Source organism: Thamnophis sirtalis, unplaced genomic scaffold (genome assembly GCF_051295495.1).
Source record: "Thamnophis sirtalis isolate CommonGarterSnake01/CBP01778 unplaced genomic scaffold, rThaSir2_p1.2 scaffold_1, whole genome shotgun sequence".
Classification (NCBI taxonomy): Eukaryota; Metazoa; Chordata; class Lepidosauria; order Squamata; family Natricidae; genus Thamnophis; species Thamnophis sirtalis.
The window spans coordinates 91,059,260-91,185,076 of record NW_028261381.1 but is presented as its reverse complement, the minus strand read 5'-3'; the positions used below and the strand labels follow the sequence as shown (position 1 = coordinate 91,185,076).

General features: G+C 35.9%; 3 protein-coding genes and 1 pseudogene across 7 annotated transcripts; all 4 read right to left on the bottom strand.

Moving 5' to 3' along the window:
* Positions 1-4,123: 4,123 nt before the first annotated feature.
* On the bottom strand, positions 4,124-19,331 carry CCDC34 (coiled-coil domain containing 34). 4 transcript variants are annotated; one of them, XM_087718891.1, is made up of 8 exons: positions 19,195-19,331; positions 18,744-18,976; positions 15,882-16,005; positions 13,070-13,186; positions 9,269-9,427; positions 7,635-7,776; positions 6,741-6,831; positions 4,124-4,267 (listed from the first exon to the last, which is right to left on the bottom strand). In XM_087718891.1, the coding sequence occupies exons 2-8, from the start codon at positions 18,959-18,961 to the stop codon at positions 4,189-4,191; spliced, it is 930 nt and encodes a 309-aa protein (XP_087575017.1). In that variant the 5' UTR covers positions 18,962-18,976; positions 19,195-19,331; the 3' UTR covers positions 4,124-4,188. The 4 variants fall into 4 exon arrangements, with proteins under 4 accessions (XP_087575017.1, XP_087574988.1, XP_013916613.1 ...); XM_087718862.1 differs by lacking the exon at positions 4,124-4,267 and having other exon boundaries at positions 5,901-6,831; XM_014061138.2 differs by lacking the exon at positions 4,124-4,267 and having other exon boundaries at positions 5,901-6,831; positions 13,079-13,186.
* A 1,709-nt stretch (positions 19,332-21,040) lies between these two features.
* On the bottom strand, positions 21,041-89,124 carry LGR4 (leucine rich repeat containing G protein-coupled receptor 4). Of its 2 annotated transcripts, XM_087718841.1 has the most exons (18): positions 88,320-89,123; positions 56,094-56,165; positions 50,571-50,642; positions 49,463-49,534; positions 44,360-44,575; positions 43,789-43,860; positions 42,943-43,011; positions 42,088-42,159; positions 41,932-42,003; positions 40,245-40,313; positions 39,028-39,099; positions 38,175-38,240; positions 35,237-35,308; positions 33,774-33,845; positions 31,987-32,112; positions 27,566-27,687; positions 26,895-26,975; positions 21,041-24,363 (listed from the first exon to the last, which is right to left on the bottom strand). In XM_087718841.1, the coding sequence occupies exons 1-18, from the start codon at positions 88,502-88,504 to the stop codon at positions 23,087-23,089; spliced, it is 2,859 nt and encodes a 952-aa protein (XP_087574967.1). In that variant the 5' UTR covers positions 88,505-89,123; the 3' UTR covers positions 21,041-23,086. The 2 variants fall into 2 exon arrangements, with proteins under 2 accessions (XP_087574967.1, XP_087574976.1); XM_087718850.1 differs by lacking the exon at positions 33,774-33,845 and having other exon boundaries at positions 88,320-89,124.
* LOC148049616 (U2 spliceosomal RNA) lies at positions 26,056-26,183 on the bottom strand (annotated as a pseudogene).
* An 11,736-nt stretch (positions 89,125-100,860) lies between the features above and the next one.
* LIN7C (lin-7 cell polarity scaffold C) lies at positions 100,861-117,197 on the bottom strand. Its single transcript, XM_014061137.2, has 5 exons — positions 117,121-117,197; positions 110,393-110,511; positions 108,862-108,933; positions 106,972-107,181; positions 100,861-104,358 (listed from the first exon to the last, which is right to left on the bottom strand). Exons 1-5 carry the CDS (start codon positions 117,155-117,157, stop codon positions 104,203-104,205), a joined length of 594 nt encoding a protein of 197 aa, XP_013916612.1. The 5' UTR covers positions 117,158-117,197; the 3' UTR covers positions 100,861-104,202.
* Between the last annotated feature and the right edge of the window lie 8,620 nt (positions 117,198-125,817).

Here is a 125,817-nt window from a genome sequence, read left to right as displayed (position 1 = left end):
GTTGTGACTTTGAACTCTGGACTTTGACTGTGAAATCTAACCAAAGGGAGGCAGCAACCAAAAATACATCAACTGACATTTAATTATATGTAGAAGAGGGACTTTCATAAAGAAACTGTTTTATCAAAATATGAAATTAGATGAAGCAAAAGTTCTGCTTTTTCATAATTGTGTCACAAAGTGACACACAAATAAATAATGTGACCCGACAAAAGGGCAAACGACAAAACCGCGCCCGACTAAACCGCATCGCTGACATCATCAACACGGCGACAACAGCCAGTGCGGAGAAAGAAGGGCGCTTTAAATAGCGTGTTGAAAGAAAGCTGATTTCTGATTTCTGGATCTTGGTTGTTTGCTTGCTGATGTTTCATTACTCAACTACATAACAACATCAGTGTGAGTGTAGGGTTTGCTCCTTGTTAATATAGTTTGCCTTGCAAATATTGGTGGAGGTGTGCTTTTCTTTTTGGGATTTCCTTGGTTAGCATATTGTTTTCTGCTTGCTTGTTTGTCTGGTTTTAATTCCTGCTTATCTTGGTTTGGGCTGTTGGACAAGATGTTTTCAGGTCTGTTTCTTTCATATTTTTTTCTCTCTCTTAAATGTAAGAAATGTAAGTAAATATGATTTATTTCTATGTGTGTTATTGATGCTGACTTGTCTGAATGCCAAACATCCAAGAATTCTCTAGCATTTTTGGATTTGCTTGATCCAGAATACTCAGTTTCCTAGTTGGAACAGTGGTTGATTTTTATTGTATCTTCTGACTGCTCATTGGTGTTCATGAATGCACTCTACTGGTCTTCTGCCTGCCTGTCATACATAGTGGCAGGTTACAGCCTTGCACAATATGTTGCAATTCTTCCACAATACCCTAATCAAGGAATTGCAAGGAGAAAATCACACCCTGCCATTAGCTGTAGGGCAATCTGATGTATATAAACAGGGAGCAAACCTCACACTCAAGAAGTATTGATGATGTTAACCTACACCATTATTAAACTGTCTCTTTTATTTGGGACTTTGAATTGTTAAGATACCTCATGGACCTGGCTTATAGCTGAGTCTTTCTTGTCTTTTCCTCCCTCTTTAGAGGCCACACTGAGAGCAAAAATAAAACCAGGAGAAAAAGCTCACTTAAAAATCTGGGAGATATTGCCACTCGCATATGACAATTAATAATTACATTTCTTTTCACCAGTCTTTAAAATGCGTTTTAAGACTGAAGATGTTGAGCAAACAGTAAGACTTTCAACACCTCTTAGGATAGCAATACATCAATATCGCACTTCCAGAAGTTTTGCCTACTTAGAATTAATTGGATTGCTTTATTTTAAACCAACCACACTTTTTTCAATATCCCATCTTAAAATAAAGTTTCAGATGTACGCTTTGTATCATTTTGGAAACCAACCAAATAATGCTTTTCTTCTTCCCTATTCACCAGTACATTATATTGACTGAACTGAATCTAACATGTACACTCATGACCAATCTTGCCTAAAACCTTATTCAGGCAGATAGAAAATCATATTTGTAATGCCATAGATAAGATTGTTCAAGAGCTTTCATTCTGAAGTTACTATTTTTAGAATTTTTTTAGATGCAACACATTCTACAAGCAAAGCAGAATAATACTTCTCCCAAGGAGACATGAAGGCAAAGATAAAATTAAATATGTAGAAAAAGGTCAATTTTTAACTAGCCCTCCTCTCCTCAGTATAGAATTGTTGGAGCATCTCTGATGGTGTGGTATCTTAGTACTGTCTTCTCTAATTTTAAAGTGTGTTTGCATCAACTCAGGGTTGTTTGTTTGTTTAAGAAAGCTATTATGTTTTGGATAATACAAATTAAACTCTAAAGGCAAAATGTAAATAAGTATTTTTTAAAGAATAGCATGAAGAGGTATTTCAAACCTTTTTGGGGTAGATTTTATTAAGATCACACCTTTGCTATGTTCAGTAATTTCTAAATAAATTACTGTAAGTTTAATTGTAAGAGGCCAATTCATGAGTTCCTTATATTTAAAAATATAGGAGTTTTGATTAATATGCGAAATATATTTAAGATGGGTCATAATTAAATCTATTTACTATTAAAGATTGTGTATAAACAAGTCTAGGGACTTTATAGTCATTTCTAGACAAGACTTGATTGAAATTAAAGCAATCAAAGTTTTTTTCCTATGCTATCCCAGATACTTGGCAAAATAATAACGACTACATTCAGAGCAGAGGACTGTTTTTTACTAATGACTTATAGCATCTCCATGACATCACCCAGGCATCATTGAAGTGATACAAAGTCTGTCTTTCATTAGTTATTTTACTACAGTGATAGTTGTGTGAGTGTAGAAGTCTCCGTTGTTTGTGGGCCAATGACATTAACCTGTGTCCTGTCTTAATCATATTTTTTGGGTTCTTGGGAATCTAGACTTATTAGGTTGCCACAAGATCGCTTGAGGAATATGGTGTAAAATGTTTGATGATTTCTAATTTATTTCTTGTTAGATATTTCGGAATTTGAAATAATGCATTTTTTATTTTAAATAAAATAAAATGCTATAAAATTGCTATAAAATGTATAGCAATTTTATAAAATTTTGTACTTTATTTTGCAATCTCTGAATAGGTGATATGGAGGAGTATCCTGAAAAAGCAAAGTGTAACTTTTTCTGTCTAAAATTCCTTTCCTAAATAATTCATTTTACCAAAATTCCCTGTACCATATCAAAATACCTTATTTTCTTCTACATTTCTTCTACAAGGTATTTTTGTTTTTCACTGTGCAGTTAAATGTATTGGAATAAATCTGGGGAGATGTGTCTTATACTATGCAGACAATGTGACTTTGGGCAATTCACTGTTCTTAACCCAACCTAGTCCAGTTTGTGCCAAATAAAATAAAGCAGCTATAGCCATAAAAATACTATAAATCTGGTTTTACCTCCACCCAGAAATTACCTGATGTTATAAGCCCAGTTTGAATATTCATGAATATTCAGTGTATAATAACCCCGCTGCCAAAAGCATTTTAAAACCACCAGCTGCTGCAGGCACCCACGTGTTGAATGTAAATATTTGTAGCAAAGAAACTTATTCACTATTAATTTTCATTTGAACAACAATCCTGCATTATATAGGGATTTTTAAACTTGCATGCAAGCCAACTTAATTTGGCTTTTGCATCTGCAGCATCTGATTTAATTTGAGTGACATTCATGGGGAATTATTGAGACTATTCCCTGATTCAGTATTTTCCATATTGAAAATGCAACAGCCCTACAGTGGAAGGATTACATGCATTTATATGCTCAAGAGAAACAGTATAGAAAAGTATAGGAAATTTCTTCGGGCTCTCAGAAATACTTCATTTGCGACATTCATTCTTCATGACATTATCTAATCAAATTCCATTGGTTTTTAGAAGCCAAATATATTTTTCTTTAGCTCTTAATAATGTTTAATATAATTGACTGACTCAGCTGCTGCTTTAATACTGATCTCTTATCTAAGATTGTTTTTCTAATACCTCTTGTTTTAAGTATGTTTTAGTCTAAAATAAATTATCAATAAAAGTGTGAAAAGACGCTAATAGAATTAAATTTAGGCTACAATTTTATGATGCATTTTCTTAACTAAAGCCTCTGGCAACAGAATTAAAAATCTTTAATTACAAAAAATCAATAACAAACTAACAGAACTAATCCTATACATAGGGTTTTTAAAAACAGTTTCATTCTTATTAACTATGGCATTTCGCAACATTCTCCTAAGCCTTTCAGTGATTTCAATGGAAGCTTTAGAGAAAATTGTTAACCATGTTATGCAAACAGAAAAATGCATCTCTTTGGCCACAATTAGCACCCAATGCAGATATATATGCATATTTCGCACATATACTGATCAGTTAAATCAGAGTTCATTGTTATTTTGTTTCCACTTAAGAATAATATTAAACAAAGGCGAGACTGTTTCATAGCTTCAGACATGGGGAAGAAATAACTTGGATGAACAAAGCATTTCTTTCTGAAATTGTATCCCTTTGAAAACATTTAAACAATATTGTCTCTAACTCTGCACCCTCCATCTACTTTTCCATCAATACTACCTCTCACAGTAATGCTGTACTATGCCTTCTGTTTATTTCACGCATTTCATGCATGCTGGGAAAGGAAAGCAGAGGAATTAATGACTAACAGCCTTAGGTTCATGGTTCTTGTCTTCATCATTCCCAAACAGACGGGCTTGGGTTGAGATTACAATTCTGCAATTACAAAGACCAGATTCAGTGAGTAAGATAAGAGAAGTAGTATAGCAATCTGCACTTAATGTATATAAAAGTATTACTTAACATTATTTTAAAGTAATCACTAATAACCCCTATCTACGCAAGTCTCGTATCATACATTGGGTTGGCCCTTAATGTTTTGCTCGAAGTGCTTATATTTCTGCCCAGTGTTTGAAGTCTGATGTACAAGCTCTTTATGCCCACTTCCCCCCCCCATAGCATCATGTTTCCATAGTAGAATTTCAGAGCACAATTGAGCTGAGAATGGTATGCTATATTGTCAGCATAATCATTCTCAGACTTCATGAGATTTAAGACGAAGAATGAGCTACAGCATTCCAATGTGAAGAATCTAATAATTAGAGGACAAAAGTATACATGACAACTTCAGCTTAGTTTTTTTCTAAGCCAGGCCCTGAAAATAGGTATTATATGTACAGCTATTTTTTTTAAGTTTATAAATTCTGACATGTTTGAAATTATCCAGTAAACATCAAGGAAAAGTAATAAAAATGTAGAGGTAACGCATATATTTAGGGCTGCTGCCAATATGAGGTACTCTTGAACAATTGCTTAAGGGATATTTCCCTTTCCCTATATTGAGTCCTGTGGGACTGAGAGCAGCATCTGATAGCTGAGCAATCTCCACAATAGCCTGAAGTTCTTTGATATTAGAGGCATTGTGGGAAACCAAGTTTGACCAACTACCCAATGTCACTGGAATTATTGCTATCAGCTCTATTTACAAAAGGCCAATTTGTAGACAGCTCTGCACCATGTTCTGCAAGGCAGTTTAAAATTACCCATAGCATTTGAAACTAAAGAGCACCATCTTTTGTGAATAGATTAAATCCTGTCAATAGCATTGATGTCTCATGATATTTAAAAAAAACTGGATATGCTAATGAGATTCAAACTGAATTCATCTATGATTCATTTTATATGAGCCTTTTTTAAGTGACTGATGTAAATCTCTTCTATAAGGACAGAAAATGTATAGAAAAAGGATTACAGTCTAGTAATTTCAAAAATTAAGCCTCTTTGCTTGGTTGCTCAAAATATTAAAAAATAAAACTCTTTTAGTTCATTAAGAAAAAAAAGATTGCTAAAATTATTCTTCAAACATTATGAAATTGGCCTGGTTCTACAAGGTTTTTTGAACATAATATAATATTCAGAATGTCCAAAACAGGATTTCCAGCTAATGGCAAATGGATTTCATTCTAATCAGTTTTCTAATAATGTCACCATCACTAAATTGTATTTCTTGATGCTTAATGTTTGTATATATTCCCATGTTTATGGTTTTTAAAAATGTTTTAAAATGTTCTATCAAACAGTTTTCATTTTATTTTTCAGACAATGTTGCAGTGACTTCTTTTCTATAGAAAGGTTGTAAAGCCTATCTGGATAAACAGCCCTTGTTTTTAAATTATGGCCAAACATAGTTTGTCTGCTTTAGTACTGATAAGTGTATTGTAACAGAATACACTTTAGTTGTGCATTATTTTGTTAAACCTATATGAAGATGGGTATTGCTTATGTATAATCAACAACTTTATGTTTTAATGTGTATTATATTTTATAAACCATTAATGAATATCATTAGTCTTGTAACAATTTGTTTTATTCCTTAAACAATTGCTTTTAAAACATAAAATGCAATAATTTCTTTAGAAATTACAAATTGTATTTACTGGCTGGTGCACTATATATTGTATAAAAATCCTATTTCTTCTGCTAGCTTAAGATTTAAAATAAATATTATTTATACATTAAGCTACCACAAACGAATAGCATTATCAGAAAAACTAAGATGAAGAGAAAATATACTACAAATATAGCACATATCGATTGCTTCATATGAAAGGGATGCATTTCACAAATCAATAAATAGGATATTAAAAATGTTCAACTTCACACTCTGCAAGTTAGTTTAACAAGCATAGTTAGATAAAACATAATAGTTAATTGACTCTATAGGCCCAAATGGACTAAAATCTTAGTTTCAGCTTGCAGCCACAACTTTGATTTATTTTTCCACTATGTTGTGGTGATCTCGTAACATTAGCTAGCTCAAAAAAAGCACAAACGCAATATAAGCTGCATATGTAAATATAATAGTTTTAAGTATTTAACACAAAGATATGGCTCACAAGAGATCCTATACAAAATGAAAATATTATCATTTATTTTTCTACTAGGTGCTTTATTTTAACAATAAAAAATGAAAAAGTATCAAAAGCCAAGAAATCATAGATGTTTACATGTCACACCTAATATAACACTTTAAACTTCACTAATATTATGTACAAAATGCCTATGCTATTTATGAAGTCTATATAATGATCCAAGATAAATATTACTCCTGGATTTTTGAAAAAGCACTGATGAAGATCTATGGGTGTGACTGGATAGAGGCCTCTTATTTTTCTTCACTGAAACATACTTCTCTTCCTTAGGAGGAGGCACAGGGATTGGTTTCCAAGGTATGGGGTTGCAAAAGGCTGGAGCTGGATAGGCATTTCCATCTGGGTATGCTGAAAAGTTCAGAAAGCAATAGTTAAGAACTAGTATGCAGGCTAAACTTTACCTTCAAACTGAAGAAAGCAGTGGATTAATTATAAAGTATTTGATAACCTGATTTAGTCATGATAACATGAAGATTTAAAGAGCTTTTCTTGACTGATTTATCTGGCATAAAGTTGCACTTTTTATCTACCTAAAACCATTGATACTCTTTTCAGCTCTGGTCTACAATTTACATAGGTTCTTTCAAATATTAATCAGAATTTGCTTACATGACAGCAGCACTTATGGTATTTTTACATTGTGTAGCCAACAAAAAACCATCATACCCCTAATTATATCTTCTTCAGCTGCATCTGCCCCTTCTCTGGAATTCTGTAGTGTACCTCCACCCCTAGCCTGGGTTGGTTCCAGACAATCCAGTAATCATTTAATTGTTAGGTTGTGTGATACTATCTTGTGTTTACTATCTTCTTCACTGGAAAGAAAAAGAAACCTCTATGTCTTTCTCTTTCTTCTTAGGCCAGGAGGATTAAAAAAAAAGTCTGTTGTCAGTGGTAACAGCAATACAATGTGACACATTTTAACCTATTTTCTAGATATAATGAAGTTGGTTATATTTGTAGGCATATGCAGAATTTCTAGGCTATTAAGTGTGCTCTGAAGGCCTGCCTTGGCTCTTAATGCCCCTTCACATCCAAAATATTTACCACCCGGCTCATTAATATTTTAAAGAAAACTTCTGAAAATCAACATTTCTATACAAGTTGAGGAGATATTGTATTACAGTAGTTGTCTGACTACTGATACAAACTTGCAAGTTTCCCATTGACATAGGCATAGCCAGCAGAAGCTGGGCGGGGCTTGTTTTTAGAATTCTGCAGCCATTCTTTGAACATCCTCTCTGATTTTTCTTTTTTCTCCTGTAATTCAGCTTCCCGTAGCTTTTCCTTTTCCTGAAAAAGTAACAGGCATGTAACAATATCTAAATACAAAGTGCCTTGCAACCTGTAAAAATATATTTCATCAAGATAATTGGCTGCTCTAGAAACAATCGAGTTATAGTTTACACATTAATAATTCTGAATTGGATTATTTAAGCCCATGATTAATTCTCACACTGAAAGAAATAGTTTTAAAGGTGCTTGTAACCAATACTTTCAATTTTCCGAACCAGATTTAAAACCAGAAAAATATTTACAACTTAATCATTATTCTGAGCAGATACAATATACAGCATCTACCTTCTTTCAGTGGGACTAGGGTAGCAGTACACTGACTTGTAAAGTAATCTTTAGATTAGAGATGCTGGCTTGCATATAATGACAGCAACCTTAGAATAAAATTGGGTCTAATTGGCCTATAACATGCTAGCCAAATCTGCCAAAGCCTACTAATATTTTGACCTCACTATAGAAGCAGGGAATGCAGTGTGTGTGCCATGGGAGAAACCTGACCTAAAAACACAGTCTATTTTTTTTTTCCTTATTAAAAATGAATTGACGCTTGTTTTTATCTTGGATTGTTTTCTATTATAAGCTAACAGATCTGCACTGTTCAAGTCAGATAACCATATATATTTTATAAACAATTTAACAGTTTTGTGAAAACCTCAGTAGACAATGTTCATGGCTGCATGTATTTATGATTATGCCACATGAAATACTGCAATTTTGAATATAAGAAGAATGGAACATTAAAAAGCATAATTAATGAATGGAAGTTTTAGAAATATGATACTTTATTTGCAAAAATAACAGAATAGGGAAAGATACGCTAGATCTAAAAGGTAGTCTGATCTTCTGGAATAGAATTGATGAGTGCATAAAACTTTGCAATCCATCCTTGTTTCTTCCATGATCATATATTGCCTTATTATATTCTTTAAACCACTTGTCTCTTTCTGAAAAATTCACCAATTCCACCAAACTATAAACTTTTTGGTCTTCCTTTTCACCTATTTCTCTAAGGGAAGAGCATAATGAATGTGTGTACATATATGTAAAATTATTTCAGCTACTCTTTTATTTAACTGGTTAATCATTTTGTTCACAGTAGTTACTGTATTAACCACATTATAACAGATATTTCAGGACAATATATACAATAATTTAAAATTCAACAATGAATACAGCACCAAAATATATAGATGTCTCAAAGAGAAAGCAGATTAGAAAACTAGATTAACATGTGTATAAAAAGAAACCCCTATGCTGAAAGAAACGGTCAAATATGCAAAATGAGTTATTGTGGAAAAATATTCTACAAGTGTTACTTCATCACTAAAAATATCTTTCCCCATACCCCGCAACTATGGATTTTTTGTGCTTCAGTCTTAAACCTAACAAACAAGATCCAATTGTCTTTAACCAGAAAAAAACAGGAAGAAACTCATTCTTTTTAAAATATTACTAATTTTCTCTAAATAAAAAGCTAAGTTAAACTTACTTTCTCGTCTTTCTTTTTTTGAAGATCTTCAGTATTCTTTTTCTTCAGCCATTCCTTATACATTTCTTTTGCTTTTTCCTTTGACTGCATTTCCTCAAACTCTTTTATTTCCTTTTCTCTCATTTCTTTTTTGAGCTTACGCTGTCTTTCTTTCCTTTCCTGCAGACAGTATTATTTTAGAAAATATAGAAATATTACTCCTCAGAAAATCTAAGTTATTGATATTCTGGTTACTTAATAATATCTGCACCTGAAGATATGAGTCCCTATGCAGATTTATTACCTGGCTTGTATACCATGGCTATTTATAAGGATACTATTCTTTTGTAAATTGAATCTGTAAAAGCCAATCTTGGACATGATCCAATGAAAGAAGGAGTGTTTCATTTCCACTTTCTTCTGGAAGAATATGGCTCTTAATATAGCACTTTTTGATTTTGCTACTTACCAGGGTGGGATTTGATTTAAATCAAGTCAAATTAAATCATGCTTTAAATCACTAGTAAAAAGGCTTGATGACTTAAATCAACTTGATTTAAATCATAATTTTGAAAGAGTAACTTTCATCTCTGTCCCGCAGCAGCTCCTCTGACCCGCTGTTGATTCATCGACTGTCCCATTCACTTTAATGGGATGACTGGTGATGCGGCAATGACACAACAAGATGAGGGACATGACAGGCAGCAGGTGAGCGGATGCCCGCTAATAGGTGCTGCCATGATGGATCTGAAATGACAGGTGCTCTTTAATATTTATTAAATTTATTAAATAATATTAAATTAAATTATTAATATTTATAAGCTGCTTAGAAGGCTTCACTTTAATTTTTACTGCTTGTCCTTCCTGCTCACACTTAGAGCCTGGTAGTACAGACACATTTCTCTTCAAACAATCATACAGTTTACAGTGTACATAGATTTGCAAAACAATAGGATAAGGCAAATGCAAAGAATGGAAGACAAGTTTTCTTTAAAGTTGGAATTAAGTAGTTCACTTGGATAGCCAGAATATTTTAAATTGTATTAATTTTGAAAATTGAAAATGCCTCAAGTGTTACAATGGAAGCAAGCACTGAAGCCATTTTAATGACTCTACCATAACAAATAACAGCAAACTCAAAATAAGTCCTGTGACTTTTTTACCAAACTGCAGCATAATTGCCCTAACTGATGACTCTTTTTTAAAAAGGAAAGCATAAATTTCTACCTGAAATAATTAAGATATGGTATTATGCTAAGCAATGCAACTGCTGTTGGATTGATACCAATAGAGGCCAGAAGATAATAATAATAGTATCAGCCATAGGCTGCTGCAAGACTTGTTCCTTATTAAAATGTATATATACTATACTTTTTAGATTATGAACCTGGTCTTCTGGCATCAGCCGAAAACAACCTAGATACCACTGAAGGTTAACTATCTCTATAGCAAAACACCAAGCAGCAGCAGCAGCGCATATCAAAACATCAACTTTGAACATCTGAACATGCCAAAACTAGTATAGTTTGTGCTTTGTATTTAGTAAAAGCAGCCTGACACTTTAGTCAACAAAACTAGAGTTTTCGATTTGTCTACAGTGCCTCCACAGGAAGAAAATATAGCAAGACATGAATGGCAAACAAAAATTACAACATAACAGTGTTTTTTAGGGAAATTCTATTAATTTCCCTAAAATAAAGAATTTAAAACACTGTGTACTTATCTTACAAAACCATTTTACTAGTTATATAACATTTTTTTTTGTTTTTGTTAAATTTGCAGTTAGAATTTTAACCTAGCTGCTAAATCTCCTTTGGACCTTGTCATTCTTGGATGATTTGGCAGCTTCTGGAAAATAATCCTGTGAGCCAGAAATGAATGGAGATGCCCCAAGACTGACTGAGTCCTGAAACAGGTCTCCTTTGCCTGGAAAGTCATGTCTGAAGCACTTCAAACTGCATCAGCTTTGGACAATAAACTGCTAAGCTGCCCCAGGGATAGCATGACCTGGAAACGGCTGGCATTTTACATATCTGATAATTGATAGTTTTGGAATCTTTCTGGGTATAATACACTATATTGCCAAAAGTATTCGCTGACAAATGCTTCTGATTATGTGGATGGGTGAGCAAATACTTTTGGCAATATAGTGTATTTCATACATTAATTTTATTCTACAAGGCTTACTAATTTTTAGATATAATATTCTTTTTGTATAAACATGGTTTATAAACTGATAAGGAGGGCTATTGCAATTAATATAACATTTGTATCATATTAAAGTAACTGATACTGCAAGGCTGAATGAAAGATATTCATTCTCTATCAATTATGTAATATTCTAAAGAACTCATCTTTCTAAATCTGAGCAAGAATGCTGCTTTGAATTCCACTTAGATTTTTTATACATTTTAAAAGTTTATATCCTTAATATTTTACTATAAGACAACAGACTTAAAATTTAATGATAAAATATGAAATGTGGGGAAAAAATCAGTGCAATATTTTTTTCTGAAAAATCCAAAACATTTTGAATGATTAATGTTATTCTTTAGGATGCACAAAATGTTAAGGATATGTTTATCCCTCAATGCTTTCTAATACACATTAAATAGGAATAAGTGTGATAGATCATTTATTTTTGTTTTTGTACATTGAACACAACTTAATGCCAAAGATGCACTTGTGATCTAAAAGAATTTTTGTTTTTTCTGTTTCATATTTTTTTAATTCTTAATCTTCTTGTTGAAAGGTTTTAGCAAACATTATAAAAATAAGTTTCAAATATTCTGAATCTGCATTTTTACATTTAAAGCAAAATCTGTTAATTTGATTAGCAAAGTATACTATGTGTAATAGAATTTATGCTTCTAAATCAACAAAATTGATTTTAAATATTAAAATTGGCATTTAAACACTAAAATAGGCATCACAAATAATAAAAACTTGTCACTCCTATTTTCTAAATGTTGTTAATTTCACATCATGGGTTACCAAAATAGATTAATTCTATTATATAGTTTGAATAAAAGTATGTTCCAGACAACTAGAGGAAAGTTGGGCTGTTTTTAATTCTGATATCCAATATCTAGTGCATATTTCCCAAATTTGCAACTTCTACATATCCCCAAATTCTTAGCAATAGCCAAGTTGGCTGGGAAATTCTATAATCTGCAGTTCCACTTGTCTGACAGTTGGCAAGAATGAGGAAACACTGCTTGCTATACAACAGAGTATTCTGAACTACTTGCAAAGTATATAAAAATTATCATAAATAATGTAAGCATAAGCTAAATTATTATTTGGTTATGAATTATATAATTTGTGTTTAAATCTCATCTATTTTCTTGCCTGAAGCTCAAATCAATAGAAAACAGAATTTAAACAATCTTTAATATTAAATCAGCAGAAAGCAGATATTATTACAAGAAGAATTTACAAAAAACCCACAGGAATTTCTCTTTAACTGTGATGAATTTATACTTCATTAGTGGCACTGAAACTGAGCAAACTACTTACCCAGAAAAAAAGTCCTCAGAATACCACATGGAACCTAATTCCAAGATAAACCTATGTTTATCTGCTATTAATTTATCAATCTTACTCACTGTTATTAACAGAATAAGAAAGGTCATGTTTTCATCCTATGGGGAAGGAAGTACATTAATTCCTGCTGAATCACCAAAATAAAATCTAACTAAAAATCTACAGTGGATTTTAAAGCTTAGGAACTAAAATATTATTTTGGTTCATATTAAAACAGATACTAAATGCCATGTCACAAGTATAATATATAGCTGAAAGAGAAAAGCAGTTCTTCACCCTTTTCACCTCTTCATTTTTCTTCTGGACCCACTCTTTGTGTTTCTCTTCAGCAATTAATTTTTTTCTTTCTCGTTCTTGTTTTACCTTTGTTTCCTCCATTTGCTGATTCATTTCCTATTGAAACAGATGGAAATTACTCTTTGCTTCTTGATTACTTTGCATAAACCACAGCAATTTTGAATCCAAATACAGTTCTCACTGCAAAGTACATGTCAAACTTGTTTTATTTTAAGGTAATGAAAGTAATAACTTCCAGAAATCTTTTTGCTACCAGATGTTTCATCATGATGTGTGTTTAACTTATCATGAAGTTTTCTCTAATGAATAAGTATGCAGTTGTATAAGGGCCGACATGAGTTAATGAATATCTTGGATGTCTTGTCCTTCCAAAACTTGTAATTTAAGCTTGTTTGATGAAAACAATAAACATGGAAGCAAGTCATTTCTAGATAAGATCCACAGGCTGAAATTCACGTTTTGAGGTCTATGTCCAAATGCTTTTACTCTTCAGAACATTAACTGTAAGGTGACATTCTCCAAGTCACCCCAAAATGTATTAAGCAGAAAAGGATTAACCTATTTTCTTGTCAGAGGTAGGGCATGACTTTGGAAAACTGCGGAATTGCCCTGACTTTCCTTCTCAGCTATCCCACTGACTTAAACTGTAAAATACAATGTGCTCGGGCATTTATTGAACGTGCCAAACATACTAATTTTATTTCTGACTGATTGGGGGCAATGATTCATACTGGCATCAATGTCCCTTGTTGAGAAAGATGAATTTTCCTCTGAGAATTAGAAACCCCAGTTTGTGCAGGCAATGAAATCAAACTCCAGATTGCTTCTTCACTCAAAAAAAGTTAATGAACAATTTATCATGGTAAACATAGGTAAGGATCCCACAAGGGACTCAAATGTCTTACCATTATTATCATTACATTTCTGAACACTGTGGATATTGTACTGATGTTTGATCAAATGTAAGGGCCTTGAATTCTCTCGCTCAAGTTCCCTGTGTGGAGGAAAGCAAGACTATGCAGGTCTGTTCTACTAACCTCATCTTCCTGCTTTTCTCATGTTTCTGCTCAGAATACATGAATGTGGCATCAATGCATAATATACAACATATGAAACATAATAATCTATTTAGTGATATCAACATCTCTGTATAATTATTGGCTACAATCAAACATTCTGATCTAATGAAGCTCTAACTGATACTGATAGGGCTACATAATGTTCTAAGCCATAATGTAAATTGGTTTTTTCTTTAGCATATTGTGTAAACCCAGCTCTTAAGATTTGTAAAAATGATTTATGTAATGTAGATGTTTATTGTTGTAACCATAGTTCACAACATATGAAGATGCCATAACATACAATAAACTAACCATACTGAAATTATACAAGAGAGTAACAGAAGTATTAGAAGTAAAAAGGTTACAATAAAGCTACAACTAAGATCTTAAATATTTATAAGTGTAAATGACAACAACTTGTTTGCTGACTGTTGGAAACAGTTTAATTTTGCAAGGCTGGAGGCCTTGAGTTCATCTGTCATTAATAATTTGGGCCTGATCCCATTGTAAACAGAGCAGTGAAGGATATAATGGATAACAGCTTCCACTTGATCAGCACCACCACCACCACCACCACGACAGAGGCATTGTTCAATAGGGAACTTACAAACCCCTCTTTGTGATATGCAGAGGGCATGGCTTGCAGACAAGGGATGCTAAAGTCATTTCTCAATGAAGAAACCAGTTATTTTAAACAGGTGCTGGGAGAGGTTTCTATATTTTTATAATAATGATACCAACATGAAAACATGAAAACATTGCTTATTGCAATGTTTCATCCCAGCAACCGTTGTTTAATTAATATAGCATGTTTAACAAAATTGAAGAACACACAACAACCACTTGGTACCCTCATTTCTTTACTTAACAATAGAGAAAATTATTTCTTGAATCTAGGCCAAATTGACTTCCTAAAGATTGCTCAGAATGTTTTATAATAAATTGAGAATTTAAAGCAACAAGTTTTCTTCTTTGCCAAAAGTCCCATTTGTTTCTTCAGTTACTAGAATTCATACCTCGAAAGCTGCAGGAAGGTTTGCATTAGGTAGATAAAATAATAGTTATGACAATAAACTCTTTCACCAGTCATTCAAAAATAGCTATTGAATTATAGTCAAAAATGTGCATCAGTATAGATGGCATTGGAATGACAGAATTTTTCATAAAATACAGGTAATGCAAACAATATTAAGACTGCATCATTTCAAAAAAATGAAATGAGAATATCATTAGAAAAAGAGTACTAAGTTTTTAGAAATAAATTTAATTTTGAAAGGCACAAAAGCTCAAGATATATCTCTAACCGTCATGTAACATACTACAGTTTATCACAACTTATGTCAACCAAAATATACTTTTACAGCCAACCATCTCTTATCCTGGATCATATAACTTCACTTACCTGTGAACAGCACACATTTTAATGTGTTAAAGCTTCAATACATATGTAGATTTTTGTTTTTTTTAAAAAGCATTACATTTTAAATTTAAATGTTTAGGAGGGAGTTGATTAATTAAAATGCAAGTAATAGGTTCTATCAAGCATAACATAAATACAACAGAGTAAAATATGTACAACTAGTAATGAATCAGGACATAAGCAGCAAATAAAAAGCATGGCAAATATGATCAAAATATAAAAACAATCTGTATTTAAAAAATAATTGGGAAAGTATGCATTTTGATGTCTCATAGTCGTTAACTATAAAGATAATAAGCTATGTATTCACCTCAAAAGCTTTTGCTTGTAAACGAGCACGTAGTTCTCTCTCTTTGGAAAGGAACCATTCTTCCCATGGTGAAAGATTATTGTAAGCAAGTGAATGTTTATTTGTATCCTTAATTTGTTCCAGACTGTGAATTGACAAGTAAGAAATCAGATGCAATAGTGTTTAATGAATACCATTTTAAAACAAATCTTTGGTTTTTTTAAAAAAAACAAGAAACAAGTAATATTATGAACTGTTCTTTAGAATATTACTATAATTAAGGGGCCTTTACCCAAAATTACTGTTTGCTACTGTATAGGCTTCTCTCCCTTTAACACTCTCCATGCAATTCTACAAATCTGCTTCTATAGGAAAATAGAACGAGGTCACAGGAGAGAGAGAGAAATAGTATTATAATGAAAGTCAGTATAACCTTAGTACAGTGGTTCCCGAACTTGGCAACTTTACGACTTGTGGACTTCAACTCCCAGAATTCTCCAGGCAGCTCCAGAGCTGCCTGGAGAATTCTGGGAGTTGAAGTCCACAAGTCGTAAAGTTGCCAAGTCTGGGAACCACTGCCTTAGTAGATTTCATCCAATGTTACACAGTTCTACTTATATAGCACAATGTCTCTCTCCTCCTGTACACAGAAATATGTAGCAATAGTTAATAAATTCAATTACAATGAAAGTGTTTTTCTCCAATAAACTTTTTTTCAGTGTATACTTGTCACAGAAGTTATGGCTTTTCTGTATAATATGTATGTATATGTGTGTGTATATACATACATACATACATACATACATACATACATATACATATATATACACATATACATATACACACACACAATGTATAGTATAATGTAAATATTCGTTCAGAGTGTGATCAACACATACATAGAATATTGTAGTCATATATGCTAAAGAATATCAAAAGCCCAAACTCATGTGTTTCAGAATTGCAGATTTTTCATAATGACATTAGGTAGAGGAAAAAAGTGATATGATTAAATTCATGATTTGATCCAAATATATATTTTCAATATATGTGAAAATGATTATATCTAAATTTAATTTTAGTTAAAAATGTATATTATCATAAAAATGATAATCAGGATATTTCATCTATGACTCAATAAGGTCTTTATGATACAGTAGAATATAGTCCTATCATATCATTGTTTGCTAGCATATCAGTATGCAATTGTTACCATAGTACCCTGGATTTTTTGAAACAACCACAGTATTCAGATGCATGTTTTTGATTTTTAGAGTTGCAATGAAATTAATTATACTATGGCTTTTGGAATTAATTTAAATAATGAGGCCTTGTGATAGAATACCAATATTTGTTTCCCTATCATATTACAATAATGTATAATAATGGTTATCAATTTAAAGATGCAGAGGGAAGGTAGTGAAGTTTCTGTCCAGATTTTTTTGGTTGGGAAATGATCTTAGATGTACGTAATGAATAACTTTAATTCTTCAAATACATTAAACATAAATACAAAACAAAACATACTTAAAATATATTGTGATCCAATAATATTCCTTTTTCTATTACTTTTTAATAAACATACACTTGCTACAGGAACTGTAGGAATATGTATCAAGTTCCTTCTTGTCATAGTAAAGATAAGTCTTGCCAAATACTAATATTTGTAGGCATCCTTTCTTCAGCCTTCCAAACCTGGTGTCTTTCAGAGACACATTGGTCCAACTATGCAGAAATTCTTTGAGGTGAAGTCTCAACACAATTGTTGAGTTTAGGGAAAGTGATCAGGATTATCATTTTTGATAATCAGGATTATCATTTTTGCAGTTTACCTCTGATTACTTTAACAGTTTTGTTTTCCTTGCCTTAAACACTGCATGTTTAATCAAGGCAATGTTTTTATAATAGTGCTTATTTGATCCAGGGTCATTTGATTTACTAAAAGCCCCAAATATGGATATTTGAAAAGTAACTAAAATTGTTTTTTAAAGTTAATTTTGCCTATTTTCAATGTTATATAAGCCATTCATGCAATGTTCTCTGATTTTGTTCAATCCCAATTTATGTCTTCATCTAATTTGGAGGATATTCAATTCTCCAGACCAATTTATAAAAAATTGATGTTTGTACCTCTTCTTGGATGTAAAGTACTTGAATATTCAGCTTATTTCTTAAAATATTTAGTAATCACTAAGCTTGTTTTCAGTTATTTATTGATATTATCATTTTAACTTTCTAACACCTTCCTTTATGGGAGAGGAATATCCAATAAATCTCTGATAAGATAGAAATAAATTTCTAGGGAAGAAATTGGATTTCTAAGTTTTATATACCTGCAAGATGTATAAACTGCTTCAGTCTAATATGGTTCTATGCAGTACATAGAGCAGAAGCCATTTTCTCTTATCAGTTTAGAAACTGTAAAATAGTGAAGATTAGCTTTTGTGGTAAATATGCCGTTAACCAAGCTAAGGTATTTAAAAATACCACGATGCACTTTCATGTATAGATGCGTGCCACTTCCAGTGCTTTGGGGTAACTTTATTGGGGCACTAACAAGCAGCAACACTGTACAATAGAACAAAGGGGGAATTTTTGCCATTTTGCAGATTATCTAGGCTCTGTCCAGTAGTGATATAATTCCTTGTTTCAGTTTGTGGCACCTCAGGGCAGAGGCCTTCGGATAAACAAAATGCTTTCCACCAATATTAAATATAGCTTTCCAATGCGCCTTCCTAACTACCTGGGAGCCCCGTTAGCGATATATCTATATCTAGCCCATATATATATATATATACACATATACATATATATAAATACATATACATATATATATATAATGTCTAATAAAAGTAGAAACTTGCAATGCGAGTGACACATTACCTATGGTGGTGTTTCATCTTCTCAGGGATGCTCGATCCCCTGCTAGTGATTGTTGTTGTTTCTCCCTCTCCCCCATGGTGGAAATCTGATAACTCTGGATGGAAACTGTCAGAGATCAGGGAGAAAGTGGAAGACTTGCCGGCCCCCTCATCGTCAGAACTAGCAGGGGAGGAATAGACTGCCTCCCGCCTGCTTTTGGGGGGCTCGGAGGTAGGCATGATGGTGACTAGTACCTGCGAAGAAAGGAGCGAATGGAGCGCTAGGTCTTCCCGGGCCCCACTTTTCCCCGCCTCGAATAACGCTCGACTCTCCCCACCCCGCTACTCGAGGCTACGGCCTCAGCCCCTCTCGCCTCCATCTCTGGGGTTCTCCTTTCGCCCATCAACACCCCCAGCCCTCGCGCCTCCCCCTTCCCTTTCAACGGTCGAAGGACGGAACGCCGCCACGCTACCTGAGGCCGCCGCTTCTAAACCCGCAGCGCCTACTCGGCTCCCACTCGTCCCTGCGGCACAGCCGACTCCACCAATCATTATGCGCTATGGGTGCCATGGCAACAGAGACGCCTCCCTGCGTCTCTCTCAGAAAGCCCGCCTTAGAGCGTCTCGGTGCCCGCTCCGCTTTGGCGGTGCGTGGCATTAGGCTCCTCCTACCTATCTACTTCTCCCGAGAGCTAGTTTTCATTTTAACCTTTTCCTTCCCTGGGTGACTTACAGCGATTTAATAAATGCTCAGAGCCCACAACTGCATGTGTGGGTCTGTTATAATCCTCCCGGCTTTTTCTCTCGCTGTCCAGTTATCTCTGGCTGAGTTACTTCAACAATGCATCGCCTCCGTCACTATTGCAGGCGAATCTTCATTTCACTACTGGGCATCAAGCTGGCGCGAGTGTTTTTGCGCAACATGTCAAAGCTTAGCCCAAGGGCTTAAGTTCCCCGTGAGGCTGAGGCTTGGAATGAGGGAACAATGGAGTTCGAGCGCTGCTTGCATGTTTCTTTTTTTCTCCCCTCCTCCCCAACCTCTGCTGGAATCTGAATTAGGAAGCTTTTCAGACAAACAAATCCGTTCCCGAACCCCTTCAGGTTCTGAATTATGATATTTTTAGGCTGCTTTTCCTGCTAACATGGGGCAAGCTACCCCCCCCCCCCAAAGACGTTGAGACTTTGGGGGGAAAGTGCAAAGAAGAGCACTTTTAAAGCCTGGAGACTAAAACATATGAAGCACGGTTGCAGGGTTTGGATTTGGCTAGAGTAGACTAGAGAAAAGAAGGACTAGGGGGTTTATGATAGTAGTGTTCCAGTATTTGAGAAGCTGCCACAAAAAAGGGGGTCAATTTATTTTCCAAAGCATCAGAGGGCAGGACAAGAAACAATGGATGGAAATTAATCAAGGACAGAAGCAACCTAGAAGAGTAACCTATCTATGAGGACAATTAACTAGTGGAGCAGCTTGCCTTCAGAAGTTGTGGGCGTTTCATCACTGGAGATTTTTAAGAGGAGGTCACTTGTCTGAAATGGTATAGGGTCTCCTGCTTGAGCAGGAGACTAGAAGACTAGAAGACCTCCAAGGTCCCTTCCAGCTCTATTCTAAGTGGCAGCCACTATTGTACCTTCAACCATCACTCTTCCCTGCAACCTTAGAAAATTAAAAGCTCTCAGACAGGTTTCAAAAATTCAGATGATCAGTGGATGGTATTCTTTGCTCCCTTCTAGTGATTGTTTGAATCTTTTTGCAATACATATATGATAGCCCGTCTCCATCATTATGGATGCAGTTTTTGAATGTTCCTTAAATACGTCCAGAACAGCTCCCTTTTTAGAGAAATCTTTCAAGCAGATGTTATCCCTGCTTATGCAACAATCTGTTTGAAGTCACTTTGGAACTTATTCTATAGGTTCTTCACTATCAAGACAGCCAAGTTCTCAATTCCTGCCCTGGATGAACCACCCTTTGATTCATGGCTTACTGGATGCCTCCTCTGACCTTAGAGTACAGAGTGCTGCTGTTTATACTGTTGTAGACTTTCTTGTCAACTGCTGCATTGGTTGGGAAGGCAAAAAGATAGCAATACCAACTGACAGTGTTGACATATCATGCCCCAGATGTGGACACACCCAATTAGGTGGATCTGGTAGTTCATGAACCTCAGGGCACAACCCAAATACCAAAATTGCCACATTATGATTAGGAACTTCTTCTCAACTGGTTTCATTATATCAGTTATATATCATTCATATATAATGTAATGTAGCATTAGGTTATATATTTATACTCTAAGAAATATAAGCATGACAACAGAACATATTAGAATTCTTTCTTGTTTTCATTTTTATATAATTTTACTAAGAACAATTTAGGCTTACAAAATTATAGTATACAAGAATGATAATAGCTCATATTTTGTACAAGTTAAGTAATTTTGGTACACAAAGCTTCTGGCTTTTATTACAGTAACAATATACAACTGAAGTTTATTTACAATGGAAAAAAATATAAACCACAATTTAAACATTCTGCTACTGGCAGCTTCTATACTTGAGGAGGTAGCTTTAATTAACAAAAGGTACTGAAGCCACATTTCCCATCAAGTGTTCTATCAAATAATTTACAAACCAAGAAAAATTCTTTTTATGCACACTATGTACAGTTTAAATTTCCTAACTGCAATTCTAATGTTATTTAATAAGAATATGTGCCAGAATTTCTGGTTTGGCAGTAGAATTGCTCTCATTTAACATTTTTGTTCGAAAAGATGTAGCTTATATGCATTGATAACTAGAGAAAAAGGTTAATTCTAAAATGCAATGATCTATGTATCTCCTTGCTTGCCCTTTTAAGGAAAGTCAGCCTGGTTTCACATTACTGTAACATAACAATGAAATAAAAAATCCCAAGTATAGGTACTTTGCGTTGTTCTGTCTCTATATTAGGAACATCTCAGCCTCCTTTAGCAATAGCACTATAACATTTAGTCTTATATACTACTTCACAGTGCTTTACAACCCTTTCCAAACGGTTTTACAGAGTCAGCATATTGCCCCCAACATTCTGGGTCCTCATTTTACCCACCTTGGAAGGATGGAAGGCGGAGTCAATCTTGACCCTGGTGAGATTCAAACTGCAAATTGCAGGCAGTCAGCAGAAACAGCCTGCAATAGTACATTCTAACCACTGTGCCACCAGTTTTTACTCGTATAAAACCTATTCTGTTAATATATTCTACCCCAGATTTTGCTGTGTACCTTTCAGATGTATAGGATCGCCTATTAATTAATTGGCAATTGGAGAGCACCAATTTGGGAAAGATCGTAGTATTTGCTGCAACTTCACTGAAAATGATACTTTAAAATGATTTTCATGTACACAAAGTAGTTTTTGTTTTTGTTTTGCTGTCAAAACAACATATAACCCAACATGCACATTTAAGATTATAGGATGATTGAGAATTCTGTTGCCTTTGTGAAAATTGCTTAGGGAGGTATTAGAAAACCCACAAAATGCCTGCAGCCCATTTTCCAATATACATATGTAGATAAGAACATCCCCATTTTAGAGGCGAGAAACAACTATTATGGCAGAACTCCAAAGTGAATCTCAAGACTGTAGGAATGTTCTAATAGTATATATTTTCATCAGAAGTTAAATATTAGTGCAGCAAACCTGAGTTTGATGTCCATTTAAGTATGCAAAAGATCAGTTTCAAATTGTTTTCAAGCAGTACTCTCAAAATAAAAATTACTATGCCAAACTACTCAGAATATATTATAGGGGTGATATGTATTTGGCTGAAATAAATAATTTTAATTATAGACAAATTAATCCATAATTTGACCTAAGAAAATGTTTTTTTGCCTGTATTTATCTCACAGTTGCATATGGGAAAAATATTCCCATCTTTTGGCCCTGCAGTAAATTGTCCTGAGATTCAGTCAAAAATGCTATACAAAAGTTAGCAACAGCTCCCCTGCCCAGTTTCCTCCCCCTAAAATCTATAATATTCTGCTGTTTTGTGCTTATTTATAAAAGTTATCAGGTTCAATATCACAACAAAAAATGAAATTAAAATTGCGTAACATGGAAATAAGCTTCAAATATGTAGTTGCTTGGAAAAAAGGTTTTTAAAAATGGATTACAAATTTTGGTTTTCTAATTATTTACAGAAGGAGCAACAGCTCTTATTTAAAATGTATAGCTCATGGTATTTAGGCATACATCCCTTATTTATAATTAATATCATACAATGATTAATAAAAGTGCTTTCAGATGAAAGAATGAAACAGGCATGGTCTATATGAAGCATCATGCTTCCTCCTTTTTAGCATATGGATTGCTTGCAGTAAAGCCTTTCAGTCTTTAATCCTCGGGGTGTTGTAGGCATAACGAACTAAGGGAAAGCCTCTGCTCTGATAAAAGCAAGCACGTCCACAGGCCTGCACCTGATCTGAACTATCCGATACAAATGAGTCCTCTTCGTCAGCGTAATCAGAATGGGCAGACTGCGTACCACAATCTGACCAACAGCCATCAGGCCTTTGGCAAGGCACTACAGTCAGAGCAGGACAACTGTGAGATTTTACTAAATGTTTACATGGTGCAGGCTTGGATATAAGAAGTGACTCACAACATTCGCACATGGTTAAGCTACCCTGCAGATGGGTGTACATGCTGCAGTCGTAGTAGAAATCCTGAGTCCTACAGCCAGTTTGTGTATTGACAGCAACTGTTCCAGTCCCATTCCTCTTGGTGATGTGCCATCTCAGTAACTTCCAATCTTCCTTGAATTTGGGGTTGAAGAACACATATAAAACTGGGTTCAAACAAGCGGGCAGTGGAAAAAATATCAGAGTGACAGACTTCATAATTTCAGGGCTGATGGCGATTGCAGTGATGAGTGGAGCAAAAGAGAAAAATGCAACAGGGCAAAAAAAGATGCAGTTGGTGAAGATGAGCCAAGCAACATGTTTAATCATGCTAGCTTGATTGTTCTTGGAGAGATCTTCCTTTTCTAGCTTGCAGTAAAGTTTTGTATAAATAACAGCCATTAGCAAAAAGGCTAATGAGTTAAGGAGCACGAGAGTAACCGTGAAGCCCAAAGAAGGGGCTTCTCCAGTAGGAAAGGGTAAGCAAAGGGGTGACCCAGAATATTCTCCTTTATGGAAGACTGGCAAGCATGCTGCTATCAATGTACACAAGAATGCAAATACGGCTGCAATTCGAAATTGTTTTCGATGGCTGCTTTTACCCTTTTTAATGATTTCTTTGGCAGACAAGCTCCGTTCAATAGTAGCCAACAAAAGGAAAAAAATTGCCCCTTCTGAAGAGAAGATAGCCAGAAACCGAGCCACTTTACAACCATTGCCAGTCTCCCACCAAATACCAAATTCAGCAAACCGTCCCCAGGAAACTGCATCCAGGAAAGTTAATATACCGGTGTAGATCCCCATCAGTAAATTAGAGATAGAGATCAAGCCAATGAACAATTTGATCGAAGGAAGTGAAGTAGAAGAAACAAATATACTTAAGATGACAAGCACATTGAAGAGTAAGGCCACCAAAAAAATAAACCAGACTGTAAGACGAATCATCCAGCTTCCCAGTAAATATTCACATGGCTTGAAAGCACCTAAAAAAGAGGAGGGGAAATATGCTAAGAGAAAAAGATTGCTAGTTGCAGCATATTATATAACAGACAAGTATTTTTTTTTCTTGAAAACAACAAAAACATTTACAATCAAGGTTAGATTAATGGAAAAGATAGATAGTGGAGCAATTAGGTAAGAAAATACTCTTGAAATAACAATCAAATGAAGACACACTTGAGAAGCAGTTTTATAACCTAGGTGAAATAGATCAAAATTCAATTAAGCTTCACATAATCAACTGACTTGCACTTATATATAAATAAGTGCTTGATTGGATCCAATTGCCAGATGGCACTTGGGGAATTTCCCAATGATCTGGAGCACAGTTGAATCCTTTGTTGGCTTATCTGAAGATATAAATAAGAAGAATGCTAGACAGGACATCTCCCAAGTATCTCTAGGCCCGCTGATGCCAGGAAGCTCCTTGGTATACTGAAGAATTTCGGGAAATTCATGTTGCAGAGCTTCTGCTACTGGTATATATTTTTTACCAGTTATACTTAAGTATTTCTGATATTGTGCAATATAACTGCATTGACTGAAGCTGCTGTTTTTGTGCCCTGTTTAAAGAAGCCTTGACTGAAGCGTTTATACATTCATAAATGAATATGTGTAAAATAGAAGTACTGATGCAATTAGTATTTTCAGAAAAGAAAAAGGAGAATGATTTTTTTTTGAAAATCAGAAAACAAGCTACTTGCCAACTGTTCATAACTTTTTAGCTCTGCTCTTCCACTTAGTAAAACTGAGAAGAAAGTGGAACACTACTTCACTTATTCATACTTCTACTACAAAATCTATTTTGCATCTGCTTCCAAACCTCCTAAGCAGTAGCATATCTAAACATGGTAAGGATGTAAAGCATTAAGCAGAAACCACAGGGCAGGAAGCACAGTTGAACAGGATGACATTACTCCCTGGGAACAACTGGATAATGCAGAACTTGCAATAAGTGCCTGGACTACTGCCTCATTAGAAAATAAGACCCTTTTTACATTGATAATGTCCTATTTATCATGGATCAAAATTAATGTCCTTTCTCATACTAGAAGAAGAATAGGAAAATATCAGTGTAAAGAGGGTCTTATGGCGTACAGTACAGTACATGAGTACCATCTCTGGAAACAGTGCCATATTTCTAAGAATGCTGAAGAAGCTTGCATTTTTTATTTCAAAGCCTTGGTCTGCAATTTTTGAGAATTCAGTTTGTCTGTCAGTCTGAATTCTGAGAGAATGCTAGCACACAGACATGTTATCTTTGACAAAATTAAACAACTGCATATTAATAAGGGCAAAGCAGTCTATTAAAGATCAGTTAGAGAAAAATATATGCTTTTTATTAAGAGCCAACATATTTATCAATAATTAGTCAACCCAATGAAAAATCCTTATTTTTTTTTCAAAATAGCATGATAAATGAAGGAAAACCAAAAATGTAAGTACACTTTGATTTCGGCATAATATGCACGAAGCTCCTCATTTCGTTGTTAAAAGAAATAAAATGTAGGCTGCATAATATTCCTCTATTTATTTAGAATTATTTGGCCACCCAACTTTCTATAGCAACTCTGGACAGCTAATAGATAAAAACACAAACAAGAAACAAAACAACAAATATATAAAACTTATAAGTCTTTGCATATATAGGAAACAAAGCAATATATATAGAAGAGAAATAGTCCAAAGATGTAAAAAGGACCGAGTTATTTTAGCTCATCAAAAGCTATATGTGATGCAGCTACTTACAAAATCAATTTTATACTGCACACACTTGATCTTAGCCAAAAGGCCGAGAAGCGATAATTTTATACTGCATAAACTTATCATGTCTGCATCAGTGGACGTAATTACTCTATGCTATTATATTCTTGATCATTAAGGTCATGTCTACGTGCTATATTTTAATAAGGTCATTAATAAATCAGAGTCAGAAAATTAAATTCTATCATTGAATACATTGAATAAGCTTAGGTTGCAAAACAGAAAATTAAAACTAGTCACAAAACACTATCTGCAAACTTATCATGATGTCATGCAGAAGGCATGAGAAGTAGCCACAGATGCAAACGGGAAAGGAAGCAGACTTTGCAAAAACATTAGTTATTAACAGTGTCAGGCAGTGGAACAGATTGCTTTAAGAAGTAAAAGGTCTCTGAAAGAATGCTTAAGCAGATGCTGTATGCTGTAGATCAGGGGTGTCAAACTCACATCATCACGGCAGGATCATGTGACGTATCGGTACTTTCCTCCCTTCACTAAACCAGGCATGGGCATGGCCAGCGCATGACACATCCGGCCTGTAGGCCAGAAGTTTGACAGCCCTGCTGTAGATGCCTCCTCTACTGCACATCCTTTAATATTTTGAAGAGCAGGCAAAATGTCATCTGACAAAAGGCAGACAGCCAAGAAAACTACCTGTATCCTTTATCACACAATTAATTATATACTTGAAGAAAGCAAACATCTATAACTTTATCTGAAATAGAAAGGGAGGTGGACACAGAATATGTACCTGTGGTGGGAGTACAGTGGATTACTGTTTGACCTGGTTCTTTCACTTCAGCACTGCTTAAGTCATCTACATCTGGGGTACCTAGATTAAAAGAACCAAAAATCAGATATACAGAAATATTAAATTCTGCTTCATATATTTTATTTTTAAAAATTACAACTCAAGAAACTAACTTTTTTTTTCTCATCAAGTCAATCTTGACTCTGAGTGATTGCCCAGACAAAGAGAAGTTTTAGAAATTCTTTTAGATAGGACAGCTTTTCAGGGGAATAGCATTTTTACATGGAAATAGAGTCAAGGATAAGCATATTGTTATGCAATTATCCTTCTTCAGATATAATTCAATTATTTCATGTAATAAAAATTATTTGGATCAGGCTCTGATATGCCATTACTTTGGAATTTCTTGACCAGAAATATTATACATGTCTATACTCAAATCATGGCAAGCAAACATATGGATCAGCCACAACTGATCTTAATCATGAAATGATATAGTGTAGAAACAAAATATTCTGCATGACTGTTTAAATAGGTTTAAATAGGATACTATGTTCAAAGTATAAACATAGTTAACATCTGAATACAATAGCACATACTCTATTAACATCATTGAATCCTTTCAAATTGTAAATAACCTGTATATATTATTATTGTATCAGAGCACTCACCTTGATCATTTAGGATTTCTCGACTCTGATTTTGGAGGCTGGGGTCTTCAGGATTAGAATTCAAATAAGAGTCACAACCCCAGAAAGGACAACATTGGTAGGCATAAGGAACAGAGAGAGATCTGAAAGTTTGAAGAGAATAATAGGGGAGGGAGGAGAGAGAATATTTATTTTACTTAACACATTTGTATTTTGCTATAATTTGATTGTGGAACAAAGCAATAAAGTTACAACAATAATGTATTAATAAATAAAATAGAATAGTAAGGAAGAGATCATAATTATGGGCCCACAAAAAAAAACATAACTTTCTATATAATATCTGACCAGGACTTAGCTCCCTCATTCTAAACCTGCTGCATTTCTTGAGGTTGCTTTGAGGACATCCCCATTTACAGTACATTTTAGTAACTTCTCAGGAAAGTCATTGATGGTAATACTGGCTGGGCCAGAAATGTAATTGGTAAATCCATCACTGATAAAAATAGGGGCTATTCACAATCACGCTAGCGCACCCAGAGACAATCCTGACCTTGTGCCTCCATTAGTCATATTGCCAAACTGCTGGCATATCTGAATAACTTTCTCAGAGAAAACAAAAACACAAGGCATTCACAATTTGCTATCACAGACTCTAACAGACCTTCCCAGAACTTTCTGAAGTTACATCAGCAACCATACTAGCAGAACAGCTTCCTTGGGTGATTTTCCACAATTCAGTGGTAGCAAAGGGAAATATTTTCTCCCTGGTGTAGCCTTCTAAAACATGATATGGTCACATTTGCTTTTAGATTTCTGCCACTGACAGTCTAGCGATCAGTATGACTGCTTCATCACTCAATTTTTCACTAAACTAAGGAGATCAACTGTTTTGATCAAGAGTCAAAACATGTTTAGGAGTCAATTAATCAATGGCTTTAGTTGGTCATTCCAGTCCGCCATACCAAAGGCCTCAACTGAAAGATGGAATAACAAGCAAATTCTGGAAGTCACAGGATCCAAAAGCTGATGGGCCGTTATTAACTGATTCATCCATGATAAAAGGTTTCATGACAAGGGAGTAGCTACAGGTTCTTCCACTCATGGAATACTTTCCTCAGTACAGAACATCTAGTCCAAAGTGTTTCCTGATCGAGAAGTGGAGGTAGAGATTACCTGAGATAAACTAAAGAAAGTCACAATGACCATGAATTAGAGCTTGAAAATCTCAAGCAGTAACATAAGACTCAAGCACTAATATAAGACTCAACTCTCTAAGACTAGTACTATTAGTTCAATTAGGAAAGTTCCTGAGCAGCAGGGTATCTAGGGTGCCTTAATTTTCTCACTCTGCACTAGAACCCTTAGCCTGTATCATTTTAGGCTTTGTCATGAGAATGGAATGGAAATCCTTTACAATGATGGGATCTTTTCCCTCCCTGAGGTCCACTTAATAGCTCTACTTCAGATCACAGAAACCATCTGAAATTAGATGATACCATCCAGCTCACCCAACCAGGTGTCTGTCACACATACCATCTTTTCATTCCAGATCAGATCATTTATGAAGTGGATCTCATTCATGTCCCATTTGGTATTCAACAGGAGAATTCACAAGCTTTTGTTCCCTCCCCTCTTTAAGCAGCAGCATTTTTTTTTTGAAACAGATAATCTTTTTTTTTTCAAAAATATGTTCTGAGAAAACAGGTTAAAATCAACGTTGAGATTTTCTAAAGCTTGACTTTATTCAGAGAAAAAGGATATAGACTAGACTGATACAAACTGAAAATTAAGAAAAACACATCTGAATGTAATCCAACATTATGTTAAAGTGTTGTTATCTTTAGGGAAGCAAGATGTTTTGTGAAATCATGTTGTTACCTGTGCATACTGAAACGAACATTCATCAAGTTGGCTGGAGAGCAACACCCTTGCGTAAGTGAATTCCCAGGAAAGCACAGCACTAAGCCCACACCTGTCATTCTTATTGTTCTCTCAGGTTACATGAAATTCTAATGCTGTAAGTCTGGGTTTCCTGCACTGTGTCTCTCTCTTAACTCAATTCAAGGAATGCCAGAACTATTTATGCACTCAGAATGGGTCAGATTCATAGTTTATATTATTTTTAATTATATTTGGTCACGTTGCTTTTGGTTATTAAAAAACTAGTAACTCCAATTAACCTTAAACATATAACAAATGAAAAATACCACCATTAGAATAGTAAAATGTTATCACTGCTAACAGAAATAGGATACTAGCTCAGCCTCTCTCTCTCTCTCTCTCCCTCTCCCTCCATCCCCCCTCCCTCTCCCCCCATCAACCAATTTCCAAGTAGCAGGAATACATCTGCCCTGTTAGGCATATTCAAAATGACGTTTCCATAGGAGATGTGTAAGGAATAAGAAGAAAAGCCACAACTAAGACATCAGTCAGATAAAAGAAATCTGGGGCAGGAATGTAATTTGAGAAAGTGTTTCAGACATGACCTTCCCTAGATCTCCTGAAGATATAAAAAGAGGAAAAGGGGAAGTACATTCAGACTTGCAAGATTCTGTTACTATAACCTTATAATAAAAGTATTAAGTTGTGTGTTTCTGGGTTTTGTGTACTTTGGAGGACTGTCAAAAGTTATTAACAAGCAACAGAGCCTTGCCCTTTATTTCTTCTGAACTAGCCTTTAACAAGGAAATAACTCAATTAAAGTTGACTTCTGCAAATGTTTGTGTATTTGGTATACTATACTTGTGTATACTTGTCATACTATTTTCTTGCCATTGTAGACTGAGCAGAAATAATGGATGTCGTTGCTCTTTTAAAAGTATAATACTTTGGGAAAACACATTCCATCCAGTAATTATGCTGACAATGTCAGTGTTAAAAGATTTACAATGATCCACTACTCTTTTTTACCCGGGTAAGAAATGAGAGGGAAAAAGATAAGGAAAAGATTAATTAAAGTATGATTAAAATACATTACTTGCTGCTCTAAAATAATGAACATCTGCTCAAAAGCTGAAGAATCCTAACAGTTGGGATTTCTTACACCCAGACACTGTACTGTATTAACATTCCTATTCTACATATCAAATGGGAAATGTACTTTTCCCTCCATTTTCCTTATGATGAACACACAGAACAAAAGCTTAACTCTATCAAAGTCAATATGCACGTCTACTCACTACAGTATACTGATGCCAATACTTTATGGTGTCAGGTCCTACTATCTATTTATCAGCCAGAACCCAGTTTAGAGTATTACTTGTTCTATGAATACAGATTACAAACTTCCCTAAAAGTATGCTGGGAATTTTTCTTTTACAGATTCTTGCTTACTCCCTTTATATTTAGAGGTTAAAACTGATAAATATTATCTCAATATTTCCAATATGAAAGCCAATTATAACAATAGCAATAGCAGTAGACTTATATACCGCTTCATAGGGCTTTCAGCCCTCTCTAAGCGGTTTACAGAGAGTCAGCATATTGCTCCCAACAATCTGGGTCCTCATTTTACCCACCTCGGAAGGATGGAAGGCTGAGTCAACCCTGAGCCGGTGAGATTTGAACCGCTGAACTGCTGATCTAGCAGTAGCCTGCAGTGCTGCATTTAACCACTGCGCCACCTTGGCTCATAACCCATTTCTGACTACCCAGCATTTATTGCCAACCTGACAAAGTACAACTGTCCCATGCAGCCAGTCAGCTAAATATAGCAGTAATTAAATGGGGATGGAAGGAGTATGAAAGACTGCAAGAGGACACAACCCATACAATTTAGAGAAATCGGGAAATTAGAGCATTATATCAGCTAGATGGCTTGCATTTCTACCATAATCTTATTTTTTCATTTTTTTTTAGCCCAAACCTATCCAAATTTGCCCATTTGGTGGCGCAGTGGTTAAATGCAGCACTGCAGGCTACTTCAGCTGACTGCAGTTCTGCAGTTCGGCTGTTCAAATCTCACCGGCTCAGGGTTGACTCAGCCTTCCATCCTTCCGAGGTGGGTAAAATGAGGACCCGGATTGTTGGGGGCAATATGCTGATTCTGTAAACCGCTTAGAGAGGGCTGAAAGCCCTATGAAGCGGTATATAAGTCTAACTGCATTGCTATTGCTATTTCTTACTTCCAAATTTCAACAGCATGATTTTAGGATGCTATAGGAGCCCTAGCAAGATGTGGGGGAGCATAAGTGGCCCCCGTGTTGTTAGAGTCACAGTTTCCAGGGTGGCAGCTTATGTTAAGTCACAGTTTCCAGGGTGTCAGTTCAATTAATTTGCTTGTACAACTTTCTTCTCCACATTAAAAATGTAGGAAGATTGCTTTCTAAGATACAAGGCTGTCTTAACTGAACTGTCACACTTTGGAGAAATCAACTGTAATCTGAACAGAACAACTATATAGTTAAAATATGAGGGTACTAACTTAATTATTGACTTACCTGAGTTTAGTGAAGTCCTTTGGTGATAATGTTTCTTTCAGTTCAGTATTGCCTATCAGCTTAAATTGCTTTAATCTACTCAGACCTCCAGTTGGAAATGAAGTCAGCATATTGAAGCTTAAGTCACTAAAGGGATGGCAAGAAAAAAAGCATGAGGGAAAACAAAAATACTAAATACTTGAATTTACAAAACAAAAACAGAAGAAATAGCAAGTAATTATACAATAAGAAGATTCTACTAAAAAGCTGCAATCTATTTTTTTGTTTACACTGTTTGTAGCCCTCCAGAAACAAAGGCATATGCTTAACAAAAGCAAAAAAAAAAAAAAAAACCTTAGCTGAGACATGAAGGCTAGCACAAGATTATCTAGTGAGTTTCACGGTTAAGAATGAATGGGGACCCGATCTCTTTTACTGCATTTCACTGACTTTAGATTTCCTATTGCCATTAAAATGAATACATTTATTTTGTCTGACAAGCATCTTATCCAACAGGCAAAGCCAGATGATATTTACCAGTCTCTTTTGCTTTCCCACGCTTACAAGGGTTGTCATTTCTGACAACACATCAGCTTTTCCCACCTTGACAAAGTATAACTGTCCTATGCAGCCAGACAGCTAATTACTGGGCAGTAGTCGTTAAGTGGGGATGGAAGGAGTATGAAAAACTGTAAGAGCATATGATATAATTTAGAGAAATTGGAAAAATGTATTGTGTATGAGCTGATTAAAATTCTCTATTAGAAAACTTGTAACTTGTTGTCCCATTTCCAGATCCATCCATATGCTGGATAGCTCTGAAAATTCTCTGGAGGAACCTATTGAAAAAGCACACTTCCTAGGCCCCAGGAGATGCCAACATTTAAGAGGAGGAACCTGAAACATGCACAATGTATCTGGAATAGGCAAATAACTTCAAGGAAAGATGGTTCCGTAATAACCTAGTCTGTGTCATGTACAGCTGTAAAGGTGATAACCAGCACCTGGGAAGAAATGGGAGCCAATGCAGCGTGAACAGCAATGGTGTAACATGGCAAACTAAGAGGTGGCCAATTCTGCATAAGCTGCTGCATTTTGGCGGCCTTGTTGTAACACGAAGCCCTACGTAAAGATTGCTGCAATAGTCCAACTGGGAAGTGCCAGGGCATGAGTCACTGTGAGCAAGATCTTCTGGTTCAGGAATTAGTTCAATTGGTACTTAACATGTTCCTTACCACCCAGACCATCACAGAATCCAGCATTGGGGAACTTCTAAAAGGCTTCTCGTTCCTGGCCAGGGATGGAGATGTACAAATAGTATATTGATGATATCACACCTTTTGCCATCAGATAATCTCACCCAACAAGGAGTGTTGAGAGATCTGCACTCTGAGGTATCCCACATGGTAAATGCCATGGGTTGGACCTCTCTTTCCACCTCCAACACAAAGTGCTACTAGTTGTGGAGAAAGGAGAAAAAACAGTGGAAAAGAGTGCCTTTCTCTAACATTCCCCACATCCTGTTCAGATATCATGGTCGATGGTACTGAAAGGCCCCAAGAGATCCAGATTCCCTTTGCATGAGATCAGGAAATAGCGATTTGAAAGAAAATCAATATCAATCTAGTTTCCACAGACTTTTTCATTGATGTGCAATAAAGTATGTGATGAGGTACTCGTTCATATTATTTTTGATTCTTTTTAAATACAGGATGAATGGTTTTAACACACTGTGTAAAAGAGAATTTTCTGAGAAGTTATAATATTTTAAGATTGGAAATGCGCACTATGCTAAATGGCCTACTTACAGGTTGGTAATAGCACCAAGTGTAGTAAATGCTTCCTTGTTAACCCGGTGGATCACGTTTCTGCTGAGATCACTGCAATTTTAAAAAGAACTATTGTGTTAGTGATTTACACTGACACTTTCAAATGGTCATTGCTTGCAGTTCAGTGATTACATTATGTTTTAGGTCACACTAAGTTTCTAACAGATAAATAATTTGAGTTTATCTGTATTTTACAATGTCATCTTGACAATTTTCTTTATCCAATTCTTTTAAAAACACTTAATTCAATGGAAAGCTTTACAGTTTGGGGATGATAAAGGTCTAAGTTCCACACAGTATGAAATTGTAATATTCTGTTTGTTTTCTGTTCTCTAAGGCACCAGCTTACCTAAATCAGAATGCAATTACATCTTGAAACCTGGGACCTGAACACCTGCTTTGTTGCTAGAAAAGGTCACAAGACTCTACTCCATATATGAAAATGCCTTTACGGACACCAGAGTGGAAACTAATATAAAAATGGTTTATCTTTGCATTTAAATTCTATTTTGCATGACAAGTTAATTTAACCAGTTGCTTCCCATCATAAGATTTATCCATATGCTATCAGTTTAATGGAACACTTTCCCTATAATATCTGCATGCTATCTCAGCCTACACTACTTTATGGAAATTGATATTGAAGAGCTGATTACCAAGTGTGTGTGTGTATATGTGTGTACTATTTATTTCTTAAAGCCTATCACTGTCAACTCTTCTGCTATAAACCTGCACTAAAAGCTGCGACTCTCTATAGCCACTCAATGAAGGAATCTGTAATTCAAATGCATTAAGAATCATTTTCATTTAAATATTTGTCAAGAACAAATGATTATTTACTAATCCCATCAGAAGTCAAATAGGTTTATGTATATTTGATTTACTTTGCAGAAAACCATATCATGGAACATCAGGACTCGTATGCTACACAAGATATATCTTTAGGATTCGACTTGTCCAAGAAAACATTTTACAATATCATATTTGTTTACTTACTATCAATTTGGTAAAACTTTTAAATGAGCAAAATGTGTAAGGAGGAGGTTGTATTTAGACAGATTAAATACATAGTCAGGAGAAGTGGACTGATTCTGAATGATGATTTATTACTGTTGTTTCTTATTTACAAAATTTGGTAGATCCAGGTGACAGTATCTAATCTGATTTTTTTCTTTTACTCCCTTCATCTTTTTTTCTTCATTCAAATTCACATATACACTTACATATTTAAAATATTAAAAAGGAAAAGGGGGAGGATTTATGTAATAAATTTTGATTGGCATCACTGAAACTACCCCAAGTCTGAGATAGGAAGCCAATAAACATTTTACTGATTTTTGTGTTGCTTTGGATAACCAGCTTGTCTTTCAAAACTGAATGCAACAATTCACTTTCAAACTTCTCTGAACTTAAAGACATTTGTAAAGAGAAAGTATACTTACAGAGTATGCAAAGATGTTAGTCCCTGGAAGGTATCTTCTTCGATTTCCTCAATTTGATTATGCTGCAAATATCTGAAATGCAGTAATTAGTTATGTAGGAATATTTTCATCAAGAAAAGCTATACATCTGATGCTTCATTATATTCTGATGAAATAGAGTCCCATTTAACATGTGACTTAACACTAATTATTGCTTATAAAATAGTGTGAAAAACCAAAAGAATATCTTTGAGAGAGGAAGAAGAAATAAAATCCTTTTATCTGATGGTTTTGTAACATAACTGAAAATGAATGGAAATGATTCTGAGTCATGACCTGCAGTGCTTTTGGCAAATTTCTGTTCCTGTCTGAAAACAACTTGGCATACATTTGCATCCAGTATACGCTTGTAGCAGTGTCTAAAAACAAAGACTGGAGCACTAAGAGGTTAATACTTCACCTCCTAAGAGAATATGAACAATCATTAGATCACAGAAAGAATGTGCTATATCAGGAACTGACAGAGGAAGTAACTCTCCAAAGAGAAGAGGGTCAAACAAAGCAAAACATGAAGCGAATAATGACAACCAGAAGTAAGACATATATAAAATATCCTGTATTTCTACAACTCAGGAACATCTTTGAGACCTTGCTGAAGCTAAAGAAAGAGGCTAAAAATGACAGAATTAAATTTAACAGAGACAGGAAGGAAACAGAAATTAATTTCGCAGTACTGTAAATGCTTCTAACACTAATTACAACAGATTGTCTTCCACAAGAATACAGATTTAAGCACAACCACTTGCTGTGAATTATAAATTAATTAAACTTTTTTATTTGTTTACTTTATTTTAAAAGCTCTGGGCAGCAAACAATCAGAAATATCAAAAAGTCTCCCTCCACCCTAATAATAAAGATAAACACTTCAAAAATAAACTATCCACAAAATAAATCAAATATACAATCAAAATTACACAAAAGCAAACAAAGAAAACAATTTGATTGAATAACGTGGCCATGTTTGTGTTGATAAATCTTCTCCCAGAATACATAAATGCTCAAGATTCAAATTAACAGTCATAGTGCAACTTTTCCCCTCACTTGTTACAATAACCAGGTCTTAACTGCTCTCCTGAATCCCAGAGGGAAGGAACAAACTACATCTCTGTGGGGAAGCAATACCATAGTTTGGGAGCATTTATTCAAAAATGCCACTTCAAATGGACTGTCATCTAGAAATAACTTGGACAGTGTTGATACTATTCAACCTGACTGGACACGCAGATACAGTAAAAGACTGGTCCTGAGAACTACAGGCCCTGAATCATAAATCAGAAGCCAACGAAGAATCAGTGCAACACCTAAAGCAGAATGTTCTTCTCAGTATGGAGCAGTGGTAATCAACCTGGTCCCTAATGCCCACTAGTGGGTGTTCCGGCTTCCATGGTGGGCGGTAGAGGTTTTGTCCGATACTGAAGCACTTTCCTTTTTTAAAATTTAATTGACTTTTTTAAAAAAAAATTCATAGCATTATTTAAAAACATTTTCATTATGTTTTCATAAAATCACCATTACTGTGGAACCGGTGGGCGGTTAGAAAATTTTACTACTAACAGAGATACAAAAGTGGGCGGTAGGTATAAAAGATTGACTACCCCTGGTATAGAGATATAATACCTTATAATATCTTTATATACTACATAAATGCGTGGGCCACACTTTGTAATAGCTGAACCCTCTGAATGCTTTCCAAGGGCAGCCTCAGGTTGTAGTCCAAATGGGAGATGCCTCTGAGCAGGGTTATCTGGCCCAGAATTATTCAAAATGATCAGGTCAAAAAAAGATTTCTTGAGCAGGGTGTATACATCAGGTTATTCCAGAGCTAATGGAAATATCCCCTCACTGAAAGAAGTATAGATTGCTGCTTGAATCCATTCTCCTGCCATTTCACAGGAAGCCTTAATCAACCTTGAGAGATGTTAGAACTGCATTGGATTTCCTTATGACTCAGACCGATTTCAGATCCCCATTGGTACTGTCCAGTTAGAAGTCTGATGCTCTTTGACTCTGAAAAGTTCTATTGATCAAATGCTATGACAATCCTTCATCATTGTTCTTCAGATCTTCTTGGCAATCATCTTTCCTTAAAAGGGAACAAGTTGACTTAGAAAGAGTCAGAATTCAGCAGACACAATGAGAATGGCTACCTTTTTGCGATTCAAATTCCCACTTACAGGCTCAAATATGTGCTGTTACCATTGTCAAACTTGGTAGTTACTCTTCCTGACATCCTCTGTAATGTCTATGGAGATTCTCGGTCATCCAGGTCAAAGAGGCTTTTTCAAGAGGCAACTGGACTTCCTTCTTTTCCTGTTTGTTTGTTTTTGGAGACATTTCACTTCTCATCCAAGCAGTTTTTTCAGCTCTGACTGGATGGTGGGGAATGGAAGGATTTATATTCCTTGCAAACACTTGGTCATTTGCATTCTTTTAGAGAGTCATTGAGGCCATAATAGAGGGGGTGGGATATGACATCATCTATCTCCAGTTTACAACATAGTCCTTCCAGCTGTTCCAAGAAGGCTCCACATCCATTTGCATTCTTCAGGTGACCCTGAGGACACAGATAAACTTCCAAATCCCCTCTAATGCTTCTTTCCAAACTTCTCAGTGTACTGCAGAGCTGGACTGGATCTGTGGGGGAGCAACTGCATTGGTGCAGTCTGGTCGAAACTATAGTTGCTATTTTATTCTAATGGATAACCAGAGTCTCATCCAAACAAATATTAAGACACTGAGAGTCTCTTGTCTGAAATGGTATAGGTTCTCCTGCTTGAGTATGGGGTTTGACTAGAAAGCCCCCAAGGTCTCTTCCAGCTCTATTCTGATTGTTTGAAATATGGAAACCAAACAAAACAGAAATCACCAACAAATTAGATCCAGTGTGTTCTTTACTTACATTTCTTCTAGGGAACTGCAACCTTTAAAATGTGGAAGTTCTTTTATATTGTTGTAAGACAAATCCCTTAAAAGATAGGAAAAGGAAAAGAAAGAAAAAAGGATTTTCTTAATTTATACAAAATTGTTTGGTTTTTACTTGAGCTTTGTCAGCAAATCATCTTCTTATAATATTGCTGTAACAATTTTTCCTAGTTTTTTTTCTTAAGAAACTGACATTATTTCCATTTAACTTAATTCAGAAGGACAGAACAGAAATAGAGTACTTAAATTCAGCAGTAGTTCATAAAATTAGTGCAGTAAAGAAGTATTCATAACAGTGTATTTCTCTGTGGGAATAAAATAAATAATAAATTGATATACTACATTAAAGATTGCAGGATTAGCTATTTTCTTAAAAGCTCTCTTTATTCAGAAATTGCAAGCCTCATAATTTTAATCAAATTTGGAAATAAACTACAATAATTTATTAGTAGTTACCATCTATTCATTAACTAGATATTTGCTGTTTCCTAACATACTTAATGTCATTTGGACAGAACTTGCTATAAACTACAATTTATAAGCTAATACTATAATATTAAACTGAATAAAAATGTGTAACACACCTGGCTTTTAATTAAGGTTTGCTTGTTTTTTAAATAGTCAACTAACTTGTAAGATGCCTAGAATTGACTTTGGCAAGATGGGTTGCATAATTTAAATAAATAAATAAATTGTACACAAATTTGTTTTGATATGTTTTTATACCCCCAAAAATAAACTATTACCAAACTTACAAACATCAGATTGATTTTCTGACACTATGACCCCTAGTTATAAAAATAGACTAGAATTAGAAGTTATGTACTTACAAAGTCCGAAGTATCTTTTGCTCTTGGCATAGACCAGTGGGGATATTACTTATTTTGGCTCCTGTAAAAGTTCTGTTGAATAAAATACCAATATCTGTAAGTACACTGGAAAAAAGAATTTTTAAAAGTAGCAGCTTTTCTAGAATACTATAAATCATGTGAACCTAGTTTAACCAGGTACCGTTGAAGTACTGATGTATCCACTTAAGCAACTTCATAATAATGCATACCTATTTAGAACAATAGGTTCAAAAATGGTCCCGTTAACACAAACAGTAAGCTAACATTTCTGGCTCAATGATAGCAAAGAACAGGACACATAGTCCTTCATGGATTTTCCAATTACTTTTGCTTGGAGGTATTAATTGTATGCATCTCATCATTATGTTAAAGATAGACAACAACCCCTCTTTAAAATATCCTGAGTCAATGATTTGGATATAATGCTAAGCCACCCATGACTATTAAGTTCCTGCTGTTGTTATTTACTTTTCCTTTCATGACAAACAACTGGGAAGCATACACTAGCAAGTCTGTTAGCATACTTAAAAATTCTAGACTCCCATTTTTGTGCCAATACAATCAAGCACAAAAATTACTTTACAATAAATCTCCAATATTAAGAGATATAATAAACTTGCTTTTCTTTGTTTTATCTCTATTCACTGAATACAAATACAGTGTGCGTTTTAAAAATACTTTGTGTATGCAAAGACAGGCACAATAAATATATCTTTGCCTTCCACTTTTTTTGTCTCTGATTTTAATAAATCAAATATATATAGCTGTCCAGATCCACATTGAAGATGTGTCTGGACAGTGCATAACATAGGTCAAATCACATATAAAAGTTGCATATGAATAAAAATTACAAAAATCACAGTGACCATAAACATTATAAAAAACAAACAAATTCTAGGTAAAGAGGGAATAAAATTAGCCAGCTCATCAATGGAGCTCATCAAATGGGTGGAGCCATCTAAGTATGTCTCCAATTCCCTGGAAGCTCCATGTCTGATAATATAATCAAGTCTTGAGGGTCTTCTGGGATATCAAAAGGGATGGAGCTAAACTAATTTTGAGGGGCAGAATGTTCTATAAAGAGGCACAGTGGCAGAAAGGGCACATCTCATAAGGCCCATAAAATGTAGGTCCATAGCGGGGGGATTACTTTTACTAGTTATTTCATTTTTGAAGTCTGACAGTAAAATACTTACAGACTCTCCAGATTGATTGTCCCTGTTAAATTAGGAAACCATTGCACCATGTTGGCTCCACGAATGACTCTAAAAAAAAAAAAAAACCAGAAATGTAATACATCACAGTTACACTGTTCAACAGAAAAATCAACCCTATGGGAACAGAGGTTTTGTTAACATTTTTTGCTAGTGTTTTGTACCAAGGTGGCTTTCTCTTTCTCACTAACATTTACTAATGTCAAATTTAAGCCATAGAGGGAGGTTATATGTGTATGTATCCATATGGGAAAAAAACTTTGTTTGTACTGAACTATAATGAACTATGGTGAAAATATGAAATATTTATGTTTGCCAGAATTTGGATTTCTGAGAATGCACTAATATCCTGCAGATGATACTGTAGTCAGTTTTGTAACCAGCTCTATTGCAAAACTGAATGTATGATGTAATTGCTAAACCATTCATTTTATTGCTAAGTACATCTTAGTAAGTTTTATGAGACTATCACTAAAATTAAAAATACACATTTATCTGCTATTCATATATTTATGGGATGGAGAACAACTTATAAAAGAAACATTGTGATTCTTAAAATGATCACATTGTCAACTCATAAACCTTTTATTTTAGAAGTTCAAGTAACAGATTGAAAAAGTTCTGGAACTAAATGAAGATGCATTGAACTTGAGCAGTAATATAAAACAGACACTCAAAATTAAACAAATTTCAATATAAGTAAGAATTACAAGCATTTGCTTGTATTAAACCTCGCAATTTTCTATTTCTGTACAGTGTAACCACTAAGACGAGCTTTAGCAAACATACCAAAATATAATGCATCAGCTTCTGTGCAATTTTGCCAGATTAAACACCTCCACTCAGCAAGAATAGAACAGAAAAAACAGTGAAAAATATTTCACCCTACTTTTGTAAAAATTAACAATGGTCAGTAACACCACCATTGAAAAATTAAAACATAATTACAAGGGTTACAAAGGGTGGGGCAGCGAACATGCGTGGGGAGCACATGCATGCCCATAAGGGCGGGGCTCATGCATGGTGGCCGCACATGCATTGCATTTTGGGGCTTTGGGTGCATTTGTGTGCATGCCCACACACTTTGGGCACTCACTCTGGATAAGGTTAGCTATCACTGACTTAGATCTTCATAAAACTGGCAAGAAAACTTATCATCAGCCATTATTTCTTAAGTATAGAAATACTGTTGTGGATCTTCTGCATTAATGTTTATTTTTCATTGGTCATTTTATTGCTGGACAGGACTACTCTTCACCATTTCTTTCCTGCAAGACTTAACAACTGAAACTCTATTGTCAATAAACTATCCATTATCAGCTTGTATAATAGATTTTATTGATCTGCTTTTATCACAATTATGAAGTTGAATGTTTTCATTTCTTTGCAATATTGCAACATTAACCAAAGGCTTTAAAAGGTTTCTTTCTTCTTTTAAAATATTTTTCTTTGTTTACTAAACAAGCTAATACAACTGGACACTGTAACAATCTGTAATACACTTATTGTTCCAGATTCACTTATTTCAAAAAGTAAATACCTATATTTATGCAAACAAAATCTAAATCAAAGATTCCAAGAAGTAATTCCACTGAATACAGTACATGTATTTAGGATTAGAAGATTAATTAGCACAAGTACATTTTAAACTAACTGGAAGAGTACTTACAAAGAATGCAAATCTGATAAATTTTGAAAGGCTGAGTTCCCAACAAAGGATAAAGGGTTATCATACAGATGTCTGAAGGAGAAAAAAAAGGCAAGCTTTATCATTCATGCATCTATTTTTGACCCCACAATTTATTTTTTTAGATTAAAAACTTACATTGTTCTTAAAAGCGGATTTCCTATAAATGCATTATCAGGGATCATGGAAATATAATTGCTGTGAAATCCCCTAAAAACAAATTGAAATTGTTGGATTAATAGTTTAGTATTTGGGAATCATATATAAAATCTTAGTAATTTTTAAAAAAGGAAAAGGAAACAAAGTAAAAACAAATTTTCTGTAAGAAGGAATAGCTTCTTCTCTACAATTTCAAAAGTTGTTTATATGCAAGTTCTGTGTACTGAAATATATTTTTTCTATAAGTTATTTCAATAATTACACTAGGAATGCAAGTGTATCTTCCAAGCAAAAATGGACAACAGATATTATAGTCTGGCAACTCAAGCTGAACTTATCCAGAATTATCTTTAACCAAACCTCTCAGCAATCAGAATGAAACCAATTGGAAGCCAGACTGGAGCCACTAGAAAACCAACAGTGTAAAAATAATCTGAATTTTAGAGGCATACTGGAAGAATTTGGTAAGAAAGATCTGAAGAAAGATATACAGAAGACTTACCTGATACAACATGATGAAGATAACTATAACTATTGTAAAAACTTATATATTTTAAAACTAAGGAGGCAATTTTAAAGCTATAAGGAAATAAAATCTCTTTGAAAATGAAAGTTATTATAATATTCATGATAATTCATTAAAAAATAACCTATATTGCACTTAACTAAACAATACTAAATATGACAGACCCAAAAGCCAGATCATTGATTATTTTAAGTTGATCCTCCCCATTCAAACTTAATTTATTTTAGTTTATCAAGAAGAAAAACATAACTTTCCTAAAACTAAACATTTTTAGTTGGAAAAAAGTAAGAATATGTAGTAATACTCACAATTCTTTAATGCTTGGAAGTGATTTAATTGCTTCTGGAAATTCCACCATGCTGTTATAATTTAAATCCCTTGAAAGAACATAAACAATGGCCTTATGTGGGATATTATGAAAAAAAATTAACAATTAAAATTTAAAAATAATTAATAATTAATTTGTTTGTTTAAATCCTCTTGGTTTAAGCTTGCAATGTGCTTCCTACTATGCCATAAATGCACGAACACACATACACGTGACACACATTTGTTTCAAAAACTTTTAACCTCCCTTAGAATAGTGTTAAATTTTCACTTATTCTGGGTGTCCAATTTAGCTCATATAGAATCTGGATATGGAATTGCTGAAATTAACTCCTTATTTCATTGCTTGCCTTACCCTCTTGCTGACATTCAACTATCAAATTACAAGTTCTTCTTGGGAGCAAAGATCTTCTTGCTCCAGAGTAATGCCAGGTCCCCTTTCTCAATCTTCCCCCTTCAGCAATCTGGGGTTATTGTTAGGAATGTTATTTCCTTTCACCTTACAACAAAGTGACTGACTGTAATGATTTCTTTAAGATATTAAGATTAGTTAAGATCGTCTATAATTTCTTTATCTCTCTGGTGCAACAAAATAACTTGCAAAAGAAAATCAAACCAAGTTGTGACCAGTTCTGTTTCACAACAAAGCATTAAGTATATTTGTAAATGTATGTAAATCTAGCTAATCATAGCATAATTGTGTTTAATTATAAGCCTGTTCCTTTCTAAACCAAATAGTTTAAATTCCTAATGTCAATATTTCAAGGCATTAAGTCTTTTGTAATATGTTTTGTTCTGTTACAGAACCTCAAAGTCAGGATACTCACAAAGTTTCTAGGTTGTTTAATCCATAAAAACAGTGTTGTCCCAATGTTTTTATTTTATTGTTATGGAGATGTCTGAAAAAGAAAAGGGGATGTAGAATCCATTACCTCATTAATCATTTCTTGTCATAGTTTCCCAAAATTAAGATTTATAACAAAAAATGAAACACACTTGAAAGATCATCCTGAGTAGTGAACTATTAACATTAAAAAAATCCCTTTGGTTGTCAAGCAAGGTAATAGAAAAAACAAATAAATTATATATTTTGAAATCGACTGTGCATTTTTTTTTGTTTTTAAGAATAAAGTTTCTAGGTGTGAAAAAAGCAATCTTCCGATTCTGACAAAATCTACGGAGGAATCGAGAAATGATTTTTAAAATGGATTTTCACAGAAACTAACTTGATAATATGATTCTCCTAAAGTCACAAGTATGACAGGAAAGATTATGTAAATCTTGTCTTCCAGAAGCATCTTGGAATGGATTTTTCCTTTGTAAAAATGTAATGAAGTTCTAAATCCATTTGTCCCTTAAATTAAGTATTCATTGAGATGACATAATACAAATACTTACAGGACCACAAGGCTTGACAGGTTTCTGAATCCAAAATCAGGGATGTGGGTTATTTTATTGAGAGCCAAAGTTAAAGCTTGCAGTGAGGGAAGATTGCTGAGTGGAATAACAGGAACTTCAGTCAAACTATTATCATCCAGCCACAAGTGACGTAGTTGAACTAGACCCTCAAAACTGTCTTCTGGGACAACTGTAATATGGTTAGCATCTAAACGTCTAAAGAAAAAGAATAGGAGCATTAAACAAAGGGTATATAACACAAGAAGCAAACTATTTTTGAAAAATGTAAATGATTAGAAAGAAGTAAATATTGGAAACTGGGGGAATGTAGCAGAGAAACTCAGACATGGATTATGCAATTCAATATAATCTAGAGAGAAGGCACTAAGCTATACACACCGCACAGTACAATTTATCTATCAGAAGAACACAAAATTTACAATTTACAAAAACAAATAATTGTTCAATTACTCATGGATTCAGTGAATATTCCTTTTAAGCACTACAAGGACATCTTCATTAATAATTGACTTCCTGTGCAAGCAAAAACTGACCTGACCTAATACAACTCCTCTCTTGGTTACCAGGGATTCCCGGAAGTTTATTATAAATATATTAAAATATCCTTAAAGAGCTGGATTGGCTACTTATGAACAATTCACCCTAATTCAAGATGACAGCATTGATCTATACGATCTAAACAGCTTAACAGACAAGCTCTGCAGTATGTCAGACCCCTGAATTGCTGATAAGGCCTGCTTGTGCCTCCATCTTAGGAAATCATCCACAATGTGGCAATTCTTGTTTTCCAGGAATTCTTAATGATTTCAATCCAATTATAGAACTCCTTCAGAAAGTAACACTATCAAATTTGAGTAATTTTAAATCAGTTTTATTTACTCTTAGCAACTCCAAATAATACCCCAGAACCAAAATGTTTCTATGCTACATTTATCCATTTCCCAACAAACCTAAATATTTGTGAATGTTCTAGGCACTCTGATACTTTTGCTAATAAGAATCAGAGCCTGCTCAAACACTCTGATTATCATGTGTGTCATTTCATGAATTTTACATTTTATATTTCACAAATTAATTTGCAGAAATAAAAAAGCAGAATTGTGTGCTGTAGAATAGAATAGAATAGAATAGAATTTTATTATTTGTATGCCCCCCTTCTCCGGGAGGACTCAGGGTGGCAAACAATTCAAAAAGGGAAAAAAGGGGAACATAAAAACGAAATACAAATAATAAAAATAGGCAACAGTCGCACAACCATACATGTCGAGAGGGGAGGGAACTCATCACCCCCAGGCCTGCCAGCAAAGCCAGGTTTTGAAGGCTTTTCGGAAGGCCTGGAGAGAGGTGAGGGTCCAAATCCCTGCGGGGAGTTCATTCCAGAGGGCCGGAGCTGCCACAGAGAAGGCCCTCCCCCGGGTAATAGCCAGATGGCATTGGCTGGTAGATGGCACCCGGAGGAGGCCAACCCTGTGAGATCTAATGGGTCTGTGGGAGGTAATTGGCAGCAGGCGGTCTCTCAAGTACCCAGATCCAATACCATGAAGGGCTTTATAAGTTACGACTAGCACCTTGAAGCGTATCCGGAGACTGATCGGTAACCAGTGCAGCTCGCGGAGGATAGGTGTAACGTGGGTGTACCGAGGTGCACCCACAATCGCTCGCGCGGCTGCATTCTGGACGAGTTGAAGTCTCCGAATACTCTTCAAGGGCTGCCCCATGTAGAGCGCATTGCAGTAGTACTATTATATACACAGTGCTTATGCTTTTTACTATACTTCTGACATCGGCCTATATTCTGTTGATGAACTGTGGTTGCAAAAATAATTATTATACAGTTAAAGTACAATTTACGTAAGAACTTCCTCTTACTATCTAAGTTCCAGCTTTCTTTGAAACATTTGGTCATAAGCAACCTATTTAAATTCTAGTTAGTTAATAAAATTGTGGCCACTGGGCAAAAATATCAATTTAATTTTTTATTATCCTAACAGATGTCCCTCATGCATAAGCAGTATATAAAAGACAGACAGAAAAAGCAAAGGATCAATTCTTTCTTATATAAAAGTGAAACTCAAAAAATTAGAATATCGTGCAAAAGTTCATTTATTTCAGTAATACAACTTAAAAGGTGAAACTAATATATGAGATAAGACTCATTACATACAAAGCAAGATAGTTCAAGCTGTGATTTGTCATAAATGTGATGATTATGGTGTACAGCTCATGAAAACCCCAAATCCACCATCTCAGAAAATTATAATATTACATGCAATCAATAAAACAAGGATTGCACATTGAATAACACAGGACCTCTGAAAAGTATAAGCATGCATATGTACTCAGTACTTGGTTTGGGCCCCTTTTGCAGCAATTACCGCCTCAATGTGGCGTGACATGGAAGCTATCAGCCTGTGGCACTGCTGAGGTGTTATGGAAGACCAGGATGCTTCAATAGTGGCCTTCAGCTCTTCTGCATTGTTCGGTCTCATGTCTCTCATCTTTCTCTTGGCAATGCCCCATAGATTCTCTATGGAGTTCAGGTCAGGCGAGTTTGCTGGCCAATCAAGCACAGTAATCCCACGGTCATTGAAGTTTTTGGTGCTTTTGGCAAAAGTTGCTCTCATCAGCAGTGTCACTGGCTGATAGCTTCCATGCCATGCCGCATTGAGGCAGTAATTGCTGCAAAAGGGGCCCAAACCAAATACTGAGTACATATGCATGCTTATACTTTTCAGAGGTTCAATATTATTCTATGTACAATCCTTGTTTTATTGATTGCATGTAATATTATAATTTTCTGAGATGGTGGATTTGGGGTTTTCATGAGCTGTACGCCATAATCAACACAATTATGACAAATCATAGCTTGGACTATCTTGCTTTGCATGTAATGAGTCTTATCTCATATATTAGTTTCACCTCTTAAGTTGCATTACTGAAATAAATGAACTTTTGCATGATATTCTAATTTTTTTAGTTTCACCTGTAAATGTACAATGCAAATGAGTAAATGATATGCAGGAACTTGTCAAACGTATAATTTTTTCCCAAGAACGTAAATCAGAGGTGATGAGCAATGACATGATACAAGGCAATAACAACATCCTTTGATAAAGTGCTTTTCTGGCAAGGTGAAGAAAGCAATCTCTTGACTAGAAGTAATTGGTCATCAAAGAGATTTAGAAAGAACCAGAACATAATTTATGTTTTAATAAAATCCAAACACTAAATACTAATGAAAATCAGTAACAAGAATAAAGCAGTATGAATCAAGAACCTCTAAAATTATGCTTTCCTTATCCCTTTACATGTTATATCTCTGTAGAATTACAGGCGCTATCACTTACTAGTACAAAAATGATATAATGGAATATAGTGAGGAGAAAAGAAAAAAGATCAAAATTTTAATTATACAGGGCATAAGCATAATAGCTTCCCCTGTTCTGCTCATAAGAAAAAATCATTTAATATTTCATTGCTTTTCAGTCATTTTATACCTTCTCCAGGAAACCCAATTGGATTATTCTATTCTTGGTTGTGATATAGTCATCCCCAATAAACCTAATCTTGGGTCAGAAAGTTGATAGACCTTTCAGATAACAAATCTTTGATCTAAAAAGCAGATTTGCATTATTTTTCATTTTTAATAAAAAAAAATAGTACGCGGAAAATGTGTATCTCAATAAATCAGAAGATATCAAACCATCCATTGAAAGCCGGGAATTAAACTCTCCCAAACTAAAAAAAGTCAAAAGCTTCTGAGGAGGAAAAATATATTTTGTCAATTAAAAATCCCCCTAAAGCACCCTTCCCATGTAGAAGGGAAAGTTGCCAGACATCCAACCAAGTCATATTTAATTTGGAAGATTGTGGAATTAGATGATAAATATTTGTTTAGTGAAAAAATATGTTGACAAAAAACAGAATTCCCAGTATTTTATGTATTGTTATCTACTTTCAGACTGCACACCTCAACAATTTTCAAAGCATTTTTCTTTGGAATAAAAACTTCCTCAAAAGATCAAATTCTGTTAATTATATAATATAGTCACAAGAAATTATGTTATGCTCTTCATAAGTTAATCACGTAGCTTTCGTATTTGACAACCTCCACAACATTTCCTAGAACATTTCGCTAAGGCGTACTGCCAAATGAAGATCTTCTGATCATTACTCCCATACAAGATCTAAGGCAGATTTCTGCACTGCATTATATATAATATTATCCATCATAGATCTTCTGTAGCTTCAGCTAATATAGAAGAAGCTAGCCCAGCGAAAGTGCTCTCAATCACCTTGTTGTATTTGTTTTTGTCTTTCTCTATCTCACATCAGGCTGATAAGCAGAATTCCAATAATTAACCAGGCTGCCTCTGGAGCATAATATTGTCAAAACAGCACCAATTTAAAATTTGGGAATGGAAGACAACTATGAACTCTAACCCTTTCGAAATATAATACCTCTCAGTGAATCTTGACAATAAATATCTCACTCTTATGTCAATCTATGCATCATTAACACATTTATTCATTTATTAAAAGTTATTTCTATGCTGCCATAATAATAAAACAATTCCCAGTGGTTTACACAGAAGAAACTAAATTTAGACTAAACTAAGAAAAATTAAAATGTCAATATTCACATAAGACACAGCATTTTGAAACAGTTTTTATTACTTAAATTTATGTGCCTCTTTCTGACTATCTTCAAGAACTACTGAAAGACTAACCAAGACCAACCTCTCCCACTCCCACACTTGATAAATTCCTTTAGATATTTCTATTTATTTTATACACCATTAAATCATGTATAATTACTTGAATATAGTGGGGTATGTCTCCTGTAATAAAATCAATTAACTCAAAAAAGAATCTATAATAAAGTATCTGGAGCGTGCTTCCATTGAGCTGTGTATACCGATAGGCTTTTTTAGTACATTTATTTGAGCTTTAATTTAAAAAGTGTTGCATTTGCAACAATTAAGAGTGCTGTCTGAACAATCCTGTTAATTTTGGTTTCCAAAATAATTCATGAAATATAAAATATGAACCCAACTAACATGTTCAGGCAATACTACTTACAAGGATTGTAATCCACTGAGTCCTCTGATGGCCTCTTTAGGAATAGTTTTCAACTGATTGTTCTGCAAAGTGCTAGAAAAAAGAGAGAGAGAAAGAGCTATAAACTAATGTCCATTATTTAGCATAATTTGTTCCTGCTGTTTTACATATGCCTCCTCCCTCATTTTGAAATTCTGAATTAAATGTAGTTGTGTATTATAATATTACTATATAGTAATATACTATAGTAATAGCACACAGTATATTATATTATAACTATCATGTAATATAACTGTGTTTCTTAAGAAAACCGTACTCTCCTTGTTATATCTGATTTTCTTTTAATATAATAAAAAAGAAAGCAAAAACAAAAATCAAATAAACATTTTTAAGGACAGAGGCAATCCTTCAGGGACTACGGTAGTTGTTTTTTCTTTATCCCAAAACATTTTAACTAGCATCATAAAGAGGTATATTTGTTCACTTGGATAGAATACAGGCTAATTTGTAGATACATTTTGCAAGAAAATCCTGCAAGAAACATTTTTGCACATGGACAGCACCTATAGGATTAGTTGACTTTCAGCTCTCCATCAGATATGGAGAGTTGATAGCAATAGCAATAGCAGTAATAGCAGTAGACTTATATACCGCTTCATAGGGCTTTCAGCCCTCTCTAAGCGGTTTACAGAGAGTCAGCATATTGCCCCCAACAATCTGGGTCCTCATTTTACCCACCTCGGAAGGATGGAAGGCTGAGTCAACCCTGAGCCGGTGAGATTTGAACCGCTGAACTGCTGATCTAGCAGTAGCCTGCAGTGCTGCATTTAACCACTGCGCCACCTTGGCTCTTATGATGACCATAATCTGAGGTAGCATGACAGAAGAAATAACCAGGTAGCTTGCCTCAGCTATTTCATCTAAACTGAAACCATGGTATTCTGTGCAACAACCCTCAAAGAAAAAAGAGCAACTCTCAGCAACTAAAAGGTTTTTTCCTCATTATTGGCTCTATACTGTATTGGAAACTAGAGCAAAAACATATTGTTCTGTTCATTCTATCAGTGAACATGCTGAATGGACAAGAAAGAAGAATTATACTATGAAGCACTGATATTTGATTACTTACAGAACTTTGAGTTCCTTCAACCCAGACAAGGCCTTTGGATGAATAAAAGCAAGGTCATTGCCAGCTAGCCGTCTGGAAAAGATTGCAATAAAAATACATACATAGTATTTCTATTTGTCTGATAAATTATAAGTGCAAATATAGAAAAAAACTTTTACACGCATTCCAGGAATTCTCTCCCAATGATTTTATATTCAATTATCATCAACAACACATTTCTTTATTCAAAGTAAAACACAGTGAATATGCATTCTGCAAAATAGTCTCTTATATTTAAGCTTAGTTTTATATTTATTATTTACAGTACTTTATTATAATCAAAATTCTTACACACACGCGCACAAACACACACACACACACAAATGAACAAGACCAATGACCTTCATAGTCTAATCTTTTTTTTAAAATTGGCTGTGAGATGCTCAGAAATTAAGTAAAGTATGAGATTTCTAAGGGAATCATTTTGAATGTCTGTACTGATGCCAAGGTTCCCAGCCATTATAAGCAGGATTCTTAATGACAGTAAAATTTGTGTAATGTAAGGCTAAGTCCCTTTTAAAGGTATCTGTTAGTAACCACAACTACATTTTATGGCAGTGAATTTTATATACTTTAACTGTGTATTGTGCATAGATGATGTTCATCTTTTTGCCTGCTGGGAATCTCCTGTCATTTGATTTAACATAATGTCTGGATTTTAGAATTACAAGGGGAAAATGTAACTCTTGCTTCTTCTACAAGACATTATTTTTTAACTGTCTATCATCCACCTACACTTTTCCCTCAAAGGCAGGATCTAATAAATAAATGCATTTATTAGATCAATAATATGGAATATTTAATCCATTGTTTGTCAGTATGTTTTTCAATTGAATTCTACAGGGGGACAAAATGAAATCCTGTTAAAACTCCACACCACAGTCCAAAGGCACAGGGAAGAAGAGAATCATAATTCATTACCATAACTAAGGGAAATAGAAGCACACCACATAAACATGAATGATGTAATTATAATTTCAGACAAGGAGCCCCTGCTAATTTACACCCTCTGTTTCGCTCAACCCTCCCCCTGCCATTCTTGTCTCTGTTCCGGTGAGCATGATGTTTCCTTTCTATAACATGGATGTAATGACCCTCCTCTATAGTTATATAAGCATTTGGGAGTTTTGCAGCTGTACAAATATCAGTATCTTGCTTGAAGTTCAAGGAAAGGTTGCAAAACATTTTATTCAGCTGATATTTATTGTAAAAATTTCATTATATTTCTTTTTTTAAAAGGCGAGGGGAGTTTAGGTGTTATAAAATTGAAACTTATTTAAGTTGCTTAAGGTGACTTTGCAACAAACTCCTAATTGATATTTTGAAACAAATAATTCATTGTAATGGTTGTTCCAAATTATGGACAATTTCTATTTTTTGTGTAAATTAAAAGCAACTCAGCCACGTGTACCTGCCTAAGTGTATCACTGTGAATAGGTGAACACACCTAAGACAATACAGAGAATTTATTTTTAAAAATGAGTTTAAAGAAATAGCTTGCCATGTTTTAGAGAACATTAAAATGAAGTGCATATATTTATTTTTCTAATGTACTCCATACGCAGTTAATAAGAAAAATAGATCACATACTGTCCTGATGGACTGTGTCAATCATATTAATTCAATGACAGGATCATTTTTAGTGAATTATGTTCTAATGTGATATGAAAACCATATCCACTGAAGATATCATGTCTTCTTTATTAAAATGATATTCCTCTTGGAAAATACCTTTTCTCATAGACTAATATTTCTTGCTTTAAGAGATAGAGCAAAGCAGAAATGTGTGACTGCTTGATCAAAAATAATTACAATAAGCTGTTATTTCTATCTCTGATCAATACAACATGTGGAAATACTAGAATCAGTAACTATACCATAAAAAGCCACAATAACCTGTAAGCACAGTGACTATAGTGTTAAAAGATGGTATAAAAAACTTGGGGGAGGGGAATGCTATAAAACTAAAAACTGAGTCACTATACCAGAGGTAGTCAACGTTTTTATACCTACCGCCCACTTTTGTATCTCTGTTAGTAGTAAAATTTTCTAACCGCCCACCGGTTCCACAGTAATAGTGATTTATAAAGTAGGGAAATCAATTAAATTTTAAAAAGGAAGGTACTTCAATATCGGACAAAACCCGTACCGCCCACCATGAAAGCTGGAACGCCCACTAGTGGGCGGTAGGGACCAGGTTGACTGCCACTGCGCTATACGGTTACATAAAATTTAATTAAAATTCAAGAGATAAATGGTGCCACCTACAAAAGTAAAATAAAATCCGAGTTAAAAATTAAGCTGTAAGCCACAAGCCCACGTAACTGGAGATTAGTGACAGCAGTACAATTAAAGGAGTTCTAGAATTTATATTTGCTTAGCCTATCCAGATGTGGGTTTTTGAAAAGGGAGAAGTTTGGGGTAGTACAATCCAATATTCTGTACCAAGAATCTGAAAGTGTTGGTTCCAAAGTAGACATAAAGCATTACTTTGAAAGCGCTACAACAGATTTTGGAATGCTCACTTGGCTGCTTTTGCTTCACTTTCTCCAGATGTGGGTGCACACACGTACGTGTGCGCAGACAACTCTTCCTTCAAAACTGCCAGCTAAGCTGTCCACACTCACAAATGCATAGACAGTATGGGATGGGCTTTGAAGCTTCCAAAGAATGCAGTTACTTTAACAATCCAAGAAAGGGCTTTTCATTGCAAAATACTTTTAAATACTCAGCACAGCTATAAAACATTAGATTAGATCCAGCTTCAGATCATGAATTTTCTTGTTTTATTCCCAGAAAAGCTTTTATATGTAACCAGAGTCATCTGTCATCCCCCTCCCCCTTTTTTTTTACAGGAACACATCCTTAAGTAAACACTCACTTCTTTGAGTGTCTTTTCATTTGTATATTCCAAAGGATGATTTTTGTCTTTTCTTTCTGTTGTTACTACAAGTGGTGCCATCTTGAATTTGAATAATCACTATTGCAACAATTTGTGCACTTTTGAATGACAAAGAACTCCAAATTCTGGGGTTTCTAAATCCTTTAATGCTAATACATTTATGCTAAGTAGAGGAGTAGCTGCAACTATTTTAAGTTTTTAAAAAAATAATTTTGTGGAATACATTCAGATATTTGTACAGAACTGTAGATATTTTGCAGGGAAAGCAAGACAGCTGTCAAACTCTCCAGGAATTCTAGTCCCTATCTAATACCCAGGGCAGCAACATACTAATTACAACTGATTTACAATTTGTAAAGGAATCTTGGCAGGTGCACATGTAACGTAAGTGCTCAGAACAGTAAAACATGCCTTAAAATAGATATAGCAAGCTTTCAAGAATGATTTTCACAGCTCTAATGCTCATGTTGATGTTACAAAGAGAACACATATCATTAAAGGAAATGGAAAAGTCCATGATAGTCTTCTGTAATGGTTTTTTTAATAAATTACTTTCCGAAGAGTAATTGCCACAAAAGCAAGAATTCCCATTATATTCATTAGCATGTACAGATTATTAAATACTAATATTATTATGTAAATTGTATACACATAGTTGGTCTGAACAGTGTATAAACTATAACTCTTTCATTTGATTACACTTATAATAATTAATGGTCAACATGAAGTAAACTTCATGATGGAAGGAAGAAGAAAACAAACCAATATAACAAATGTGACAGGAGGAAATCTACTATAAACATTAGTCCACTTGCATATCTGAATATAAGATAATTTCTAAACTACTATTAAAAAAGTGAATGTGGACCATGCCTGTTATAACAGAAGGGATTCAATAGGTCCACATTATAAGGAACCTATAATTTTAACAATATTTGTAATATTCAGTAGAATTTGTTCTTGAGTTTTGGTTCCCATAATATATTTTATGAAGTTTACAACAGCAAATATTACAGGTAGTACAAGAGTTCTGAATGTCTATCTTAAAGTGCAGACAAATGCCCCCAAATGACTATAAAGCTCTCACTTATAAAGTTCTCAACTACTAAGAAAAAATTTCCAAGTTCTAATTGTTTTATTTATAAGTAGTAAAGGAGTTTCAGGTTTGTCAGCCTATCCTGCTCTGTGAACTATAGTGTGTATCAAAGGTCAGCAAATATTTTCTAGAAATAAAAACAATTTAGATGGCTTTCCTTGAGGCTTCTGTCTTTGGGTGGAACCTTTTAATAGAAGAGGCAATTTAGACTGAATAGCTAGGTGAGGCTTTTTTCAGTTTCTATGCTCCTGGGAATTTTAGAACTTTTCCTCTTAATTTCTGTGATTTAAAAACATTGTCCATTATATATCTTCCTTTCCTTCAACAAAAAGGGATCAGGAAATGTGCAATTCTCCTGACAAACATCTAAGTCCAATGCCATGTAGTGAGAAAATTATATATTGATCCTATTCATACCACTATATAGCCAGTATGCCGGCTATTATTCTACTAAAAGAAATGGTGTGTGTGTGTGTGTTGGTGTGTGTGTGTTTGTGTGTGTGTGTGTGTTTGTGTGTGTGTGTGTGTGTCTATATTTCTCCATGATGCATTGAATTGGGCAATATAAACATTAAAAGAAATACATATTAAATTATTTCAAAATTTTAGAAAGTTGCACCATATATTTAAAATTATTGAAGTTTACAAGTTGTGTGCTACAGCCCAAGGATAAAGTGATCTGGCTAATCTTAACATAACAGTTTATTTTTAATTTTTTCTTAAGATTGAGATAAAATTTTATCATGTCCTTTTAGTAACATCAGTGACAATCTATAAATCTCTGAAGCAAAATGTGGCTCTTAACTACAGGACAATTCCCAGCTTATCACATGCAATGATTTCTTAGTGGTTGGAACAGGACATTTTTGTAAAACAAAGAGTTGGCACTTTTTTCTTGTTCTTGTGTGCAAATAAAGCAAACTAGTTAGTAAATGTTTGATAAACTGGGATCATGAATTGGATAATGTACAAAGATACCACATCTCAGATGATCTAGGTCTGCCCTAATGATTTTTGGGAATCTGTGCTTAGCTATTTTTAGGAATTGTGAAGTACTGTATACCTCTGATATAATGGCAAGAATTGGAGAGACGAAAGGGTTTTTATTGTTTGTTTTTTGGGTTTTCAGCTTTCAAATTAGACACGACAAAATATTTTCCCCTATCATTCAGAAGTTCCTGGCACATGGTAAGCACAAGAATTTGTCACATATTGTATGTGCAAGTTATGGAATCAATATAGTACAGCTCCATTTAAAGCTGTGGTAATTAGACACTCCCATACTGCCTTTGGGCAACACTGGAATCACAATTAAAATAATTACTATGAAAAGGTCCTGTGCAAATGGTATTTGAAGAAATATGTTTTCTCTCTCATTAGCACAGTATCATTACTCTTTGTTATTTAGTTTTAAAGGAATTCTTCAGCCAATCTCCTTCACTCATTCACTTTCCATACTACAAAGTATGTTAGATTTAATACTCACAGCTCTTCAAGATAAGGAAAATTCTTGAAGGCATTCTCTGGTAATCTTGTTATATTGTTCATACTGATGTCCCTAAATGTGGAAAACAAAAAACAAAGCAAAAATTACAATTCTGTGATAAAATTATTTTGATCAACTCAGTTAAAGTATTAACAGAGTATTTGTAGCTCAGGGTTAAACTGTGAGGTCCCTGGTTTTCTCTGAGTTGGGTTGTTTTCTTGCAGCCATTTCATTTCCCAGCTAGATAACTCATTAGTGCTAGTAGGGATGGGGTTTGTTCTCCACAAGAAAACAAGCAGCCCCACTCCTACTAGCACTGATGACATTACCTAATTGGGTAATGAATCATCCGCAAGAAAACAACTAAACACAGAGAGCACTAAATTAAAATAGCTCAAAGAATAATAATGGCATAATAATGAAAATATCCAATGGCAAACCCCAAAACCAAATAAGCAAAAGTACATATAAAAAACCCTGAGTATTTTGACAATTCAAAGGCCTTTTGGGTGTCAACTCTATGAATCAACTATACACAAGAAGACAATACTTGGACTTGATAGCATACACATAAAGCATTCTTCTCAGGCTAATTGGACAAATGAGTATACATAGCATGGAAAAGTAACTGAATGTTATGTGTAGATAGCTGAGGTGGAAAAACAGAACAAAGATCAGGTGAAAAGAATGAAAAATATGTCTGGATAGCATACGAAACAATGGTTTTGCATTTAGATTTATTTCCTTTTATGGCTCTTACTTTAGATATTTATTGAAGGGCCCGATAAGTTTGATGTGAGCACCTGTATCTTGTATCTTTCATATACAAATTTAGCAAGAATCAAATGTAACAAGAACTTAAAATGTATATAAAATTATATTTATTCAGGTAAGAGTACTAATTTAGGTACATAGTTGTACATACTTCAACTCAGAGCTATAACTGTACTGGATTTCTTTGATTGTAGATATCAGGACACATATGCAGACATGAACTCTGAATTTTATTAGTTGTTTTTGTATTACTACTGACTTTTTTTTAAAGTGAGCAGCATAAATTTAAACATTCATAGCAATCTCTTCCTTTAAAAGAAAGCAAAAGCACAGATACGAACACATTCAAAACTTAAAACTCAAGCTGATAAGTATATAGTAAGAACATGTCTCAGCTCTACCATGGTCATACTTTTATGTAAAACCTATTTTTTTGAAAAAGCTGCTCAAGATAATTGTTTTAAACGGACTTGAATTTCAATCCACAAACAAATGCAGACAAGTGCTTACATGACAGGTATGCAAAGCAATGTGTTGATTTCCTCTCATAGGAAGAGAGATTGAGTAGGATAATTTTTCTTGTGGATGATCAATTACTTTTAATATTAGAAGTCACATCATTGGAAGGGAGGATGAAAAAGGAGACTAAAGACCCAGACTGTTACAACAGTATTTATTTAAATGAATAGGTTCAATGCTTTCTGTCTATCTGCTTAACAATCTGAACAAATTCTAGCTATCATACAAGTACCGTATTTTTCGGCCTATAAAATATACTCCCCACCCCACAATACTAGGTGGAAATGTCTGTGTGTCTTATACAGTGAATGTTGCTGAAGCCCCACCCACTCACCGCCCTCCCCCTTTGGCCATTTTCAGCCTCCACGTGTCCCTTTTTTGGCCTTCACATGCTCCATTTTAGATATGTTCCAGGCTGCGGGTATCGCCACAGCACATTGTCGCCTATCCCTGTCTCCGTGCTTCACATTTTTGGCCTCTGCAAGTCCCATTTTAGACTCATTCCAGGCTGCAGGGATTGCCACAGAACATTGACGCTGATCCCCGCCTCCATGCACTGCGTTTTTAGCATCTGCGCATGTTTTTGGCATCCACACACCAGAGGTGGGTTGCTCCCGGTTCAGACTGGTTCAGGTGAACCGGTAGTGCTAATTGGGGCTGGGTCGCTGAACTGGTAGTGATGGCTGGATGACCACACCCCTGAAGTGGCCCATTCTGATGATCGCCCTGACTTGTTTTCACCATGTGCATCCACAGAACTGCATCCTCCTGCCTACACACAGATAAGCATTCATTCTAGCCTAGCCTCTCCTCCCCACCGGTCAGCGTCTCCTGAAGCTGCTAGCTTTGCAGCCCCCCTCCTTGGAGCTCTAATCGGCAGGCAGAATGGCGGGTGTGAGCTCCCAGCACTTTTTCCACTGGCAGGAAAAAATGCTGAGTGGGATCCTCGCTCACCTTTCACCAGCCGCCTGGAGCTCCAAGGGGCGAGGGGGAGTGGCAGTGAGTTCCAAGCGGTGTGTTTGCAAACAAGGTGCAAAGCAGCTCTTGAAGAGAATGAAGAGAGTGTGGCGCACACAGAGCCGCTTCCTCGTAATCGCCGAGGACGGAAAAAGTGCCTCATACGTCCTCAGCTTTGTGAAGAAACAGCATCTCTGGGTGCACCACACCCACTTCGTTCTCCAGCCGCTCTCCTTCCCTTGCTAGGCTGCTACCGCCGGGGTGCCGCCAGGGTAAGCACAGGGTCTGTGTGTGTGGGGGGGGGGGTGGGATGTCACAGACCGTTCAGTGCTGAGGTAGAAGAAGGGGTCCTACTGCAGTTGGCATGGGGGCACTGCTAAGGATCAGCACCCGGGGATTCTCTGCCTGGTGCGCTGGACTAATCAACTGACCGTGTTACCTTTTCATCCTGGTGAACCTTGGCGGTGGGGCTGCTTATTGCATGCCTCCTTTCTTTCTACGGCCTCTCTCCTTCCCTTGCTTGCCCTGGTGGCACCCCGGCAGTAGCAGCCAAGCAAGGGAATGAGAGGGCAGAGAAAGAAAAGAGGCACGTGAAAAAGCAGCCCCCGCCACCAAGGGCAAAGGGGAGCACTCCTCTGGGTGACTTCTTGTCTCTGCTTAATCCCCCGCTCTTATTTCTTCAACTCTTGTGACCAGCCAACGCAGGGGAGGAGTGGCAGGAAAATCAGCAGGAGGTGGGTGGGTGGAGAGAGAGAGAGAGGAAAGAAAAACTTGCCCACCCACAGTCTTCACCTAGGCAGGTGTCGTACACGCTGCTACAACATGTGTCTTTCTGCAGCCGCCACAACGAACAAAGGAGGTGCTGGCAACAAACCGCCCACCTCCTCTCTCTTCACACGGGCTCTCTGGAGGGGGAGGAAATGTCTCTTCCAAAACTGGCTTCTTTCCTGCCCTCCTACAGTGCCAGTCCGTAGGGGGAGGGCAGGGGCTGTTTAGCGCTGAGGTAGAAGCAGCTGCGGCAACAGAAAGCGAGGCTTCTTTGCCAGCCTCCCAGCTGGCAAAGCAGAATTTTTTGCCGGTTCAGTGAGTTTGTCTAGATGGGGGACATGTACCGTAACTGAGTTGGTGTGTGCATGAGTAATGCCAAGTTGGACACGCCCACTCAGTAACATACCCCCCACCTAGCCACACCCACCAAACAGTAGTAAAAAAAATGAGAACCCATCACTGCTGCATATTCTGTTTTGACCTCCGTGTGTCGCATTTTTAACCAGTTCTAGGTGATGGGGATAATGACCATCTTATACTCCGAATAATATGGTATTCTAAACCCACCTTAGCCATGAAAGCCCGCTACAGGACCTAAGACCAGTCACTCTCTCTTAGCCCAACCCACCTAACAGAGTCGCTGTTATGGGGAAAATAAGAGGAGGGAGGTGTGTTGGATATGTTTGCCACCTTGAGTTATTTGTAAAAATAATAAAGGTGAAATACAAATAAATAAAAATAAATATAACTTAATTTTAATTGCCTTTGCTATTATTATGTTCAGACAGCCCTTAATGTACTGGCATATAATTCTTGTCTTCCTTTTTTCTTACCATAATAGATAACATCAATTAAAGCCATAAATTAAAGTCATTGAAAATTAATATACTGTATGAACAGAATAAGGATGATACCCTACCTCAAACTGAGTCACCTCCATTACTTTTATTTATATGCTAAAATGTGTAAAGAATCATATAAAAACCAAAGAGCTCTCATAAATGAATTGGTGAAAAAAACAGTACCCGTTTCACCTTCCATGATGTTCAGCCAAATAAAAATGAAATTTCCTCAAATCATAACTTTTGTAGATGACCAGGCTGAGCCTGAGGGAGAAGTCAAACACATCATAAATCATGAGTCCCTGCACGCTCACAAGAGATCTAAATTCAGTCTACATTGAATGCCTTCTTATTCCTATTCATGTTCCTTGACCATTAGCAGCTCAGATTTTGTAGAGAGCTTAAGCTTGCAATAAATCTTTATATTTCTGAATAACTGCTTGAATCACCTGATTTTCCCAGCGCTTGACAACTATACCATAAACCAAGCACAGCCTATTTTAATATTTCAATGTTGCACCACCACATTTTGCATTTCAGCATTTAATTTTTCTCACAGCACTTATTACTTTCTTTGCATTATTTTTTTAACACAAGGACAACCAAACTGTTTTTGCAGAGGGAAGAATTTTGAATAGCAAATGTATAGAAAAATGCATGGGCAGAACAGAGCAAGGAAAGTGTGGCTTCTCAAGTATTGCCGGATTACAATTCCCAACATACCTGGTTGTGATTGTGTCGATCATGGAACTGGAAGCCTATGAGATACTGAAAAAGTGATATTGGCCTAGTGTTGTGGCCCAGCAGGAGCCGTTGGAGCTGCAAACAGACTCTGACAGCGAGGGGGCCTATAAGTCAGCTCTGGAAGATGTGGAGGACTCTGGACAGGGTTCAGACTTCGAGCAGGGACCAGAGAGGCTGGTTGGCCACCAAGATGCGCCTGAGGCATGGAGCAGCGGTGAAAGCCAAAGGGAGTTGGTCCCTGACGTCAGGCAAAGGCCAGCAGATAAGCTCCAACAGCAACTACGCAGATACAGAAGATAATTGGACCCAGGTGGTTGTAATTAGGCTTCTCCCAAGAGAGTATATAAGAAGAGACTTTGGGAGGAGGCTGTTTGCAGAATTCAATTATTATACTAAAGCTGGAGAAGCTCTGGTGTGTATTTCTTATCTGTGGAAGTCTGGGTTGCTGCCGAAGTCTTGTCGGTGTGTTAATTTACTGTGAATAAATTGTCTAGCAGTAATCTTGTGTCGGCGTGACTCACCATACGGAGAGGGGTGGTCAGAACAGCCTACTATATAAAAAAACTATTGATATTTTTTTTAATTTTTAGAATTAATAAAATTATCTAGATAGTAAAAGCCCGGGGTTTTTAACACTGCTTAGTGATGAAAAGATAAGTCCTTAGAAAATAATTTCATAAACAGGGAGCCAGCAGAGTTTTGTAGTCAATATATTTTCATCCCCAGTATCACCCTAAAATTTATATGCAGATAATTATTTGCTAAGTAAACTATTATTACAGCACTCTATGCTTTAATTTGGAGAATGGGAGTCCTCATCTGCCTGGATGAGCTGAAGAAAGTTCTGCCACCTTACTCTGCCATTAATACGATAGTGTTGACAACTGCTAAGAAAGATGTGCCCTTCTTGTTGAAATTAGAGAAGATATAAACACCACTGAAGACTTTGTTAATCTATTCAGTGGGTTTTTGAATCGATGATCAGAGTAACTCAGCTGGAAGATGTAGAAGTAAGTGACTATAACTATAACTGATGTATTAATGGTGGTAAAAATATTTAAAATAAATACAATAAATTTATTAAAGAGGTTTCTATAACTTTACAGTCTAGCCTACTTTCCTTGCATTTTCCACTGGTCTCATATAATTTAAGCATTAATCAAGTTTGCTTTTGCTTTTTTAATTTTTAAATCATCCAATTTAATGAATTACTGCCATCTGCTATGAAGGATATTTAGAGAGAATTAAAAAAGGTGTATTTCCTACAGGTTTGTTATGAAAAGCTCTGGGCTATCAGATGGCTTTTCCTAGTAGTACTTAACATTCTTCTAAATTTTATGCAACCTACTCTGTTAATGAAGAACAAGGAAGTCCTTTTCTTAAATACCTGGAAATCATCATTTCAAAGCTACCCCTTCTTTTTTGAACCCCTTATTTTTAAACACTAAAAATATTAAATCTTGAGATTCAACCAATGTTTTTAGAGAAACATACCAGATCATATTAAAAGTGGGATTTTTAGAAATAGCTTTACTGGTAGGCATGACTGATACATTTCTAGAATTTCTGGTTTCATGCTTGCTCCTCTTCAGAAAAGGATTTCACTGTGTCAAAATAATCTGATAGTCTTAAATTCACTGTTTCTAAAATGTAGCATAACATTAAAAATATTTGAATGATTTATGTTTTATTGGCTTTTATACTGAATAGGGATTCTAGTTAACCAAGGTGAAGCATTGGCAAGATTGATTTCACGTTACAACCTGGGAAAGTGCCAAGGATACTCAATGGAATTTGCCACCAAAAAGACTAAGCTGCAGTGTGAAAAGGGTTGGAAATGCAAGACTATACTTGAAAAGACATGTGTGATACCCATACCTAAATAATTCCACACCCAGGACTCAGGGTTTTTAAAGATTTGTTTTAATTAAAAGAAAATTAACAGAGTAATTGGTAAGTTGCAAGTGAAGCCTCTGCAAATCCATCTTTATTTTCACATTTTAAGAATGTATGTGGTTCCTTTGTAGAGTATAAAGGCATTATTTTTTTTTAAAAAGTGTCACCATTTGCTAGTAAAAACTGAGAGAACAACTTAGAAGAGATTAGTTTCTGGTCTAGACATGTTAATGTGTACTATGTGTTTTTATTTAGTTTATTTGTTAATCTAGTTTATCTGAAAATGCTCTGTTTGCGAGATTTGTTTGTACTCATTTCTCTCAGCATATGAAATTGGTCTTTTGTTTTGCTCTGTGAGAAGCAAATATTTGATATTCAGATCTTAGACCTACATACATATTTTGCATTTAACTTCTTGGCTAGGTATTTCCCTCTGAGCCATCTCATTTTTATTTTATGAAATAGAATATTCAGCAGTCAAGATGTTCAATATAATATTCTTGTATTCTAAAAAAAATAGTAGACAAATTACTAATAAGGTTTATAAAAAATGGTGTTATGGATTATGAATATTTTACTTCCCAGACTATTATATTATGCTGTAATTATTTAGGTTGTAAAGTCATTTATATAGCAAAATTACAGATGGTTCAGAAGGCGAAAGACACTAACAATTGAGTAAAGCAATAAAAAGACATTAAAAACTAATCTCCTCCCTCCAGAAAAAGAAAGAAAAGAAAAACATCAGATTCAAATTTGTGATGACATTGAATGAATACAAAATCAACAGGGAAGCTGGCAGGGAAAGTCACAAGTTGTGATCACATGGTGTCTTGCTTAACAACTACAGCAAAAAAGGTAATAAAACTGGATATGATCATGTGATGCTTTGCTTAATGACAAATTTTCTGTTCTTTATTGTGATTGTAATTCAAAGATTAGCTCTATAATCACTAAGAGTGCATATGAAATGAAAACAAGGCCTACAAAAGCATTATGTTCCACTGGAATGTGAGAGATCTTAAATCTTCTGATGGAAAGGCTCAAGAGAGTAGTTTTGTTTTATGTTCAGCAGTTACAAAATTTCCCCTAAAATTGTCCTCTTAATGGTTGTAGAGAAAGCCTGAGCCCCACGCTAGTGCTTAGGCCACAGAAACCGAGAATAATATGGCAGTTCATTAATAAATAGTGCAGAAATCTTAATCTAGATTTTATGACTGGACTGTTGTGTAAGATCTTAAGACTTCTATAACTTCACAGTGCTTTACAGCCATCTTTAAGCAATTTATGGAGTCAATATATGGCCCCAACAATCTGGGTCCTCATTTTGCCAACCTTCGGAAGGATGAACATCGAAGTCAACTTTGAGGTGGTGAGAACCGAACTGCCAAACTGCTGGCAGCCAGCAGTCAGAAGAATTAGTTTGCAGTACAGCATTCTAACCACCAAGGCTTTATGGTTCCTCACCTACAGACAGAAATCTTTTTATAAACTAAAGCAATTACTTGCATTACTATAAATATTCTCGGAAAATTGTTGGAGCAGAATCTTCTTAACTCTTTTTCTCCCAATCAAGGTATTTAAGCTTGACCAAGCTATCCCATTTTATTGTCTCTTTGCACTCTAAAAAGCAGCCCTTTCATTCTCGGAATCCAGATTACATTCCACCACATCTGAGTTTAAAGAAATTCTATGCATTTGTCTTAATATGAATGTTTATATGAAAGAGTTTTGACTTTTTCTAGTGCTTCTCCTTTTCACCAAGTTGCATAATTATACAGATAGTGAAATGGGTATTGATTTCAAAATAGACATATTTAAAGAATATGAATTCAGAATTCTTATTGCAGTTTCTACGATTAGGGTTCTAATCAAAAATTAAACACAGCAAACTTGTGTTAGTTTTATATCTTCAGATTTATTAAATTATGTACAGACATGCATATGTTTTCTTTTGGCTCTCTAGAACAAGTGCTGACAATTAAACTTTGTCTAGCCAGAATTTGGACTGTTAGTGAACAGGTGCATTATGTTATCTATGTTTCCACTTAAATGTGTGTTAGGACTTGAGATCATTTGTGGGGAAATGACAAAATTAAGTAGAAAATCTTGCTTGACTGATTCGGTATGGAAAATCCATGAAATCAAGCCAGGACATTAGGAAGGAAAAAAACACAGGCATTTACATATTTGAGGTTTGAGGATTTATTCCACATTCCAAAACTTTTCAGTAGAATAGGAAGCCTTTCCACCATGCTATTTTTGAAATATAGGAACCACTTCTTCAATACATAAAGTTATTTTTAAAAAATCCCCATGGAATAGATCCAAGATAAAATGTCATGTTAAGAATGTTATGGAGTTGCAGACTTCCAGATGAAAACATGGCAGTCTAGCACATCTCAGCAAAACAGCAGAGATAATACAGAGGCAAAGACCGACAGCCATGAGATTGCCAGTAGTCACACAAAGAAAACATCGTATGCTCACAGTTTTATGTGAAGCTTCCTTAAGAGACACTTGGTGTGCCCTAACCACTTTCTAAAGCATGGAGCAAAATTAAAGTGTAAAGAGATCTTCAGAGTATCACAGCACCTAAAGCCATCTGGAGCAGTGTACCTTCCATCCAAGAAAAATTAAAAGAAAGCAACTAATTACAAAGGTGTTTTTTAAAAAAAAATTAAATGTAAAGTATTTTGGAATGAAAAATTTAAAAAAACAGAATAAACAGTTAAATCTGGAATACTGCCTCATTTAAAGATTTTTTAAAATTAATTAAAGAAAATTTGCACACACTTTCATTGACTCCCTTCCCTCCCTCTCTCTCTCTCTCACACCCACCCACCCACCCATCCATCCATCTGAGACAAGATTGTTTAAATTTGAAGCTGAATGGCTCACCTTGTTAAACAAAGAGGTACAGTAAGTAGAAAAAGAAGGCTGCCATATAATTACAGAGTGCTCAAAGGGAATAATGCACATGGGGAAAACTATATCTTATTTTTTACTCCCTTTTTATGGATTAAAATTTCAAATTAAAAATAATGATTATTACTAAAGGGAATCAAAGTTATAGAAGGGAGACAGGGGTGAGTTGCTGCCAGCGTTGCTGCTGGTTCACTGTGTGCGCGCTTTGCACAGTTCAATGTAAATTGTGCTGCACATGCGCAGAACATGAAAAAATAACTAAAAAACAAGACGGCAATGGCAATGGCGACCAGGAAACTCATTCTGGGGTGTGCCCAGCCTGGGGATAAAGATTGTAATCCGTCCCCACCCGAATGATGAATGTTGTGTACTATTTTTACTTATGTATTGTTTTATGTCTTACTGTCTTGTACTCCCCTCCCTATATATTGTAAGCCGCCCTGAGTCCCCTCAGGGAAAAGGGCGGCCTATAAATAATAAAACCTAAAACCTAAACCTAAACCATCCCTACCGGTTTGGTGACCCAATCCCAATTTCCACTGTTAGTTCGCCCGAACCAGAAGCAACCCACCTTTGAAGGAAGGGGATGGGGTTGGACTAGAAGTACCTTCCAACTCTGTTATTGTACTCTATTATTGGACAACTTCAGAACAATATATGACAAATACATTTAAATTGTAGCAAAAGAAACTATTTTATTGACCAGTAAGATTATGTGTATAAAATGTAGATATGATGATGTGCCCAAAATGGAAGATAAAATAACAAATACTGAACCACTTATGGATTTTTCTTTGCCCTCTGAAAATGGAAAATGCTAAAATGATACTTTTTAGATTGGATGATGGGAAAAAGTATTGAATAAGGGACAAAGTAATGATGCTTATATTTAAGCAGGAAGAGGGATAATTTTGATTGTAACTGCTGTAATGAAAGTTGAAAGTTACTTTTTTCACTGTTTTTTCTTTCTTTTCCACAATATACCCTTCCACAGTCCAACAGGATCTAACAGATAAATGCATAAGATAATTGGATATTATTTTAATCTTACATATCTACCATTATTATATATTGATGCAGAATAATGCTTTACTATTACTACTTTATTCTCCTTTTAGTTATCATGGAATAGTATTGTACATTATATTACAGTAAATAAATCTGATTTCCTATTTTATTTTCTAACTTGCTTATATTTGTATAATTTTCCTTATATTTTCTTTCAAAAGATACTAAAGAACAATAAATTTAACTATTGACAAAGAAAGCAAAAGAATGAATTCCAGGCTTTGGAATTATTGCAACTGCTGTTCTCAAAAAGACCACAGGCAGTCCTAGTCCTGAATTTAGGAACTTTTATCATGTGATGGAAGTATCATAATACAATGCTTTTGAAATATATGCCTAGCTTTATAATTAGATAGATATTTATCAGTTCTACATGTAAGTAAGGTACATGAGCTTTCTGAAGTCAATATTTAGGGATTTTGTAAACATACTTTTAAAAATATGTCATGTCTACAATCAAAATGTATATAATTTAACATGTGTAATCTTCATATTCATCTAGAAGTCTGTTGAATTCAATGGGACGTATACCTATTTATTTATTTATATATTTATTTATTTATTTATTTATTTATTTATTTATTTATTTATTTATTTATTTTGTATGCCGCCCACTCTCAGAAGACTCAGGGCGGCTTACAATAAAAAGGGAGGGGGGGATATAAAAATAAAACAACAGTTTAAAATTGCAACAACATTCACAACCTAGAATGGGGCTGGACAATTCAACAGCCCCAGGTCTGCCGGAACAGCCAGGTCTTTGTCGCTTTATGGAAGGCCGGAAGGGTAGTAAGGGTCCGGATCTCAGTGGGGAGATCGTTCCATAGGGCCGGAGCAGCTACAGAGAAGGCCCTCCCCTGGGGGGGTCGCCAGCCAACATTGACCGGCCGATGGAATCCGGAGGAGGCCTAATCTGTGTGATCTAATTGATCTGTGGGAGGTAATTGGCAGGAGGCGGTCTCTCAGGTAGCCAGGTCCGATGCCATGTAGGGCTTTAAAAGTAACAACTAGCACTTTGAAGTGTGTTCGGAGACCAATGGGTGCATTCTGGACTAACTGAAGTCTGCGAACACTCTTCACGGGCAGCCCCATGTAGAGAGTGTTACAGTAATCCAGTCTTGAGGTGACGAGGGCGTGAGTGACTATCCGAAGGGCCTCCCGGTCCAGATAGGATCGCAATTGGTGCACCAGGCGAACCTGGGCAAAGGCCCCCTGGTCACAGCCGACAAGTGATGTTCTAAAGTCAGATCCAGAAGGACTCCCAAATTGCGAACCCTCTCTGAGGGGCCTACACAAATGGAAACAAAAATCTAACAAAGAAAAACTAGATTACATCATAATTGCCTTTGTTTCCTTAAAAAAACCAGAATACATAACAGTTACTCTCCATTCCTACTTTGCAATTTTAAATATCTTAAAATTCCTTCAGTTTCACTTATTTTGGTCCTCCTTTACCCACACCCAGTGTTTAGAAAGCAACATGAGCCTCGCATTTCAGAATAAGCTTGGCATTTGGAAAGTTAATATTTAAGAAGTGCAATAAAACTGGAACAAAATTGAAAATATAAACATAGCTAAACTATGCCAACTAGAATAGGATATTTTAAACTACCTAACTACATAAATGCTAAGAACATAAACAGTACCTTACTGGATCTGATCCTTGGCTGCTAACTTTATTGAGAAGACTTTGATTAGGAGATTTATCAAAGTCTTTTTGAAAATCTAAGCAGATGATGTCTATTGGTTCTATGTAGTTTATTAACACCCTAAAACATTCTGGTATGTTAGTTAAAAACATGCAACCTGTCCCTACACTTGGCCTCTGCAGCTGAAAACTGGAAAGTGGTCAATGTAACTCCAATTCTAAATAAGGTTGATGGGGAGAGCTTGGAATTTATAGGCCTGTTCAGTTTAAATCTGTTTGGGGAAGATACTTGGAAAGTGTCCTTAAAGATAAAATGATGAAACATTTGGCCATACAGAGCTTGATCAGAGATACTCAGCATTATTTCATTAAGAAAATGTCTTTTTTAGCCAACATATCACAATGTTTTTAGGGTGTTAATAAACAGAGAGCCAAGACTTCTCAATAAGGTTAGCAGTCATGGTAAAAGGGAAACCTCCCTTGTGAATAAACAGCTACCTAAATAATAGAAAAAGGAAATAAATAGACATTTCTCACAGGGATGTAAGTAGTAGAATCCCCCAAGGTTCTGTCCTAGGGCTTGTGCTTTTTAACATTTGCAAATGATATGGAATTGGGCATGAGTAGAGAAATAGCCAACTTTGCGGATGATTGTTCAGAGTGGTTAAAAAAAATAAGGGATTGCAAAGAACTCCAAAGGAATCTCTGCAAATTAGGATAGTGAGCATTAAACTGGCAGATAACATACGATGCATTGTGATAGCAAACTTATACCATGCGTGCCAAAGGCGACACACAGAGCCCTCTTTGTGGGCACATGAGCCGTCGCCCCAGCTCAGCTCCACTGCACATGAACGCATGCCTCCTGCCGGCCAGCTAATTTTTGAGTCTCTACCGTGCATGCATGGGGGGGTTTTCATGTAGAAGATGCATGTGCATGCAGGGGGTGGGGGAGTCACATGCATGCCTGGGGGTGGGGGGAATGTGGTGCGCCCCCCCTGCAGCCCGTTTTTGGTCCCAGGTCATGCACCCATGTGGAGGAGGGAGGGAGTGGGGAGTGTGCACATGTGCAGAGGTCTGTGCACATGGAGGGGTCTCGCACGCATTGCATTATGGGTGCGGACGGGCGTGCTTTTGGCACGCAATGACCTACAGGTTAGCCATCACTGGTCTAGCAGTTTAGATGGTGTGTCATACCCACAGCCTTTGGGTATGCATTCAACAACCCCACTCAGCTATCTATGTTTCTAACATTTGAATCACCGGACACCCCCTTCCATAAGAGGAGATTTCTCACGGTGAGAAAAGAACAGCTCGGCCCTTAAGAAATCAGTCTTTTTTAAGGGAGGAGAACTTTTCCTTAATCCAATGTCCTCTTGTTCAAAGATCCTCATTCTCTGATACAGTCAAGTAGTTGCATGTGGGATTCTACTATCACATCCCTGAGAGCCCCTTCCACCTGCTTCTCTCTTCCTCTCTTACTTAAGTAAAACAAGATGGCCTCAAAAGGGTCAAACTTGTTTTCTGAGCACCAGAAACCCTCTACACAAAGGACACATCCATGATCTCTGTCCAGTGGTTAGATAACCATACATGTGACACTCAAAGCAATATACTATGTATATCCCATACCCCTGATTTCACACATATTTTAGAAGATATATGTTTACATTTAATATTTAGCCTTACTGTTCAATATATTTTAGAAACCTTTTTCTTCTGACTTATACCAAGAAACACTTATACCACATTAATCATTTTTGAATTTCCTACACATAATTTAGAAATAAAATTTTGGATCAGCAATGATCCAAAAATAATTAGATATTAGGTGCTACAATGGAGTATCAATGGCCAAAATAAAGTTGGTGACACATGAGTCACGCCATGAAAGAGTCACTTGATAGTAAGATGGATGTCATATTAATAAATATTTTAAAAATTAATATATGTTCCATATATAAAAACAAATTAGATGAAGTCTGAAGCAAGGAAGACAGAAAGGTTATTAATGAATGGGGAGAGAGTACAGTAAAGCCAAACAATAATTAAAATGTCAGCACAATAAAATTAACATTTCATCATGTATTAACTTTAGATTCATTGCATTTTGAAATAACTATTTTGATTACATTTTCTAATTAGAATTCTCTGGATTCATTTCTAAAAATGCTGTCTCATGGTTTTTCCAGTCGTTTCAAAGATATATGCCTTTCTTTCTAGGAATAGTCAAGGCAGTAACAACATTAAGGGGGGAGGGAGTATTTTATGTTAAAACAACAATGTACATTAACTGCGGTATTTTTCGGAGTATAAGACGCACCAAGGTTTTGAAGAGGCAAATTAAAAAAGAAGTAGGTAAGTAGATAGAGGGATAGAGAGGGAGAGAAAGAGAGAAATACAGTAGGGAGGGAGGGTGAGAGAGACAGTAGTTAGATAGGTAGGTAGATAAAGGGATAGAGAGAGAAAGAGAGAGCGAGAGAGAGAAATACAGCAGGTAGATAGGGAGAAAGAGAGATAAATAGAAAGATAGGGAAATACAGTAGGTAGATAGGGAGAGAGAGTGAATGAAGGTAGGTAGGTAGTAGAGGGATAGAAATAGAGAAATACAGTAGGTAGGTAGGTAGGTAGGTAGAGGGATAGAGAGAGAGAAATAGAGAGAGAGAGAAATACAGTAAGTAGGTAGGGAGAGATAGAGAGAGAGTGTAGGTAGGTAGGTAGAGGGATAAAGAGAGAGAGAAATATATAGAGAAATACAGTAGATAGGTAGGTGTTTCTGCTGGCACAGCACTTGATCAATCTATTAATTAGTTAAAGAGCTTTCCAAAAAGAAAAAAAAATTTGCACTCTGCAAGCCTCCCAAAAAATGACTCATTTTTCACAAAAACGGGCCTATTTTTCCAAAAAAGGCATGAATAGACTTGAGGGGCTTACAGAGTGCTCCTAGGGGGTTAGGGGCAAAAATGGGCAAAAAATGGCCCATTTTTCATGAAAACCGAGTCGTTTTTTGTCAAAAAAACCGCATGCATAGCCTTATGGAGGCTTATAGAGTGCTGCTGGAGGCGGGGGTGGAGGGCAAAAAATGGGCCGCTTTTCACTCATTTCTGCCTTCCCCAGCCTCCAGGAGCTCTCTGAAAGCCTCCATAAGGGTATGCACAACCATTTTGGCGGAGGGGCAGGGCTTCGGGAGGCAAAAAATGCTGTATTTGATGTATAAGACGCACCCACATTTTCAGCCTCTTTTTTGAGGAAAAATAAGGTACTCTGAAAAATATGGCATTCTTAAAGCAAATTGACAAACTAGTTATAACAGGAACAGTAAAAGCTCATCATTATAAAAGCATCTCTCTAAAACACCATTGAGATTCAACTACTAGGCAACAGTAGAGCTAGCCAAGTGGATCTATGAAGAAAGAAGGATCACTCTGTTATTTGATGCCAAGAATGTGGGTGGCAATCTCAGCCAAAATCCAAAGAACCATTTAACCATTTCCACATGGTCAAGAAGACTTTGATTCATGCTACACTGCATGTAAACTGAGGAGAAACATCATTCCTACAATGACAGAGAGAGACAAACAGATAGTGTTCCAATGTTGCAATAGGAGGGGGGTGTCATACAGTGCTTGCATTTAGTTAAATCAGTCTGCAACTACCCTGTGGAAAAGAGTGCCAATAATTGGCTTCTTTCACCTCTGTTAGCCATGAACAAAAGCGCCATTTGATTTCACAAGGGGCAAAATGAACCAAAGGTAGTCAACCAGCTGAACCAATGGGGTGGAATAACAATAACCTGCAGCATTTTCTTTTTCTCTTTGTTCAAACTTTCAAAGTTGTTAATTAAGTCCTACACAAAGCAACCCCACTGGATTCTTTCAATAAGGCATTACATGCTGCTTTACTTGTATTTAAAAAGGGAATGGAACCTAAACTTCTAAAAGACGGTAACTAGTCCAATTATTTTTGTGTATTTTTTAAAAGGAACATACAGTTACAATTTACCTCCTGAAAATTATTTTCAAGAAAATATAGGGTATTCTGTGAAGCTTACTCTATCTTATTTTTAGTGTGATGTTAAAAAAAGAGCAATTTTTGATAAATGCCTTCTCTTCTCATAAAGAGGTTATTTCACAATTCAGAGTCAAAAGAAACATAAACACACACTATAGATAGTCCTCGACTTCTAACTACAATTGAGCCCAAAATTTCTGCGGTTATTAAAGGAGTTTTTCCCATTTTGCAAATTTGCTTGCCACCGTTCTTAAGTAAATCACATGCTGTAAAGCTGTTAAGTTAGTAACATGATTATTAAATGAATCTAGCTTTCATTGACTTTGATTGTCAGAAGGTTGCAAAAGGAGATTGCATGACCTTGGTACACTATAACAGTCATAAATAGATGCCAGTTGTCAAGTGTCCAAATTCTGATCATTTGACCACAGGGATGCTGCAATGATCCTAAGTGTGAAAAATCAGCCATAAATCACTTTTTTGAGTGCCACTATAACTTCAAATAGTCTTTAAACCAAAAGTTGTAAAACTAGAACTACCTGTATTCTCCGGAATCATGCTAATGAAAAATCCAAAAAAGCTTTTCTTAAAAAGTATACAAAACTGTGTTTTTAGAGATTCATGACAGAAACAGGTCTGCATTTCTATCACAATAGAAGGCAATGATAAAATTGCCTATAAAACAATGATTTCTTTTTTAAAATCCATTCAACAGACAACTTCCCAATATATTAGAACCCACTTTGGAAATTTCACCTTAGTTAAGCAATGGATTAATACCGAAGCTATAAAACATAGGCTATTAAGCTAGTTTCTATATATTCCAGTTATGATTACCAATCTTAATTATTTCTATTATATGTTTCAAGTAGAAGACTATATTCACAAGCCAGAAGTTCAAGCTATCATTCAACCTCAAAGCTCACTAAATAGTTTTGGGTTATTTACTTTGGCTCAGTTTCCTTCCTTCCTTCCTTCCTTCCTTCCTTCCTCCCTCCCTCCCTCCCTCCCTCCCTCCCTCTCCTTCCTTCCTTCCTTTCCTTCCTTCCTTCCTTCCCTTCCTCCATACCCTCCTTCCCTTTCTTTCTCTGTTTCTCTGTCTCTCTTATCCTCAGTTTTAAATTCCTGGAGATATATAAAACTAATGAATTTATCTAAATTGTTCTGTGACATAAGACATACATATAGAATACAATGCTTTAATATTTTTATTATAAAATATAATATTTTTATCTTAAATCAATCACTCAGGCAGTAGGTACATGAATGAAAACATGTCTTTTATCAGAATATTAATGCTCCAATATTTCTGCTGCTTTCTTGGAAGACCAGTCAACATGGAACCCTTAAACATGCCAATAAATAAACGGCTGATACTTTAGCCTTCCTGGAGTAGTGAATTATTAAAAAGGAAAAGCAGGCCCCCTCATATCTTGCCTTAGTCAAAACAGTCCAACAAAGCTGCACCTCTCTACCTGTTATGTTCACAGAATTTGCTATCAATATTTTTTTTTTAAGGACCCAAAACTAAACAAAGACATCTGATGCATATACATTGCTCTTATTTTAAGAGGTCAGATGACTTGATATTGATATTCTATTGACTTCTGTAAAAATAAGAGATATCTTGAACTGTTCATTTCATTTCTGTAGGGAAATAACGGGTGAAATTAGTTGTGAACTACAACACAGTTACTGGATTTAAACCCTATTTAAGCCCTGGTTCCCTAACAAAGTGCCTCTTAGTGTTGGTATAAGGCTCCTTGTTCTTCTAATTTAAAAGGAAAATTAAATGGGATGGTAGCATGCCTCACACATTACTTAATTTCCAATAATGCTTCTGGGCCCTCCAAAATCCCAAGGCATTATAAGAAAATCAAGCTGGAAGACAAGAGGTCTTCGGTAGGAGTATAAAAAGAGCACATGAATGCCACATATGGCCCTGGGGCCTCAGGTTGCCTAGTCTTACCATTATTGTTTACAACAGCAGTGATTGGGTACACAGAAGCCAAACTCAAAATGCATTAGTGTTATCTGGCAAATACAGCCATAAAATTTAATTTCTAATTTCTTTCAATAAAAATTAAAGTACAGCAATATTTATTCCCAAAATGAATATTTTTACAGATGTAGACCCCATTTCACTATCTCCTTTGAATATTCAACATGGGTACATAGGCAAATAAGGTCATGGTACAAACCTAACTCTTTCATAACGCTAGTTCTGTAAAATATTAACAAATAGATAAACATTAGAACAAGGTCTTTCAAAAAAAAAAAATCAAACCTGTTAACATTAAGAGGATCGAGACCAAACAGAAAAATAGGAAATACATTCCACTTACTAGCTACTGCTCTTTGAAGTTTTAACAGGTTTCTAACCCAAATTCTAAACATGAGGAATGTTACCTATTCAAATTCTTTTTTTTCTCCTTCAGATATTCTAAATGCAAAACTGCCTACAGGTAGTCCTCGACTTGCAACTATTTGCTTAGTGACAGTTCGAAGTTATAACGATGCTGAAAAAAAGTGACTTATGACTGTTTTTCACAATTACGACTATTGCAGCATTCCCGTGGTCACAGGATCAAAATTCAGAAGCTTTGCAACTGATATATATTTAGGACTGTTGCTGCCTCCTAGGTCATCTGAACATCTTTTGTGACCTTCTGACAAGCAACAGCAATGGCGAATGGTGTTACCAACTTCACAACTGCGGTGATTCACTTAACAACTGTGGCAAGGAAGGACATAAAATGGGGCAAAACTCACTTAATTGTCTTGCTTAGCAATGGAAATTTTGGCCTTAATTACAGTCTTCAGATAAGGATTACCTATATAATGAATATAGTATTAATTTACCCAATCTGAGTGATTAATTAGATCATGATGCACTGCCAACTCCAAGGTATTATTTGATGATCCTGCATAGCATGATAATTAAATGCCTATATAATAAGCAGTTTTCTCAGATGATTTGCTGATGGTCATTACATCCTTGATGTGCCACTACATTGCTAATCTTGTGTATGAGAATGGATTTACTCCCAAAGCATTCTTACATAACAAATAAAGCTTTAGCATGGCACATATAACCATGCACTTTTAATATCAGTAAGAATGGCAGTGCTGGGCTAAATCAGAAACAGTCTAGTTTCTAAATCTAAATCTAGTTTTAAAACATATATATTGTATATACTGTTTTGCATCTAACAATTCACAGAAGAAAAATAATTAAAATGTAACAATTCAGTTACAATAGATTTAAAATGTGCATTAAAATATTGATAGAACTTGTTTCCAAAATGGCCAATCAAGAGCTTATTACAAGTCAGGATATGAATACCCTTGGCTGTCACACATCTGTTTAATATGAACTAAAAAATTCTACTCATATTTTAGAAAACACATTTTAACCTGTTAAATCAGTCCTCAAACTGGTCTACATTTCAATTTCTGTATGTATACACATAAAAATATGGGCCACCAAAGTTAAAAAAACTGAAAAAGAATATTGATGGGGAACATATATAACTGAATATAGAATATTGTAGGGGGGGGGGAACCCTCTAACAATCTAAAGCAGAATTTGCTAGAAGAGAATTAAACTGTACTAAGAAATAGAGAAAAGAAAGAAGAAATAATTTATAAGATGTCATTGTACATCTTAGAACTCATTAAATTTTTACAATGAGTGTTAAGTAACCTTAGCCTAATTAGATGATTAAAGCCTAAATAGGAACCCCTATAGAGTGTATCATATTTTTAAAAAATTGCTTATACTCTTTGGTAAAACAATTGTAAAAACAATTATAAAAAATCTCCCCCAAAATCTAAAAACATAAAAATTCATCACTGTATTTACCTTTTATAAATATTGATATATCATTTTCTATTTAAAAACATTATCCTTTCTATTTTTTGCTTCTTTAAACACAGGGCAAAATAAAGCTTTCACTTATATCTGTACAATTGATTTATATTATACAGTGCTATTCATAGGTGGATTCCAGCTGGCTTTACTGCCAATTCGTTCTTGTGGGCTGGATGTGTGCTGCATGCACAATTCAATTAAACTTGTTCTGCGCATGCGCAAAACTTAAAAACAAAATGGCGGTGGCAATGGCTGCGCTGGAGAATCAGTTCGGGTGTGTGGCAGGCCTGGGTCACTGCCGGTTCCAGCGACCCATGCCGCCATACCACTACCAGTTCTGCTGAACCGAGCTGAACTGGTAGGAACCCACCTCTGGTGCTATTACACAACAGCATACAACATTTAAAAGCTACAGTCAGAAACTGTCAGTATCTCTCTTTTTCCTCATTTAAAAACATTTTTTGCATTTTCTAGACAACTGAAAACAGGAAGAAAACAAAGGAAAAAATAAATGTTGCCTCTCCAAGAGTACAAATTAGACCAAGGGTGTACCATTTATCAGAGAAGAATTATCATTTTTAACATTTTGCCTACCACTGGTCGAACATGTTTCTTTTGTGGAGTTTCTGTTGTGGGATTTAAATACATATAAAATATTATTAGTTAATCTGTGTACATCACTGATAATCACAGCTCATTTTAATTATTCCAGTGAGAGGCTAATACACTTAATGAACAATAATATAAACCACATAGTAATGATTAATAAATTTGTTAAATTATTCTTTAAAAACCCTACATTAGATGTAGCTAGTAGGCAGTTTCACACATTTTTATAATAAAACATGAAAGATATTTAATGTCTTTTATTTTTTACTATATTTATATGCCTGTATAACAAAAATGACTATGTTTGTAGATACACAAAACATCTCTAACTGTTATTTAGCAGGATCATCATCATACATTTCCAGACACTTGTATACTGCCAAAGAGCATACGGATTGAACACTCAGTGCTATAGAAATTAAAGTATTACTTTCAGAAAAACAATGAACCAGCTACATACAAATACAAGTTGCAAATTTTTTAAAATCCTTTCTAAACTAGGGATTTTAACCTTTTCAGGTCACCGAACTGATTGTTTAAAAACTAAAACTATAATCCTTTGATCAAGAGGCAAAGGCTTAGTGGTAGAAAATTGGCTGTGCTCATTTTTTGGGGGGAAGATGGGAGGGGAAGATTTAGTCTCTCACAAAATTCTACCAAATTCCTACAGCCGTCTAGAGTTCTATGGAACCCAGTTTAAAACTCCTGCAATGTAGTATATTTCTGTGATATGTTTTAGGAAGGCTTTAATTTCAGAAGAATCTAAATTTTATCTGGTATTTTACCATAATAAGACATCTGCCTGGTTTCTATGGTATGATTCTTCCTTTAGTTTCATGGTATTTTAGGGAGTTTTACATGAAATGCTACTGATTTTAATTATTAGTCATCTTTAGCAGGAATAGCAATAATAATTTTTTAAAAACCCACTTTACTCATGAACAAGACTGAAATATTTCCACATGTTTTTATCTACAATTTAAAATGGACATCATAATCCAAACCCTAGGGAATATGAAATGAATTATTTAGTTTTGAATACTACAAACAACTAAAATACATAAGTATTTTCATTCTGTACTGGTAGCAACGTGGCCCAGCCCAGAAGATAAAACCAAGGCTCTCCAGCCTTTTCTCTCAGAAACTTTCAGGGTTTACATATCTCTGTTTTGTCTCCTGCCTTGATAAATCAAGCTGGTAGTTATGTTGCCAACAGCTATTTTCCGGGGGGGGGGGGGGGAATCATCTTCTAGCATCCCTTATTTAGCCTTGCTGTGTATGAGAGGGTTTTCACAATTTGTGCACCATACTAACAAGTAAAGAGTTAAGAATGAAATAAATTAACATAATAAATATGAATCTAACAAGACTCATGGATTCAATAATTCTACAAACTTTAAGATTATGACATCCACAGTGGTTGATTAATTTTTCTTTTTGCTATTTAGAGCACTGTTTTTCAGTCTCAGCAAGTTTTAAGATGTGTAGACATCAACTACCAGAATTCTTCCACGCAGCACCCAGCTGAAGAATTCTGGGAGATTAAGTCCACACATCTTAAAGTTGCTGAGATTGACAAACACTTATTTCTTTTGGTAATGTAGCACTAGCACAAGTAGGCTTCAATAACTACTGAAGTGTTAAGCACCTCCAGTTCCTTTCTTTCATTATTTCAGGAACTGTTATTGTTTAAAAAAACTGGGAACCAATTAATACTTTGTATATGCATTTGAATAAGCTTTTGTAGGATACAATAACAACATAAAAACACAATGTAGAAATATTCTTAAACATTTGGACAAGATTCAGTCTGATTACAAATGCAGAACAATTTATTCTTGACAATCTTGAATGCTATTTAATTATTAATTATTTAATAACTGATAATTTTAAAGCATTCCATTAATTAAGAATATCTGCATAAAAAGTGAAGACATAGACAGACATGTTAAGTAAAACACAGTAGGAGATATAGAGAGGTACTAGGGCATCATAATAGTGTTCCAGTTTTCTTACCCAAAAATAGACATGTACACATGCTGGAATGTTCCATATCCATCAGAACTTCCTACTTGGAAGAGGGGAGAGGCAATATGGTACTTTCCAGAAATAAATCTTCTGGACTGGGATCAGTTTAAAATGAATCAAGGGTGGCCCTGCCATAAAACAGGCCAGTTTCATCTGGAATACTTCACCCAACTTCTAATTTGGAGAATTTACTCCAGGAAACTGCTGAACCACCTCCAAAATGGCACAAACATCCATACATAAAAATATTTGACCAGCTTGTCAAGCATCTGTTAAGAAAGTATTCAATCAACGGTTCACAAGACAGAAGAAATAACAAGATCATATAGAGAGCTATTCAACCACACAATATACTGTTGAATTCAGCAAGGGACATTTCCCCCTCAAAATAAGCACTACAAGGAAGGCCAAAAATAGGCAAAGAACAAAATTGGAAACATGCATGTATCTACTGTTTGGTAAAGGAAACTTATAGACTGGTTTCAAATACAGATAGTCCTCGACTTACGATCACAATTGAGCCCAAAATTGCTAAGCAAGACAGTTGTTAAGTGAGTTTTGCCCCAATTTACAACCTTTCTTGCCACAATTCTTAAGTGAATCACAACAGCTGTTAAGTTAGCAACATGATTGCTAAATGAATTGTTAAATGAATGACTTTGCTTGTCAGAAAGTTGATCACATGACCCCAGGACACTGCAACTCTCATAAATATGAGTCAGTTGCCATGTGTCTGAATTTTGATCACATGGCCATGGGGATGCTGTAACAGTTGTAAGTATGAAAAACAGTCATAAGTCATTTTTTTCATGCCACTGTAACTTCAAACTGTCACTAAATGAATTGTATTAGTACCAAATACCTTTGGCAAGTTATAGTATCTTTAACCAACTTCTTCAATCTGTCTCTCATTAATGTCTTTTCATAATTCTGTCAGCACATTTTTGTATACTTATGAAGCCATTCCAATTCTCTTGCATGAGAATCATGAAGCCCCAAGTTAGATCACCTGATATTTTAAAAAGGTTGCTTCCCCCCAAAAAAACCCATGTTGCTTTATAAAATAATACACTGCCATGCATATGTTTAAAACCAAGTACCAAGTGATTTCTCTTAACCATTCAATTGATTTACATAAAACTCTACAGAGAATAAGAATTTTATCTCTACAGTATCAACTACCTGATAAATTAGATCTGTCCTTGTCTACAAATAAAATACAGGTAGCCCTCAAGTTATGATCATTTGTTTACTCAAAATAACAATGACAATTATAACCGGTCCTTATAGTTAAGACATAGTGTCCCCTCAGCCATGTGATCAAAATTCAGAAGTTTGGCAAATGGCATGTATTTACGACGGTTGTAGCGTCCCAGGATCACGTGATTGCCATCTGCAACCATCCTAGCTGGCTTCTAACAACCAAAGACAATGGGAGAAGCTGGATTCACTTTAATGACCATGTGATTCACTTAAAAACCATGCAAAATGGTCATAAAATGGGAATGACTCACTTAATCACCACCTCATTTAATGATTTAAGTTCCAATCCCAATTGTAATAATAAATCAAGGACTCTCTGTACTTATCTAGCTTTTCTTTGAAAACAGAACATTTAAACATTTTAGTGAACTTTTATCTATGTAAAAGTAGTGCTCAACTTATGACTTAACAACCATTCAAAATTATGTTAGGCCTGGAACAGGGACTTCCTGACCTCTAAAGCACTTCTGCCCATTGTAAAATGCCCTGCACAATCACTCCCTGCAGTCATATGACCACATTTTGTTGGCTTTACAATCAGCTCATCTTTATGACCAGTTGCAATGTCCCACAGTCACGTAACCACGATTTTAACATTTTTTGCTAGTCGCTGACAAAAAACACACATTTGGAAGACACAACTGCAGTATTCACTCAATAATCGCAGATTTGCTTAAGAACTACTGTAATTCATTTAAGGACCACCACAAAAATGTCATGAAATCAGGCAAAGTCACCTGGATTCCTTGTCTTAAGCCCTAACAACTTGCAACCAAAAATCTGGTTCCAATTGTGCTCACAAGTTCAAAACTACCAGTATAGAATATTTCTTAAATGCTTATATGTTGTTGAAATACATCTTTAATAAGATAACATTTAAATACTCTTAAAATTAAGAATGTGTGCATAATATTTATTTTTATTAAACTAATAAAATTAATGTAAGTTGAGTTTCTTCAAGATGAGCCCTGAGATACCCATGTAAGTATTTTGGCAGCTATCTGGAACTCACTTGTATTAGTGCTTTGCAACATTTTTTTTTTTAAATTTCCCAAACTATTTTACACTCCTACTATTTTCTAAAAGTCTCCCTTCTAACTATTAACTGATATGATCCTGCTTAATTTGCATGTACAGACAATGTCAGCAAAGTGCTACTACCTTCTGAGACACAATCACTTACTAAAAAAAATATCTGGAGAACTTTCACTTCTATTCAACATTAAGTATTTTATCAGTGTAAACAGATATGTGTTGAAATATAAACAATCCATTTTTACACACTCTACTTAAATGGAAAACAACAACAATCCCTGATGAAAGATACACTGTTAAAGCCATGACTGTATAACCCCTTTGAAAGAAGTCCTACTGAAGAGACTCACTTCTGATGAGATACATATAACCTTAGATTGTGTTTTAATTTGGTGTTTTCAGATACAGTACGCTCAAATTTATGCTTGCACAAACTGTACTGAAACAAGGATTACAATTACTATTTACATATGAATAATATTAAACCTTTTACATATTTAAATCCATAGCATAACTGAATAGACAGTGGCTAAATATCAGAATCAGGACCTTTTTGGCAAATAAACTTAGCTATAGTCATGATGAAAAAGTCTTACTGCTTCTTAGCTGCTATTTAAGAAAAAAAGAGGAGTGATTGTGAGTTTCTATTTAAATATAAACACTTATACAATTTTCTGTAAGAAAATTATGGAGTTAAGAATTAGGGAGGCTAAATGAAGGCAAGTGGTATGAAAGAAGCAAACCAAATAGAACTCAGTAATTGTGGCTTTACTATACATAGGATAAGAGTCTGAAAGAGAAAAATAAACCAATATAAATAAATTCAAGAGATTCTGTAAAACTGTAACTATCATGCTGAAATATTCATTTGATAGGTCTCTTAAAAGAAAGCAACAATGTTTAGCATGATTTCCTTAGCACTATTATTTTTCCTCCTCTTCCTCATCCATGAATTTACCAAGCTACACTATACTACGCAATACAATAACCAGGAATGTCTAATTTAGTTTCTATAAATATTCAGAATTCAATAGATTTCTTTAACATTTCAAGAACCTATTTTTTTCTACTTTGAAATAAAGCCCTTTCATAAGGGGCACCTGAATTTAAAAATTGGATAAGTAAATATTGGAATGGATTGCTCTTTCTTCCTATGGAAGCTACCAGGTCTTTTTGAGTTCCTATGCCATGATCAAATATTCACCCATAATCAGAAGGATCTCCAATGGTGAGACAGAATTTATCTATTTTATTATTTATTTATTTATTTATTTAAAACATTTATGCAGCCATCTATTTTATAACCAACTCTGGGAATCTCCCTATCAATATCCATGAACACTTAGCACTTACATCCTCTTCCCCTTGCCTCCTCCCTCTGAAATTTCCCCCCATTTCTCACTGTATAATAAGAGAGAAGGAATGACACAACGTTGCCTCCTTCCCCATGTTTGATGGGGCGTGACCCGACAAATGCGCCCACAACAAAGGCGCGCCGACAAAACCATGGCACAAAAACCGTGACATCATAAACGCACCCACAACAACACGCCGACAAAACTGCGCCCATAAAAGCGCGATTTAAGTTAAGGTAAGGGTTAGGTTCAGGGTTAGGTTTAGAGTTAGGTTTAGGGTTAGGTTCAGGGTTAGGTTCTGGTTTAGGGTTAGGGTTAGAGTCAGGGTTAGGTTCAGGGTTAGGTTCAGGATTAGGTTTAGGGTTAGGTTCAGGGTTAGATTTAGGATTAGGGTTAGGGTTATTAGGTTGTTATTACTTGTTTGTTGAAGGCATGCTGTTGTCGGCGCGCTTCTGAGCTCATTCGTCGGCGCGTTTATGACATCGCGGTTTTCACACCGCGGTTTCGTCGGCGCGCTTTTGTTGTGCGCACATTTGTCGGTGAACCTTGATGAGGAATAGAAGCCAGATATCCCCAATCCAATCTGAATACCTTAGCCAACACGCCATACTGGAATAATAGACCTGCAAGTTGGTTTGGTGAAATTGAGGTGGAAGATAGGAAGCTAAAGCATCTATAAGTAAGATTTTCTTGAGCTTAGAAATGATAAGAGTTCCACTCGGCATAACAAGTCAATCTAATATATTTGCATATCATATTAGACATCAACTGTCATGAAAAAATAAAAACAATTATTACGACATCTATATACTGATAGAAAGCAATCATGAAATCAGATATTCAGCAATTAAGCACTCAAATTATGCAAGCAATCTTGACTACAGTCCTTTTTACCATGGTTATGACATCAATTATTTTCTACTTGCCATCAAATTTTAACTATTATAGTGCTATCAATCTCTATTATTGTTCCATTTTTACTATCAGGGCCTTTTCTGTTCAATTCCCCCTACCATTATTTATTATACTAAACTACAGGTAGTTCTCAACTTACAACCATTTGTTTAGTGACCACACTACAGTACAACAGAACTGAAAAAAATGACTTATGATCATGTGATCAAACTGTGAACAACAGCAACTGGCATGTAGTTGGTTGCAGTGTCCTGGGGTCGTGTGATCGACCATCTTTTGTGATCAAGCAGATTTACTTAACAACCATGTCACTAACTAACTGGAGTGATTCGCTTAACAACTCTGGCAGGAAGGGTTATAAAATGGAGCAAAACTCACTTAACAACTGTCTTGTTTAGCAATGAAAATTTTGGACTCAATTGTGATCATATGTTGAGGACTATCTGCATCTGAACTTTCAATAGAATAAAAAACACGTAAAGCAGACTCGTAAACAGTTATTTGCCTGCAAGTTAAAAAGCCTTTTATAAAGCAGGAGAGAAAGTTCTTTATTGCTATGATAGAAGGTCAATCAGATACAAATGATTAGCATAAATACCTGTGAGGAAAATGGCTAGTAAAACTGAACTTTATAAGATAGTGGATTGAATCCAATTTTGGTTTCATATAGACATAATTGTTCCTATCAGCAAAAGCAGTATGAGGTAATTTTCTAGTCCTCTGAAGTTAATTTCACATGGTACTTGAGGATAATCTCTACCTAGGGCTCCCACTCATTGGAAGACCAGCATTAGTTTCTTCCTGTTTGCAAATCTTACATTATTTTTAACAGTATCAATGTGGTCAATAATCTTCCTATATACTATATATTCTAATTTATACTCCCAATGTATATCTTTCTTGCTCCTTTAGAATATACTGAACATATTCAAAGCTTAGTAACGACAAAAATAGTTAGACAAAAATAGCATCTGAATTTTTTTTTTTTCCTGATGATTTAGACTTCAAGCCTCAAAACACTGGATGTGCTAGTTGGGATTGATGGAGACCGTACTTGAAAACATCTGGAGGAGATCAAATTGCTAAACCTTAATTTGAAGTTTGAATGTTCTGCAAGCTCTTACATTTTCCCTCTACATAATAGTTTTCTCTCGTATGGCTTGGTTTTCTCTAAATAGTGCTTGCCACAACTTCCAGAATAGTAAACTGCCTAGTGGTCTTTTCAAATCATGGTTTATAAATCCACTGTAAACTATGGTTGGAAATGGCTGGTAAGTACAGAAATATAATAGGAAACTCAGGGAAGTGTAAGACATATGGAGAAAAGGATTAGCATATCCTCCATCATCAAATCATGTTTTGACAGATTTCATTTATAGCATCTCAGTTGTGTTTAAGTAAATTGGTAAATTATTGAAAATATACAAAAAATAGCAACACTTTCCTTTCAATATTTGTGTGCTATTTCTAACAACGAATGTACAAAAACCAGAAATATTTCATTCTTTTTAAGCAACTGAAAAATGAACTTAATTTCCTTTTAAATCTGCGATTTTAATTCTCAAACTCTCAACTATATAGCCACTACAGCCATTACATTAAGATTGAACACATCAAGACAAAGTAAGTTTAAGCAGACCACAAAGCTACATAATCCTATACTTATACCTCAATCCTATCCATGTTTTCAAGAAAAACATCTCCCTCATATAATCGTGCTAAAAAAATCTGCACTGTATACAATTGTTGCCATCTGCAGAAACAAGTCATAGAGAAAATATTATTAATACAGAGCATGAAACTTCTATTATAAGGTACTAGCAAGAACAAATACTTTAACAAATTATATAAATTTCTTATATTTCTTATATGTAAAAAAAAGTTATAAAACATTTTAACAACCAAATCTCTTTAATGAAATATTTGCTCTTCCCATCTGGTGCCATTTAGTTATGGAGTTATTAACCTATATTTTATATTTCAACTACAAAACAAGAAATGATTTACAAAATCAATAAACTTCTGCAGTGGTTGCCTTATCCAGTATAAAATAAAGCTTTGCCTAATGTGGCAACCAGAGAATGTCTGGACCCAAAACTCACAATAGGTTGATGATCCAATGTACAAATACCGCCTGATAATCCCAATTTAGAGGAAAATGATCTAGTTACTAACAAGAAAAAATACTTCAGCCACAGTTTTATCAATCATATTGTACTCTCTACAAAGTTCAGATCATATGTTTATATTTGTTTTATATAGGAATATATTTTATTCTAAAAAGCCAGAGTTAGTAATTAGTAATTAAGTGACTGCATCTCATTATAAAATCATGTTATCTGTTTCTAATTTTAAATTTTGCCTAAAAAACAGAGCACGCCCAATATGCCTTAATTAAAGTTTCCCACAAATCTTCTTTAATAAGAGTGGCGAGTTTTTAATATCACCCATTTAGTTGAGTGAATGGGATCAATGACGATGCTATTATATGATCTTGTATAAAATTAGATGCAGGGTGCATTGCACATGCACACATATGTAAAAGTTCCTGTATTGGGATTGGTATTAAAACTAGTAGGTTCTAGGGACAAAAAAATGTTCAGCAGCAGTGCTGGTCCCTTCAGAAACTCCCTTCCAAAAGACACACAGTCCTTCCAGCTGTAGTATTCAACATTTTTTTTAGAAACCTATGCATTTCAAATAGATATTAATTTTTTTAACATTATGCCATGGATTTATTTTTTGCTGCTGAAGCTTTGGGAATTATTTGCACTTCTTGAATGTTAATCTTATAAAGATATTTGTTTAGTTATTTGCTCAAAAATAGGTGTTTTATGCCAAGATTGCAAATTGCTAATTACAAAATGAATATTGTAACACTGGGAGCAGACATCTCAACATATACACCTGCCTCTTCTCTCCAAATATAAAACATATGATACTCTCAAATTCGGAGCCATGCTGGCATCTCAAGCAAGTTTGAACTCTCACATCATAATCTTGAGGTTAGGGTTCATATCTCTGACTGATATTAATTCTTCTATTTCTTGACCTTTAAGCAGCACCTCACTGCTCATAATTCTTTTGAAAATTAATAGTTTCTTACTGCCTGTCCTCTCTCAAAAGTTTCAGCTGAAATATTCTACAATATTTCCTTCATCTGTCTTGGTAATTAAACAAGATTTTTGCTTCATTAGTCACTGAATATGTCACATCTGACTTTAAAACTATAGCTTCTCAAGTAAATTGTAATTACTAACATTATAACAAAAGCAATTTTTAGGAAATTCTCAAGACCTTTATGGTCTGCCGATTCAGCACAAAGAATGATTTAACACCAAACCACATACACACCTTGCAATACCACACCCTTGAAATCCTAGATGCAGTACACACCTAATATTGTATTCTATAAGTTTATCCTTATAATGGTTTTGTTAAAGAGAAAAGCTGGGGTTAATTGTATTGGTCCCTTAGTTTTGCTGAATTTGCTTTCAAACTAAGCCTAAATAATATTGCCAGGATTAAGTGATTTGACACCTGCATTTCTGCACAAATAGAAAGGCTGTGTGCATGATTGTGCCATAAGGAAGTTAAGTGTTTTTGTGGACTGGAATGCATCTATATATTCAGCCAATTGTGCTATTATTCATCCAAGATATAGGGGTAACTCTATTGTCAACTTGCTTTATACAGTAGACGGGCAGTTTATTACAGTCTTAGACCAGTACAAGCAATGTGTCCATCCCTGCCTTGTATTTATAAATCTATCTTGACACAGTAAATAAAGGCAAATTAAAATACATTTATAAAACAACCCAACTAAAATCCATGACTGAAATCCAAAAGTAGCAATCCATATCTATGTTATAAAGTGGTATCTATAATTGTGATTACATATAAAATTACAAAATTGTGGTCTCTAAAATTTACATAAAATGTGATATGTAATATTACAAAAACTTCATAATGTCTAAGATTGCATAGAATATATCTGTGAAGCAGGAACTTGGACCATCCTGTGCAGCATTTTACAGAGTGTATTTTTTTAGAGTGGTCTTTCCAAGAACCCTGGGGCAGCACCATTGGGATCCACCAACATTTCTGCTCACTCACATTTACCTATTTGCATAGATCTCCATAAGGGGGTCATTCCTTTCTTCCCCACCTTTACTCATTATAAAAGCCCAAAACTAGAGAAATGAAAAAACCATAGACTTAAGAGGTGGCAAACAGTGGGAAAATGTCTGCCAATTAAAAAGAATCATAGGCATATTTATTTGGAAATGCAAGTAAAAGGGTGTTTAAGGACTAAAGCCTACCACAAACACTATGCACAAGTTATATAACCATTCTCCACCAGTGAATCCTAAATTAGTCAATTACCATGTTTTAGTTCCTTTACAGTCAAAGTTCTTAACAGATGTCCCACTTTCTCTACTGAAAAGACTTCAAAAAGACAAACAACCTTGGCACTTTAAGCGTCTTGAACAACAAAGTAGCGAACAGGGCAATTAACAAAATTCCTAAACTCAGCCATTAAGTTCAGATAGAGATTTACTCCAAACAAGGAAAGGTACGTTCACCCCTGACCTAAAACACACACATATACACCTCACGTACATTTTACTTACTCCCAGATCCCTGAAAGTGAGAATCCCTCATCGGGCCGGGATTATTATTATTATGATTTATGGGCACTTTTTTTACGCGTTCGTAAATCAACCCCCAAATCAACGGGGGAGGTGCAAAGCGCTCGGATTTTCCCCGGGCGGGGAGGATTTCTCGCCACAGGTGAAGGGCTGCAGTCAAGCCAAGAGCTGGAAAGGGAAGCAAAAGAGAGGCGCCTTTCTCTCCCTCGCTCGATTTTTAGGCCAGGTTATGAAGCACACACAACCTGTTTGGCAAGGTAAAAAAAAAAAGACGAGCGTGGCACCCCCCCCCCCTTCCCGTACTCTCCACCGCTGCCCCCCCTCCTTCTCCCCTACTTACAGTAAATGGGTGAAGGCGCTGAGTCCTTCGGGCACGGCGGTGAGCCCCCTCCCGGAGCAGTCAACTCCTCCGTCCCCATCGCAGCTACAGGAAGCCGGGCATGGAGAAAGGGAAGCTCTTTCGCTGGGCCCAGCCAAGCAGCCAAAGCCCCAGGCGAAGAAACCGAGTAGAACCAGGCAGCGCATCGCCAGACTCTTCGTCCTTGTCGCCCAGGCGATCAAAAGCTCCCTCGGCGCGCACCGACCGGCCGGCCGGGGACGATCCCTTTTCAGCAACGGGGGGCCAAGTGCCTTACGCTCGCCCCACCTCGGGCCCTGGAGCTCTCCGAGTCTTTCGTCTGGCGCCGCTGGCTGACTCTGCCTCCCTTCCTTTCCCACCTCTTGGCCGGAGCGAGCGTCCTCTCCGTTCCCCTTCCCCGCAACGCAGGTCCCGCCGACGTTTCAGCGCCTCGCCTTCCTCCCTTCCCACCCCATGGAAAGGCGGCAGGCTGTCGCCGAGCCCTCTCAAGGCAGCAGGTAAAAACGTGCCCCGTTGGAATCTGCCATGACGCTCGTCTTTCCCGAGCTCTCCTTTTGCAACGCCCGGCGTAGGTTAAGTAAGCGCGGGCTCTTTTAGGAAGCGAAGCCTTCAGCCATTCCAGCACACGCGCTCGCCAGTTTTTTTCCTCGCCTCGGCCGTTGCGCTTTGCCAGCAACTGCCTTGCCCGCCTGCCTGCCTGCTTTCCTTCGCCTTCTAGGGTTGCACACAATACGGCGACTGCGTGTGTGCGCTTAACTCGCCCGACTCCCGGCGCCTGCTGGAGCGATATGCAAAACAGCGAGGTGTGTATGCTAATGAGAGAATCGAGCTGCTCGTTCTCATTGGTCGAAGAGGAGCCTCAGCCTAGTAAATATATACAAATCTCGGAGCCTGTTACTCCCCACCCCCCCACACCCCGCAAACCTTCAGCAGTCCCGAACAGAAGGGAAAGAAACGGCCTCTCATTGGTGAAAGGGGAGCTACGGGTAGGCGGGGCAACAAGCGATAAGTGACAGGAGAGGCGGAGGTTTCCTTCGATAACCAAGAAGGGTTGCGGGGTCGAGAGAGAAGGTTTCTTCTAAGATGGAGCCTCTTGTTGGGTGCGACTTGCCCTGCACAGCTGCTTGTGGACGGTTCCTTTTCTCCTGGGATACCAGTCAAAGATCTCTACGCCCCTTTTTGCTAGGGAATGGCCTGCTGGAATTGCTCTCGTCGAACAAAACAGCCGTTCAGACGTCAAGGAGGAGTCTGCAAAATGAAGCACGTGCTGGCAAATACTTCAACCAAGAGGACCTCAAGGCCTTAATAATTCATTTAACTTTTGAACTGAGCTTCGTTTTTTTGGCTAAATTGATATTGCAATCAGCAAATGCATTATTTGCGGGGGGGGGGGGCGGCGGGGAATCCATAAATCTGGCGGCAGTTGCTTATGTCTAGAACACTTGAAAACAAGTGTTTCCCTAGGCAAAACAAGTTAAATTGCTACCTTGGTTTTAGAAGTCTGCTGATCTGCAAACCACTGAAACCGGGGTTTTTTTCTTAAAAAAAATTGATGTAATATTGCTGAAACAGAAAACATTTAAAGCCTCCTTGAACAATGCTCGGTATTTGGCTTTGACAGAGCAGTTTATGATGAGAAAATCCAGTTACAGGTAGAAGCAGAATGGAATTTCCAGAAACACCTTTGGAAGGATTTTAGGCACTATTATCCATGAGTGCAGTCTTATACCATCTCATGCCTTCCAGATGTGTTGAATGTGCAATTCACGAAGAGCTAAAGAACACAGATTGGAGAATGGATGTCTATGCTCTTTTAATCAGTGAAGACTCTGTAAGAATATTACACCTGCTATCAGTAATTGGTATTAAAGAATCTAATCAGTGCCATTTTCATCTGCAGTCTAAATAACAAAACTGGCCTCCATTATAATACTGTTGCAAGTCTTATCACTAGGTAGTGTGAATGGTTGGACTACTGGAAGGTGCATATGTGACATATGTCAAAAGTCTCAACACTCCTCACTCCCAACACTGCTATCATATCTACTTCTGGATGCCTCAAAATAAGTTTGAAAATGATACATAATGAACTATCTTAGCTCTGTTAGCCTTTAAAAACTGAAAACAGTAACAATCTTGTTGCAGCTGCCATGAGTTGTGAAATAATAAATACCCCTACACACAGAGAGGGGGGGGGATGGAGGGAGGGAGAGGGAGAAAGAAAGAAAGAAAGAAAGAAAAAGAAAGAAAGGGAGGGAAATAAATTACTAGAACATTTCTTACTCCACTCCACTGCAAATATCCTTACTGAATGTTGCTATCCTTCGTGCCTACTTTTATATTAAAAAACTGATTTATCTGAAGGAGTGTTGCAAAGCCATCAAACTCTTTTCTAGAAAGACTGGCTAAGAAACTAAAGCCTAGAAAACTGAGACAGGAGCAACCTGCTCACAAGTTATGTTACAGTGATACTGTTTCAGAGAAAGAGCATTTTATTGCTGTTTCAAATACATGATAGCTGAGGCAACTTAGTTCTTGAATATCATCAACCCTGTGGATTCATAGGAGTCTAAACCTTTTTGAGCCAAATATTCAAAAGGAGGGGTCCTTAAATGGCTATGGCTATTCATTCAGAGAAGCATATTGGATTGTACTGAGCTGCCATCTATATCCATATAGGAAAACTAATTTTAAAAAGCATGCTCAAGAAAAACTGGATTTGTATTCTTTTTCTTAAAAATACACTCATTTCCCCCCTACACAAGTGATTTTCACATTCATAAGCATTCTTTTTCAAAATATACTGTATTTCTAATCAAGTCAGTTGATAGTAGATAAACATGTTCAAGGGCAAAGTTCTACAATGACTAAATCTCCATAATTTACTAAAGCTTTGCAAAAACACAACTAATAGTCATGATACATTCACATTTGCATCACTGTCCCCCATTGAATTTGATGGAAAATAAAACTTCTTGGCTGGATTAGATGTACTATTGTCTAATAATTATAGGTACTGAATAACGTATTTGCTTTTGTCTGTGGGAAACAGGTTAAGACATGATTCTTCTCCTTAATAGAAGCTTGTGTAAATCTGATGACATTATATTTTAACATGAATTCAGTAATAAGCCTTAATCACCTTAAATGGTGGGACTGAATGACTGACATTGAAAAGGCTGCTATTGTGTGCAATGTACCATGAAGGACTCCTTTGTGCAGATTTGCTTCATATAAGGAAACAACTAAAGAAAATAAGTTGATGGGTATTGTGGTCATAGAGGTGGAATGACATAGCAGGTTTCAGCTTTGCTTTTCTGATTGTCAGGAACTTTGTCATATTTGGAAAATAACAGTTTCTTTCACTCAAAGCTATTTCTTACATATTAAATGTGGCATGTAACTTTCTCATAGGGATTGTGTACTTTGTGGGGGGAGGGGAAGAAACCCAGAAACCTTGTTGAGTTTGGATGCCTTGGAAAGGAAAAGTATCAAGGAAAAAAATTACAAAAATTTGCAATTGAAAGTAATCTCCTCATACCACAAACTCTGTAGAAACAAACCACTTCCTGGACTTAGTCAAAACTTAACTTCATTCATTTGAAGTTAGTGGCAGCAGGAATGTCACTCTATAAGTAATTCATAGAACCTATAAGGAAAGGACAAAGATTTTTTTTAAAAAAAAAACTATCTTTCTGAAGGTTGATTGATAAAGGAAGCAATGATTAATTATACTAATGTGTTTGTATTATCGAATATTGCTTGTCTCTTTTCAAATATTTTTTTCCTTTCTCTCCTTCTTTCTCTCCTGATCTCTCTCCTCAAAGTCCCTTTCTCCTATCAAAGATGTACAGAGATGAGATTCTATCGGTTCGGGCGAATTGGTAGCTCTGACTATCAGCTGGGAATGAAACAGGTTCTCTCCGACTTTCAGCTGGGCCCACCCAGCCACCCCTGCACTTTACACATCTATATTCCCTTTTTTGAAGCCCAGCTGATAGGTGCGGCAGAGTGGATTGCTGCGCCTCATCTGCTTTCCTCCCCAGCAGTAATGTGGAAGGTAATTTCTCTGAACTAATAATAAATAATTTCAACCCAGAAAACATGGAAGAAAGCCAAAGAAGCCAATGTGGCCCCAATAAATCTTATTGAAAATCTAAAGAAAAGATACACACAGAAGGTAGAACCAGTGAAAAAATATTTAACAGGTAGTTCTGGTTACGAAGGTTGCATCAGGAAAGCTAAAGCTCCAAATGAACTGAAGTTAGTAAACAGAAAAATATGTTTCTCTGTGTTGGATATCTTCAAAATAAAAGCAAAAGGACCATTATACCAGCAATGCAAATAATAAGAAACAATGAAAAGGCAAACTATTTTGATTCATTCTTCAATGTTGTACCAGGTGATCGTGAAGAGAAAAACGAAAATACAGAACTGATGCTTGAAATGAATAGAAATCTGATCAGGGAGTATGCCTTTTATTCCAATCATTGGCTCTGTTTTTCAAAATGGAAAAAAAGTTGAGGAAACCTCATACCAGTTAGACTCATGTTAACATTGAGGAAGATTTTAAAGCAGACTATAATGAGAGAAATCAGTAAACATTTTGAAAACGAGCAGTAGCAGTAGGAGTTTTTAAGATCAGGTCTTACCCAACTAATCTTATTGTTTGATGAGGTATATTTCTTAGTAGCTTGTACAAATGTGATACACAATATGTAAAATATCTTAATTTAGAAAAAAAATAAAGCATTTAAAAACATTTTTAAAATGACATCCTAATTAACAAGCCATTTTAGTGTTAAGTATCTGGCATCAGTTGATATATAAGCTGGTTTGAAAAATTGCACTTATAGAGTGTTCATCATTGGTTCCTCATCAAACTGGAATGAGATATTGATGAGCTACAAAATTCAGTTGTTGATATTATAATCTTCAATTATTATTTCTTTAAATTGATGGGGTGGAGGAATGCTTATCAAATATGCAAATAACACAAAATTAAGTTGAATACAGAAATAACGGTTATCTTGATAGATTGCCAAAGTTGGCTGAAAATAGCAACATGAAATTTAACAGAGACAAATAGAAAGCTATTCATTTAGGATAAAGAAGGGAAATGTGAGATCAATGTTGATTCCTGGCAACTTCCTGGACAAATCAATGCAGTTTTCTTGGCAAGATTTTTCAGAAGTGGTTTTCTATTGTTTATTTCCTAGGATTGAGAGAAAGAGGGACTGGCCCAAGATCACCCAGCTGGCTTCCTACCTCAAGTGGGACTAAAACTCTTGATCTCCCAGTTTTTAGCTGGGAGTACCTTAACCACTAAATTAAGCTGGCTCTTCTAATAGCATTATTGGAGATTAAAGGTGGCCTGTAGGGTAGCCAGTCATAAATCACATTATGTTACAGAGATTTAAAGATAAGTGCCAGAACTAGTTGGCAGCTAAAGATGGGGTGAAGCCAAGAAGTAAACAAGAGATCAGAATCAGAACAGGAGTAATGGCAGGCTGAGGTAACGTCTATGATTTATTTATTATTTATTTATTTATTTATTTATTTATTTATTTATTTATTTATTTATTTATTTATTTATTTATTTATTTATTTATTTATTTATTTATTTATTTATTTATTTATTTATTTATTTATTTATTTATTTATTACATTTATATGTCGCCCTTTTCCCTGAAGGGGACTCAGGGCGGCTCACAATTCAATCAGGGAAGGAGGTACAGACAGGGGGATAAAAAGACAAGACATAACAATACAAAATTTAAAAACACACAACAACCATACCATTCGAGAAGGGGGGCAAAAACTCTTTAGCCCTAGGCCTGTCGGAACAGCCAGGTTTTAAGGGCTTTGCGGAAGGCCTGGAGGGTGGTGAGGGTTCGAATCTCCACGGGGAGCTCGTTCCAGAGGGTCGGAGCAGCCACAGAGAAGGCTCTCCTCCGGGTAGTCGCCAGTCGGCATTGGCCGGCGGATGGAATTCGGAGGAGGCCTAATCTGTGGGATCTGATCGGTCTATTGGAGGTAATTGGCAGCAGTCAAATCATGTCCAGTATTAGGAAAGCACTATGCATCTGAAGTCCAAGAGCTGAGCCAGAAACTAGGTCAAGAAGTCATGTCAACAGGCAAAAGACTTGTGCCAGAGTGAAAGGTAATGTCTGGAGCAGAAATCAGGCAGGAAGAGGGGAGTTACATGAGAACATCCCACTGCAAAGACTGGAAACATTGTCTTCTTAGGACATCATTAGATTAATCAAACATATCCTGCTTCCTGCCAGAACTCCATATTGAAGTGAGGATATTGGTAACTAGAAAAATACATGAGCCAGGAAATCCAGTTGCCAGAAATCTGTCAGTTACACAAACTGTAGCTTCTGACCTTTCTTTTTCCTCAGCAAAGAATGGAACAAACTGATTCGCATGTTGTTGAAGTGCTGAGCTCACCATATGTTCATAACATATTGTGTGGCAAATCCTTAACATGCAGTTCTTATGATGGAAATGAAAGGGCAGTTAAGAAAAATCTCACAAATAAGAGGCACTAAGAAGATGTAGGTATCTAGGGTAGGTTATGATAAACAACAGAAACAGTAGTTCTGTAACGTATACAAAAGGGAGAGATCTATTAATAGATCATAATTCAAGCAGGGGTCTTAGAGAAATGTAGAATTCCCAATATAGGAAAACTATAATGAAGGAATTAAGGCTTTCTTGCTTCAACCCATCAATTCTTTTTCATGTGCCTCCATATTATTCTTCATTATTTGGTGAACATGATGTTGGGAACAAGCTGTACAGAAGCAAACTCAGTTCAGAACAGAAAGGATTGGACAGGAACAGGAAAGATCAAAGATAGATAGGTGGGATGGTGTGTGGTTTATTTTGTAAAATCATTGATTTAATGCTATTATATCTACTGGATGGGCGCAGTAAGTATTGTTAACAAATAAATGATAAAACAGATCTTTAACAATAGTGGCATGACAGTGAATATACACTCAAGGCAGCACTATATTGAAGCAATTTTGTAACCCAGAGGTGAGTTGCCAATTTTTTTTGCTACTGGTTCGGGCGCTTGTGACACTTCTGTGCATGTGCAGAAAAATTTGGGGGGGGGGGAAGCCTCCCACCACTGCTACTACCGGTTTGGTGGATCCGGGCTGAACCAGCAGCAACCCACCTTTGTTGTAACCTCAGAGCCATTGGAATTGGGTAGCACACACATTTAATAAGTAATAGCAGTAGCAGTAACACTGAATGCTTGAATTTGGGGCATTGTAAATGGTAATAATCATAAAAGCACTTTGAAAAATGCAAACTAATATAAGAGAAAAAGAGTGATCCTTGTGTTCAATTACAATATTTCAGATGTTATATTTTACCTGAGATTGACCAGCTGGAAATTCTCAGGAGTAAGCAGAATTCCCAACAAAGAACCAAAAGGGAATAGGAACATAAAGATTGTCCCTTATACAATACAGAGATGGCAAATATTTAGATGTGGAAGAGCGACTGCCAGTAACTAGAGTGGACCTTTGAATATATCACAATCTCTTAGTAAATTTTAAGTCAGTACATTAAGTAGTAAGTAATGTTGAATGCTTAGCCTTATTTCTGAAATGATGTGACAAGAAAGTCATAAATACAGATATGACTTACATTTTACAGTTAACGTCTTCCTTTTTCCCCCCTTTAAAATCTGTGTGATTAGTTAATACAGAGCTACCTTCGAACTGTAAACTACCTTTGCCCCCTTCAGCAGAGTAGTTTTTTTTTTATATTTAGAACAAAAATGACAGGCCCAAGAAATAAGTGTACGCTAAACATGCAATCTCAAAGTTTTTAGAAAATGTATGGTTGCACTACACATTTTTAAAAATTAAGAGAAACATTGTAATATATTATTTGATATTAATAGTTTGGAATTACATATTTAGTCAATATAATTATATTAATGAGTGAAATGTTTAAAAATGCACTTAAGAATTTTGCTTGATTTAATTTTCATGACACTATTTATAATTTATGGGTAAATTCTGGATTCTCCCACTATTAATGCAAATTTAAAGATTCTGTGGTTTAATTAGCCATTCAGTTCCATTTTGTTGATTGCAGTTTGTTTCTTCCTTTAAATGATCTTGCCATGGCACATAGTTTTTGTGATAATTCACTTGCCATTCTCTCTGACTTGATGAACAATTTTTCATCAGAACTGTTGCTCTGTAACTGTTTCTGAGATCTTGTGACCTCATAATATTAGTTATAATATATATTATAACTCTTGCCTTTTGCTGGTCTCTTTCTCTTGGCCTCTGATTTTCCAAGCATCGGAGTCTTATCCAAAGATTCCTGCTTCTGCATTATGTGTCCAAAATATGTAAGCATTAGCATTGTTCCAGTGGGTGGTCTGATTTTATTTCATTTTGTGCTGAATTATTTGTTGTTTGTGTTGTCCAAACATAGTTATCCTTCTGGAATTTGTCCCTGACAGATCCTCTCCCTATCTCTGCAAGGCCCATCACCATTTCTGTCTGGTCTCCCAATGCTCCACAGGAATTCTCTTGCCCAGCAAAAATCTTTGCCCAAACATTCACTCCTCGGCATTCCATAGCAGCCGTCTCCCTCCCATCCTTAATCTGACTAATGTGGAATGGCCATATTTAGATGGTGAGATGAAGGCAAATCCTAGAACAATGAGCAATATCAGCCACCCAATTCATCATGTTTGGTGGTATTTTGAGAGTCCAGGCTAGGTCTCCAATGATAATTAGGTCCCCCTTCCCTGTAATACTTCCTAATCTATAGGTTTTTCTTTGGACCATGATAAAACTACAAGTATTGGAAACACATCATATATTATTTATAACATATAATTCTAATAATCCCATTATTAGGGGAGATCATTGCTATCACCACTTGTGAAAACATAAGTCTTACTACATGTATATCATGGGTTATTCAATTGGCATCATTTGCTCCCCCAATTAAAAAAAAACCAGGTTAATGGTAACCTCAGTTGCCAGAACCATTCTGCCCTGAGAACCATATCTACTAAAGATAAATAGAGGAGCTTTTTGTAAATCACTGTTCTGTCTTAACTAAAATAATTACACTTATTAATATTGGACTAGCTTAAAATATCTAGCACTTTAGCAGCACCTAGTGGCAGATACACTCAATACATCTATAACAATATTTATAATAAAGCAGCAGGGTGTTAATGTTTTGAACGCTATATGAAATTGACATATTCTTTTTAAAGATTAAAAAATAATAAAATAGTATATCACAAATGCATAGTCACTTTATTAATATAAAATCGATGATATTAAAATGTGAAGATCAGTACATTATATATGCCCAGCTAGATGGCAAATAAACCAACCTTCCTGAAAGAAAGCAGTAACAGACCCCTTGTTTTTAAGAAATGAGCACATTTAAATTATGACTTAAGTCACCATGGGAGGTTTTCCTACATTATTCTAGGATTACTGGCCTGTTTGCATTTATTAAATGGAATATGTTTTTTGAATATTACAGCAACCAAATTATTTAACTTTCAAATCTGGGAGGTTTTGAAGCATCTGGAAGGCAATGCCGTATTGTTCTTTTAGTTTTTCTCTAATGCAGTCTTTCAAATCCAAAATCCCAAGCCTGCAGTGTCTAAACCAGGGATGTCAAACTTGATTTCATTGAGGGCCACATCAGGGTTGTTTGACCTCGGGGGGCTGGAATGGGCATGGCCAGGGTGGGCATGGCGAGCTCGACGTCACTCGTGTTGGGAACACCTATGGTGGACCGAGCGCTCTGCCAATGAAAACGGGTTTCCGAGCTCAGTTTTTAGCTCTGATGGCATCCTGCAGCCCTCTGCCAGTGAAAACCCCTCCCCCCAAGCTTTGTTTTCGCTGGCAAAGGACTGCAGGAGGCCGTCGCGGTCATAAACGGAGCCTGGGAAGGCTGTGTGCAGCTTTCCTGAGCGCAGTTTTCACTGGCAGAGGCACCACAGGCCAGTCCTTTGCTGTTTCCAGGGTGACACCATGCGCCCAATCTAAGCACCTCCTGGGCCAGGTCTGGTCCGTGGGCCTGGAGTTTGACACCCCTGATATAAACATTGAACAAAAAAGCCTGTCATGGACATCCTGGGACATTCAAAGTGATTCTCACTGAATAGATTTGGCTGGAGTTACCATACTCCTAGCTAGTCATAATGACATTTGTAATCTAATATAGACCAGAGCAGACCATTTGTTTTTAAGCTATTGTCCAGCTGTCATATCTCTAATCACTTTTTACTTCTCAGCAAGTGTCTATAGATGTCCAGCAGCCACAGACTGCAGCCATAGGATCATACCAAACAGCTGGACAACAAACCTTTCTGCTTCTGGCAGTAGGACTAATAAAGGTGGCCCCTCCTGGTAGCTTGCTTCAATGAACCCTAGAAATAAGGATTCAGGAACCCAGGATATTTTGCAGCAAGTGCAGTCAAATTTGGTGCAGACCACTTAAGAGTCTTGCAGAGAATAGGATTGCAGGCAGAGAATCCTTGCAAGCAGGATTCTGGTTACTTTCAAGTATCACGTTAAGAATAGGGGGACCAGATTTGTTTTAGGGACTTTTCAGGAGTTATTCAACCACTTTTAGCTCTATTAACCATTGACTGCATGTTTTATTCATGACTTAGGGCAGGAAAAGAAATAAGTGATTTATTACCAGTCCTCAGACTTGCAGTCTCCAGATCCAAGGTGAAAGTGTACTATGATTAGATAAGTAAAAGCACCTGCTTGTTTCTTAAAAAGTTCTTTGTTGTAGAAACCAACCCAGCTTTTATGCTCATAATTGTTCTCTTTTCTCAGAAAATCATTGCACCCCTTTTTCCCATTTAAATATATACATTTTTTTTTAAATAACAGGAGCAAGAATTGCTCACCTGCTAATAGCAGCTAAAGTTGCTCACTTATGTTAAAGAAAGCTAAGGTGGCAGGCTTGTTTGAAATAAATGTTTATTTCAAACAGGTAGTTTGAACAGGTATATATGCAGGTAGTCCTCAATTTATGATAATCAAAGCCAAGATTTATGTTGTTAAGCGAGACAGTTGGTGAGTTTTGCTCCATTTTATGACTTTTCTTGCCACAGTTAAGTGAATCACTGCAGGTGTTAAATTAGTAATATGTTGTTAAACGAATCTGGCTTCCCCATTGACTTTGTCAAGTGGCAAAAGGTGATCACATAACTCCGGGACACTGCAGCCATCATAAATGTGAGCCAGTTGCCAAGCATACAAATTTTGATCACATGATCATGGCGATGCTGCAATGGTTGTATGAAAAATGGTCATAAGTCACTTTTTTTCAGTGCTGTTGTAATACTGAACAGTCACTAAATGAAAGGTTGTAAGTGGAAAACTAACTTTACACATATGAAGCATGCCTTTATTTCAAGCAAATCTGCTACCTCAGCTTTCTTTGAGAGCAATTAGCAGGTGAGCAACTTCAGTGCTCCTTACTTTTTTTTTTTAAGTCCATGTTAGTCTGGGGTAATAAAATGTAAAGGAAGCTGAATTCAATTATATCACCAGGGGGAAGACTTAGTTGAAAAATCTGGACTGGGACTCCCTGAGTAAAGGCAAACATCATTTAGCTCAGTGAATCATACTCTTATGATTTGAAGCAGTATGTGGAGTTCTTAAAACACTTATAAATGAAATCAACCAGATGGGCCCTTTGCCTCATAGGTGGCAATCTGTATGGTCTCTTCACAATTCACAAAACCGTATTTAAAGATGCAGGTCCCCTTTCACCAAGGGTCTTTCTGTCCTTGTTTATGCAAAGCTGAGGGAGGCAGGAAATTGTTAATACAAAAGTTGTACTAAGCCAAAACATTGCTTGCTTTTAGCCAGTTGCCAAACAAGCAAGCAAACCACAGCTTGGTGTACATGAACTCAATGAACCCTGCTAGCACAAAACTGAGGAAACAGTATTGGCAAATCAATGTTAATTTATGTAATTTCAATTTCTTTTCACAATTCCACTGATCATCCTTTGTAGAGGAAGAAAATGTTCCCTCAAACTGATGCTGTTAAAAAACGCTCAAGACACTCAAACCTTGTGGCATGCTTTCAATACATCAGATATAAAACATAAAATATTGAGTATGAGAAACATTTGTCACTGTGAAGTACAATAAGAATGAAATTAAAATGGCTATACTAATCCTACCCTTATCAGTACAAGAATGCTGTATTAAGTCAGAAGAAAGTAGATTTAATTTGACACCTGTGACTTTCTTCTAAGCTGCTCAGATTTCTATAGCCAAGCTCAGAAAACTGATATATTTGTAAGATTTTGAACACAAGCTAATATAAATGTAACCCCAATGATAGAACTGAGTTACAACTGTACATTTTATAACTGTAATATCTATAACATTTATAGTATTTTATACCCAGAGCAGATATATGAATGGAAGAATACTTTTTACTTCTGACAATAAAATAAGTACATATAACAAAAATGAAATTTCAAATGTTTATTTTCAGATTCCTAAAAAATAGGGCTGTGGAACAGCAATAAATATATAACGACTATACAGAGTATTTAGTTTTTGCTGATTCAATTATTGCATGTGTGCACATATGTCAATACAGTGTTGTCAATGAATGTGTTCAATGACATTAATTTCTTGATTCTTGATTGAACAAATTTAATCTGAATTTAAAAATGACAGTTCAACCTTGCCACACGATCCCATTTATGAAATATTATGGATTACAGCAATTAAGACGTTTGGGTGAATCTTTTCAGTTTCAGTTTAACTTTAAAGAATATGATTACTTTGTCCTGCCCTATTGTATTCCTTTTTACTTGCTCCTTGCTATTAATAAGTCATAAAATGAGATTTTTGTCATTGTCTATTCCTTTGTACAATCATTTTATCTCACATACAGTTTTTTTTAGGACAAACCCACAAAACCCAAAAAGAAAAAAAAAAACCACTGAGTTAAGAACTAATTTTCAGATTACAATCTTATGTTCGTTTGAATGTTTACTTCCAAGTAAGTTTGCATAATATATTATAAAACTTTATAGCAGTCCTGGCTACTCCAAACTATTTATTTAGAGTAATAAAGCACGCTGCTAAGTTCAATACATGAATACATTTTATAATAGCCTTTATCTCATTCTATCCTTCTCTTGAATATAGTAAACTCCAACACAAATCTAGCTCTATAAAATATTTCCTGACTGGCCCAACTATTTTACTTGGTCTTAGTCAATATTAATTTTCATAAAAATATACAATTAAGCCTCGTGGTTCTACAGACTGTTTACTGCTGCCGGCTGCAATTCACTGCTGTCTTAACAAATCGAAAAATTGTATTTCATACAGTTGCTGGATTTCAATAATCTGTACTCTATTATTCCAGGCAAACACACAATTGCTAAATGCCAAAAAACATTTACAATTACTTGTACCAGACTCTACAATTTTTTATAAGATCATCTTATTCAACATGATTATGCTGACATAGAAAGAAAAGACTATTCCTATGACCTTTTATATTTCACTGCATGTTCTAGTCATTCAGAAGACAGATGTTATCGGACAATTACTCCCTTGAACTATAACAACCAGCAGACACTCAGGCAAATGTTACATAGATCATATCAAGGATTCTTAAGGTGCAAACTTTAAATCTTCATTTAGTTCCTTAAAGAGGTGAGAAGATTAAAATTTTTATCTCAGTCAAGGAGTAAAACTGAAGAGATGACAAAATTATGAGGAAAGAACAAGGCTCACACATTTATCTCACAATTGAAACTGTAAAGGTAGAGGTTATGGGGAAAATAGAATAATACTCCCCTCCCCCCAATAACACAGTAATACGGTGGCATAATGAGTTATTTAACAATACCAAAAGACAATGTCCAATGGCTTCCATTCTCCAGGAAGCAGATTAAATGGCCAAACGCACTAGGTCAATTTTGTGAGAATGTTAAGCTCTTTGACAACTGACATTTTAAAGTAGAGATGCAGAACCCAATATCTAAACCACTGGATTAGTGCCCTCTCCTCTCACCTGACATAGCACTACCAGTGATTGGAACTGGTATGAATTGCAGCCTAACAATGACCAAATACAGATGAGGTTTCCACTCATTAAAGACCCACAGTGTATCATAGGGGAACAACCGCATAACTCTAGCTGCTAAAGACACTTTGTCATGCTAGGCAGTGCATGCTTTAAGATGGAGGCAACTAAGAGTTTTAGCCCTTGCTGTTTTGAAACAGAGCATTCTTAGTTATGACAGGAAGAGACAGGACAGCTCAGACTAGTTCCAGCCATCATTTTCTTCATTTTCATATTACTTCAGTAGTCATTGTTTTTTTGCACACTACTAGTACTAGGCTTGTTTTAAAACAGATCATAGAAAAAGGTATTTACTAAAGGCTGTGAAAGTAGAAAAATTACCTAGGAAAAAACCTGTTAGATCAGTATTATTTAGTCTAGAATTAACCCACAGGTTTACACAGTCCTTAAGTGTTATCTTTTCCTAGAGAGGAGTATCTTTCCAATGTTAACACTTTTCTTTTTAAAAAATCATAACGTTTCTTAGTTTTTTTAGCTGCACTCTGGAAGCAACAAAGAGCATAATGACTGAACTCTGCATGTTGTAGAAAACATTAGAAAGTCGTTCAAAATCATTCCTGAAGTGGGTCCTTAACATTGTTTTCAATGAAAAACTAACCTGATAGAATCAAGAAAATTCAGCATTCCTTCCCACACTGACCATCTTGATAATTGTGGAAAGTCTACAAACAAGACATCAGTACAGTAACCTTTTCCTGATCGTGCTCCCTAGCCAAAAATTATGTTCGCTAGCACTCAGAGGTAAACTATATCAAACAGTGATAATAATAGTTATCATAATGATTAGAAGCACAAGCTGTTTTGCCCTCCAAGAATAGCACTGGTAAACTATATTTAGAATTACAAGAGAAAACGTAGGAGTATAAACTGAATTCTTCTGCACTGCATGTAAATATTCCCCTCCTAAATAGAAATACAAAACTCTGCAATTTTGCTAAATGTTTAGCGATCAATACAAAGGTATAAATTATTGGAATGCTTACTGCTAGATTTTAGGATGTTAAGTACTAAAGTTTTAAATAAGACATCACCTGTTGCAAAATATTAATAAAACAAGATTAGATGTTGAAATTGTAAATAACAATATAAAATTATGACCAAGAACATGCCTAAAAACTTGTTCATCAAAAATACAAATTGTACTTAATCATACAATTATGACTATTTGCATGAAGATGACACACCTTTGTGCCAAGACTGTATTATATCTTTTACTCAAAATAAAGATTTTATCTTTTAAATAAAGCCAAATAAAAAATTACTAGAAAAACAATGATACAAATGCTAAAACTAGCTTATTAAAGTATACTTAATTAATTTACAAATTTGTTTTTATAAGAACAGGTTTGAATTGTAAAGAAGAATTTGTAAAATCCCATAGTTACAAATGTTGATGTAAACTTTTCTTCTGAAAACATTAGAACATTCAAGAGAGTTGAAAAAGACCAACATATTAATAAAATGAACATAGTTTAACTAAAATATTTCCATGAATAGAACAAATATCATACTTTTCCTTGAATTATATGCACAGTTGCATCCAACTGAGTCTGTTAGATAATATCCAGCTGAAGAAGAAGCAAAATCCTTGTCCCTTTTCCAAATATGAATTCTGTGACACCTTGTAAAGTAGATGTGGAGAAGAACCAGAAAAGAATCTACTGTAAGCAATCCATTCCTATAATACTGGATGTAATTCGGTATTAATTCTGTTGCCTGCGTTTTGCTGATCTCATTTTCTCAAATCGTGATTCCATCTCTTCCAGGACTTTGGGTGTATAGCGTACAACCAACTTAACTTTTCCTTGAGCTGCTTTTAGAAGTTCTACAGCTTTTTCATGGTGCTCCCCTTCAACACTCTGGAAAAAAAATTACACACACACACACATATATGCATATTAGTATATATTCAACAAGTGTCCTAAGATTCAAGGGCCATTATTTATAAGATTTTTGTTTCCTTTATCATACATTGTCATCTCCAAACCATTCCAAATTAAAATCATGTTTTTCAAACATGAATCCCGGTGTTATTAAGTAGCCCATACAATGTTTTTATCATCATCACATACCATGTGATTGCATTCATTAGAAGCACATCATTATTGTTTCTTTTAAAAGACTTTCTTCCCAATGTATCATTTTCAAATTCTATTCAAGTACCCATATAGTAATTGAAAATGAAAGTTATAAATTGTAATTATGAAACCATGAATATGAATGTACTCACTCTTAATTACTTACTGATGTATCACAGAAAAAGAAACAACTCAAAACAGTATTAATTTACAGGTGGAATCAGAAAAGTAAATTTGATAAAAAATCAAATTAAAACATATGTGAAGCAAAATTTTGCTTAAAAAGCTGAGTTTTTGATTTAGAAACATAGATAATGTAGTGAGAAACAATCTTTCATAAATAAACTTCCTACAGTTGCATACAAAAGTTTAAGAAAACAATAATATAGCAGGTGTAGAAGTTTGAAAACCCTTCCAGTTTCAGTTAGAGAAAAATTGTTAATAATACCTAAGAATTGCTTCATTCAGGCTGTGCCTGTAATAGCCAGGTGAAGACAATTCTACAAGTAAGCAAATATAGTTTTAATCTTTTAAAGTGGGATTCTCCTGTCTGCTTTCAAGACCATACATGCTTATAAACATCTGTTTGACTAGTTGAAAATACAGATCATTCAAGCCAATCATCAAACAGTTTTATTCTGCTTTTGGGGCTGTGTGGTAGCCGTAACATAGATAATATTTTCTTCTATTGGCTAGAAAATATTGTGCAGATAAAAGAATAGATTTAATTACATATCAACCCAATCTTGATAACCTTTCACTAGGCATTAAAAACTTGACTTTTCCATCAAGTTTAAAATCCCGATAGTTTTGGCTATATTGATTGTGAGGCATTGCATTATTATTGGTTGCTATTTATGTTGTGTTATTTAGGTTTTTAATAATAGATGTGTTGTTTTTTAATTTTTAATTTATTAGCAGCCTACTGTCATGTATATGAGATGAACACCTATATAAATTTATTTCAGTAAATTCATTTAAATATATTTAAGTAAATATATTTTAATAGCATCACCTTGCAGTCAGTGAAGAAATTGAAACATTTTAATTTTAGCAAGACAATGTAAAAAAATCTCCAAATCAGATTTGAAGTTGATATTTTGATTCCTGCAAGGAAGGGTGATAAAGAAAATCCTAAAGCAAATACTGAAAGATTCTCATAGCTGGCTACTTTAAAAATTTGAATGTTATTAATTTTGCAAAAGGAGAGATTACAAAGTATTGACTAAAAGGGTGTTGAGTGTTCTGCACCTGCCATAGTCACATAGTTCATGTTTTGAATCTGTATACTCTTGCATATAAATTGTTACATATATATCCACCTCTGCAATCATGTCATGCTTATACTATGCAGATGTTTTGTCAACTTTTGTTCATTTAAAACTAAGAATTTGGCCAGTAGTGTCTAACTTTCGATGCACTGTGTACTGTAGGAACTAATTAAATGCAAGAGGATTCTTTACAATCTTAAAGATGGTTAATCTACTTCCCCGCAATATTTCATAACTTCACTGCTTCACCAATATACAAGCAACTTGTCTGTTAAAGACAAATTACAAATGGAACCAGAACAGAAAAGGCAGCAGGGATTGTAAACATCTAGAAAAACATGCTAACCACTTGAGTATCAATATGCTAATTAGCTAAAATGGGTCAATTGAAATATAGATAACAATAAGGTAGCATAGCGGTCTGATTTAATTGTGCAGAGAACAGCCAAACCTTTTGTCAGGGATAGTAAAATCATTTTTTTCACTGATTTATGTTTCTTTTTTGTTTATGTAATAAAAATTAAAGTCTTGCATATAAGCATAACATTTAAATATTACTATGTATATATCAATATTCTGACATACATTTTGAAATAAGGCATCAATAAATGAATTGGGAAATATAAAAGCATATGGATAACTTGAAATCAGCACACTTGTTTAGCATGTACATAGATCTAGATGGCAATCAACTTTGTAATCAAACACTGAACTTTTAAAGCATGCCTAATTTAATTTTATCTAAAAGGAAGTTTTGGGAGGTAGATTAGATTAAAAGAAAATACTGGATCCTAATGATAAAACTCAATATAACTAGGATAAGAAAGCCAAACATTTCAGCTCCTTCATTTTAACTATAATGATATATTTCTTAATGATATTCTGACAAAACCATTGTTATTTTTTATGTATTTACTCATTGTCATATTTTTAAGTTTAAATGTTACTTCATAAAGTGTCCGTTTTAAACTAACAAATTTATAAAATTTCTCAAATACAGTTATATTTCCCCCTGAGCATTTCAATTGCAAACCACAATCACCATCAAATACTTCATATCCTCTTAATGCCCTCAAGCGGTTACACTTAGCTACTACAAGCGGAAATTGAATTCCATCCCTACCACTCCGTTTACAGAAAGAAGTTGGTCTCCACGCTTCAATCCCCCGTGTCTATCAGCAATACCACCTGGGATAATTCGGGATATATAGATTGGAGAATTTTGCTCCTTGCCACCCATGATGTTGAATCCAAGCCCTTCGTCTGTTTTGGGAAGTTCAACGACTCTGGGATGTGAATGACCTTCACTGGCGGCAAAAGCAGCAACAGTAGCCTATAAAATCCAGAAACCTCCAGTTTATCCTTCAGTTCATTGGATGTATTCATTCTAACATCAATTTCAAAATATCGTGAAACCGAAAATTGGTCAAAAGCCATGAATGTGCTCAAAGTAAGTCTCAGGACTGCATTCTGAGGAAAGTACAAATCAGTTAAAATAGTCACACAAACTGTCATTTACCATATTTTGCTTAAAAAAAGAGCATGCAGTGAAGGTGTTTCATAATCCTACTTCATCCCCATGTGCATCTTGTTCCCATCTTAATTTTTAAGTCAATTTTAATGTTAAATATAACTTCACTGTTTTAAACATTGTTTTAATGTTTTATCTTGGTTTCTTTTGGCTGCAAGTCACCTAAAGTCACTTCTAGGCAAGATGGGTGGCATATGAATTTAATTAATAAATAATAAATACCTAGAATGAGAACACTTGGTCTATTTGCACTTTTTGAAGTGCTATAGTTTATTATACAGGCACATTCTTTATAACAAATACAATGTGATGTATTTTAACTTATTTTGGAACAAAGTACAAGATGTTTAATAAGAAACAGGCACAAGTGGATTAACAACAAATGTTCTAAAGCCAGACTGTATCTTTTATTCTACTTTGCGTTCAAGATAGAAAGATCAGATTCCTGCCACAGATAGTCCTCGCTTACTGACTATTCACTGACTACTTTGAAGTTACAAAGTGATGAAAAAATAATTTTATGACTAATGCCTACATTTATAACCTTCCCAGCATCCCTCAGTCATGTGATTACTCTTTATAGTCAATACATAATATCTCGCAACTGATCTATTTTGTTTTTTTCCCTTGCAGAAAAAGAAATTGGAGAAGAAGGGATTACAAGAGAGTAAGTAGGTACACAATAGGGCACATGTATTGAAAGTAATGTGCTGGTGCCAACAGCTGCTCATTGTGCTGCATACTGTAGTGTAACAGCCCAATATATTCCCTGTTTTATTCCTATTTCTTTTTCTCTCCCCACACAGAGCAGAGAGATTGAAGATGAATCGATTACAAGAATAAACAAACACACAATGGGGAATACACAAGGCTCTTTGTGTAAAACCCACTTGCAACTGCCTGCTCCACATTGAAAGCAATGTGTACTTCCCATTGTATGCCTATATACTTTTTTGTAATCTCTTCCTCTCCAATGAATGTCAATACAAATGTTATTTCCCTTCCTGTATATTATCCCAGCATCCGGGAGACTATTCAAAAGGTTAGGAAGAAAAAAAACCAAAGGTATGAAATTGATTAGTCTTGGCAGATTTGAACCAGAAAAACACAGTTGCAGACATGTGATTTCCCACTTAGCAACCACTTTGCTTAGCAATGCAGATCTCAATTGTGGTCATTAAATGAGCATTCACAACTATCTTACTGTATATGTGTGTGTAATATGCACGAAAAATACCAATCCAGTAGGCATGTGAACTAGAAATATCAAATATGTAGCAACCTTATGTGAATATTAGTCAATTAGTAAATATTAACTACTTCAGTTTATTATTTTGGAAGAATTTAAAAAGGGCAGTTCAATAGTAGCAGCACCCATATACTGAAACTATTCACTGGGACATATTCATAGTTTAATAACTTAATTAGGACTTGCTAGAAAGAGTCCATTCTTAAGTACTTTTTGTTAGCACAATCTCTTACCTTTGCTGTAGCATTAGCTCTCACTTCTGGGCTACTACTGATGTCCACAGTTTCATACACATGTTCATATACCTTTAGAAAATAAAAATATTAACATGTTAATACATTTTAATTAGGTAGGGATCATTAAGAATAGATGCAAACTGTAAAATTATATTATTATAAAAATGAAACTGAATCCTGACATTAGGTTTTCTAGCTCTTTGCTTCTAACAGATATACATACTGTATACTTATTACATTTTAAGTGATGAACTTGTATTTTGTCATCTAATACAGGTAATCCTTGAGATACAACAGGTAACTTAACCATCAATCAAAATTATGACAGATCCCCCCCAAACTAGATATGATTTTGTTTTAAATTGTTATGACTGACCATGGGGACACTGCAGCCCTCTCTTCTCCGCCCATCTCAACCTGAGGGGACCCTGCAGACTTGGGCTTGTTTCCCATGCCTCCTGGAAGCAGCCACTATTTCCAATGCTCCAATAATTCCTTGTGGAAATGGCTGCTTTCAGAGCTCCCCCCCCCCCTTCCCCGGTCAGCTGGATGTCAGAGACAGCAAACTTCTTCTGACTCTTGTTAGCCCTTTGGGAAGCCTTTGGGAAGCAATTCAAGGGTGACAGCTTCAGGCCCCCCAATTTATCCCATTTAAAAACCTCATTTTCTAAATTTACTGCATGCCTGGAAACAGGTTGACAAAAGTGACTTACCTTCATTCCAGGTTGGAGTAAAGGAAAGGAATCAACCAACCAAAGAAAATCTTTCTGCACCATCTTTCAGCTCTGGAGGAGCTGAAGAAAAAGTTCAGTCCCAAATCAAAAGTGTATAAAGCACAAATGTGCAGCAAATGGCCATGACATAAACTGGGTCCTAAAAGGGACTCAGATAGCAAAAAGCTTTACAAGCCTTCCAAGCTTTCATTTCCTTAAATCAAGTAAGTTTAGCAAATGAGGTTTTTAAAAGGGATACTGATTGGAGGGAAGAGGTGGATATTTTCATTTCAGCACTTTTTTTGGGGTGGGGGGTGGGAAGATCAACAAGTCTGTCCTCTCAGCTTTGTTTTGTTTTTTAATTGAGGAAATGTAAGTTTCTGGGGGAGGGAGTGGGATAAGCAAAGGAAAGGTTTTAGATTGGTGCTGGAGCTGCTGGCTTCCCAAAGGCTAGTAAGAGCCAGGAGAGGTTTGCCAATGGGCAGCTAATTGTGGCAGAGGCCAAGCAGAGGCTTGTCTGGAAGCCACTTCAGCATTGGAATGAAGCACTGGTCTCTAATCTAGCTGAGCTCTTTTCCCCACTGGTCAATTTTTTGGCTTTGCAATCCTTTATGGACACAGCTGGATGGCAGGTATCCCCCACCCATGAAGTACCACATGATCACTTAATGACCTGCAAGTTCAACATAGGGGTAGGGGATGTTAAGGAGGCTGTCTCCCTTAATGAATGTCACCACTTGCGACCATAATGGGCAGGCTCCATTAGGGTCACAGGTCAAGGACTACCTGTAAATGAATTTCAAAGATAAACTTACCTCCCTTACTGCATTACAAAATTCACTTTGAAGGACTCTTTGTAAAGCCTGCAATTTTTGAGGTGGTACCTCACCACTCCTTTGCAACTTCTCCAGCAACTCAATAGCTCGGCAAATATCTGGAGGAAGAGGTAATAAAACATGAACTATTGAATTTTACACAAGTAACATTTTTAACAACTTGACATGGCTGCCAACAATATGCTATTCAATAACATACCATTTCAATTATATTCTGATATTCTCTTTAGAAAGGAGTTTCTTTATTTCCCATTTTAAAATTAAGGAGTTTTAAACAAGGCATAACTAACTAGTTTTTTTTATTTTTTTCCCCTCATGATATGAATATCTTTATCATTTTTTCACAATTTTATAGTATCTGAGAAGAGATCTATCATATTATCCTGCCTGTTATTTCATAACTAACTTTTGAAAAAGCCACACCAAGTTACATATTTTTATGATTTTTTTATTTTTGTTTTTGTATATCACTCAGTATCCATTAAGAGTTGAATGTTTATAATAAATAAGGTATAAATAATCATAATCATTCAATGCATACTTCTTTGGGATTTGGATCCATTAATGCAATAGTATCCAAACATTAATTTTCTACTTGATTTGAGCATCCAAGATAGCCTAGAATTGCATTCCAAATTTAAAAGTTCATAATATTCCTTTAATTGAAGATATTCTATCTTTGTGTAAAATATTTCTGCTTGTTTAATCTATACTTTTTAACAGTTGTGACTTTTTTGCATTTCTTAAATCCAATCCATTGTCAAAACAGCAAAAGAAGGTTGAGGTAAGCTACTGGAAATTCTTCACAAGTGATCTTTCAGCCATTCAAACTTTATTTCTTCATTTTTTTAATAGGGTGATGAAGGAAAAGATACCACTTCATACATAAACTTTATGCTAGTTGAGGCTCAATAATCACACATTTAAAAAAACTGTTTTGGTGGCATATATTCCATAGGAATTGTGCATGCCTTGGAGAAAAATCCCAAATAATGTAGACAAACACGTCCAAAATGAAAAGGAATGAAAATTGGAAAAGGAATTTGTTCCAGATAAAAATCCTGTGTTTTAAAAAGTATGAATGATCCCTGATAAAAAAACAAAACAGAGGTACAATTAGTAAACATCTTACTGACGCATGGGATTAAGATAATTTATAGAAGAGAGCGATCTTAAAATCAGAAGCCTATATTTGCTGTGACATAATTAACAAAATAAAAAGGAATATTGATGGTAAAATACATTTTATCTGACAAACATCACCTAACTGTTGCAGTAAATCCTTGATTCTATTCATTATGAAAGGCTTTGTTTTAGAGCAGGAATGGTAAGTAATATCCTGCCTTTGGTTGCTAAACCAAACCAATCCAAAAGGCCTCTTGTAGCCAATTACTTTATTTGAAACAGAGTAATCACTCAAATTAGTGGTCACTAAAATATTTTGCCTTCTTCAGTAAAAGATAATTCACATTTCAGTTCATCACCCAAACCAGAATGATCATCATCATCATTTTAACCATTTATCCACTGCAGGATGAAGGCCTCTTCCGCATATTTCTAATCAATATGATCTGGCGCTTTCTTTTGCCAATTAGGCTTACCATACTTGCTGATGTTGTCAATCCATCTTCTTTTAAGTCTCTTTCGTGAACACCTTTTATCACGTGGGATCCTTCTATGTCTGCCTTGATCCACCTGACATCATGTTCTTATTGCTATTTGACCAGCCCATTTCTATTTCAATTCTTTTACTCTCTTCATATCATATACTTTTGTTTGTTTTTTAATCCATGTGTGGATCTATCTTGTCCTGTAATACTGAGCATGTGTTTTACCATCGCTCTGCACCACTCATAGCTTTTGTATAGATTGTAAGGTTAGTGTCCATGTTTCACCAGCATATGTTAGAACAGGTAGCACAGCCTTATCAAAAATGTTTCTCTTCAGGCATAAGGGGAGGCTGTTCTTGAAAATTAAGCTTAGCTTTCTGAATACATGTCAACCACATTTAATATGCTGTTCAATTTCCTTTATTGTATCAACTTCCACTGAGATCCATTGTTCAAGGTATATGTAGTGGTTTACTACATCTAGTTCTCCAGATCTTCAAGCTGGCTGATGGCGAGTGAGACCTCGCTGAAACGTTGCCAAGACAATCTCAATCTTACATGGGAAAAGACCCGAATACAACAAGACCAGCATACCTACACCCGTGAAAATCTACAAATAGATAGATAGATAGACAGACAGACAGACAGAGACAGGGAGGGAGGGAGAAAGAGAGGGGGGGAGAGAGAGGGGGGGAGAGAGAGATACGTTTTTGGGTGAATTTATTAAACATAACTTGGCTCTTTTTCAGGTTTATTTTTGAGGCAAATGGTTCTCATGCTTTGCAGTTCTTGAAAAAAACCAGAATGATAGCGGTCCTAAATACGTGTTACTCAATTCACATTTCAGTTAATACCTTAAAGAATTACAGTACTGTAGTATATGCCAGGGTTTATCATGTCTCATGTTTCAAGATCTCAGAATAGGTCTTTAGCAAAAACTGAAGTGGTAAAAGGATTTTAATATAATAGGGCTCTATGTTTCCTGGCATAAAATGTTTTGCAAGCAACTGCCAGAAGCTTAATTACTGGGTATGGAAATCATTAACTGTTAACCATCAAAACAGCTGAGCAAAACCAATATTTTCTACAGCAGTCTTTGAAGATTAGAAATCAAAACATAGAGGCTTCACATGACAAAGGACAGGCCCAACAGCAGAGTCCAAGCATCATATTCTTGTGAATATTGTTTAATTTGTCTTGAGTGACTGAAAAGCAAATGATAAAATACTGTCCAGAATAAATATAATTACAATAAGCCACTATAAGACTTCTATAATCTCAAAAGCTGTGACAGTTCTAGTACTCTAAATGTACTGACAGCTACTGATAAACATTTCATAAGATATAATCAGAGTAACCAAGCTTAACTTTTCTATTACGACTTAAAAACTGGCACACTTAAAAACTTCTGAGAATGATTACATATTACATTAAGAACAGTGGTTATTTATAGATTTCTTTAAATTTTGCACAAATAGAAAGTTAAGGATGCATGCAACTTTTTATTTAGATATTCAATCTTTAGTAACATATTGTGATTATATTATATTGGGAAGTTTATATGTTTCCTTTTTTCTTCGTGCCTTTTCACAAAATTCTTCAAGCCTTTTTAAATCCAATAGAGGAAAGTTATCCAGGTCACTCCCCTGGTTTGTTATTTTATATCCTTTTCATTATTAAGGTATCAGCCAGGTGCTTTTGTATAACATCAGTGTAACATCTGTTTCCATGTAATTTTTATAGCTTGTCATTGTTAATTTCACTTTCAAATCAGTCCCAACCTTGTCAGGTAAAATCTGTTTCTCTTCCATAACCTCTTTTAAACACAGTCCATCTATAGAAGCAGACATCCTTAAAATTATCCTTTGGGTTCATTATTCAAAAATGTGCATCAGTATGTCGAACGTTAAAATATTTTGCTTCATTCTGTATTTGAAAGTTGAGTTTAAGTGTTCTTCTTTAATTGTAATTTTTAATTCCTTCTAGTTGCCTCTAGTGTCCAATTTTTAAAAGTCTTTTATCTAATTTCTTATAAAAGATGTCAAAACAACAGCATCTATGGAGATACACACACATATACGTTGCAAAACCTGTTGATCTAAAGGTTCCCAATAGGTGAAAAGCAATTAACAATCAATGGTGGAAAATGATTAGAAAGTATGCAAACACAATGTTCTTTCAAAGGTCCTGTGATTTAAGCATAGTGGTTATTCCCTTGCCTTCCAAAGCTCTAAACCTGCCAGGAGAGCACTATCTTGCAGTCTCTTTGCAAGGAGCCCTTGTGGGCAATCTCAAGTTCTCTCCTTGTCCAGAGAAGAACGATCAAATAACCAGTCTACCTGCCAGTTCTTCATTTCACCATGGATTTTAGTTCTGGTTTTTACAGAGCCATTTTCAGCCTGCGATTTGTTGGGTGTTCTAATCCTCTAGGACAGTCAGAGATGCCAAACTCAAGTCGTCATGGCGGCATCACATGATGTATTGGATGTTTTTCCCCTCTGCTAAACTGAGTGTGGGCATGGTCAGCGCATGACGCATCCGGCCCATGGGCCGGGAGTGGACAGCCCTGCATTAGGAAAATAGATGTTGTAATCATACAACTTGCAGAAGAGGCAAGACAGAAAACAGTAAGTTTTCGTTTAAGAAGCTTCATTATTTATTTGTGATATTTTGAAACATCTTGAATCTAAAAGGCATATTGCGCGATAAGTTTAGAACAGGGGTTTCCAACCAGAGACAATATTCCAGAAGGTGCAAAAACTTGGGTTTAGAAGTTTCAAAATTATAGTTTATATGCATAATTATATGCATATAATTATTTACTTTTGTAAGGGGTGCAAGAATATATCAGAAGCATTCTAGTGGTGTAGGGTATAGAAAAGTTTGGGAACCCCTGGTTTAGAATATGGCTTTGATCCAATTACTCTTGTACATCTGACTTTGTAAAAGTTTTGCTGTGATGATAAAAGGTGGAAGGCTATTTATTTTTAATTTGTTAGAGAAAAGTCAGAAATGTACAACAATGAAGAAAGTTGTTATTAGGATATGCAATCTAAATTATGAATTTGGACAAGCTTCCTAATTCAAGGTTTTTCTAAACAAACCTGAAAGGAAAATAATCTAATATTGTTCTTTAATCCTTACTTGGCAGTTCATTTACTGTTTGCTTTTACTGGATGGAAAAATGTCTTATAATGCCTCAGGCATTAGGGCCAGGATGTTAAATCATTGGTGCTCTTATATTTGAATGTATATATGGGAACAAATTTTTTACCAGGGCCTTGATCTAAATTGTTTTCTTAGTTTTTAATAGATTTGACATTTTATATGGTTTGCTATCCAGAATTTCACTGGTGAGCCATGTACATTTGATAAATAAATGTTAACTGAAATAAAATTAAATGTTCTAGTTCAACTGTCTATTGGTACATACATATTGTTACTTCAGAAATGACTGGAGATATTTCATTTTTAGATAAATAGTATTATCCCTTTGTTTCTAACTCTCTTCCTCCTTTAAATAAATAATTTCAAAAGTCTTTAATAATTTTATCTTCTAACAACACACACCAGAAATTACCACTTTACAAAACATTATTTTCAACAAATGCATTATCTTTAAATTTTACATATAGTAGTTATAACCACATAAATTTAGAATTAAAAATACATCTGCATCTTATTCAATCCAAGGTATGTTCAAAATATAGAAGGAAATAGCATCTTCATTTGACCTTCCAAATGGTCAAATAATGATCCTATCTGACCATCCAAATGTACGCATATGAATTTGGCTTGGCACAGAATGAGTAGCTTGCATGTTTAAACAAAAAAACATTTTCTTGGTTGAAGTGTTTAAATGTGCTTTTTATGAATGGATCAAAAAGTGCCTCCAAACCACATTTTCTAACTGCTTTACCCTTACTAGAACATAATGGTTCCTAAAACATAATATATTCATCTAGCTGGCAAATCACCTACCAAAAGAACTTCAATGTCATATGATTAGGGGACTGGAGGCTGCAGGGTATGTGCAGTTTAATGAAAAGAAGGACTAGGGGTGGTGACGATAGCAGTATTTCTATATCTTAGGGGCTGTCACAAAGAAGAGGGAGTCAAACTATTCTCCAAAGCACCTAAGGGTAGAACAAGAAACAATGGGTGGAAACTAATCAAGGAGAGAAGCAACTTACAACTAAGGAGAAATTTCTTGACAGTTAGAACAATTAATCAGTGGAACAGCTTGCCTCCAGAAGTTGTGAATGCTTCAACACTGGAAGTTTTTAAAAAGATGTTTGATATCCATTTATCTGAAGTGGTGTTGGGTTTCCCGCCTAAGCAGGGGGTTGGACTAGAAGATCTTCAAAGTCCCTTCCAACTCTGTTATTCTAAATTCTAAATATGGATTTAAACTTGAGATTAGAATATTTTTGACTTTTCATCTTAGCCTACAACCCTGGTACTTCTTGAAGGGTTCCCTTCAATGTATGGACCAGGCCGAACCAAACTCTAATCAAGTTCTGAATTAAAACAAAATTGGCCAGGTGCTTAGCCGTAGCATGTCGAATTTGACGGTTTTAATATTGGTGTGTGTGTGTGTGTGTCCCCTGCAACGTTGTGTGAACCCATCTCCGTGGGTTCACTACATTCTACAAGCATCCAAAAGGAGTCACTGTATAATGCAATAAGATAAAGTTAATCGCGTTATACCAAAACGGCTTTAGGTCAAAGGAGGCAGCATGGGTGAATATTTGGAGGCAAGAAGCTCGCTCCTCTTTTACAATACAAGCTTTCATCGAGAGCAGCAACCTCAACGACCTTCGGATATTGTTGGATTACAACTCCTCATCTAACGCGGGTGAGGGAGCTCATACGGCCTGTAATTCCTATCAGCATCTGGAAAGCCGCCCCTCCTCCTCCTCCTCCATACAGCCAAGGCTCAGGATCGCAAACGCCTGCCAAGGACGGTGGAGAGCTCAGAGTCCCTCCCTCGCTTTATTTTTTTTACACGCACCGCCTTTGAAGTTGGTTCTTCGAATCCCCCCACCCGTCCCGCCTCCCTTCCAGGACGCGGCTCCTCGCGGCTCCCCTTCTCACCTCGCTCCAGCCGCACAGGCTCCCCCAGGGCCGCCATCTTCCCCTCCACCTCCTCTCTTGCCCTCAGCTGCTCTGGCGGAAGTGACGTCGATGGGAGGTGTTGCTGTTTGAATGACGCGAGGCCGGCAAGGTAGTGGGAACGCTCGAATCCCTCGCTGCCAGTTCTGTCTTTTCAGCCTCTTGTTCGGTCTCTTTCCCCTTGTCTGCAGGCTCGGAAGAAAGTTTGCTGTGTCCCGCGAGACAGTCCCTCTTTTCAATAAAAGGGTTGGGTAGCTTTGGCGCCAACTATTGCGCTTTCTTGGCCCGGAGAAGTTGGCTCATTTTAGTCCCAAAGGTGGTGTGTGTATGTGTGTGTGGAGTCCTTTCCCAAGAGGCAACTGGATTTTCTGGGGGGAGGGGGGGGTGTTGGAAGACGTTTCTCTTCTCATCAAAAATGCTTCCTTAGCTTTGTCTAGATAGTGGAGAATGGAAGGATTTATTTATTTATTATTTTATTTATTTTGCCAAACGTCTCCGAGATAACAAGTGTAAGTATAAACATAAATATGAACACAGTCAATGGGTACGAATAAAGGGAGACAGTAGGACAGGGGCGGTGCGCTTATGCCCGCCCCTTACAGACCTCTTAGGAATGGGGTGAGGAGGTTTACATTTTATATTTCTTGCAGACAGCTGGTCATTTGCATCCTTTTAGACAGAGTCGTTGAGGTGTCCTCAGAATCATCTGAGTAGCGCAAATGAGTGTGGAGCAGTGGTGGGTTTCAAAAAATTGTAGAACCTCTTCTATAGGTGTGGCCTGCTTTGTGGGAGTGGCTTGCCGGCCATGTGACCAGGTGGGAGTGGCTTGCCAGCCATGTGACTGGGTGGGAGTGACTTGTCAGCCATGTGACTAGGTGGCAGGGGTGGGTTTCTCGCCCTGTTCCAACCAGTTCAGTTGGAACGAGGTCGGCGGCGTCCTCGCGCACGTGTGCGGGGTCCTCGCACACGCATGCGCTGCACACGGTGCACGCATGTGTACTAGCGTCTGTGCGATGCTCCAGCTGCTCCTGGAGGATCGCGCAGGCACTATGCGTCCTGCGCATGCGTGGAAGCGCAGAATTCATCAAAACCGGGTAAGGAGCGGGCGCGGGTGGGCCCTTCACCGTTCCCGGAAGTTACTTACTTCCGGGTTCGGCGACCAACCAGTTCGCAGGGACTGCCGCGAACCGGTTGAAACCCACCCCTGCTGGGTGGGCATAGCCAACTTGTAAAATGTGGTGAAACTCACTTAACAATGCTCTTGCTTAGCAACCAAAATGTTGGCTCAGAAACGCTAGCATTTGAAGCACGAAAGTCTTAAAGCTGTCAAGTTACAAGACCCTTGCACCCCTAACTCTTTAGAAAAAAAAACAACCCAGGGGTGTTCAAACTTGACAGCTTTAAGGCTTGTGGACTTCAACTCCCAGAATTCCTCCTCTCGCTCTTCAATTTGATGATGTGTGGATGGGCAGGGGGAGGGAGCTGGAACCAGTTCTAAACGGCACTGTAGATTTGTGGAACCTCTTCTATAGAAGCGGTTAGAACTGACAGGAACCCACCCCTGGTGTGGAGTCTTCTTGGAACTGTGTTGTAGATTGGAGGTAGATGATGTATCCACTCCAATCCCCACCATCCAGTCAAAGCTAAAAAAGCTTCTTGGGTGAGAAGTGAAATGTCTTCAAAGAAAAAAGAGGAAGTCCAGTTGCCTCTTGAAAAAGCACCTTTGGGACAACCATGACTTGGATGACTGAGCATCTCCATAGACACATGGCTCATTTTAGTTGTGCTGGTATGAACATGAGAGATTTCCTGCAGCCTGAAGAAAAGGACATCTGCCAGATGAACTTCTTTGGGCTTCAGACTGATTTCTCAGTGAGTCTGTATGGAAAAGGAAGAAAGGGTGGGAGGTTGATAAAGAGCTAAGCGTGGCCCAGCCGTTTTGGGCCAGTTGCTGTGCAAAACATAGGAAGAGCCAAAGCCACGCCAAAAGAGTTTACAGGTAGTTCTCCACTTAATGACCACAATGGGGCCCAAAATTTCTGTGGTTAAGCAAAACATTTGTTAAGCGAGTTGTGTCCCATTTTACAACCTTGTTAGAGTTGTTAGGTGAATCACTGCAATTGTAAGTTAGTAATATGGTTAAGTGAATCTGACTTCCCCATCGCTTAGCTTGTCACAAAAGGTAATCCTGCAACCCTTGGACACTGCAACCATCATAAATATGGGTAAGTTGCCAAATGTCTGAATTTTGATTATCTGGGGATGCTGCAATGGTGATAAGTGTGAAAAACCATCATAAGCCACTTTTGTTCAGTGCCATTGTAACTTTGAATGGTCATTAAATGAACTGATGTAAGTCGAGAATTACCTGTACTTATCAAACTTGTTTGCCATCTATCAAGCCGAAAGTGAAGAATAAGCCACTGTTTGATAAACTGGTTAAATCATCATTCTAGCCATTGCCTATTCACTGCAGGATAAAGGTCTCTTCTGCATGTTTTTGACCAATATGCTCTTGAACTTTCATTTGCCAATTGGGCTCACAATACTTGCTGATGTCGTTGATCCATCTTGTTCTAGGTCTGTTTCATGGACGCTTTTTATCAAGTGGGATCCATTCTATGACTGCCTTGGTCCGCCTGCTATCAGTACTTCTTGCTATCTGATTAGCCCATTTCCATTTCAATTCTTTTACTTTCTTGATGATATCGTATACTTTTGTTTGTTCTCTAATCCACATGCAGGTCTTTCTGGGTTGTCTTGTAATGCCGAACATGTATCTTTCCATGACTCTTAGCGCCACTCATAACTTTTGCATCGATTGTGAACTGGTTAAATAAGATGGATAATTTTTACTGGATAAATCTCTAGGTATCAGGACCAACATCCTTAGCAATCAGAACATTTCAGCAGTGGAACTAATTATCAACTGAGCTGGCTCCCATTCATTGAACTTGCTCAAACTGAAGCTGGACAGGTGATAGCCTGAAATGGCAGCTTCTAACTCTCATTCTATAATTAATGGATTTTTAGGATGTGCCCAACCAGATGCTGCCAGTACTTCCCTAAGTTGTACATAAATGACATGTGGTCATTGGTAGTAAATTCCAAATCAAACTTCCCACTGGAATTTCTTTGATGACATTTGGCAGCTTTTAATCTGGTAGTAATTGAAATTTAAATGCTTCCGTTCTAGTTGCAATAGACTTTTGTTTGACTTGCTTATGAGCTCTGACAAATCAGTACTATTTACACCACTATGGAGGAAATGTGCAAAGTTGTGTGAGAGCCTTCAGGCCTGATTGAATAGAGCAATGGAAGGGAGCCCTGCATGGATGGGATGAATGTCATTGATTCACCTGATTGCCATTCTCAGTGACCTGCAACAACACCTAATCTTGTTAGACAATAGGTTATTTTAAAGTTGATTAAAATACAGGTAATCCTTGTTTATTCATTGCCTTGTGCATTGACTGTACAGGTATGAGGTTAAAACGGGGCATTATCACCATAGCAGCATTCTGTGGTCACATGAACTCCATTCACGTGTTTTGTAACCAACTTGCAATAAGCAGACTTAATAAAGAAGTTGGAATTAAAATCATAAGTCTCAATCACATTTTTTGCTTAGTACCCATGGCATTTTGTTTAAGCAAAGGAGAACTAAGGTCATGAGCTCTTTGCGATCACATGATTTTTTTTGCTTACCACCAAGTTGCCAGTCCGTTATGGTTGTTAAGCAAGGATTACCTCTAAGTTAAGTAATCTTCTGTAAGCACAAATATTAGTGATATCTGATCTCATCTTGGAAATAATCTTTTCTGCTTATGCTAGCATTATTATTTGCCTTGCAGGGCAGGAGGTGTTAATTTTTTATTACTCAAGTTGTGTTACTTTTACATTACTCAGGTTGTATGAATGCTTACTACTTCATTCTCTGCTTGTATTCAGTTGCTCATATACTAATGCAACATTTGTTTCCCATCTCTTTAGGATCTGCTCCTGTATTTCATCTTCATTAGCTAACTGGGCCTCCTGGAACTGTTGAATGAGGTATTGCAACGTTGTCTGCTTATATATTTGTTCCTGAAAGAAGAGAAATTATTTTTGCCTTTGTAATAAACACATGATAATTCAATTTCTCATGTTATCCTTTGTTGTTATGTTTGGTATACATATGTGTGAATTTCTACATGTTTAGCTATGGGGAAGGGTTCAGTAAAACCAACAATAAACATGCAATATCTGAAGTAACCTCCACAATTTATGAAGTTTTATATTACTAATTGAGCCAAAGAGCTTGCTTTACTGAGACTGCCTCAGTCTGATTATCATGTATAAGTGGATGAAAAACCAAAGAAAGTGGGTGCAACAGATACTTTGTTCAGTAATGCCAATGAATGTCTTCCTAGTGGATCTTTGCAGTTTTTCAAATTAATGTTACTCAAAATGAAATGTGTTATCCTTGAGCTTATGGCATCAAAGCCAGGAGAAACACAGAAGATTCCAACTTGCATATTGGCTTTCAGAAGAGCAGATTTTGATGTATTTAGACACAAAGTAGATTACAGCCATTGGCTTGAAATTCTTAAGGAGAAAAGCACCTGGGAAGGAGCGGAAAACTGTAAACTGAAATGCCAAAGGTACAAATTATTCTTTCTAGAAAGAAGAAGGGGAAATTGATCTCTGTTTAGGCCATTGTGATACATAGTTTTTTCTGACATATTTGAGAAGAAAAAGGAACATGCGTAGGAAATAGGACTATATAACCAAATACAAGTCAGTTTCCAGAAACTAGGATTTGGGCCAGAAAGGCATAAATTCAGAATGAACTGAGACTTATATAAAACAATAAAGGGCTTTTTCAGATTTATCAGAAACAAACAAAAAAGACTGTGGAATTGTTGTGAGGTAAAAGGAAGGGAATTGATAGTGGTTGATAGTTATAAGGGAGAGTAACTTATATTTAATATGATTTTCTCAAAGGAGAACAAAGCCCTAGCTGATCACCTTTGTGCCACTAATCCATAGAGAAAAATGCAACTCATGATTGACAAGGAAAGTACAAAAAACACAAAGCTAATCTAAATTCACATTTCTAGAACCAGATGAATTCCATTCTAAATTACTGAAGGAATTAGGAAAAGTGATTACAGAGCCACTAAGTGTAATTTTTGAGAGCTACTGGAGGATTGATAAATCCCAGAAGATTGGAGAAGAACAATTGTCCCAAACCTCAAAGAAAAAGCAAAGGAACTTAAGGATCTGTCTGTCACTTTGACATCAATTTTGGGCAAGATTCTTGGGAAGATAATTAAACTACATGTTTATGAACACGGTAGAAATGCAACAATCAACAAAAGCCAGCATGTGTTTGCCATAAATAATGCTAGCCTCTTTTTTTCTGACAATTGCTGTTTTAATAGATTTTGGAAATGCTTTAGACGTAGTGTACCTTGATCTCGGCAAATAATTCAGAAGCGTTTCTCATAATATCCTTAATATAATTGCAAAATATAAGCTGTGTGTTACAATGGTTAGATTGAATTATAATTGGCTGATTGACTGTACCCAAATAACTGCACATCAGATTGGAATGCAGAATCAAGTAGAATGCCACACAGTTCTGTCTCAACATTTTTATGAATGATTTGCATGGAAAGGATTTAGGGAATGAAATCAAATCATCAGAAAATGAAAGGCACAGACATAAGATGTGAGAAGCTGGCTTGGTTGTATATATGTGAAAATATTTTGTTTTTGTTTATGTGTGAAAATATTGGGGTTGGTTCACAAATATGATCCAACAGAGTGAAGGAGCTGTTAAAAAGATATGCTATTCTGATATCATAGATCAGAAAGTAATTTTATTTGGGTTGACTTGTAGATTCTGCAGTCTAAAAATCACATTGGCAATTGTAGCTATTTTGCAAAGGGGATGCCAGAAGGAAAGTTCTGTGAGGAGCAGTTAAAGAGACTGTATATAATTAGCCTGCAGAAGACAAGACCATTACTGTGCTAAATAAATTTTGCAGTTCAAGTCTGCAATTAAACTCATTTATTCTTATTACATGCTGTTTTTCAATTACTGGGATATCTAGCCATTAGCTATGCTGCTTAGAATTGATGGAAATGTTAGTGCAGTAATATTTGGAAAGCCAGATTTCCTGTTCTACACTGACTTTCCTTGATTTCTTCTTATATACTGTTGTAATTGTCTGTCTCTGAAAAGATAAGGCAGTTTAACAATACTTTAGATATGTCTATTTGGAAGAAAGCCACACTTAATCCAATGAAGTCCATTCTTAGGTGAATAGGACTGCAGGCCATCGCAAATCCAGGCATTTAAAGGAGGATTAAACACCAATGTCAAGCCATAGCATGTTCTAAGCAAAGAAAGGGATCTTCTAGATATTGTTTACTCAAATTTATATTTGTGCTAGTCAATATGGTTAATGAAGTAAGGTAATGGGAGTGGCAACAAGAAAGTTCATGTATTATCTATTCCCAATATAGAGGAAGCAACATGCCTCCATAAGTATCTTAAGAATGATGAACTGGCAAATTTATATTGGGAAACAGGCACACACAGGCCCCTTCTTCTGAAAAACATGATAGAATTTATTAAAGGAGTGGATTTTTGAGATCTAATTTGATAGTGGATGACCAGCTATTTTTATCTATGTTTTTCCAAGTTAACTTTAGGGATGGGATATATTGAAATGCTTTTGTGCTTTATATTATTACCATGGAGACATCAAAGAGCCATTTAAATAGGCATTTCACTTTAATTTTTTTTTAATTTTAATTTAATTTAACCTTTCATATTAAAATGAAGAAATATATACAATATTTGGTATCACATCAAAAGTTCTACAGGATCAAATTATTTCTGTGGTAGATATCAGCCTACATCCACCAAGAAGTTCTATGTCCGTGAGGAAAAAAAATATCATTTTTTCATTTCATTTCTTGGGAAAAAATTCAGAGATTTTTTGCCTAGTATTTTATTGCTAGAATGCAATAAATGATATGCACATTTTAAAAAGATGTACGATGTGCATTTTTTATAGTGAGATTTATTTATTTTCCTCCTAGAATGATACATTTTACGTACTGCAATGTAGTACAGGTAATCCTTGACTTCCCTGCACCATTCATTTAGTGACCATTCAAGGTTATGACACCGAAAAATGTGATATATGACTGGTTCTTGCAGTTGGGCACAACTCATTTAACAACCGCTTTGCTTAACAGTGGAAATGCTGATCCCAATTATGGTAATAAATCGAGAGTTACCTGTAGTTCTGAGTTATGGCATACACCTTGATTCTCTGTATAGTGAATTCACAGAGATTGCAGGCCTCCAATCTCCAGTCTCCTGCTAACAATAAGACAACTAACATCACCAAGTTTTTTGGGAGAAAGCCCCCTGGAGTTTCTGAATTTAGTGTAGAAAATTAATTTTGGCATTTTTTCCTAATAAATGCTCATCTGCTGTAGTCCTTGTCCAGTGTCAGAGATTCCAGAGCGTACATTAGATGTGGACACTACAAATGCAGGTTTGTTGATTATCACCAGATTCTATAAGGTGCACAGACAATCTAAAAACAATATACATTACACTTATTAAGGTCAAGCCAGAGGTGATATTCAGCAAGTTTTGACCAGTTCTGGAGAATGGAAATTTTGAGTAATTCAGAGAACCGGTAAATAACCACCTCTGACGCCCCATTTATTCTCTGCCTCCTGAGTCACAGCTGATCGGGAAGGAATGAAGATTTTACAGTATCCTTCCCCTGCCATGCCCACCAAGCCATACCCACCAAGCCATGTCACGCCCACCAAGCCACACCCACGGAACTGGTAGTAAAAAAAATTGAATCCCACCACTGGGTCAAAGTAATCCATATTATGAAGTGTTGTGAGTTATTTCATTCTGTTTATATATTCTTGCATTCCTCTGCTATAGTTAATCGAAGAAGTGCAAAGAGTTTGTGTTGGACTGATTCTTGTGGAAGGTAAGAGAAGGGTTTCCACTAAAGGTCTGAACCTGAATTTATATCCTCTTGAATATCTCGTCTGTCTGATCTCATTCCAGAATCTCGTAAGATCTAAACATACTTTTCAGAACAGCAAGACATGAGCTGGGATGGTTCACTAGTCAAGAATAACAAAGGCACAACAAAAAGAAAGAAACGACTCTAAGCAGCTAAAATGTGGGGCAAGAATGCACTTGTATGAAATACTGCATGGAAAAAGTCAATTCAGAGATAGGACAAAAAAGGACTAGTGTTTTAGTACTTAAAACCAAATATTGTAACAAGCTCTGAACTAAAATGAGACAATAAAATAATGGGTAATTATTAATGGGTAATTAGCTCCAGGGGCTAATCAACAACTCTGGAAAGGTCTTCAAATGTACAGTCTGAAACTACTCTCTAGAGTTGTAAGTGATGTTAGTAAAAAAAAAAAATAGAACCAGCTACTGGTACAGAAGAGACAACAAAGTCTAATATGATGTATACTTATTAATCATTTAGTTCATTAGCAAGGGCAGCACATCTGTTCTTCATCAGAAAAGAATGCTTTGTGCTAGTGCTAGATCAATCCCTTCCTCTCCCTGTCTGCTTGCTGCATGTGTGATGCACTCTTTCGTGTGTGTAAATCTGTCATCAA

What these genes read in the sequence shown, in the direction of transcription:
- LIN7C (XM_014061137.2), bottom strand. Translation starts at nt 117,157, where the DNA reads ATGGCGGCCCTGGGGGAGCCTGTGCGGCTGGAGCGAG. An exon ending in GCCTGTGCGGCTGGAGCGAG is followed by an intron (nt 110,512 to 117,120) that starts GTGAGAAGGGGA and finishes CTCTTCCTCCAG; the next exon opens with ATATTTGCCGAGCTATTGAG. An exon ending in GAGCTAATGCTACAGCAAAG is followed by an intron (nt 107,182 to 108,861) that starts GTAAGAGATTGT and finishes TGGATTTTATAG; the next exon opens with GCTACTGTTGCTGCTTTTGC.
- CCDC34 (XM_087718862.1), bottom strand. Translation starts at nt 18,961, where the DNA reads ATGCCTACCTCCGAGCCCCCCAAAAGCAGGCGGGAGGCAGTCTATTCC. An exon ending in TACAAGCAAAAGCTTTTGAG is followed by an intron (nt 13,187 to 15,881) that starts GTGAATACATAG and finishes CTGTTTCAATAG; the next exon opens with GAAATGAATCAGCAAATGGA. An exon ending in AAAATGAAGAGGTGAAAAGG is followed by an intron (nt 9,428 to 13,069) that starts GTGAAGAACTGC and finishes TACTGTCTGCAG; the next exon opens with GAAAGGAAAGAAAGACAGCG.
- LGR4 (XM_087718841.1), bottom strand. Translation starts at nt 88,504, where the DNA reads ATGCGCTGCCTGGTTCTACTCGGTTTCTTCGCCTGGGGCTTTGGCTGC. An exon ending in CTTCCAAGCATTAAAGAATT is followed by an intron (nt 42,160 to 42,942) that starts GTGAGTATTACT and finishes ATTTGTTTTTAG; the next exon opens with GGGATTTCACAGCAATTATA. An exon ending in AGAAATCCTAAATGATCAAG is followed by an intron (nt 26,976 to 27,565) that starts GTGAGTGCTCTG and finishes CTTTTAATCTAG; the next exon opens with GTACCCCAGATGTAGATGAC.